General features: G+C 33.4%; 17 protein-coding genes, 3 long non-coding RNA genes and 3 pseudogenes across 28 annotated transcripts in view; 15 read left to right on the top strand and 8 right to left on the bottom strand.

Annotated features, from left to right (window-relative positions):
* Positions 1 to 3,306: 3,306 nt before the first annotated feature.
* LOC142537259 (beta-1,6-galactosyltransferase GALT29A-like) lies at positions 3,307 to 5,018 on the top strand. Its single transcript, XM_075642807.1, has one exon. The coding sequence runs from the start codon at positions 3,480 to 3,482 to the stop codon at positions 4,812 to 4,814; it is 1,335 nt and encodes a 444-aa protein (XP_075498922.1). The 5' UTR covers positions 3,307 to 3,479; the 3' UTR covers positions 4,815 to 5,018.
* An 8,843-nt stretch (positions 5,019 to 13,861) lies between these two features.
* On the bottom strand, positions 13,862 to 15,371 carry LOC142537258 (CEN-like protein 2). Its single transcript, XM_075642806.1, has 4 exons — positions 15,125 to 15,371; positions 14,972 to 15,033; positions 14,182 to 14,222; positions 13,862 to 14,082 (listed from the first exon to the last, which is right to left on the bottom strand). Exons 1-4 carry the CDS (start codon positions 15,326 to 15,328, stop codon positions 13,862 to 13,864), a joined length of 528 nt encoding a protein of 175 aa, XP_075498921.1. The 5' UTR covers positions 15,329 to 15,371.
* A 5,045-nt stretch (positions 15,372 to 20,416) lies between these two features.
* On the bottom strand, positions 20,417 to 21,923 carry LOC142537257 (CEN-like protein 2). Its single transcript, XM_075642805.1, has 4 exons — positions 21,677 to 21,923; positions 21,524 to 21,585; positions 20,736 to 20,776; positions 20,417 to 20,637 (listed from the first exon to the last, which is right to left on the bottom strand). The coding sequence occupies exons 1-4, from the start codon at positions 21,878 to 21,880 to the stop codon at positions 20,417 to 20,419; spliced, it is 528 nt and encodes a 175-aa protein (XP_075498920.1). The 5' UTR covers positions 21,881 to 21,923.
* Positions 21,924 to 24,604: 2,681 nt separating this feature from the next.
* On the top strand, positions 24,605 to 28,373 carry LOC142524635 (uncharacterized). 3 transcript variants are annotated; one of them, XM_075628686.1, is made up of 5 exons: positions 24,605 to 24,758; positions 25,658 to 25,908; positions 26,574 to 26,785; positions 27,178 to 27,445; positions 27,757 to 28,373. In XM_075628686.1, the coding sequence occupies exons 1-5, from the start codon at positions 24,659 to 24,661 to the stop codon at positions 28,045 to 28,047; spliced, it is 1,122 nt and encodes a 373-aa protein (XP_075484801.1). In that variant the 5' UTR covers positions 24,605 to 24,658; the 3' UTR covers positions 28,048 to 28,373. The 3 variants fall into 3 exon arrangements, with proteins under 3 accessions (XP_075484801.1, XP_075484806.1, XP_075484812.1); XM_075628691.1 differs by lacking the exon at positions 24,605 to 24,758 and adding an exon at positions 24,784 to 24,802; XM_075628697.1 differs by lacking the exon at positions 24,605 to 24,758 and adding an exon at positions 24,811 to 24,988.
* Positions 28,374 to 29,784: 1,411 nt separating this feature from the next.
* On the top strand, positions 29,785 to 32,370 carry LOC142524627 (uncharacterized). The gene is given in 6 exon segments (XM_075628673.1): positions 29,785 to 29,961; positions 30,066 to 30,276; positions 30,278 to 30,331; positions 30,649 to 30,860; positions 30,937 to 31,198; positions 31,634 to 32,370. Coding segments are annotated over 5 exon segments (1,062 nt in total). The 5' UTR covers positions 29,785 to 29,961; positions 30,066 to 30,069; the 3' UTR covers positions 31,961 to 32,370.
* A 1,033-nt stretch (positions 32,371 to 33,403) lies between these two features.
* Positions 33,404 to 38,840, bottom strand: LOC142524610 (transcription factor TGA9). Of its 3 annotated transcripts, none has more exons than XM_075628647.1 (11): positions 38,697 to 38,840; positions 38,153 to 38,247; positions 37,811 to 38,008; positions 37,301 to 37,627; positions 36,251 to 36,310; positions 35,824 to 35,901; positions 35,565 to 35,610; positions 34,890 to 35,161; positions 34,334 to 34,555; positions 33,745 to 33,887; positions 33,404 to 33,653 (listed from the first exon to the last, which is right to left on the bottom strand). In XM_075628647.1, exons 4-11 carry the CDS (start codon positions 37,379 to 37,381, stop codon positions 33,575 to 33,577), a joined length of 981 nt encoding a protein of 326 aa, XP_075484762.1. In that variant the 5' UTR covers positions 37,382 to 37,627; positions 37,811 to 38,008; positions 38,153 to 38,247; positions 38,697 to 38,840; the 3' UTR covers positions 33,404 to 33,574. The 3 variants fall into 3 exon arrangements, with proteins under 3 accessions (XP_075484762.1, XP_075484777.1, XP_075484770.1); XM_075628662.1 differs by having other exon boundaries at positions 37,811 to 37,884; XM_075628655.1 differs by lacking the exon at positions 38,697 to 38,840 and adding an exon at positions 38,357 to 38,406 and having other exon boundaries at positions 37,811 to 37,884.
* A 5,999-nt stretch (positions 38,841 to 44,839) lies between these two features.
* LOC142524585 (transmembrane 9 superfamily member 5-like) lies at positions 44,840 to 50,624 on the top strand. Of its 3 annotated transcripts, XM_075628629.1 has the most exons (8): positions 45,043 to 45,178; positions 45,703 to 46,055; positions 46,332 to 46,391; positions 47,384 to 47,972; positions 48,081 to 48,212; positions 48,829 to 48,985; positions 49,075 to 49,559; positions 50,200 to 50,624. In XM_075628629.1, exons 2-8 carry the CDS (start codon positions 46,052 to 46,054, stop codon positions 50,414 to 50,416), a joined length of 1,644 nt encoding a protein of 547 aa, XP_075484744.1. In that variant the 5' UTR covers positions 45,043 to 45,178; positions 45,703 to 46,051; the 3' UTR covers positions 50,417 to 50,624. The 3 variants fall into 3 exon arrangements, with proteins under 3 accessions (XP_075484739.1, XP_075484751.1, XP_075484744.1); XM_075628624.1 differs by lacking the exon at positions 45,703 to 46,055 and having other exon boundaries at positions 44,840 to 45,178; positions 46,332 to 46,372; XM_075628636.1 differs by lacking the exon at positions 45,703 to 46,055 and having other exon boundaries at positions 44,840 to 45,178.
* A 2,011-nt stretch (positions 50,625 to 52,635) lies between these two features.
* Positions 52,636 to 54,451, top strand: LOC142524574 (cytochrome b-c1 complex subunit 9-like; annotated as a pseudogene).
* Positions 54,452 to 55,064: 613 nt separating this feature from the next.
* LOC142524564 (large ribosomal subunit protein uL1z-like) lies at positions 55,065 to 57,646 on the top strand. The gene is made up of 6 exons (XM_075628607.1): positions 55,065 to 55,186; positions 55,278 to 55,312; positions 55,836 to 56,055; positions 56,636 to 56,801; positions 56,996 to 57,201; positions 57,376 to 57,646. The coding sequence occupies exons 2-6, from the start codon at positions 55,308 to 55,310 to the stop codon at positions 57,427 to 57,429; spliced, it is 651 nt and encodes a 216-aa protein (XP_075484722.1). The 5' UTR covers positions 55,065 to 55,186; positions 55,278 to 55,307; the 3' UTR covers positions 57,430 to 57,646.
* Positions 57,647 to 59,459: 1,813 nt separating this feature from the next.
* Positions 59,460 to 61,645, top strand: LOC142524549 (ferredoxin, root R-B1-like). Of its 2 annotated transcripts, none has more exons than XM_075628597.1 (2): positions 59,460 to 59,686; positions 60,973 to 61,645. In XM_075628597.1, exon 2 carries the CDS (start codon positions 60,976 to 60,978, stop codon positions 61,435 to 61,437), a length of 462 nt encoding a protein of 153 aa, XP_075484712.1. In that variant the 5' UTR covers positions 59,460 to 59,686; positions 60,973 to 60,975; the 3' UTR covers positions 61,438 to 61,645. The 2 variants fall into 2 exon arrangements, with proteins under 2 accessions (XP_075484712.1, XP_075484704.1); XM_075628589.1 differs by having other exon boundaries at positions 59,462 to 59,665.
* Positions 61,646 to 63,808: 2,163 nt separating this feature from the next.
* On the top strand, positions 63,809 to 67,747 carry LOC142524540 (glucan endo-1,3-beta-glucosidase 14-like). The gene is made up of 4 exons (XM_075628577.1): positions 63,809 to 64,097; positions 64,827 to 65,857; positions 65,966 to 66,104; positions 67,513 to 67,747. Exons 1-3 carry the CDS (start codon positions 64,052 to 64,054, stop codon positions 66,023 to 66,025), a joined length of 1,137 nt encoding a protein of 378 aa, XP_075484692.1. The 5' UTR covers positions 63,809 to 64,051; the 3' UTR covers positions 66,026 to 66,104; positions 67,513 to 67,747.
* A 5,546-nt stretch (positions 67,748 to 73,293) lies between these two features.
* LOC142524533 (rho GTPase-activating protein 1-like) lies at positions 73,294 to 78,583 on the top strand. The gene is made up of 5 exons (XM_075628564.1): positions 73,294 to 73,989; positions 75,702 to 75,822; positions 75,981 to 76,100; positions 77,174 to 77,404; positions 77,817 to 78,583. The coding sequence occupies exons 1-5, from the start codon at positions 73,562 to 73,564 to the stop codon at positions 78,381 to 78,383; spliced, it is 1,467 nt and encodes a 488-aa protein (XP_075484679.1). The 5' UTR covers positions 73,294 to 73,561; the 3' UTR covers positions 78,384 to 78,583.
* An 8,676-nt stretch (positions 78,584 to 87,259) lies between these two features.
* Positions 87,260 to 88,034, top strand: LOC142537255 (uncharacterized). The gene is made up of 3 exons (XR_012818506.1): positions 87,260 to 87,384; positions 87,546 to 87,768; positions 87,908 to 88,034. It is a non-coding gene; the product is annotated as an uncharacterized LOC142537255 (long non-coding RNA).
* Positions 88,035 to 89,345: 1,311 nt separating this feature from the next.
* On the bottom strand, positions 89,346 to 89,546 carry LOC142537254 (uncharacterized). Its single transcript, XR_012818505.1, has 2 exons — positions 89,478 to 89,546; positions 89,346 to 89,433 (listed from the first exon to the last, which is right to left on the bottom strand). It is a non-coding gene; the product is annotated as an uncharacterized LOC142537254 (long non-coding RNA).
* A 3,697-nt stretch (positions 89,547 to 93,243) lies between these two features.
* Positions 93,244 to 94,036, top strand: LOC142537256 (uncharacterized). The gene is made up of 3 exons (XR_012818507.1): positions 93,244 to 93,362; positions 93,530 to 93,752; positions 93,891 to 94,036. It is a non-coding gene; the product is annotated as an uncharacterized LOC142537256 (long non-coding RNA).
* A 1,070-nt stretch (positions 94,037 to 95,106) lies between these two features.
* On the top strand, positions 95,107 to 96,340 carry LOC142537253 (putative germin-like protein 9-2). The gene has a single exon (XM_075642804.1). It carries the CDS (start codon positions 95,648 to 95,650, stop codon positions 96,260 to 96,262), a length of 615 nt encoding a protein of 204 aa, XP_075498919.1. The 5' UTR covers positions 95,107 to 95,647; the 3' UTR covers positions 96,263 to 96,340.
* Positions 96,341 to 97,237: 897 nt separating this feature from the next.
* Positions 97,238 to 98,699, top strand: LOC142537252 (uncharacterized). Its single transcript, XM_075642803.1, has one exon. The coding sequence runs from the start codon at positions 97,365 to 97,367 to the stop codon at positions 98,070 to 98,072; it is 708 nt and encodes a 235-aa protein (XP_075498918.1). The 5' UTR covers positions 97,238 to 97,364; the 3' UTR covers positions 98,073 to 98,699.
* Positions 98,700 to 99,434: 735 nt separating this feature from the next.
* On the top strand, positions 99,435 to 104,485 carry LOC142524524 (mitochondrial fission protein ELM1). The gene is made up of 11 exons (XM_075628552.1): positions 99,435 to 99,519; positions 99,640 to 99,834; positions 100,138 to 100,376; positions 101,732 to 101,828; positions 102,257 to 102,406; positions 102,506 to 102,632; positions 103,344 to 103,456; positions 103,589 to 103,652; positions 103,728 to 103,821; positions 103,899 to 104,007; positions 104,225 to 104,485. Exons 2-11 carry the CDS (start codon positions 99,643 to 99,645, stop codon positions 104,324 to 104,326), a joined length of 1,287 nt encoding a protein of 428 aa, XP_075484667.1. The 5' UTR covers positions 99,435 to 99,519; positions 99,640 to 99,642; the 3' UTR covers positions 104,327 to 104,485.
* Positions 104,486 to 105,399: 914 nt separating this feature from the next.
* On the bottom strand, positions 105,400 to 111,207 carry LOC142524515 (uncharacterized). The gene is made up of 14 exons (XM_075628542.1): positions 110,857 to 111,207; positions 110,393 to 110,559; positions 109,933 to 110,036; positions 108,904 to 108,970; positions 108,519 to 108,611; positions 108,248 to 108,412; positions 108,020 to 108,160; positions 107,844 to 107,921; positions 107,404 to 107,516; positions 107,239 to 107,299; positions 107,000 to 107,167; positions 106,538 to 106,639; positions 105,847 to 105,936; positions 105,400 to 105,666 (listed from the first exon to the last, which is right to left on the bottom strand). The coding sequence occupies exons 1-14, from the start codon at positions 111,143 to 111,145 to the stop codon at positions 105,604 to 105,606; spliced, it is 1,701 nt and encodes a 566-aa protein (XP_075484657.1). The 5' UTR covers positions 111,146 to 111,207; the 3' UTR covers positions 105,400 to 105,603.
* An 846-nt stretch (positions 111,208 to 112,053) lies between these two features.
* LOC142524501 (uncharacterized) lies at positions 112,054 to 115,630 on the bottom strand. 2 transcript variants are annotated; one of them, XM_075628523.1, is made up of 10 exons: positions 115,443 to 115,630; positions 115,179 to 115,339; positions 114,974 to 115,084; positions 114,799 to 114,896; positions 114,333 to 114,408; positions 113,448 to 113,528; positions 113,210 to 113,244; positions 112,848 to 112,937; positions 112,605 to 112,761; positions 112,054 to 112,533 (listed from the first exon to the last, which is right to left on the bottom strand). In XM_075628523.1, the coding sequence occupies exons 1-10, from the start codon at positions 115,564 to 115,566 to the stop codon at positions 112,414 to 112,416; spliced, it is 1,053 nt and encodes a 350-aa protein (XP_075484638.1). In that variant the 5' UTR covers positions 115,567 to 115,630; the 3' UTR covers positions 112,054 to 112,413. The 2 variants fall into 2 exon arrangements, with proteins under 2 accessions (XP_075484638.1, XP_075484647.1); XM_075628532.1 differs by lacking the exon at positions 114,333 to 114,408 and having other exon boundaries at positions 114,840 to 114,896; positions 115,443 to 115,628.
* Positions 115,631 to 121,145: 5,515 nt separating this feature from the next.
* On the top strand, positions 121,146 to 124,442 carry LOC142524491 (uncharacterized; annotated as a pseudogene).
* Positions 124,443 to 131,830: 7,388 nt separating this feature from the next.
* LOC142537251 (CASP-like protein 4D1) lies at positions 131,831 to 133,240 on the bottom strand (annotated as a pseudogene).
* Positions 133,241 to 134,285: 1,045 nt separating this feature from the next.
* The window catches only part of LOC142524485 (uncharacterized), a 5,488-nt gene continuing 5,160 nt past the window's right edge, over positions 134,286 to 134,613 (bottom strand). The window contains exon 7 of the mRNA XM_075628502.1: positions 134,286 to 134,613. This exon is cut by the window's right edge and continues 498 nt beyond it. The gene's annotated coding sequence lies outside the window, so the exon portion shown is untranslated.

Here is a 134,613-nt window from a genome sequence, read left to right as displayed (position 1 = left end):
AATTAATTCGGATTCTCACTGCACTGCATGTATAACGTCGGATATTGCTAAGAGGACACCTAATATTTTTTTATATGATGCCAAACTTTACGGACAAGTTTGGCTCAAACTGAGAATTCCCAAAAAAAAAAATTATTATATTAAGACCAAATATTGAGATCGAATGTGCATGGACTTTGAAAAAGATAGTTTCTATGGGGCAATGAAAGGCTGGTGTTTGAATACCCCATTCGACTTTCAAATATGCACCAACCTAGAAGGTTGTCCTATTTTAATTAATTTAGTTTTTAAAATCTTCCGAATTTCTATGTACGAGTAGATTTTTTGTGAGACGACCTCACGAATTTTTATCTATGAGACGGATCATCCCTACCAACCCTATCGACATTCACAATAAAAAGTAATATTCTTAGCATAAAAAGTAATATTTTTCATAGATGACCCAAATAAGATATTCGTCTCACAAAATACGACACGTGAGACCGTCTCACACAAGTTTTTATCTCTGCCTTGAAAGAAGGAATCTTGTTAAAAGCTCTTTTACATTTGATAAAACTCAAACTGAGGTGGAAATATTTGGTGAAGGCTTTGGAACAACTTGCTATTCGTGTGGATTAATCGTTAGATCTGAAATCATAAATTAATTAATACTAAATTTTAATTGGCAGCCGCCACTACTTACCATCACCAAGCGCGATCACCCTCCCTACAGTTTTACTTCAAAACATCACAATCTTTAGTATTTGCATCAATTAAATGTAAAACATGCACAATGAATCTTATCAAATATCAATATATTATGTTTTTCAAAAGATGTCCGAGTTTATAGAATAGATAGTATTTGACCAAAATATCAGGATTTCTATTCGTTTAACCCATGTTTTCTCGAGCTGATTAACGTGATTTGCAAACTAATCGCAAAATATTATGTTAATTTACAGTGTTTACCCAATATACAACAAAAAAATAACGAGTACAATTCTCACATCATAAAAAAATTCAATTCATTATACACATTAGGATACAATTCATGGTGCTGCACACATTAATTAATACACAAGGCACCGCACTTATAGACTTTGCCAGCAGCCCTACGAAACTATAACTAGTTATCTATCCGACGTTTGATTTTTTTAGACATAAATTAAATTACTTGATTTATATAAATTATATTCAAGCCCCTTCTATATTTTCCTTTCAATTAAGGAAAAATGACATTTCGTAATTCCAGTTTAAAGTAGATAAACTGATATCTTGGGGCCATAAATTTTTAATTGTGTAAATTTCAGTTAAATCTGAACAAAATTATTAGAAATCAGAATCAGAACCATTGAAAACCGAAACCAAGACCATGTAGACAACAAAATTTGAAAAAAATAAATTGCAAATGAGTCAATATGAACATTAGGGAGGCGTTAATAACAAAGGTTGCTACCAGGAGCGGAGCTACCTGCTCTTGTACCCTGGTTGGCTCAATTTTTTTAAAAAAAATTTATGTGTAAATTTTGTATAATTTTGAAATAATATAATATTAGTTCGGGTAGATCAATTTAAAATATTAAAAGATTCTAGAGTTTAAAATTATAGTTCGGTCAGAGCCATATTTCTGGCTCCGCCACTGGACTTGGCTACCCTATATGCATCATTCCAATATTCACCTGCTTAGTTGTGAACTCTATAATTAATTTCGGCACAATCTATGATCTTGTTTTGATTATAATTATCAGTGTAACAATTTAAAATATTGTCACAAATATTTTGACTCATATTCAGCAAATTAAACTTTTCCCAATCCATAAATAATCCATAAATACCTTTATGTTGGATTAAATGTATTGGGCTGTGAGGTTTATGGGCTTTCCACGTGAGTGAATGGAAATTTGAAAAGATGAGTTTGTCCCACATCGGAAAAATAAAGTGATATAGATAAGTTTATATTGTGTTATACTTTATGGAGATGTAACAATGATTGGTCAAGAGGCTCTCTCTCGCGCACGTCGGCGCATGGAGGATGCAAAAATCACCTAGCAGTTCATGTCATCTTTTGTTATTTTTTTTCGTTTGAGACCTTTCACATGCCCTGACTTACGGTGTGCTTCGTGCGTTTTGCTTCTGCTTGTTTTGCTGCACTGCTGCTCGTTCTGCTGCGCTTCTGCTCCTACTCCGTCCACTGATAAAGTTCAGGAACTGTTTAGTTCGCTAGCATAGTTATTTGTGCGACATCACTGCTGATCTGCCTGTTGTATCCTGGGAAACAGACCTCTACTGCAACCTCGAAGCACATACCGGCTGAGGCGAATCTATTTTAAAGAAACTGTACACGCTACAGGCCTCAGTTTGGTTTTCGATTTCCTTTGTACGATATTTTTACTGTAAACATCACACTTGTTTCGGTTACTACTTCATCTTTACGATTTCATCTCTACGCTACTGTTATTAGCATTCGTTTCTAACACTTTCAACATGGTATCAAAAGTGATCAGAGATGCTTTTTAAATGAGGATACAATCAAAATATGATATATGAACTATTTTATGGCTTAAAAAGATTATAATTATATTGTTATACAGATTATAACTTTTGATAAAATTATAAATAATTGATCCAACACATGTTATGAGAGTCGAAATGAATTATTCGATTATCATAGATTACAAGATTTATACAATTACTGCAATGAAGCCTTTTGGAAATACAAAAGTATTATTTGGTAATTTTTGAAAACAACTTCTATTATTATATTATATAAGTATTCAAATTATTATTTTTTCAAGCTTAAACCCTTTTCATTACAAAAGTATTAAATAATACACTACATTATAACTAGATCCTTCCAAAAAAAATTAAACGAACATAATATTTTCTAGATAATTCTAGAAATGTATCCATAAAAAAGTTGAAAAATAATTCATTGAAATATTTTAGATTCCAAATCATGAAATTTTTTAACTAATTCATTGAAATATTGTAGATTCTATAAAATTTTAAGGTGGTAAGAAAATGGTAACTCAAATTCTAAATAATAATAATAATAATAATAATAACAACAATAACTTATTGAAAATTTAATTTAGTGCAACCCCACGTGACAAGCAGAGAGGCAGAACCATACGAATCAAAATCCAATATTGTCGATTCCAAATATATTCCACCAGATACAAGCTGTCCTAAACACACCTATAAATTTAAATATTAAATATTTAAAAATTCAAATTTCCTCGACTTCTTCTGTATTTAAACCAAAAGAAATCAGTTGGAAACTCCAAATCACACGCCAAAACACAGTAATTAATATCTAAAACATTAATTAGTCGCGTAATGTCAAATTAATTTCTAATCTTTCCATGTTCGTTGTAGTTTACTAGTTTCTAAATGCTCCTATTGACCTCGGATCAAACTCCACCAATATACATTTGCACCAGATCCCTCCATTGTTTCACTTTCAATAATCCCAGATTTACAGATCGTATCCAAATCCAATGCACACTTGTTTCTATCCTTCTTTAAATCCTTGTTTCAGCATGAATCAGAACAAAACCCTTCTTATTTCCTCCAAATTCTTGCACATAATCTGCAAACAGATTCGAGATCAATTGATTTCTCCGATGTTTTTCAACAGCCCATTAATGTACAGCTCAGTTAAGACCGGACTGCGGTCTCAGTACATCACTTTGTTGCTGATAGCGGCAGCCGCCACTCTCACTGTCCGGGCCGTGCTCCACTTTAATGGCGTAGCCTTTCATCTGAAATATGGAATCCCACCTGCTAGAAGTAAAACCCCTAATGAAAAACCAGTCTTTAACCAAACCCTTTTGAAATATGCGGCTATTGAAATAGCGGAGGCTCGTGTAAAGCAAGAAGTCGACGATTTGTTGGATGGGAATTTCGGAAACCGTGGCCAAAAGAGGTCTTTTCTGTCTTTTGGAAGGTACCGTATTGATTTGAGGCTTAAGTCGTCGAGAGGGACTCCTTTGAACCTCCAGTCTCCGGAGTTCAATCGTCTGTGGTTGACACTTAAGAAGTATTTGAGTGATTGGTGGAGGAATAGAAGGCTTCATTTGGATACAATGTTGGATTTTGCTAATGATGCTAAGCTTGCTATCGAGGAGTATAGTGGAATTAAGGGTTCAAGGAAGAAATATAAGAGTTGTGCTGTGGTGGGAAATAGTGGGATCTTGTTGAGGAGTGATCATGGTAAGCTGATCGATAGTCACGAGATTGTCATTCGGCTAAACAACGCGAGAACCGTGGGTTATGAGCGTAACGTTGGGGCGAAAACTAGTGTATCTTTCATTAATAGTAACATATTACATTCATGTGCTCGCAGGGTAGATTGTTTTTGCCATCCTTACGGCGAGAAAGTGCCTATAGTTGTGTATATATGTCAACCGGTTCACTTTTTCGATTTCTTGGTGTGCAATTCTTCGCATAAGGCGCCTTTGGTGGTTACAGATCCAAGATTTGATATGTTGTGTGCTAGGATTGTGAAGTATTATTCTTTGAAACGGTTCGTGGAGACAAACAGGAAGGATTGTGGCCAATGGAGCTCTGCTCGCGATGGACTCGAATTCCACTACTCTTCGGGTATGCAAGCGATCATGCTTGCTGTGGGGACTTGTGAGAAGGTTAGTGTTTTCGGGTTCGGAAAATCTGATTCAGCTAGGCATCATTACCATACGAACCAGAAGGCCGAGCTTTCGCTGCACGATTACGAGGCAGAGTATGATTTGTACGAGGATTTAATGAAAAGACCAGGGGCTATTCCCTTCATATCAGATGAATTCAAGTTTCCTTCTTTTGAAATTTATCACTAATTTTGTAGGATCCAATCGCGTAATTAACGACACGGGGAAAGAACTAAAGTTGTCACAAGAAAATTTCATCAGCTGTGGTTTACTGTCCATGATATATATATATATATATATATATTCTCACTAATATAGTTCGTTATAACTTAATTTTAACTAGAAATTGAAGATAACAGGAATATATTTTACGAGCCCTTTTAGCTTGTTTAATTTGATGTTCTTGAATTGTTAATACAAGTATATTTTAAGGATTGGTTTATTTATTACTGGAAATGATACACGTGAATCATGTTTTTGAAGTTTAAATGTCATATCCTCGTACTAAAAAACTTTTATGGGGAAATTATACTTTTGCATGTAACTTGCAAGCTTTATATTTTTATCATGTTATCATTTAATTTACGATTTTAATCAATAAATTCATATTTTTTTCCGCTATAGTGCCAACGGGATTGTCAATCGTCGTAATGCTCGGAGCCATATCAGTAATTTTCAGCGCAAGCCAGTATTTCGGTGAAAAAAATGGCCAATAAATTATTAAAAAACTGCAAATTAGTTGACTAAACTCATGAATTGTCCGATAACATGACAAAAAATAAAAAATGTGTAAGTAATATAAAAAAAAATGTTCCCAACTTAATTAAAGAGAATGTTGCATTAGATTTAAATATATATTTTAATAATTTATGGCATTTTCTTACTTTTTAAATTAGGTTTGATCTTTCCTAATGAATTAGAATAATTATTGAAGTAGGATGATTTATTTTAGTTAGGTATAGAAATTTATCTGGTTTTAAAGTACAATATTTCACAATTTTGTTGTGAAATACAGGTGAAATGGTAATTTGGTTTGTTGTTATACCATGTGTACAAGTGTTGTGAAACAATATCACGAATTTATAAACATGAGATGAGTTAATTCGATTCATAAATATCATGAATAGTAATACTTTTGACATAAAACATAATATTTTTCACAAATTAGATCGTGTCAAAGATCAGTTTTACAAATTGACACGTGAGACCGTCTCATATATATTTTTTCTATATATATAAACATAGTTGTACGCTAAATTTACTAAATCCCGCCAAACTGCTAAATTTAGTAAAATCCCGTCAAAATTAATTTTTTAAAAATGAAAATAATTATATAATGTAAGAATCCATGAAATATATTAAATATTTAATAATAATTTTCAATTGAGATTAATGATAATACACGAATTCCGATGTGATGAACTGATCCGTTCTGAAACATCACGTATTTGAGACCGAGCTTTATCTCTAATGATCTCATCTTGTTTCTCCCTTATAATAACTCAGGTTTGAGTCCTCCCACTCTCTAAAATAGGATTAAAAAAAAAACATCACGTATTTGGTACTAATTTACATTTTGATGTAAGTGATCGTATTTTAGATTTATCAAATATTAGAAAACATATTCTTTAAAGTGTTAAAAATATGATATTGCTCTTTGAATCGGATAACGATTTTTTGAGTATTATTGCAGTGTTTTAAAACAGGTAGGGTGGTGACTATATATCTAACAGCTAACGCGTAGCCATTTAAGCGACGTCTAGAAGATTTATTTAAATTAATTTTTATAATATTATTAATATTATATATATATATATATTAATATCTTTAAATTATTTTTTTATTTTAATTTTTTAGATATTAAATCATTGTTTGATATAAATGAGGAGAATGTCGCAAATAAAAAATAAAATGATGTTGTTTTATTTTAGGATATTAAACTATTATTTAAATTAAATCAATATCATTAACAAGATCATCTTCTTCGGATACAAAATCATAATCTTATTAGACTTTGATTTAGGGTTTGTAAAAAATTACCCTTCGTTTTTAATTTAAATTAAAAGAGCAAAAAACTTTAAAAAAACAAAACAATAAACCAAAATATAAAAATAAAAATAAATCCCTAACCGCTTACGACCGCCTAAAACCTCCTCGGCAGAATAGAAGAAAAAAATAGGTAACTCAAAAATTTTGTGTTTTAAAAAAGTTATTTAAATAATTTAATGAATATTTTGAAGACCGTGCGTTTTTATTGGAATCAGTATTACTTTGATAATACGCAGCTTTGAACTCAATTCAACAAATAAAATAGTATGATTTTAATTTTATTATTAATTCTTCTTTTTTTAAAAAAATCTTGAATATGTGTGCTTTATAACTAACTACTCTCATTATTAATATTATGAGTTGTTTATTAATAATATTATTTTATTTTCAAATAATTAGTTTATTTATGATACTTTACATCTAAAATACGTGATGTTTCGGTTCATCACGTCGTTGGCACTTAAGGTTTTTGAGATTGACAAAAAACACGCGACTGCAGAATTTAGATTCTAACGAAGAATGTAATAAAATTAAGCAATTTTCAGATCGGATTGCTAATATCGAAGATGGAATATCCGGAGAACCAAATGATGACTACACAACAATTGATATTCATGGTGAATTTTTGCTTAAAGATTTCAATGATTATATTGTATCAATTGTTAAGAGTATATATCGGGCGTTTGGATATAGCGTAAGTGAAACAACATATTTTTAGCAAAGAGCTATATTGACACCGACTCTTGATGTTGTTCAGTCCATAAATAATACATGATTTCTAAGAAACATTATGAAAGAATGTTGTATTTAAGTTCTTATATATACGAGGTGTCATTCAGATAGAAATATTGATTTATTGCATGATATGCGTGCATACCCTATGATTCTTAAATGAAATAAGATGTTTAATTTAAAGTACCAAATCACGAGTTAAATTCGAATGTTGGTACTACATGTATGTTGTTGTGAAACATTCATCATATATTGGATTATGTAAGTACACTAGATTCATCGTGACAAGCTCGAAAACCATGTTTTGGAAGAAAAGATTCTGACCGAAAGCAATATGGGTCATAAAGTTATTATTCAATATATATATATAAATATTCAAAGTCCAATTTAACTCAAAAGCTTGATACAATAATATGTAGATTATTTGCACTGAATGAACATTATACGACTCAAGCAATAAAATGATTGGTTAAAAAATAAATTAAAAATTCTACATCAAATTATAAAATATTGGGTTAGATTCAATATTTTGTAGAGAAAAGGTTCAACATAAATATTAGGTGATAGAGCCATCCAAACTAGGGACGGAGCGTGCCACCCGCCCCCCTCAACACCTCTGTTTGTGCCTTTGTGGGTATGTATTTGTATTAAGTTTAAATATATTAAACATAAATATATAACAAAAATCTATTCTTTATAGAATTTAAATATCTAAATATAATAAACATAAATCTATAGCAATACTCTATTTTTAATAGAATTTAATTATATGCCAAAAACTTTAATAAATAATAATTTGCAGAATTTTTGTTTATAAATATTAATGAATTATTACTAGTATATTTTATTTTTACTAACTATATTCATATTTATGGGATATGAGATCAATTCGTATTTAAAGAAATTAAATAATGTTCTAAAGCTAATATTTTATTTATATTTAATTTATTAAAGATTAATTATTTTGAACAAATCGCCCCCTTCGAAAAAATGTCTGGCTTAGTCCTTGATCCAAACAAGATATTTGAGTTTCTATGCTCGTTAAAGTCTTATAGCTTTATTGTTATCACTTATAATTGATGCAACTGGAAATAAGGTTCTTCAAAAAAAAAAAAAAACGGGCAAAATTAATAAGGGAATATAATTGTTCTGGCCAATAAGTTTTTTAATTTTGATTTTAGTGTACTAACTTTATTTTTTTTCTTTCAGTCCTAATTTGTTGGAATGTCGATGTGACGCCAGAAAATGATGACATGACATCGAAAAATACTGACGTGTCTTCGAAGATTGTTGAGTCATCCCATGTTACGTGCAATTGGGCGGAAATAAAAATTTAGTATTGAAACCAAACTTTTGGGAAAAATTATTTTCCCAATTAGGAATTGTAGACAAGATACGCAAGCTTATATATAAGTGAAAGGCTAGATTAAACTTACTCAAGAAAGGCTAAGTTAAATATTTAAATATTTCCTTAAGAATATATAGGCATTTATAGATGAAAGGGAATTCACAATTTTAGCTTAAAACTTTGTGATATTAATCATGAAACCAAGATTCTTCCTGTATTTTGTAGAGTAGTTATCAACTCCCAGGGATTCACGGGTATGTTTTCTCTTTGGGTGGCCGTCTTGTTGAGAAGATTAGTTGTGTAGCCAGGAGTCGAGTTCATGAGCTGCTTGACAGCTTGGATATTTTCATGAGAGTTCAGCTTCTTCCTTGATGTCTCGTCGTCTCGTCACCATGGATCACGGCCGGAGATCGGATATTTACACTTGTCTCTGTCTCCTCCTCCTGGCTTAATGATTCTATACATGTTAGCCACATTCACTTTGTAAAAAAGGAGACGTACGTACAATTAGTTTAGGCTAGCTATATATCTGCTCCATCCCACTTTTATGGATAAAGCATGCATGCAAAAGTTAAATGTCACTGTTCAATAAATATTCACACCAATACATAGATATACGTGCAAGTGTGTGTGAGTATGTTTGTAGATATTGAAGCTATACATTTAGGTTTTGGTATTGAGTCCTGTCGATCCAAGATAAGACAGATCAATATATAAAATTCTTGTTCGATTCCTAAAATACTTGTCGAGAAATGGAGGAGGGTGTCTTGTACTTGGTCGCTTCTCTGTTAAACACGACAGCTACGGTTGAAACTGTTGTGATTCTATCTTCTCAAGTGTTAGGTGTGTACGTATATATATATACAAATGACCTGCACTGTGCATGCATGTTTTTGTTTTGTACCTACGTAGTTTAAGTCATTTTATATATGTTCGTTTTGAAGAAGGTTGGATAAGATTCCAATCATTGAATGTAGCATAAGTAGCTGCTGTGAATACTTGAGAAGAAATCATCATTTTTTTGGAAAAAATTTGATTGCAATATAAAAGTAATTAGATTATCTCAGTTACAAGTCCGAATTCTTCTATTGAGATCATGAGTTAGTTATTGGTGGAAAGTTGTGTTTGTTCAATATTCAACAAAATTCAAACTGTTTATATTGATTTTGGCCTCCGAAATGTCAATTCTCAACCCCCCAAAAGGCTTCGAAATTCAAAATAGCTGTTTTGAATTATTTCAATATTCGTACTAGTTATATCCAATGTCTGGAACTTCATTCTATGCAACTACTGGATTTCAACGTCTATAAAATTTGATTTTTTTTTTACTAGCTAGACATCCAGGACTCCCAATTTGAACGTAATTGGGATGGTCAGCCAGGCCGTAAGCACTTTGAAAAACCTCGAACAACTTGGATGTACGTAATTCGTAAGCTATGCATTGAATAGTCCATCAACATCTTGGTTGGAATCAATCTGTTCATTGAATTTCTTGTTCATCAGAAGCAGTGGTTTGTCTGCTGTGCTTGGTCCTTGGACGCTTGAATTCGACACTCGACGATGCACTAGAATTTGAACATGTTTGTACTCGGTGGAATCTCAACCAATAAATCGAATGACTGATATTTTCATCTAAATATTTTGTAGGTGGTCTTTGCACATGATTTTGTTCGACTTGAGCTTTGATTAATGTTCGATTTTTCGTACTGTACACTCGATAGAACATTAGTACACATATACAAGTGTCAACTCAACGCTAACTCTCGATACTTAAGATTTAAAACTTTCCTATATATCCCTACTGTTCGACAGCTTGATTTGATTCAAATTTAGAATTTTTTATGTCTTTACAAAACAATACATTGTATGAATTCAAAAGAAATATGGGGTATTGATTATTCATATCAGTTTAATTAAATATAATTTGGTTCCATTGAGCCAACTTTAATATAGTCACTATGAGAACACCATTTTCAGAGTATAAAAGGGTTAATGAGATGCTACGTCCAGTGCACTACAAGAATACTTTTGAAAATCGCTGTCGTATAGCGTTTTTTAAAGCAAAAGACAACGGTTTTCTAAAAACCGTTGTCTTTTAGCGTTTTTTGGGGGGTCAAAAAAACTGTTGTCTTTGAGCGTTTTTTTATGGTCAAATTTGAGCGTGTTTTTTTGGACAATCGACAACGGTTAGCGTGTTTTTTGGACAAATAACAATGGTTCTTTTAAACTGTTGCAATATTTAGCGACGATATATTAAGCTGTCGCTAATTAGCGACGGTTGTTTATGATGTCCGTCGCTAAATTTAGCGACGGTAAAATACGTCGCTAATTAGCTACGGTTTTTGATAAACCGTCGCAAATAACGTTGAACGCACTTTCAACAACACCCTCAGTTACAACAGTTTTAAAACACTTTTATCCGTTGTCGTTTAGCGTTTTGGCGTAGTGGTGGGGTATTGCCCTCACCGCATATCCAAATATGTGAGGTACATGTTCGACTCCCAATAAATTTTTTTAAATGTAATAGTAGCTATTTGATTCATCGCAAAGATAAAAACAAATTATAGAGAGTTAATTTCGCCTTATTTGTTGGTTTAAAACTTGCGTATTTTCTTTCAAAAAGTATAAATTTTGTTCCTTAAAGTACTTATATTGACCCCTCAGCTCCCCAATGACATTCTTGCAAGATAAGCGGTGGTCAGTTATTTATTCGAATCTATATATGTTGAAACTTTCAAATTTGTTTCACCATCTCTTTCTCCTCATTCATGTACAAAACATTAGAAGCTATAGTTTGAAAAAAATAACAAAAAGACTAGTCTCTGTCTGCGGAAGAGGCTCAAAATGTAGGGCGGCCTCAGTAATACGGCTTTTATAAATAGTTAACCATTTCTTTAAACATAATAATGATAATTACAAAATTGCTGCAAGCCAAATTCATCGTGTTCAATCCCTTTGGTAATCTCATGATCGGCCAATAGATGGATACAAGAATTCTAAGAACTTACGGTCAAGGAGTATGAAAAGATACATGTATGTGTTATAGTCGTCACCTCTTGAACTCGTACGAGTTGGCTCTAGAATCCCAATTGGTGTTCAAATGCGAGCATTATATGACTACAATAACATCTTATTAATTGTATCGTTGAAAGAAATGTTGAAACATGACATTTAAGTTAGTATATAGTTTAAAGATTTGAGTTACGATAATTTCACAAAACAACGGATCTTTCAACAAAAATAAATGTATACATATCAGTCTTATTCAAATCCTTTAGATAAACAACCACACTTGGCGAATCAATTGTCTCCTCACAGCAAATTTAACGCTAAAAAGCCTTCGAATCCGCTGCCATGATTGAAAATGCATGCAATTTAAGAAGAAACCTTAGGCTAATAGGAACATTTTCTTTGTACTTTTATCCTTTGGTTTTACAAGTGATCTTTCAGACAAGTACAAAATCAGACAGTTAAAATTACCCAAAATACTCTATGCATCTGCTGTCACATTCGACGACACTGTAAGAAAAGTTGACAATAAAGGATGAATATATGTATCACTGGGATTATGTACGTATAATATTCGATAAAAAGGCAGTCATGGCTTAAAGTAGTTAAAGATGTCATACTATACATAGAATTTAGCATAGATATGTGTGTGTACTTGATTGCTTACATTTTTTTCTAAAAAAAATAGTGATTTCAAAGTAGTTAGCTGCCTTATACCATTCGTAGACAATTTTTAGTTGACCACCATTTTTTAACCTAAAAAAAGAGCCTCTTGCTGTATGAAATTTTTATATATAATATAATATTTTTTTTTCTGTCTTTTGGTTTTCTTATAGAGCTTCAGTTTTTTATGAAAACAATATAGATACATATATGCATGTGATCAAACGTTTGTCGTTTTACTAAAAATTATGGCTAATGGTAACCGTTCAAATCAAATATTTTAAACCGACCAACAATTTAAACGTCACATTTCAATCACTTTCCTAATAGAAACAATTATTACATTCCCAATAATCTCGCAATAATTGTATTTGTTGCAATCCATGATAATCGAAATGTGACTTTGACTTTGATATCAATTGTAAAATCGAGTATTGTTATTTTACCAAAAACAATAATTAATGGTGACGGTGTAACTCCAACATAATAAACCATGTAAGAGTCCAAATTTTATGTTTTGATCGCAAGGACAATTATGTATTGAACCCAACTATATATAAACACACACACAATTTTATGTTTTGATCGCTTAATATATAGACACACACACACAATTTTCATCTTTTCAGTAAATTTTTATGTTATTTGATATGTGTGTGTTCGAGTAATATCGCATTTTACTAAAAAATATAACTAATGGTAACAGTGCATGCACAACTCGAGTCCTTTAAGCTGAACAAGAGCTTAAGTAACATATTTTTATCGCCCTGTTAACATCTCAAACGTCACATTTCGATCACTCGCATAATATATCTATCACTTTTATATATATAAAATTTCATCCTTCCGGTAATTTTTCCAATAAAAAAATTACTTTTATGTTAGTTGACAAATAGTTTATACATATATGTGTCGGTGTGTATGCTAAATAGCTAATTCTTTTTTAAAGTATTCACTGAGTAATGGTATTTTCATCTTTATCTCATTAGATCAAAATATTAGACCAATATTTACTGAATTTTTCGAACTCGTTTTAGCATAACATGATGTTCAAAAGTCGGAAAACTGAAACATTATTGTTTGATACGAAGTTAAAATTTAATAATATTCATTGTATCGATTAAGCTAGTGCTATTTTCTAAAGGCTTATCTGCTATTGTGCCAATTAATTCCATGTCAACTTTATTCTACGAAATATATATGTACCATGTATAGTTTGAAATGTTAGATTTTCTACCGAACACGAGCTCTCGCTTAATATTTAAATGAAAATTATATATATGATGAGGATCGCTTAATATTTACCCAATTATATATTATAAAACTCTCCGAACATATATCACCATAATATGAATTATCGATTATCCACTCATGAAGATTTTTATTTGATTCTTGGAACCCATGTTGCAATATTTGTAATATTCCTAGGAAGCCGCTAACGCTTTCTTGCAGCAGTTTCCCGCTGGCAGTTGAAGAAAACAGCGGCAACAGGAAGGCCCAACTCATTCTCCTCTGCAAACTTCCTCGTATTGAATCCGTCCCGACAGATGTGCTGTTTCATCACGGATTGTCTCTTTTTTTGCTTGAACAACAGGAATATGAACCTGTGGATTCCTATGTTCGGTCTCGGCATTTCGTAGCTTACTGCTTCTTTCCCTGTTTTGTGTGTTTTTTTTTTCCATTATTACATATTTTCTTGACTATTGATCTTATATAACCAACTGATATTTAAAATTAAAATAGGTTTTCGCATACCAAACGAGGCATCCGTGGTTCCTGGGATGTCTGTGACAATCCTGTGAATTTGTCAAATCAAGTTTTATCTGTCAGTGTAATAAAATCTGGTATATGATAACTTAAATTAGTACAATGGTATAAGAAATTTATATATTCTGTTCAACTCATTTGGCTCGAGACAATTAGTGTTGTTAAAATAGTGATTACCATAGTTATCCCTTTGACCATTGTAATTTTAAGATTTAGAGTTGCATATTACACCTTTCATATCATTTTTTGGTTCGACGAGATTAATAATCATGTGAAGAAAAAGGATTAGTCAACCTTGGTTTGGATAAATAGGCTTGTTTAATTTCGAATCGAACAATTACTATTAATCATAGCATTCACTTGGGTTGGATTTGAATAGAAAGATTTGAGTGGATTCTCAGTTTCATTACATCCATTTGATTCAAAATTATAAGATTTCAGAAAAGTTAGAAAAATTAAATTATCTGATGTTACATATATTTTTGCAGACTGGTAACCCTAACAAAATCATATTATTTGCTCATTGATAATCCAAATAAAAATAGATTATTTGATCTACTATATCAGCCGGGATGAACCATAGTTAACTTCATGGCCGGAGAATGATCATTTCAATTTTTAAGACGGATCGACAAAGAATAATTACTGATTTTATATTTTTTACGTGCATCCCAAACCTAACAATTTTTTTTTATAAAAAAAGTCGTGGGACATTATTTTTACAAAAATATCCATTTATTATTCTTCTAAAAACGTTTATATTATTTGCTAAGCATACCAGTGTAAATGTTCTCTGAGATATGGATCACTTGGTCCTGGAACATCAGGATCTGTCATGATCTGAGAAATAAACCGCCAAGAATTTAACAAGTACTTGAGAAGATTCACAGAAACTATAAATACCAAAAAAAATAAAAAACCCGAGATTTACCAGGGTGAAGAATGATTTCATATCGCCTCCATGAACTTGTACCCTAGGTTTGGAACTAACCGTGGAAGGGAAGTGCTCATACCCATTGTACACATGCTTGTTTGAGTTGAACGTCACCGACATCTTCACACTGGGGAAGAAATCGTCGACGACGTCTCCGATCACTCTGCCGATCACCAGAGGATCTGATGACATTTTTTCCATACAATATGTATTTCAAGAGAAATAAATCTCTTATACAGTTATACTTGTGATGATTTTTGCTTAGCTGAGAGTGGAATAGCAAGCCCCATGTATTTATAGTGGCAACAAGAAAGAACCATACTGATTGAGCAACTTTTACATCATTTCAAAGCCAGTGGAACGCGTTAAAATATACTAGTTTCGATGTATATACGACGGGCTTAGTGATTATCTAGCATGTAACCAGAGAACAAGGGTTGTGTTCTTTGAGATAGTAAATTCTTGAAAGTAAAAATGAAAATTTATACGTAAATGAAATATGATTTGACATTGGTGGAGCTAGCTAGATTCTTGCTTTATCTACTTTTAAAAAAAAAATTGAAAGGGAAATTAAAGACAAATAGAATTTGCAGAAAAAGTTTTGTGATCTTTAGTAGTAAAAAAAATGGAGAACTCCGGTCCCGATTAATGGTTTTCTGAACTTTTCAACAAAGTAAAAATAGTTTCAAGACTACATATGCGTTGCTACATATGGAGAGACAAAAAAATAAAATAAAGCAGCGCATAATATATTAAATTGTAACATATAATGGTGGGAGGTGATATTTAAAGAATTAGGTGGAGTAAATCTTAAGAGCTTTAATTTTAAATCGCAAAATCCTGTGTTTTTTTAGTTGCCTAGGCACTGGGACATTTCCTTTTCCCAGGGTCTTCTCCAAGTTTGATCAAGGTTTCTTTAAGACCTTTTGGTGCAAATTGAACTTGGATCCACGTTTGCTTTTTATTGTCGATATTTGGTAGCAAGGATACGAAGATAAGATCTCTCATTTCAACTCAAAAATTTTCCATGGACTCTGATGATGCCCGGGTAAATTGGGTCAGCTTGGGTGGGCAATCTACCGAGCAGAGAAGAGTACTTTCTCTGTAAATATTTTGACATGATGAGATGAGTATGACCTGACCTGATGAGATGATCCCGGGTGGTCTGGCCTGGTCTCCAGGGTGGTCTGGCCTGGTCTCCCGAGTTGTCTGTTCTGGTCTGTCCGGGTGATCTGTCCTGGTCTGCCCACCTTGGTTGGATGACCCCGGGTGTTCTGACCTGGTCTGCGCTCCTTGGTGGGATGACCCCGGTTCAGACAATCTGCACACACTCAACAAGATAATGTCAGTGGGGCGCCGGAAGGGTTTCCAGCGTAGCCATTTCGACATTCAAATCAGTACAAAGTTCATCAAGTAGGAGAGAATTTATTGAATGCAGTAAATTGCAATGTTTCTCAAATGAGCAAACCTGGTTATTTATAAGGGAGAAGATGACCTCGATTATAGGACATGTACACTGTTCCTGGTTAGACATATGCACATGTCCAGTTTTTTGACAACTTCTCATGCCCTGTCATCTGTCAGCTGCCCATGCCATGTCATTTGTAAGTAGGCATGGCGACCCATACTGTTCGGGTCTTGTCATGGACACTGATTATCATGTTAATGATGCATGGTGACCCGTACCTGGTCGGGTGAGAGGACCCTGGCCGGGCTGGAGGACCCTGGTCAGACGAAAGTATCCTGGTCAGGCGAGAGTTCCCAACCAGGGCGAAAGTTCCCTGGTCGGGGGAAAGTACCATGTCTAAATTTCATTCATGCTCTAATCTTTGCAGCAAATTGGAATTTAACTCGTTTAAGTTTTTTCTTTCCGTTCGAGTCCAAGAATGACCCGAACCCTTTCCAGGATATCAGACTCTTTACCTCGAGGTCCCTGATGATGCCGGTCATTTGATGATCTATCTTTAAGGCACATGTTTCGACATAATACATAAATGTGTGACTTTATCTTGTATTATAAACTGGAGAAGATTCAAACCGAGCTCCGTATGTTTCTTGGTTCAGCATCACTCTTCAGTTTCTATTTTGTGTGTTCTAAAATATAAGATGTATAAAATTTTTCCAGTTGGAACCACTTTATCTGTGGGATTGTCATTTACTGTACAATATATTGCCTTTCAATTTGTTATAAAGATGTAATATTTATTTACATGCTTGGAAAACGGCATGAAACAAAAAAATCAGGCAATGTGAGCAGATCTGGAAAGCACCCAGAGTTGCACAACTTAGGATGGATGTTGATGCTGCTTTTGATGGGGCCAGGAATACTTTCGTCTTTGAGCGTTGTTTTTTTGGACAATCGACAACGGTTAGCGTGTTTTTTGGACAAATAACAATGGTTCTTTTAAACTGTTGCAATATTTAGCGACGATATATTAAGCTGTCGCTAATTAGCGACGGTTGTTTATGATGTCCGTCGCTAAATTTAGCGACGGTAAAATACGTCGCTAATTAGCTACGGTTTTTGATAAACCGTCGCAAATAACGTTGAACGCACTTTCAACAACACCCTCAGTTACAACAGTTTTAAAACACTTTTATCCGTTGTCGTTTAGCGTTTTGGCGTAGTGGTGGGGTATTGCCCTCACCGCATATCCAAATATGTGAGGTACATGTTCGACTCCCAATAAATTTTTTTAAATGTAATAGTAGCTATTTGATTCATCGCAAAGATAAAAACAAATTATAGAGAGTTAATTTCGCCTTATTTGTTGGTTTAAAACTTGCGTATTTTCTTTCAAAAAGTATAAATTTTGTTCCTTAAAGTACTTATATTGACCCCTCAGCTCCCCAATGACATTCTTGCAAGATAAGCGGTGGTCAGTTATTTATTCGAATCTATATATGTTGAAACTTTCAAATTTGTTTCACCATCTCTTTCTCCTCATTCATGTACAAAACATTAGAAGCTATAGTTTGAAAAAAATAACAAAAAGACTAGTCTCTGTCTGCGGAAGAGGCTCAAAATGTAGGGCGGCCTCAGTAATACGGCTTTTATAAATAGTTAACCATTTCTTTAAACATAATAATGATAATTACAAAATTGCTGCAAGCCAAATTCATCGTGTTCAATCCCTTTGGTAATCTCATGATCGGCCAATAGATGGATACAAGAATTCTAAGAACTTACGGTCAAGGAGTATGAAAAGATACATGTATGTGTTATAGTCGTCACCTCTTGAACTCGTACGAGTTGGCTCTAGAATCCCAATTGGTGTTCAAATGCGAGCATTATATGACTACAATAACATCTTATTAATTGTATCGTTGAAAGAAATGTTGAAACATGACATTTAAGTTAGTATATAGTTTAAAGATTTGAGTTACGATAATTTCACAAAACAACGGATCTTTCAACAAAAATAAATGTATACATATCAGTCTTATTCAAATCCTTTAGATAAACAACCACACTTGGCGAATCAATTGTCTCCTCACAGCAAATTTAACGCTAAAAAGCCTTCGAATCCGCTGCCATGATTGAAAATGCATGCAATTTAAGAAGAAACCTTAGGCTAATAGGAACATTTTCTTTGTACTTTTATCCTTTGGTTTTACAAGTGATCTTTCAGACAAGTACAAAATCAGACAGTTAAAATTACCCAAAATACTCTATGCATCTGCTGTCACATTCGACGACACTGTAAGAAAAGTTGACAATAAAGGATGAATATATGTATCACTGGGATTATGTACGTATAATATTCGATAAAAAGGCAGTCATGGCTTAAAGTAGTTAAAGATGTCATACTATACATAGAATTTAGCATAGATATGTGTGTGTACTTGATTGCTTACATTTTTTTCTAAAAAAAATAGTGATTTCAAAGTAGTTAGCTGCCTTATACCATTCGTAGACAATTTTTAGTTGACCACCATTTTTTAACCTAAAAAAAGAGCCTCTTGCTGTATGAAATTTTTATATATAATATAATATTTTTTTTTCTGTCTTTTGGTTTTCTTATAGAGCTTCAGTTTTTTATGAAAACAATATAGATACATATATGCATGTGATCAAACGTTTGTCGTTTTACTAAAAATTATGGCTAATGGTAACCGTTCAAATCAAATATTTTAAACCGACCAACAATTTAAACGTCACATTTCAATCACTTTCCTAATAGAAACAATTATTACATTCCCAATAATCTCGCAATAATTGTATTTGTTGCAATCCATGATAATCGAAATGTGACTTTGACTTTGATATCAATTGTAAAATCGAGTATTGTTATTTTACCAAAAACAATAATTAATGGTGACGGTGTAACTCCAACATAATAAACCATGTAAGAGTCCAAATTTTATGTTTTGATCGCAAGGACAATTATGTATTGAACCCAACTATATATAAACACACACACAATTTTATGTTTTGATCGCTTAATATATAGACACACACACACAATTTTCATCTTTTCAGTAAATTTTTATGTTATTTGATATGTGTGTGTTCGAGTAATATCGCATTTTACTAAAAAATATAACTAATGGTAACAGTGCATGCACAACTCGAGTCCTTTAAGCTGAACAAGAGCTTAAGTAACATATTTTTATCGCCCTGTTAACATCTCAAACGTCACATTTCGATCACTCGCATAATATATCTATCACTTTTATATATATAAAATTTCATCCTTCCGGTAATTTTTCCAATAAAAAAATTACTTTTATGTTAGTTGACAAATAGTTTATACATATATGTGTCGGTGTGTATGCTAAATAGCTAATTCTTTTTTAAAGTATTCACTGAGTAATGGTATTTTCATCTTTATCTCATTAGATCAAAATATTAGACCAATATTTACTGAATTTTTCGAACTCGTTTTAGCATAACATGATGTTCAAAAGTCGGAAAACTGAAACATTATTGTTTGATACGAAGTTAAAATTTAATAATATTCATTGTATCGATTAAGCTAGTGCTATTTTCTAAAGGCTTATCTGCTATTGTGCCAATTAATTCCATGTCAACTTTATTCTACGAAATATATATGTACCATGTATAGTTTGAAATGTTAGATTTTCTACCGAACACGAGCTCTCGCTTAATATTTAAATGAAAATTATATATATGATGAGGATCGCTTAATATTTACCCAATTATATATTATAAAACTCTCCGAACATATATCACCATAATATGAATTATCGATTATCCACTCATGAAGATTTTTATTTGATTCTTGGAACCCATGTTGCAATATTTGTAATATTCCTAGGAAGCCGCTAACGCTTTCTTGCAGCAGTTTCCCGCTGGCAGTTGAAGAAAACAGCGGCAACAGGAAGGCCCAACTCATTCTCCTCTGCAAACTTCCTCGTATTGAATCCGTCCCGACAGATGTGCTGTTTCATCACGGATTGTCTCTTTTTTTGCTTGAACAACAGGAATATGAACCTGTGGATTCCTATGTTCGGTCTCGGCATTTCGTAGCTTACTGCTTCTTTCCCTGTTTTGTGTGTTTTTTTTTCCATTATTACATATTTTCTTGACTATTGATCTTATATAACCAACTGATATTTAAAATTAAAATAGGTTTTCGCATACCAAACGAGGCATCCGTGGTTCCTGGGATGTCTGTGACAATCCTGTGAATTTGTCAAATCAAGTTTTATCTGTCAGTGTAATAAAATCTGGTATATGATAACTTAAATTAGTACAATGGTATAAGAAATTTATATATTCTGTTCAACTCATTTGGCTCGAGACAATTAGTGTTGTTAAAATAGTGATTACCATAGTTATCCCTTTGACCATTGTAATTTTAAGATTTAGAGTTGCATATTACACCTTTCATATCATTTTTTGGTTCGACGAGATTAATAATCATGTGAAGAAAAAGGATTAGTCAACCTTGGTTTGGATAAATAGGCTTGTTTAATTTCGAATCGAACAATTACTATTAATCATAGCATTCACTTGGGTTGGATTTGAATAGAAAGATTTGAGTGGATTCTCAGTTTCATTACATCCATTTGATTCAAAATTATAAGATTTCAGAAAAGTTAGAAAAATTAAATTATCTGATGTTACATATATTTTTGCAGACTGGTAACCCTAACAAAATCATATTATTTGCTCATTGATAATCCAAATAAAAATAGATTATTTGATCTACTATCAGCCGGGATGAACCATAGTTAACTTCATGGCCGGAGAATGATCATTTCAATTTTTAAGACGGATCGACAAAGAATAATTACTGATTTTATATTTTTTACGTGCATCCCAAACCTAACAATTTTTTTTTATAAAAAAAGTCGTGGGACATTATTTTTACAAAAATATCCATTTATTATTCTTCTAAAAACGTTTATATTATTTGCTAAGCATACCAGTGTAAATGTTCTCTGAGATATGGATCACTTGGTCCTGGAACATCAGGATCTGTCATGATCTGAGAAATAAACCGCCAAGAATTTAACAAGTACTTGAGAAGATTCACAGAAACTATAAATACCAAAAAAAATAAAAAACCCGAGATTTACCAGGGTGAAGAATGATTTCATATCGCCTCCATGAACTTGTACCCTAGGTTTGGAACTAACCGTGGAAGGGAAGTGCTCATACCCATTGTACACATGCTTGTTTGAGTTGAACGTCACCGACATCTTCACACTGGGGAAGAAATCGTCGACGACGTCTCCGATCACTCTGCCGATCACCAGAGGATCTGATGACATTTTTTCCATACAATATGTATTTCAAGAGAAATAAATCTCTTATACAGTTATACTTGTGATGATTTTTGCTTAGCTGAGAGTGGAATAGCAAGCCCCATGTATTTATAGTGGCAACAAGAAAGAACCATACTGATTGAGCAACTTTTACATCATTTCAAAGCCAGTGGAACGCGTTAAAATATACTAGTTTCGATGTATATACGACGGGCTTAGTGATTATCTAGCATGTAACCAGAGAACAAGGGTTGTGTTCTTTGAGATAGTAAATTCTTGAAAGTAAAAATGAAAATTTATACGTAAATGAAATATGATTTGACATTGGTGGAGCTAGCTAGATTCTTGCTTTATCTACTTTTAAAAAAAAAATTGAAAGGGAAATTAAAGACAAATAGAATTTGCAGAAAAAGTTTTGTGATCTTTAGTAGTAAAAAAAATGGAGAACTCCGGTCCCGATTAATGGTTTTCTGAACTTTTCAACAAAGTAAAAATAGTTTCAAGACTACATATGCGTTGCTACATATGGAGAGACAAAAAAATAAAATAAAGCAGCGCATAATATATTAAATTGTAACATATAATGGTGGGAGGTGATATTTAAAGAATTAGGTGGAGTAAATCTTAAGAGCTTTAATTTTAAATCGCAAAATCCTGTGTTTTTTTAGTTGCCTAGGCACTGGGACATTTCCTTTTCCCAGGGTCTTCTCCAAGTTTGATCAAGGTTTCTTTAAGACCTTTTGGTGCAAATTGAACTTGGATCCACGTTTGCTTTTTATTGTCGATATTTGGTAGCAAGGATACGAAGATAAGATCTCTCATTTCAACTCAAAAATTTTCCATGGACTCTGATGATGCCCGGGTAAATTGGGTCAGCTTGGGTGGGCAATCTACCGAGCAGAGAAGAGTACTTTCTCTGTAAATATTTTGACATGATGAGATGAGTATGACCTGACCTGATGAGATGATCCCGGGTGGTCTGGCCTGGTCTCCAGGGTGGTCTGGCCTGGTCTCCCGAGTTGTCTGTTCTGGTCTGCCCGGGTGATCTGTCCTGGTCTGCCCACCTTGGTTGGATGACCCCGGGTGTTCTGACCTGGTCTGCGCTCCTTGGTGGGATGACCCCGGTTCAGACAATCTGCACACACTCAACAAGATAATGTCAGTGGGGCGCCGGAAGGGTTTCCAGCGTAGCCATTTCGACATTCAAGTCAGTACAAAGTTCATCAAGTAGGAGAGAATTTATTGAATGCAGTAAATTGCAATGTTTCTCAAATGAGCAAACCTGGTTATTTATAAGGGAGAAGATGACCTCGATTATAGGACATGTACACTGTTCCTGGTTAGACATATGCACATGTCCAGTTTTTTGACAACTTCTCATGCCCTGTCATCTGTCAGCTGCCCATGCCATGTCATTTGTAAGTAGGCATGGCGACCCATACTGTTCGGGTCTTGTCATGGACACTGATTATCATGTTAATGATGCATGGTGACCCGTACCTGGTCGGGTGAGAGGACCCTGGCCGGGCTGGAGGACCCTGGTCAGACGAAAGTATCCTGGTCAGGCGAGAGTTCCCAACCAGGGCGAAAGTTCCCTGGTCGGGGGAAAGTACCATGTCTAAATTTCATTCATGCTCTAATCTTTGCAGCAAATTGGAATTTAACTCGTTTAAGTTTTTTCTTTCCGTTCGAGTCCAAGAATGACCCGAACCCTTTCCAGGATATCAGACTCTTTACCTCGAGGTCCCTGATGATGCCGGTCATTTGATGATCTATCTTTAAGGCACATGTTTCGACATAATACATAAATGTGTGACTTTATCTTGTATTATAAACTGGAGAAGATTCAAACCGAGCTCCGTATGTTTCTTGGTTCAGCATCACTCTTCAGTTTCTATTTTGTGTGTTCTAAAATATAAGATGTATAAAATTTTTCCAGTTGGAACCACTTTATCTGTGGGATTGTCATTTACTGTACAATATATTGCCTTTCAATTTGTTATAAAGATGTAATATTTATTTACATGCTTGGAAAACGGCATGAAACAAAAAAATCAGGCAATGTGAGCAGATCTGGAAAGCACCCAGAGTTGCACAACTTAGGATGGATGTTGATGCTGCTTTTGATGGGGCCAGGAATTTGTTCAGTGCTGAGGGAGTGGTCAGAGATCATCTTGGTGTTGTGGTAGGGGCCAAGGCTACCATTCATCGAGGTTCAGTAAAAAAACATGAGAATTGTTAGCTATTCGTCTTGGCCTTGATTTTTGCATTTCCATGGGGTTTTCAAATGTCTGCATTTATTCAGATTCTCAAACAATCCAAAAGGGGTAAATCGAACTAAAGATAATTTGGGTCTAGGTGGCGTTTTGATACTTGAAATCAGGGAAATGCTCAAAGATCAAATATTCCAATCTATCAAGAATATGAAGAGAACGACTGATGCCGCAAGACGTCATCTGACTCGCAATGCTTAGGGTGGAGAAATGATGTGTTTTCAGTTTGGTTCTTGAATATTGTAAAAAACGATTGTCTACTTTCGACTTAATGCAATGATATTAATCTTAAAAAAAAAAAATCTATTCAACCGACCGTTCGTAATAAAAATCATGTTTGGTCGTATTTTATCTTGTCACATCAATTGACCAGTAAATAAAATACATAACTCATCAAAAAATTTTGAAATCTGCTTTAAAAATATATGAAAATCTTTTTTTCTAAATAAAACGTGTCAAAATTTGAGTCAAAGTTGAAGTCTGTCAAAATTTGAGTCAAAGTTGAGCATATCAGTGATTAATGGCTGGAAATCAGACCAAGAGAATATCAGCTGCATCAGCTAGGGCTCATACGAGGAAATCCAATAAAGGGGGAAGAAAAGCATTTAAGTCATATTCGAGTTGGTCTTCTTTACTCCTTTTCGTTTCTCCGAACTGCGCTTTTGTGGGTTTCTCTGGATTTTCTGACTTGGAATAATGTTATAATCATTTCTTGGTTATGTTTGATCCATAACCTTTTGCTACAGCCGAATTGGATCGATTGGATTAATTCTTTAAGAAAATTTAAATACTTCCAAGGACTTGATAGTTTTGGCGAATACTTGATATGCCAAATTGGTCTCGATTGTAGGTGCATATTTTCTTACATGGAAGTGTATTTGCTGTTGATTTTGTTGAATACCTTAATGGGGAAGTTAGAGAGATGTTCTTAGTGAAACATTTTTTCTTAAATTTTTGTTCTTTGACTTTGATTTTTATTCTCGATCTTGTCAACATGGTACTTTTACCTGCGTGTCTTGAATTCTAAAATCGATCACACTTACGATACAAGGTTGCACATTGACGGCAAGCTAAATTCTTGAAAAGTGCTCGTTGTTGGAAGAGCAAAATTCAGACATTGGACGAGGATAAACATTTGATAAAAAAACTATTCTTCTAATCTGTGTTTGGCTTTGAATTGCCGGCTTATGCTGCATAGTGCATAGTTTAAACACACGAGCTGCGCAAAACCATTTCATATGTTCTTAAAAAAACCATGGTTATTAAAAGACTACAGGGTATGTGTCTTGGGTCAAGGTGTAGCCAGGCCAAGCCATTGCATTTGCGCCTAATGACATGCCAAGACTCGGCCCCTTTAACGAGGAACATGCATGCTTGGTGCACCACCTTATCTGTTAACAGCTTCTGATTTCGATTTCAATCTGTAAAACTGCCTGCTCTAAAGTCTCTATTCTGTTGATTTCTCGTAAACATCTTGTTACTATAACTTGTTTTACCCTTACTCGTGTATGTTTTCCAGATATGATTGCCCTAATAGTTGCAGTAGTGGGGTGTTTTATTGGATATGCTTATTTTTCACTAAGAGCTCCTCCTCCCAAAATATGCGGCTCACCTGGTGGTCCTTTGGTGACATCACCAAGGATCAAACTTAGTGATGGGAGGCATTTGGCGTATAAGGAGAGGGGTGTTTCAAAAAAAGAAGCCAAGTACAAGATTGTTGTTACTCATGGCTTTGATGACTCTAAAGACTTTCGTTTAGCCATATCTGAGGTGAGAAAAATCTCGCTCAAGTTTCAATACTTATAATGAGTTGATTAACATGACGACTTAATGCTTTTAATGAGTTGATTAACATGACAACTTTTGAAAAATTTTCTGAGAATCTGTTGATTTGTATAAAAGACTGTTTTTATTATCTTGATAGACTATTCAGAATTTCTTTACTTTTTAGGCCATCCTTGGTGGAGAGGTTGAGAGTATAAATAATCCATTTTCTGTTATTTAGCATGATCTTTCCTTGACATTATCCCCTGAACTCAATCCATTTCCCTTTGTTTCACCACCAACCTACCGAATTTTAGAAATCCTTGCAGATACTGTACCAACTAATTTTCACTCATTGACATTATTATGTTCATTTCAAATGGAAATTCATTTGGTTCATGTCTATTAGGTTTGGTGAAAGAGTTGGAAAAGGAATTAGTTCATTGGCGTAACACTTAAGTTGACATCATCTATCCTTGTGATCTGTAGTTCCCGAGTAATAATTTTAATGCTACCTCATCTAAAATGTTAGAGACGAGATATGTTAAATTTTAACGCCTCTAAAAATGGCTGTAAAAAGCATTATTCTTGCTTAATTTTCTGAAAGGTCAAGCTGTTACCAGTTTTACTTTGCTCACCATCAAGAAATTTGGTTGTTTCCTCATATCCAGGAACTCCTAAAAGAGCTCCAAATTTATATCCTATCATTTGATCGCGCGGGTTATGGAGAAAGTGACCCAAATCCTGGACGATCAGTACGAAGTGAAGCATTTGATATTCAAGAACTTGTTGATGGGTTGCAACTTGGGCCCAAATTTTACCTGCTTGGCATGTCCATTGGAGCGTATCCTGTTTATAGCTGCCTAAAATTCATCCCACATAGGTATGCAAGTAAAAATAACGGCGTTCCATCCCTTTAACTTTGCTTACAATTCCAATTCTTGGTCCACTGCACATTCATATTTTTCATAAATACAATTTTTGGTATTCTTCTGATGTCACTTCCCCAAGCAAGTAATGGCCGGGAAAGTAACCGTCCACTCAATAGTCTCTGCCATCAAATATTTCATATTCGTCTTTACTTTACAAACCCGATTAATACAAGGTGCTAAAGCATTCATTATGCAGTCGTATAAACTTTATCAATTAAATGCCAGAAATCGATCTAGGATACGTAGTACATCATCGATGCTTATTACTGTTTACTTAAAATCCATGTTTGTAGGTTATCGGGAGCCGCACTTATTACTGTTTACTTAAAATCCATATTTGTAGGTTGTCGGGAGCCGCACTTGTTGTGCCTTTTGTAAATTACTGGTGGCGCTGCTTTCCTGCCCCCTTATCAAAAGAAGTCTTAGGGAGGATGCTTGTACAAGATCAATGGACATTTCGAATTGCACATTATGCTCCATCATTGGTTTACTGGTGGATGACTCAAAAATGGTTCCCCTCGATGAGTATCATGGAAGGAAAGATGGACGTTTTCAGCCGCTCAGACCTAGAGGTTATAAAACAATTGTCCGAAGATCCAATGGAGGGTCAGGTAAAAAATTTCCAATCACATTTGCATTTGGTTCTCTCTTTACTTAATCTTTGATTATGCTTTGGGAGTATCTTTATGATGCTTGGTTTTCATATTCTATTTTTTCCATATTAATCCATAAATAGTGTCTTTTGAATAGAAATCTCGTAATTGTGTTTGGATTGAGCAAAAGGATAGCTAGAGGGCCAGTCGTCTCCACATCTAGATGTTCTTAACAATGACAAGATTTTCCAAAAGAAATACATAGATTTCCTGTTCTGAATACCTCCTTGGAACATGTTTACTCTGATACCTACTGTTCACTGTTTCAGGAGAAAGTACGGCAACAAGGTGTATACGAGTGTTTGCATCGAGACATGATGGTCGCGTTTGGGAAATGGGACTTTGATCCCACGGATATCACTAATCCTTTTCCAAATAAAGAGGGCTCTATTCATATTTGGCAAGGATATGAAGATAAGATGATTCCTTTCACCCTGAATAGATATTTATCCCAAAAACTTCCATGGATTCATTACCACGAAGTTCCGGATGCTGGCCATTTGATGATCTATAATTCAACGCACTGTGAATCCATCATTAAGGCACTTGTTTCGACATAATACATGAACATAGAAGTTCATCTCGTCTTATCAACCACAGAAAGATTCAGACCGAGCTCGGTATGTTTCTTGGCCAGCATCACTCTTCAGTTATTTTTTTTAGCAAAATTCATAAGTTTCTGTTTTCCTGTTGGAACCATTTTATCTGTGGCATTGGTATTGTTGTACAGTATAAATTTCACTGATCGTGGATTCACCTCAAATCCGCCAACGGGTTTGGTGGATCATATTTTTAAACGTTTTAATTATTTCTTAAGTAAAATTCCGAAGAACTGGTTCGATTAAAAAGCTGCGGCAAGATCGCGCTTGAATGGAATGATTTCAAATCTGTGGATTTTCATTATAATTTTATTGTTAATAATGAAACGATAGATCAAATCTTAAATGCACACATTATAATTTATTTACACATTAGTTTTATAATAAAATATAATGGATTTGACATGACATCATTATTGGGTGGACATGAAATCAATCATATTTTTAACATGAAATGGACGAATTTGAAGCTTATGACGTTACTTTCTAAACAATAAAAATACATTTAAATATTTTTGAAATCTCTTTTAATCCAAACACAATCTTGAAAAACACGATGATGTTTGACAAGATACATTGTTCTAAAAAAAATAACTTTTGTAAATAATATTCCTATCAAATATAAATGCCACATTTTTTTCCATTCGTCTTAAATATACAACTCATCATTCATGTTTAGTGTTATTTTCTTTATTCTTTTATTAATATATTCATGTTTATTTAATACAGTAGTAATTTCTAACAATTTAAATCACTAGCTAAATAAAAGGTAAATGAGAAATTGTTCAGCAAAACTTGTTTTTCAGAATGCCTTATTTAAAATAAAAAAAATATTGATTAGGGGATAAAAAAAGAAGTTGTCTGGTATCTTTGCATATTCCGGAGGCAGGAATATTCCATAAATCATTATTCGAATAAGGAAGAGACCTTCAAGATATATATCATATTCGAATGACCTGACCAGATTAAATTCGATAAGCAACTTCTTCGTAAGGCGTATATCAGTGTGACAAGTAACAATGATTTGATATAATAATAAAATTACTGCAGTCAATTCAAATTTAATATGATAAACTAAATATTATGATAATTTTTAACTCTTTTTTTATATGTCATTTATTAGTCTAATTAACAAATAAATTATTTGGTATATTTTGATTATAATTGAATCAAAAAGTTGAGTTTGCACTCGTACGAAGTTTTTTTTTTTTTTTTTTGTCTGAACATAATGTATTTTCTCGACATTCGGACCAGTACCTAAATTTTCTCAAATGTCGTGTTGGGAGACTTGATAACTGAATTATTTCTGAAATTTCGACAAGATATTTATTAATCAACACGTGTGAATAAAATATCACATTTAAAATATTCTAAAAAAAATACTTTGGGCAAAAATTAACTAAATATTACAACACACACACAGATATATATATATATATATATATATATATATATATATATATATTTATATATATTGTTAAAAATATACATACAATGTGATAATTTGTTAAAGAAATTATTGTCACAAAATTGACTGAATATTCCTTTTTTACATTAAAATATTTTATTAGTTTGAAGGCAAAATCATCGTTTATGTTAAAGAAAATATTATCACAAAACCATTTTTTTCCCGAAAAGAAAACTAAAGAAAATATTTTAAAAATAAAAAATAAAAAAATGTAAGAAATTTAATGAACAGAATATTTCTACAATGGCTCCAAGCCTCCAAGCTAGGAGCAAGCAAGACTGAAATAGTGTTTCCAAATGGGCACCAGTTGAGCAGAAGAAGAGCAAGTGAGCCTTATTCTACTACATTTCCAAAGATCTGTAGACCCGAACTTGAAAATCAATCAGCAATTGTGCTAATATTACTGTGTAAGGTGCTTTAACTTCAGAAATCCCGTTTCGAATCTCATTTGTTGGTTTTTTTCGTTGCCCAGATGATTTATTTCAAGATTTCGATCTTTTTGTGTTTGCAGAGAAATGGTGTTTAGGAAATTGTTTAATTTGATGATGGGTTGTTTGGGGTTATCAAAGCGGCCGACACGGCCTGATCTTCCTGTGGTAACCGTCGATTCATCAGGACTTGATTTGCAGATGGTGAACTCACCTAGAATTAGGTTAAGTGATGGGAGAATCTTGGCTTATAGGGAAAGAGGAGTGCCCAAGAACAAGTCAACTTTCAGAATCAGTTGTAATTCATGGTTTTGGGAGCTCCAAAGACATGAACTTCATGGCTTCCCAAGTAAAGAATTTTCAGTCCTTTCTTGATTCATTGTTCCTTCGTTTTGAGCCTGCGTTATTCTTTCTTGTTTGTGATATTAAAATATTAAACCAGATTTGCAATCCTTGTATGATTCATCAGGTTGGTAGTTCTTGTTTATTTCTAAGTCTTATCCGACCCTCAAGTCTAATCTTACTAGCTTTTAGAGGTTTTGATTGTCCAGACTATTGAATTTTAAGTTTGATTTTGTTGGTTACAGAAGACATTTGCTAACAATGTGTTGCTAAGGAACTTGGTTATGTAAGAATACGAGTGCCTGATGTTGCTTCATTATTCAGGAACTTTTAGATGTGTTGGGCATATACCTTTTGCTATTTGATCGGGCCGGATATGGTGAAAGTGATCCAAACCCGAAAAGATCATTGAAGAGTGAAGCATCTGACATTGAGGAATTAGCTGATAAGCTACAATTGGGATCCAAATTCTATGTTCTTGGAGTCTCCCTTGGATGTTACGCTGCCTGGAGTTGCCTCAAACGAATACCGAACCGGTATAAATTTCGAGAAATCGCTTCCATTTTCCAATAGAAAATATGGGTTTCATTCTTTTTCTTTCTGTTTCACCAGATTAGCAGGTGTGGCACTTGTTGTTCCTCACATAAATTATAGATGGCCATCTCTTCCGAATGATCTTACAAAGGACGATTACCGTAAGGGCCTTTCGAAATGGGCTGTTTTTGTTGCGAGCCATTCTCCTGGATTATTGCATTGGTGGCTGACTCAGAAGCTGTTTCCATCCGCGACTGTCCTTGACCGAAACCCAAAATTTTTCAGCGATAAAGATTTAGAGGTGTTGAAGCACACACCGGGATACCAATTGCTTAGTAGGGTAATTCTCCTTTTCTAGGGAAAGAATCTGAATTTTGTTAAGTGTGAAAGCTGTTCCCGAGAATGGATCACTTGTTAAATTTATTGTCATTTTCTCTTGAAATGCAACTTCATACTCTTTCCTGCTCTCTGGTTCTTGGGTGTATTATTCTTGTTTTTCGCTGTGTTAGTTGTCTCAAAAAATAAAATAAAATCTATGGGGTCGAGCAGGGGAAATCGCCATCCTTCCTACAAAGAAATCTTCAAATATATTTGTAATTTTTCTAATACTATCATTTTCTCCCTCAAAATATATTTAGTCACCCCCACCTCTCTGCTATGCCCCATCTTCTCCCTTCTTCTGAATTCCTGGATCCACCCTTGTGATCTTTTGAATTTAAGTCTATTCTTAATTGGACTATTCATCGACTATGAGATATCTTATTACATTATGCAGAACAAGGTGAGGAATCGAGTCGTGTTCGACTCCGTACGTCGTGACTTTATCGTTGCTTTCAGCAAGTGGGAGTTTGATCCAATGGACATACGCGATCCATACCCTCAAAAGGAAAGCATGGTTCACATCTGGCAGGGCCGTGAGGACAAGGTTGTACCATACCAGTTGCAAAGATACGTCTCCAAAAAGTTGCCATGGATTCGGTATCATGAAGTATCGGATGGAGGCCATTTGCTGGTGTATGATGGTGCAGTCTGTGAAGCCATTTTAAGGTCTCTAGTGTTTGGAGAAGATCCTCAGTTGTATAGACCTCAAGCGGAGGACTAAGTTCTTCCATCGGTACTCGGTGATGCACCCACTCGGGCAGGTAATAAGGGCAGTCGCTCGTAAATAGAATTTTTTAAAATTTGTAACTCTTTTCTTATCCGTCACCCAAAATGTAAAATTGTTTCACTCAGTAACCTTTATGGTTCGTTCTTGTTGTAGTTCATGAATTCATGAACTTGTAATTGTAGTTTATGCAATTAAGCGTGAATAAGAGTGTGACATTTTGGCATTTGTTTCAAGAAACTATGATTTTGATAATGAAATTAGTGCCCTTGTTTATAAATTTGGTATGTCCTTGGAGAATATTAATGGAATTGTTTTTCTTTTTTCTTTTTTTTAGCTTGGAATTGAATGTATTAAGTACGTTGTCCATGGTGGTTGATGTTATTTATTTAAGGGAAATTGTCTTCTTTTTCTTTTTTCTTAGATTTGGGGAGGCGGTTTACCAGTTTCGAACTTGATATCTAATCAAAAAAAGTGAAGGATAAAGCCAAAGGTACATCTAAAATCGATATTACATACTATCTAGTGAGTTTTTTCTACTATATAATGAGATTTTATATTTAATATATCATGAAATTTTGACGAATAGAATTTTTTTATTAATTTTTATGTGATGTAACCGGACCAAGAGGACCGTTGCTTAATATGAAGTATTTTTTAGTGTAAATGAACCGGACTCCAAGACATCTAAAGCTTGAGCTTCATGAGTAGGTCTCCTGTGAGATGGTCTCACGAATCTTTATCTGTGTGATGAGTCGACCCTATCGATATTCACAATAAAAAGTAATAATATTAGCATAAAAAAAAATATTTTTTCATGGATAACCCGAATAAGATATCCGTCTCACAAAAACGACCCGTGAAACCGTCTCACACAAGTTTTTGCCGAACTTCATGTTGAACACAAACGTAGCTCGAGTACTACATCAAAACAACAAATTCTCTTTAAGAAATCCATAATATAATTAAAAACAAGCGAACAGACAAAGCGTCCTAACCACTCCTTCAAATTTTTCTATCTAAAAATAAATAATAATTTACTCTGTCCTTTTGTCAAATTAAATAATGATGCACCAAACAAACTTTATTTATTTATTTATTAAAAAAAATAAACTAACTCCCAATTCAGACAGTGCTTATTTATGTAAAAATTAAATTCTCTGATAAGAATTTTAGAAATTTGAAAATTGTAACATTAAGGAAAACAAAATTAATTATTAATTTGTATCTAATTTTATTATTATCATATGTTTGTATGTTAACATGTGAACGAGATCAAATAGTTCAATATGACAACATATAACAGCTACGTATTATACCACACATAATTATTAAAATTAAGAATTTTAAAAATCATTTTTCGTATTATTTGACGATTCTTGATTAAATCAATTACTTATCTTTTTCGACGATACGAATTTGTAATAAAATATTTATAGTGGAAGACCCTAAACTAATGCCCATTAAATTAATTTACATTTACAAGATAATTATATATATTGTATTACGTACAAAACCTAAAGATAAATAAACCAAGAAACCCTCTCTCCTCTAAATTAAAGACTAGAAACCCTATTATGTGGAAAACAACTTTGAATTAAGCCACTGATCTCAGAAATTTGAGAATTGGTTATGTGAAGATTGTAAATCCATGGTCATTTGGCAAGAACTATCATCCGTGACCAAAGTCCTGAAAATATATTGTATCATATAATAGATAATTAAATTATAAATATATATCATCATAAAACAAATTTGAATCATACAAAAGGTGATCTTACTCTCTAGGTCGAGATGCCCATAAAGAACTGAGAGCTCGCAATCGACCATAGTACTCCCCGATCACCAAGAAGCATCGCGCTGCTTGTCGAACGGTTAATATCCGACATAGCCGATGAAGAGTCTGTTGTCTTAGATTGTCAGCCTGTAATAACAAAAAAAAAAAGAAGGTTGCATAAGCTTATACACAATTTGACTTGTAGGATGGACGACAAAGAGTGTACCGTATATTGATAATAAATAAATATATATGGACAACATAATCATTTACAGCTATAATTGTTTATAGAACTTGAGTCAAACGTTCAATAAAACAAATAGATATTATCAACTAATATCTCATATTTTGCACCAAAGGGTGTCCTAATGTATCATATTAAACATCAAAGCATAGAATAGTTAATTATCAATTGAAAAATGAGAGGGGGCCATGGTGCATTTATTGGTGACAGAAGTTCAAACCCTTTTAAACAACATAAGACCAATTGATTCTGTTTCTACTCGTCACTAATTTAAAATATACATACTATTGAGCAAAGTCTTGATGATAGTCATCTGATCATATCTTCAAATCGACATTCGTATACGTACCTGACGAACAAAACCTTCGAGGTTGGTGATTTTGCCCAATGCTATAACCATGTGATGCATGCTATCATTTAGAGAAGAACTGGCAATGGTTTGCAGTAATGATTGGTGTAGTTGGTCAAGCCCTTGAGTAAGAGCATCCTCTGCCTGCTGTGAGGACTGTTGGAGACCACATATCCCTACTAATTGTTGCTCCGTTAGAGGGTCTAATTGCGGTATTAACATCTAATCATCAACAAAACATGGACCGTTAGATATATTTCGAATATAAGGCACCACATATCTAGCCAAATCGAATGAAACGCACCCTATATAGTACAAAGTATAAACTATTGAATCATATACGTATATGCCTCGAGTTAAATTATTAATGTATGGAGATTGTTGGCTGATGTTGGTGAAAAGATCCACAAATAACCTAAGTTTTTCGAGGTTTAGGTTTATCTCCTTTATGAAACTTCTAGCTCCACCATTATAGGTTGATATGATGGAATTATAAAAAAGTTTGCCCAAATAAAAGAGCAAATATTAGGAATACCACACTTGATAGATAATAAACCTTGATGAGATCAGAAGGCCGGAAACCGCCCATCCAATGATAAAACCTCTCGACCGGAGTAGCCCACATCCCGGTGATGAGGTGGAAAACATCAGATTTGGCTGCCACTCCTTTCAGTCGAAAAATTTCATCGTAATGCGCAATGTATCCATCAACTATTACCCTTAGGTCCCCTTCAGATAAATGTGATTGAACTGCAGCTTTAAGTTCAGACATATGGCTTAGATCATCATCTAACCATCTTGAATATTCCATATCAAATATTGCACCAGCTATATATACACAATTAAAATGAAAATTTTATTAAATTTAACCATGAAATTTCTCACAATATAAAAAGAATCATGTATATTTAACTAACAAAGCACAATGAGACTTCCTTTATGGTCGATTATTAAACATCATAATTAAGGATTAATGAAATAAAATAAATTAAGTCAGAAGATAAAAAAAATATACAAACCCTATTTTAAAAAGTTTTCTCTATATAAAAAAAAGACTTTTGATAAATTGAAAGCGAAGTGATAACAAAATAATTTAAAAGTCAACCAGGCAATATAATTTATGTTTTTGTTTTTTTGGAAAAACAAAATTATTCACAAAAAGTCGCTGTTGAATTTGAGAACCGGATGGCATTTTCGTTAATTAAAACTATCTTGGACATGGAAGACTTACCAGAGCTGATATTCCCAGTGGTAACCCCACCACCTAAGAAAAGTCCCTGGTGACGCAATTATTCAAAAAAAAAAATATTTTAGAGCATTAATTTTTTTTAAAAAAAAATAAAATAATCGGGTATTGGGCGTTTAATTCTTGGGAACAATTTTCAAATTTATTTATTGTCCTTGTATTATTATTATTATTATTATTATTATTATTATTATTTGAAGGTTTGTCCTTGTAATATTAAATGTGTACGTTGGTATTTATTTACCTGAGACCTTGCCCTCAGAAGGTCTTGCTCAAGTTGAGTGAGCCTCATCCTGCTTGATTCTAGCTGTTGAACATAGGCCTGAAAGAAGTAAGTAAATTTAGCTAAGTATATAAAAAAGATCACTGAATATTTACTTATACTTCATTGTAATATAAAATATTTTAAATATTAGTCGATAAATTTAATTTTATATCAAATAATCTTCATAGATATGTTCAACACAGTCAGATTATACGAGACTCTCACGTTCATTCTCACCATGTCTCCATCTCATTCGACGGAATCCGAAATTCAGCTTTTAGTTGTCCACAAAAAATATAATTGACAATTTCGGATTAACACAAATTATATTAATGGTATTTGAGTAGTTTTAATTTTCAGAAGAATTAAATGAATCAAGTGATTGATTAAACAAATGGCAGTGTACCTTTTTCCTAAGCCTGCTTTTCCTTGCTGCCTCCCTATTTTGAGCTAAACGTCTCAGTGTCTATGTATTACCCAGGAAACAAATCAAATCAAGATTAAAATTTTGTCAGGAAATAAATACTTACAGTAAAGTTATTTAAACCAAGTCAAAGTAAAAAGAAAAATTGTCCAAGTTATAAAGGAGTTTTTGTGCTATAATACATCGTAGGTGTTATTGCATGTATGCATGTGCATATATAATTAGTTCGAATTTTTCATCACCATAGCATCAATTACTTTCTCTGAATTAGATTCAGCCCCCTTCTCTGCATCGTCTGAAACATTTTCTTCCATATATAAACATATTATGTAAGAGAGTGTTAAGTTTAAATTTTGGTTTCTTGCTATGTCTTGTTCTTTGATTAACCATACAAAACTAATCTCAACTGTCAAATTTATACTTTTGCATTTTTAGGAACCTCGTACTCTAATTCATCGTAAATTCTTGATATTTTTCTGTGGTTCCTAGCACCAATTGGTTCTTAGTATACGTTTCACTGCACCATTAATTATTTCAGAATTAAGGCGCCATTAATTATGCAAATCTCTATTAAGTAAACAATGATGCATTTTTCCTCGATTTGGACGCTCTAATTCCCATAAAGAACCGGTGTAAAACGGCTAAAAAAAGTTGTTTTCTTCAAGAAAAGAGTGACCGATTTGAGTCATAAAAATTCCCAATATGAATCTTAAACTCTATTTATTCGATTGAAGGAGAAACTAACCTCCTGTCACCCATCTCTCCCTTTTCTTTCCGAGAATTGAAAAGGGTTAAATTGAAAATTATTGAACTGCAGTTCTTGGGATGCGAAAAGGTGCTTTTTTGTGATAAAAGGAGCTAATTATTGACAAGAAATTCGAATTTCAATATTTTATTCAGATAGAAAGGAATAATAATAGTTATGTACAGGCAAAAAAGATAAATATACAAATAGTTCAACTACTGTGAAGATTCTGTCGTCTTTGAGATTTGCATGTCAGAAAGGGGAAAAAAGAGGAAAACAGAAAAAACCTTTTCTGTAGTTTGTTTGGCAGCTGATTTGGAGTGTGAAACTCCTGCTCTTGGACTTGGACTACCACTTCCACTTTCCATCTGTATATACGATTGCTGTAGCGGTGGTTGCGGTGGCTGGAGGTGGTTGTGCTTGTGGTCAGAATTCCCCGCCTCCGCCGCCGTTGCCCTTGTGCGTTGGCCCGATGATACCCTTGTACTGACCGGAGATTCAGACTCTGGCTTTACTAGTGCTGATCCTGAATCAGTACTCTCTTCTCCTCCTGACTTTGAACTTTCCAATATTAACGGCACACCGCAAGAAAATAAGTCAAACGGCTTTCGTCACTAAAATAAAAGAGAAACCATTATTTTAGATCCTTTTTTTCAATATCGAGAAAGCTCCAAAACCAACTGCTAACAGATAAGCGCAAAGACTCGTAATTTCTAGAGCTTTGTTTATGAACCCCGAATTGGTCAAAACTGGAGGGGATTTAAATAAGGGGAAGTAAGTAAGTAGCACGTACGTACTGTTTGGCGGAATTTCATAGGCCGAGAAGGGAACATTTCCGGAGCTGCCGCAAGCTTGACTGAAGAATATAAAGCTGCAGAAAATCACAAAAGTGCGCGAATTCTTTGAGAATCAAGGAGAAACTTCTTACGGAGTCGAGTTTTTGTTGCTTGTTTAGAACCCCACGCCAATTAAAGTCACTAGCCCAAGAATGATTCCTACGTCAAAAATGGTAAGCCCCCACTCTTTAAGAAGGATTTGTTCAAAAGCGCCCCCACACACACCCGTCTTTGTGTTTTGGAGTTGGTTGCACTTAATAAACGTCAGAAGAGAGAGAGAGCAAGAGAGACTGAGAAGCATACTTTGTTCTGTTTCATTATTATTGATCTTCACTCTTGAAAGTACTATGGCTTCCTCAGGTTCTCCGAAATCAAAACCAGATTCTTCTTGATTTCTTCTGTCAAATGAAACGAAAACCCATGTCAGAAATCGAACAAGGATAATCATGAACTTTGAACCATGAAGATTATTATTAGTGAATATTTGATTGGGTCTACTATTTTCACATGAAACTTGTATCGGTGTGATGAAGCATGTGAGGAAGTGAATATGGAAGATGGTGATTAAGGTGGGAAGTTTCTGATAAAGCAGCGGGCTCTCCAAGTACTCTACGGTTGGTCGATTCCCCATGCAAACTTTCAGAAATAAGAACGTAGGATCGAAGCGGTGAATTATGCTTCAAGGAGAAAAGAAGAGCTAATTTTTCTTGAAAATTTTCCCACAGCCTGCTATTTTTGGACAAAAACTGGACTGAAAAATGGAAAATGATGGAGTTTCTTGGAAATCTTCGATAATTTTTGACGATTTATGATAGAATACTCAAGTGGGAAACGGGAAAGTGATGACCTTTGCTATAAAATTTTCAACAACATGCTATCTCCGAGTCTCTGAGCCAAAAACTCATCTGGGAGATGGAAAAAGATTAGAGTTCCTTTAAATAATTTACCATTTCTGAACCAAAAATTCAACTGGTATTTCGAGACGCTTTCGTTATAAAAAAAATGGCTGTGATGTCAGTTTTCATTCAATTATAATCAGATATTATATTGTATTTCTCTAAAATAATAATTGTTATTTTTTACTAAACTTTTCATTATTTCCCAAAATTACTTGCACTATTAACCATATTAGGCGACTTTTGAATATATATATAATAACTGCAATGCTGGTATGTTACAAACAAAATCAAATATCAACTACCTCTGTTTCTCACCTTTCTTGTGCTAAAACTTTAGGTCTTTTTTCGTCGGTGGACGAAGAAAAAATGTGATTGAATTCTGGGTTGGAAAGTAATTATTAGAATTGAAACTCTAACATGAAATCTCGTCCTTGTAAACCTGTCAGAGGTCCCCAGTCAAACAAGAGAATGAGGGAGTAAAAACAAGCATTTGTTTGAACATAAAGAATCGTTTGACTCCTGCTCAGTTCTCATCTAACCGCCTGTGCTTTCTTATTGGCGGCCCTTCTGTGGGGGGGCTCTTCTGAATTAATGGAAGTACAAAAAATTGTTCCATCTTCGTTCTATCGGCAAGTAAAAATTTATGCCTTTGGGAGAAAAGGTTGAAAATATCATGTGTTCATGTAATTTGTATATTTTTATTTTTAACTTTATTAGTTGATTAACGATTTTACTCTACTAAATTGTACATTTTTTTCAATTTTTCATCCGAGTACTAATTTGACATCGAACATGTCGGCAAACTCAAGTATCAAGTCAACATTTAATCGGTGTCATGTCAGAAAACTCAAATATCACGTCAACATTTATTCGATGTCATGTCAGGGTTTTCCTCCCGCCCCGTCCCATCCGTCCCTAAACGATCACTAGGGGAAATGGTCGGACAATTTATCTACCACTAAAACGTTCAAGAAAATGTGTTGAAATAATATTCAACAAGTTTTAGTTGGTTGCGATGCTTTTTTTCTTCTTCAGTAAATGCAATTATATTGCACAATCAACATAAGCGAGAATACTATCATAAAGTGTCAATCCTCAAACAATTATACAGTTATATCACATATATATAGAGGTCATAAAAGTATATATTGTACATATATAGCGTGTCAAACCATGATATTAATTTTAATAATCCCAATAAATAAACTTCAACTTGTGCATATATATATATATATATATATATATATAATTAATCCAAAATTTTGAAATGGGTTTATTTGGTATTATCCGTTTTGTTGATGGGTCAACATCTAATCCATGTCATATCTCAGGTTTGGGAAGATTAATTTGAAATTAAAATTAATAGATTTTGGTAATAATTTTATTAATTACAACGAAACAATAGATCAACTCTTAAATTTATATATTACTTATTTACATACACATTATTAGTGCATTGTAGAATATATTCAAATTATATCATAATTGAGTGAATCTGAAATCTATCATAATTAACATAAAATACTATATAAACATGTAAAAGTTGGATTTAAAATTTTATTTCTCAAAATAATAAAAATACATTTGAAATATATAGATTTGAAATCCATAATTCCAAATCAACCTTGAGGCCATGCCACATAAAGATTCTTTTCCCTTGATAGCAATAAAAAAAAATATCATTAATTTTATTAATTGGATTTTCTAATTTCCTTTTTTGATCTATTGGATTTTCTAATTTCAGTTGATGTTATGTGTCGCATTTACTATATCCTAGTATACTGGAGCGCGTAGTTCGTATATTTATAATATATTTTTTCTATATATAATAAAAATATTTATACAAACATATTTTAATATAAATTTTTGTTTTTATTTAATTTGATTGAATAATTTTAAATTTTAAATTTATTCCTCTTTACTATTTGTCTTTTATCGTTCTAGGAAACATGGGCTATTGTAATTTGATATAGGTAATTTCGACAAGACAAAAATTTTTGTGAGACAGTTTTACGGGTCGTATTTTGTGAGACAGATGTCTTATTTGGGTCATCCATGAAAAAATATTAATTTTTATACTAAGAGTATTACTTTTTTATTGTGAATATCGGTAGGGTTGACCCGTTTCACATATAAAGATTCGTAATATCGTCTCACAACCTACTTTTTCGACAAAAAAAAAAAACAAATTGGTGAAAGTCCTCATATTTCTTCCTACTGTAAGTAGTGGATCTAATTTTTATGATAATATCTAACATTATGGCGAAACAAATTACTATTATTTTGTGAAACTAGGGGACAAGGGGGTTAGGTTAGATAGAAACATGATATCTATAATTAAGAGGTGGGATTTATTATATGTCAATTAATATTAATTAATTTGTATGTTTTGGATTCGTCTCCAACATTTGCTTTTGATTGACATGCCCCCAACCAAATTGGTCTACCTCAAACTAACGATTGGTTTATATAAAGTTTAGCCATAGAGAAAAAAGTTTGATAACTTAGATTGATTTTTCTATATTAGATTTTTTTAAAAAAATAAATATTTTGATGGAATATAATTATAAAAATAATAACTTGAGATGTGTCGGTCGCCTTTAAGAACACCACTAGCCCCTTTTACATGGAGAAATGTTTCAAGAAATAGGTGTTATTTGTAACATTTTAGCTCAATTTGTGCTATTTTAGAAGGAGCTCGAGAGAAATGGAAAATGGGATTTCAAGAATCTACGTGCGATAATTACTAGTTTCAATCAAATTCAAATCCAAAATCCGCCCCGAGTCGAGAGAAATTGAAGTCAGCATTTCTTTCCCAATATTTAATGATTTTCTTGAGAATTATTAGCTTTTCATATTTAATTTGGAACAAATGGGTAAAATTTAATTTAAACTCTGTTATTTACAGTACCCAGGATTTAAAAAAAAAAAAAAAAAAACTCAAAACACAGTCAATACGTGAAATAACGATTTGTTTTAAGGGATTGGAAGTCTTTGATAACGTACTAGTTAATTTAACATATCATAATCATAACAAAAGTCAAAAGAAAATAATAAGGGAGGCGTTGTTACACTTAATAATAAAAGTCGAATGAAGATTAAAAATAATGTTAAATTAAAAAGGAAATTTCTCAAATATGTTATTTAAAAAATTCAGATAAATACTCATCTACGATTAATGTGTAAAAATAAGAATAATTATTAACCTATGTTGGTACACATATTTTTTTAGGCAAAAATTTGTGTGAGACGATCTCACGGGTCATATTTTGTGAGACAAATATCTTATTTGGGTCATCCATGAAATATTATTTTTTATGCTAAGAGTATTACTTTTTTATTATGAATATCGATATTTGTCTCATAGATAAAGATTCGTGAGACCGTCTCACAAGAGAACTGCTCATATTTTTATGTGTTGATCTCTAGACTCTAGGATAGGCTTGACATGAAGGCCAAGGACTATTGCCTCAAACTAATATTGTGAGTAAGTTCAAGACAATCTCTTGTTGGTGAAAGTAATTGAGACGACACTAATATTTCAAGAGATCGATCATTTAAGTTTGACTCAATGATGAGCTACTGAGGTTGCACTTGGTTTTGATCTTTGTTTGGAGATGTACATGAACATGGTCAATTTTGAATTCAACAAACCGAACTCGAACTTAACTCATAACTCGATCGAGTTGAATTCTAACTAAACTTGTATATTTTTTGAGCTTTGCATTCAACCAGAGGGACTTCATGTTATATATTGAAAATATAATAAATATGTTTTTTCAACATAATTCTTTATGTCATATATTTTACAAATATATCCAAATGCTGAAAAAGAGACGAAGTATGGCGCTAGTTCATGCAATATTATATATTATAATATGCCAATTTCATTGGAATTTGAAGAGAGATTTCAGGAATTCACCTAAAATCCTTGCTTTGAAATTGCTTTAAGAAAAAAAAAACATAATAGTTTGGTGGCTTTTATTTATGAGCCAATCAATTATATGGGCGACCCTACCTAGCAAAGCAGATTCAGAATTTTATTCAAGTGGTCTATTTTGAATTACACGATCTTTTTTTTAAAAAAAAATTTCTAACATGAAACGATCAGCGATAAATCTTTTTGATTATGTTAAATAAATTATAATTGAATGTATTTCATCGCCTTGGATTTTTTTTTTCGATTTCTTAAAGTAAAGAGTTAATGTTATTTAATTCAATTTTTGTTATCATGGACAGTTTTATTTTCACTTCAAAAGAATAATAATATTATTATTAACTACTACTTCACTTCATGTTTATATTCATTATTCCTTAAGTACCGGTGTATATCATTCATTTAGGCATAGTTTGTTATACGTGATAGAATAAACATATGATATATAATATGATGATAAGTTAAAGATAAATAAGATGTATGATATTATATTTAATGTTTGATATGATTTTAATAAGAGTGATTAAATTTATATATTAGATTGTAATGAAAAAATTAACCTTAACATAATAAATTTTATAATTTAAAAGTTGTTACTTGAGTTCATATTTCTTATGCGCCGACAGTGCTCGCATGATTTATTTATTTTTACCTAATTTTATATATTATATAATATGATAATTGAGCCCTTGATTTTGTGAGTCAAGTCAAATATCAATTTTTAAGATTAATCGAGTGATACTAATAATTTTATTGAGATTTATACAAATCAGTTATATAATTATCTCGAGTTCACTTATATAATTATCATATTATATAATATATAAAAATAAATAAAATTTATTTGATGTTAATTTCTACCTAAAAGTGAAATGAGATAACAATAGAGTTTAGGATTTTTATAAGTAATTTTAATTAAGTCATTCGTGGTGTTTTAATAATTAGATTAAAATCATCACATCTCATAAAAAGGATACTTTATCCTTATATAAAATTATTTATCACAGGCTCATGATTCTAAAAAAGTACCAAACGTGGAATAAGGAGTATTATTTATCAATCACTTTTTTATCCGAGGTATCAAACTATACCTTACATTATAATATTTATCAGGATTTTCAAAAACTATGATATCTGGATTTACTTTGAATCTCTTATATACAGTAAGTAAGAATTTTTGCATGGGATGTTTTTAAATGGATTCATTGGGGTAAAATTCTTATATCTAAAAGTCTATTTGGTTCAGTCTCAAATAATTTTTTTTGGGATTATTTATGATACATGCATGCATTGGGTGAAAATTCTCATATATTACACATACGAAGTGAATTTTTGATTGTGTTAAATAAAATTATAACCCTACATATCAAATCGTCTCGGCATTTTTCTTCGATTTTCTAAAAAGGTGATAACTTTAATCGAATCGGTCCAATTTTTGTCATCACGATGTTTGACATAGGGAGTCTTTGATGTTCTTTAAAAAACAATAATAATATTGCATGCTGTGCCTGAAAATATTATAATTTTGATTATATGATTTGTATATTTTTCGTTTAAGTATGTTGTTGGTCAATTTACAATTTCATCTCATTTTTTATTTTTTAAATATAATTTACGATATTTTTCAAACTATAATTTTAAAAAATTAAATCATTCATATATGTTACTTTTGCCTAAAATTATCCTCCTTATGGATGAATTATCGAAATGCTTTGACCATAAAATCTTAATAATATATTGTTAGTCAACTATTAGAAACCTACCCAATCTTAAGGCTACTCTTTCTTTCCCCTTTACTAATTTCATTGGTATGGATCCGAGACCCTCCCACCAAAAAATTCTAGACTCGTGGCCCGATGGATCCGATTCGAGTTGGACCCATGAACTTGTCAAATTAATAATATTATACAAGACGAATCTAAGCAAACCGAGACCTGCCTCGGACTCGGGTCTAGATCCGTTGACCGGGTCTAAACCAATATCGGATCTAGTTGATCAGATTTGAACCCATATATGCAGGACTGGGTACCCGGCCCATTGCCATTCCTTCGGAGCCGTATCTGAACGATTTGGTAACTATTTCATCTTTCATTTGAACCGAACTATCGATATTTAAAACCGTGGTTAGATTAGACCTAATCCTTAAGATAATTGCCAATAGCAATCTTGAAATGCGATTCAACAAGACGCGGCTGCAAACGCGATTTCTCATGCCCCGTACAGGATTTCCACGGAAAGTCGCATTTCAGTCGTTGACCTTTCTCTACTACCCATGGCGCCAATCTACGGCACCTTCTTCTCTCTTCCATCGCGTGGACTAGAGAGCATATTATAAAGAAATCAAATTCCATAGCGAATGGGAATCTTGAATTTGCTTTTTCTAAGCAATTTTTTGCTTTTGCTGTGTGGTTCAGTTCATGCTTCCAACACTTACAATGTAGGAGATCGCGTGCCTCTGTTTGTCAACAAGATTGGTCCCCTTCATAATCCCAGGTGATTTTTTTTCTTCCTGTTGTACTGATTTTGATTTATCGTAATAATTGAATTCTTTTATTATCACATTTGCGTTTTGGATGCAAGTTGGTGTGCTTGATTTTGTGGGTTATGGTTGGCATGAGCTGTTCGAATTGTTTTTCTTGGACTGTTAATTCCATGTCGAGCTGAAAATCATTCGATTTTGTGTCCTTGACACTGGTTTTGTTCTTGGTGTTAAGATGAGTGTTGATACAATGCAATGTTGTGCATGTTTTGAGGCAGTCATATTATGTTGTTTTTCATTTGTGAAATTCTTTGCTACGGTGATTAATAATATTTGTCTATTTTAAATTCACCATTTTTTTAGTCATGACTATTAGAATGCTGAATTATGATTGGCAGTTGACTGCACAGCACTTGGGCATTATTAATTTGATATAGGAAATCACAAACTATGGCAAGAATTTGATCAAGGTCCAATTCGCTACCAATTTCACTCTCCAATGTCATCTCAAGTTTTAATTTTGTGATCCTTGATGCAGCATAAGAGTGATATGAGAAGTTTCAGTTTTATGGCATGACATTTGGAATGGAAACTATAATATTCTGCTTGTAAGCCTTTGTGTTTTTCACATTCTCATCAAGGTTGACCGTCCTCCTTTTATTATTATCTTAGATGGTTCATTTTAGTCTACTTTTGTTGTGGCATCAGTCTGCTGAAGTAAAAGATTGTTTGTCACCAGTGGAGATGGCTTTCCTGTCATCATCCTCATGCGTGTGGTATTTTTCTGAGCGAGTTGAAATGAGAATCCCATTGTCTTGTTTAAAGTTAATTATTGTCCAGGGGAACTTGGTGGTGCTAAAGAATAAATCGTTATTTATCTCGGAACAATGGGTAAGAACCTTTGTAGTGTTTTCATCTTTAGTCCAGGTCTATCCTGGAATATTTATGAATGGTAAGTGGCAACCTGATAGCCTCAGGTTTTATATCTCAAGAAAGAAATTTAGGAGTATGAGTTCTTTTAGGGTAGCCTATAATGCTCTCTCAAAATGTGGAACTTTGATATAACTAGAACCTGAAGTTTCTGCAAGTGCAATACAACTAACATCTTCATAGCACACTGTTCATTTATCTCATTCCTATGTCTTTTAATTTGTTATGCTTTTGCAGTGAAACATACCGGTATTATGAGCTGCTATTCTGTCATCCAGGTTAGCGAGAAGGCTACATGTAATTCCTTTTTTATTAGCTGGAAGATGCATATGACGAGTACCGGCATCATCAAATCATCAACTTGAATTTATTTGGTTGTGCATTATTTTATTGTTCTTCTATTCTGACATTTGCTAGAATATTCTGCAAGGCTACAAACCACTAGCTCTAAATACTAGCATTCTAGGTCGAATAGCTTTCCCAAGTAGTTAACGACTCCACAATTTCTTGTGCTGCCAATGTGTAATCATCAAGTTCCCATGACTTGTGAAAATGTGCCACTGGGCTCCACCTTGGACGCTTTCTCTTACTTATCAGTGTTAAGCGCATACGACTTATTTAGCTTGTAATATGAGTGATGATCATCTTATTGATACTGGCTCAATGGTCTGCTATGTTGGTTATCAACGACAACATCAATGTTAAGCTATGAGCCTGAGCATATGGCTGAACCCAATTAGTAATTTCTAATTTGTAATTTCTAATCTTCTAAATGGAAGAGCCTTCAATAACTTATTTATCATTTCACAAATTCATGTGCAACCTATGTGGGATCATAACATTCTCCCATGTGTTGGAGCCAATTGCTCGTGGCCGTTATGACGCGAAAAGATTGGTAGAAATAATGTGTAGTTAGATGTATAGTTTTTCTCTCTTATTTGCCTTTTCTAGAGTACAAATGATCCCAGCTTGTGTAGTTTAATGAAGAGATATACAAATCCTGTAAATGTTTTTGTTTTTTTTTAAGGCATAATGATATTTACGTCTCCCATTCTTCTCAACATGATCCTCAGGTTTTCCCTCTTAAATTTTAGAAATAATGCTGCATTATGAATTGATGCATGTTTTCAAACCGATCCACATGTTTTCATTCGTAAATTGTCAAGAAATTTTTTTCTCATTGGCTTTTTTTTTGCCTGGCAAAATTTCTTTAGCAAATATTTTTAAGCCATTTGGCAGGTTTAGCATCTTTTAGCAGCTTCATGTCTTATTCCTTTCCTCCTTTCCAGATCAAGTGTTTGAAAAGAAGGAGAATCTTGGGGAAACTTTGAATGGTGACCGGCTGGAAAATGCTTTATATGAGTTGGAATTTTCGGTGAACAAAACAGAGACTGTTCTTTGCCACCAGAAGCTTGATAGGGAAAATGTTACTAAATTCAGGGATGCTATAGTGAGTGATTCTTACTATCAAATGTACTTTGATGACCTTCCCTTGTGGGCATTCATTGGAAAAATTGAAAATGAAAGCTGGAATCCTTACAGTAAGGGGCCAAAGTATTTTCTGTTCACGCATGTTCAGTTTAATGCTCTTTACAATGGCAACCATGTCATTGAAATTCATGCTTTCAGTGAGCCAAATCATGTAGTAGATGTATCAGAAGACGTTGACATCAATGTCAAGTTCACTTATTCCGTGTTCTGGCATGAAATCTCTACGCCATACAAGAACAGAATGGATAGATACTCGGGAACTGCCTTACTGCCTGTATTCCAACAAATTCATATGTTCACTTGTGTAAATTCACTTGGTATAGTCATTCTTCTCATGGGGCTGCTTGCTGTGCTTTATAAGCGGCATCTCAAGTACAATTTGAGAAAGTAATTCTCTTTGCTGCTGTACTATTATTTTCTGCTAAATCTTGGTTTTGCGGGACCTGAAAGCCAAGTATCTAACTTAAGTTATTTGTCTTCTATATATATTTGCAGAGGTTCGATTGGAGATGAAGATGAGGATAAAGCAGTTGGTTGGAAACATATTCACGGGGACGTATTCAGATGTCCCACAAATCTACCATTGTTATCTGCTGTCGTGGGCTCTGGCACCCAATTGTTGTTTATGTACGCATTGTTTTTGCCATTTTTCTTTACTTGAAATTTCGTTCAAGACACTAAATAATCTGTCACCTGACTCGTAGTGTCTCGGTGGCTACATTTCATTTTCAATTTCGCTGAAACCAGGCCAAGATTGGTGTTTGCTTAGTACTTGGTCATCGTCCCGTCTCTACCTAACAATTATAAATAGCTTATCTGCTTTGTATGGTTGTTTTGTTTTTTGAATATAAGTATTAGTAGCAAAAAATTATTAAAGAATCGATAATGGTGAAAACATAACATGGCGCTTGGCATGGTTCGATGCATGTTTTCTTGCATTGGTGTTGGACCATGCCGTATTTAATCTGTCTTCATCAACTTATTAGGATAATAGTCACCCCATAGATTATTTATATATGTGTGATAAAATACTTCACAAATTTGAGAAATGTATTTTTTCTCCGAGGATGAACTACATTTGCAGTAGTTTTTCTCGTGTTACTATTATATGCTTTTCAATTGTAGTTTAGCCTATTGAGCCTAAGGTTGACTTATATGTGAAATCTATAAAGAGGAACGGAAAATGTATAGTTTTCATATTTGCTTTAAGAGCCACTCGAATAACCATTTTCTGATCCGACAGGGTTTTGATCTTGTCTGTTTTGGCTTTTCTGGGAATCATCTATCCATATAACCGTGGTGCCTTCTCTAGTCTAATTTTCATTTCTTATGTTCTTTCATCGGCTCTTGCTGGCTATAACTCTGCATATCTCTGCAATCAATACTCCAAAACAGGATGGGTAATGTTTTGTGATTCTCCACGAGATTGTTAAATTGTTATTCGCTCTTAAACTTGCATACATAAGTGACCATGACATGATATTTGCAGGAACAAAGTGTTCTGCTGGCAGGGATTATCTTTTTCCTTCCTGTTCTTTTCACCACTTTTTTCCTCAATATACTGGCGGCATATTTTGGGGTCACTGCAGCTCTTCCACTCGGAACCATATTTGTCATTTTTCTTGTATGTACACTCGTTGCAGTTCCATTACTTATCCTTGGTGCTGTGGTTGGAAACCACTACAGAACTGAAATCCAATCATCTTCCCTCACAAAGAAAATCCCAAGGGAGATTCCGCAATTGGTTTGGTATCGTAAAACCCCTGTCCAAATGTTTCTTGGAGGTTTTCTACCATTCGGTGCCATTATCATGGAGTTTCACCTCTTGTGTTCAACTATCTGGGGTCATAAAATCTACACAGCTCCCAGCCTTTTGCTTGTCACATTCATAATTCTAGCTATCCTTACTGCATTGCTCAGTGTGTGTTTGACATATTTTCAGCTGGCAGTGGAGGACCATGAATGGTGTTGGCGGTGTGTTCTCTCTTTATGAATAACTAGTACTGTGGATACATTTTTTTCTTGTTCTCTGAGCCTGAATCTTGGGGTTAATTGCATAAAACACCTTGTTGAAGTTCGAAATGTGCTTTCAAACTCTTCACTTAAATCCCTTTATATTGGAATTTTTTCACATGCAGACATGTTTTTTGCCTTTAGCCACATTTTTTTCTACATAGTTATGCTCAAATGTTACAATTACCCCTAGATGAGTAAAATGAAAGTCACAAGATTGTCATCTTCAGTGCATGCTCTCTAATCCTATTAGGACTAAAAGTCTGGAAAAATTTGGAGCCTTCTGCTCGATTGGTATGAGAAAGCAAACAGTGAAGAAATCAAATATAGGATGAATTTCCTTTTACAACCCTTTTTGGTGGTATCTGTGACATTTGAGCAGAATTTTTAGTCAACAAATAACATACAGAAATGCAAAAAACACGTGTGCATGTAAAAAATACTGAAAACAAGAGTTTTCAGCAAAATTCAAATTTTACGGCCGTGATGTATATGCTTTTTTCCCATTATATTGTTATCCATACATGACTATTAAATCGTGATTGCACCAAGGCGAAGCAAGTGTGTTACTACTGATCAGGTCCTCGTATGATTGAATCAGGTCTGTGTTACGAGGCGGCTCCACAGCATTATTCATGTTTGCCTACTGCATCTACTTCTACTTCAAATCAAATATGAATGGCATCCTCCAGACTTCCTTCTTCTTTGGATACAGCGTGCTCATGTGCTATGCATTCTTCTTGATGCTTGGGACAGTCAGTTTTCGGGTGTCGTCCCTGTTTGTTCGGCGGATATACCATGCTGTCAAAAAGGAATGAGCTTCATTTTGACAAAGGCAGATCAATTCAAAGATGATAAGCGTCTGACACAGAAATTTTGGGAGAGAATAGATAGACTACAAGACCGTATTCCAAATTATCCATTTTGATGAACAACATATGATAAACTTGAAATTTAAGAGAATGAAATGTATTTGTAAGGTAAATTTATGAAACACAATTTGTGTTTACTGGTGAGTTTCCCCGATTTTTGTTTATTTTATCATTTTTACTCTTGGATTGACCTTTGTTTATATGTGTTTGCAGATGATATTGTCCTGATAGATAAAATTAAAGAAGATGTAAATAAAAAATTAAACTGATGACGTGAAAAATTTTAGAATTAATCGTTCAAAAATGAAATATTTAGCTTGTAACTTTAGTCTTAAATCTAGATGAATTCATAGCTCAATTTATATTGACGGTCGAGAAGTCCAGAGTGCACTATTTAGAATCTATTATCCAAAAGATTGGGAACATTAAAAATGACATAGATCATATGATTAAAGCAGGGTGAAAGAAATAAAGGATTACATCATGAGTCTTACGCGATAGAAGGATACATGCGAGATTGAAAGGAAAATGTTACAAGACTGTTGTTCAATCAGCTATGCTTTTATAGCTAAGAGTGCTGGGCCGCTACAAAACTATGGGTTCCCGAGCTTGCTCAGGGTTAGTTTTATTCCTGCTATTACCTGGCCCTCTGGGGGAGTTAGCTCCAAGGATACCCTCCGTAGGACGGAGGAGACCCTCCGGGGGCCGGACCGCAGCCTATCGGGAGTGCTCCTCACCTGAGGTTCACTCCCTTGTTAGCTCATGAATTCCTCTTTAGCTCTCAAGTATGCGGGAGGTAAGATGATGATAGCAGATATGCATATGTTAAGATGAATGTGTGACAAAACGGACAAGGATATAAATAGAAATGCAAGGACTATGAGTTATTTAGGTATACCCCCGTAAATGATGTAAAATTATACGTAAAACTTTAACATGGTTTGATCATGTGAAGAGGATATCAAACACGCCATCAATCCGACACATCTTAGATTGACATGTTAATGGAATAAGTAGAATGAAGGTTAAGTCATTTAAAACTTGGATAAATATTGTTAATGATCATATCTTAGATATTGGTTTAAGAAATAATATTTAGGAAATCATTTAATTTAAAGAATTAATATCTATGTAGTCGAAGTCGACAATATTTTTGAAGTACTTTTGTAAACAAAAGTAAAACTAATTTTGTATTTATATTTTTTTGACCAGAGATAAAAATTAATAATAAGTTATTGTTTTGTGAAACGATATAAGGATGTACAATATAACATATAATTTTATTTATGATAACATTTTATGTAAAACGTTATTATATTTAATATCTAGATTTTAAAGTTCTTATTTTATTATTTTTTCATAAAATACGAGTATTATGGAGAGGTAATAATTTAGATAAAATTACTGATAAATCATATATCAAAATAGAATTTTCATGATTAAAAATTTTATTCGGTGTACATCGAATATGACAACGGTTATTGGTTCTTACGTCATTAAAATTAATAAATATAATAATTTTGTGTTTAAATATTAAACCATTTCAAAAATATAATTTGTTAATTTAAAATAAAAAATGTATGATAAGTTCGAAATTATATAAATATTATGCATCAACACGAACGAAAATTCACCTACTTAATAGTTTTTTTTTAATATAAATTTGTGAGTGAGCTCGATTCTAGGGGTGGGTACGGTACCGTACCGTACCGAACTACGGTATCGTATACCGTACCGAAAATATCGATATGAAATTTTTTCATACCGATACCGAAATTTCGGTATACCGCACATTCGGTATACCGAATTTTCAGTATGGAAAAAGTTCATACCGGTACTTTATCGACACCGAAAATTTTGTCGGTGTTTTCGGTATACCGATATTTTTTCGGTATACCGAAATACCGAAAAAAAAATATTTCATATCGATACCGAAATGTTCGGTATACCGATTTTTTCGGTAAGTTCGGTATTTTTTTCGGTACGGTTTTTCGGTATTTCGGTATTTCGATATTTTTTCCCACCCCTACTCGATTCTCATGCATATTTTAAATTTATTATAAAATATATAACGTAAAATAAATTTTATTTTACTTTTAAAAAAATTATTTTAATCATAATTAATATTGAAAGAATTTTAAAATACATGGATTGAAATTAATCAACTCCACCCTCCATTTCTCCTTATTTCTCCTTACTCGGACGAAGATTCCGAGTATCAGCTTTTGCAGGTGACAGAGCAACCACAATGGAACCGGCGGCTAGGCGAAGCGGCAGTCATTTTGGAAGGGATGTACAGATTGATTATGCGCCGCACTCCCATCTACGTCACCTTCGTCGTCGTCGGCGCGTTCCTCGGCGAACGTGTAAGCATCTTCGCGCCTATTTTCGTAAATTTGTTCTATTGAATTGATTTCCATTTTGGTATTGTGAAGCTGTAGTTTTGACTATTTCGAAGTTTCGTAGGGTGTGTTGTTATGCTAGGTTGTTCTTTTACTCATATTCCATGCTCTGATTTCAGGCGGTGGACTATGGAATTCATAGGCTTTGGGAGCACAACAATTTCGGGGTATGTTATTTTTCTTTTAACACTAATTTGAGCTGATGTTGTTGAGTGCGATTCAGTTTTTGGTGAAAGGTTTGGAATTTTACATTTGTGTTGCATTACAACTTTTTCGGGAAAGACGACAAGTAATACTAAATTTTTTAAGTTGTTTGTGATGAGTCTATCAAGTTCAACAAATGTATGTGGGAAAATGGGAATATATTAAGCTTGATATGGTGTCTTAGCCCTTAGCATTGCTTCAAGATTCAGTAGCGTCACTTAGTTGTTAATTTAATCCTCAGAAATTAGACTCTATCATTACTCACCTTTTTTTTCATCCTTCAATTTGTTCTGTGATTGGCTTAGTACACTCATTTGTTGTTGATAACGGGTGTATAGAAATGAATTAGAAGATTTGTGTGATCTTTAGGAAATATTTCAAGGTTTCCCCGGTGTTTTTGACTGAATAAGATGCAATAGGAGGTTTTATATGATATCTTATTTCTCGTTGTCTGCTTAAAGACGTAGAAGTGATTCAATTCAGGACTCTGATACATTGTAGGTTCAATAGTGAATTCATTTTGAAGGTTTCATCAAGTGTTCTCTTCAACACTTTATGAAAGTGCTGCTAATTACCAATTTTCAATTTAGGTGCGGGGTAAGTTGATTTCTAAATATGTTTATTTAGCTACTGTATGTTTAAACTATGACATAAATTTTTCGGACCTCACTTTGGGTGCGCAAAGTGCTACGCTGGCTGGAGATTCAAGTTCTTTCTTAACACACCTTTGACGAGCTGAAATTGAGTATCACTCCTACCGGTTTTACATGTTGATAATCGTGAATCATACAAGAAATTATGAGCATTAATGTTTCTTTTAAAAATTAAAGTTTATTTGTTGACGAACTCATATGACAATGTGCCACCTGATCTGAAAACAAAATTAGGATTCCAGGTCGGCTGGTAAGCTATCAGCTTGACAAAAATTTGGGCAAGGAATATTTGTGTATAAGGTTATCACAATGTGTAGTGTTGGTTTTGAACCTACTTTTATGTTTAACCTTCTTGTGGGGCGGTACTTGACGTTATCTCTACTCCTTTCTTGAATCTATCATTGAATCTCTTTTTCGTGTCGAGTGAACTGCTTATGTCGATATATGTTGTTTATTCCGGTGTTTGATGTATTCCAGAAGCGGTATGAGGATATTCCTGTTTTGGGACAGAGACCATCTGAATGAAGTAGTGTTTATTGCAGCATCGGGCTTGGCTCGTCTTCACCTTAGATTGAGAGAGAGAGCATTTTGATGATCGTGAATAAGATCAGTAGCATTGGGCTTCTTTGCTTTTGTTTGAAGAGTTGTAAATAAATATTTTGAAAAAAAAAAAAACAATATTTGGTAAAATAAATTGTTCGTTTGGTTTTGTTTAGAGGAAATAGAGTTGTCACGACATATGATGAATAATATCAGAAATTATTTTATAAAATAATTTAAAAATTTTGAAAAATCATATTTAATAGTTAAATATAATATAATATTGGAATTTATAAGGTGGTGGTGAAAATTTGAGTTAAAGTAATAATTATGTCGCAGATGGGGATATTTTCCAACCCACCAAATTGAGGAGCCTGAAAATGAGTATCTCTCGTGAGTCTACTTTGACATGTCTTGGAGTAAACAAATCAAAGCAGCTCGTGAGTTTTTTTAATAGTCACTGAAAATATTTAATTTGTATTTAAAATCATCGAATTCGAGCTGAATTTGAACTGAATTGGAACTGGAACCTATTAGCTTTATTCAGTTTTTGTTAGGGACCAAGAAAAACGAAAGAACTAGTTTTTAAGAAAGACCGAATTTCTATTTAAATAAGCAAAGGCTTGTTTGGATAGCACAAATAATGTTATTGGATTCATATATTGTGAGCAATTTAAGCACAATCGACATAGCCTTAAATTTTATTTTTTTTTAATAATAAGGAGGAGAAAAAAATATAAACTTGAACAAGGCTAGAGAATTTGGACCCGTAATTAATTACTTATGGGTTTTAAAGCTCCGAAGCCCAATCAGAATCCTAAGTCCAACAAGTCTCTAGGGTTTTTGCGAAGCAATTTATTGCGTAGTACGCGCCCCTGACTCTGCAAATCGAAATCGCCTCTGTTTCCGACTCCGAGGTATGTGTTTTTGCGCGGTGTTTGTCCATGTTATTGCAGCTAAACTGACGAGTTTACCTATTTGCTTTCCGGTTGCTTTGTTTGCGAGCAGGCGTGATTTGAGAAGATAAGGCCTTGAAAGATGAGGTAGAATCAAACTTATCTTTCTTTAATGGGTTGTTACTTTCTATCTAATCTCGTCGTTTTTGTTCTTTCGGAAGTGATTTGAGTTATTATTTGAGATATGCTTTTGATTAAGCTGATGTATGGCTTGTCCTTGTTCCTTCTGTTCGCTCTCATGTTAGGTTTCATCTATTTTATCGCGATGGTTTAGATATTGGGAATTGATATACTATCCGAAGTAAATGGAGCTTTGAGGAAATATATTGCGACAGTTAGAAACCCTTAGCCGAGGAACACTTTTTTTTTCCTGATATTCATGGTTGTTTGCATTTGGATTGGCTTAAAGAAATGATCTGCTGCTTTATTTGTAGAAAGGCTGAAGCATTTTTGGATTGAATAGACGTGAAATCTAGTTTTTTTTTTAAAAAAAAATTCTGGGAGAAGCCGTAGAAGAGTTCACAAGCCATGTTTTCTGGTTTCTTTCTTTTTTACGTGTTTTTTAGATAAAACCCGTCTGACAACCTTTTTTTTTGTAATGCTTTTGCAGTAAGCTTCAGAGTGAGGCCCTGAGGGAAGCTATAACTCAGATTACTTCTGATGCTAAGGAGAAGAAACGAAATTTCACTGAGACAATTGAGCTCCAGATTGGGCTTAAGAACTATGATCCTCAGAAGGACAAACGTTTCAGCGGGTCAGTGAAGTTGCCCCATATTCCCAGGCCAAAAATGAAAGTATGCATGCTTGGTGATGCTCAGCATGTTGAAGAGGTATATCGAGTTTCTTCATTGCTTTTCTTAACATAATATTAAGCATGAGGTAGTTATGTGTATATAATATAGATTCACAATTTGCATGGACCGGAAGGACTATGAATCTTATATATTTTAATTAAATACATGTAATTTATGTACATTTTGGTAGCTATGAAAAACTCCTCTTATGTGAGAGCTAGTATATGACCAATGTGATAATTTTCTCCTTTGTTTTGATTGTATGTTTATGTATGCTTTGTGGTAATCTACGTGGAATTATCCGTTTTGAGCCAGGGCCAGTTAGTAATTTTGCATCAAAATTGCACACAATCTCATTTTTTAGGAACTGTAATATAATCTACCATCAGTGTTTTTTAACCAGATGTGTATTATGAGCTGTTTTTACCAGAAACTGTTTTTAATCAAAACACTACTGATATTTGCTGTGAACGAATAGCATGTTGAAGAGTTGTTTTTGATAGGTTTAGACCTTTGCAACAAAGTAATTTTCATTTACATTATTGTTTCTCGTGTTATATTGTTAATATTGTGTATTTGTAATCATTTTTCACATCTTTTGCAATAATTTACCCAGGCTGAAAAAATTGGCTTGGAATCCATGGATGTGGAGGCTTTAAAGAAGTTGAATAAAAACAAGAAACTAGTGAAGAAACTTGCAAAAAAATATCATGCTTTCTTAGCCTCGGAAGCTGTCATCAAACAGATTCCTCGCCTGTTAGGGCCTGGTCTGAACAAGGCAGGCAAGTGCTTTTTCACATGTTGGTTTGTTCTTTTCACTGATTTGTGAGCAAACAGCACATGTGAATCACCATATGTATTGGTTGAAATGCCCCTGAATATTTACTTTTATTAGAAAATTATGTTATACCTTTCTACAAATGTGATAATCATGGCATTCGATTCTTGTTATTGATTTATTTCTAGTGTGATGCAGGTAAGTTCCCTACCCTCGTGTCTCATCAAGAATCCCTCGAGTCCAAGGTTGCGGAAACCAAGGCCACAGTCAAGTTCCAATTGAAGAAGGTTCTTTGCATGGGAGTTGCTGTTGGAAACTGCGATATGGAGGAGAAGCAAATATTTCAAAACGTTCAAATGAGTGTTAACTTTTTAGTCTCCCTTTTGAAGAAGAATTGGCAGAACGTAAGTACATTCAAACGCTTTCTTTAATAACAACCAATAATAATCTCCTTTCCTGCAAAATATCAGTCAAATTTTATTTCATACATATATGTTTTCACGTGTTGATGGCTTGATATATTGATTGAATATTCGGACTTTCGTGGTTGGTAAGCGTTTATTTTTTGTCATAATCAGGTAAGGTGCTTATACTTGAAGACAACTATGGGAAAGACACAACGGGTCTTCTAGTGATTCACCTTATTTTTCTGTTTGGAATGCCTATGTGGAAAACTCGTGAGAGGCATCTTCTCAGACAATCAAACCTTTCTCGGACTGATTTTTTTGGGCTTTTCATCATTTTGATACTCTTGTCTTGATGCATTTTGGAGATCCATTAATTTTGTGCCTGTTGAGATGCTTGGTTTATACTCAGTTTTTTTCTTGCATGATTCCTCCATTATCTTTAGACTTGGATTACTATTACTTGCTGATTTCTTTACAATTTTATTTGGTGAATTTGAACTTTCTCTAACCTTGTTTTGTAGCAAATGTTTTTGGGAAGGATACTGCATAGTGAGATACTGACATTTGTGAAAATCTCATTGTACACTATTTGTTACTGCAGTGTTTTTGGCCTTTACCCCAAGTCTTTGTAATTGTTATTTAAAATTTAAAAACTTAATGTGGAATTTCTCTAAAATTTTCTTGAGTCTGCTTTGGGTGATCAAGTGTTTAAATGTACATGTTCGGTATATGGTACATAGTGATTGCATACATTTTTCAGGTTATGTGCGGTTTGAGTGATAGGATCACATATATTTTTCCCTTTGATTAGTGTAAGATATTAAAATTATTTTTGAAAGATGAAATATATTTTCACACGACAATTATAAATTTGTATTTTTTTTCCAATTCCTATGTTAAAATTATGATCAATGACTGATTTATTTGCCCGGATTGGATTAAGTATATTTGAGCTCGATTTTTTTTTGCTCAAAAGGTACTTTGAATTTGGCTCAATATTTTTAAAGATATTCGAGATCTGATCGAATTATTGTTCGGACAATAAGATTCGAGAATAAAAGTTCGAAACTTTAGAAAGTATGAAATTTATATATATTTAATATATAATTATATTATATTAATACAGTGTTTAGATTATGAAGTGGTCCGTGAACTATTGAACTAAATAATTTGAATTCAAAATTGGTTTGAAAAAATTGGAACATGTTCGAGTTTGATAAATTCGAATACGAATCAAATGTTTATCGAGTCGGTTTGAAAAACGCGTAAATCTAACTCGATTTGTTTATCACAATAATCTCCATTAGAGGTCAAGATTTAAATATCAGCCTAAATAACAACGCCTGCCAATGTATTCATCGATATTTTTAATGCGCTAAATAAGCTTTTAAGATGATATGCGCGAAGTTTTCACCAAAAGGAAGGGCGGATCGGGATTTAGTCTGTTGCGTGAAAGAAATTTATTGATGGAAAACCAATGAGTCAGGATTTTCACAACATATGAATTTTTTTAAAATTTTAATTCATGTTTATTTCACAAATAATCTTAAAATTAAATAATTGATTCATTGGTAATTTTTTTTTTTAAAAAATGATCTTTTATCCCAAATGAAAGTATTCAGCAAAATGATTTTTGCTTGATAATTTTCACAATTTTTAACATTCACGATTCCAATATTAATGAATGACCAACACAATTTTTCAAACTACTTCGTATGAATATATTTTTAGTAATTTTAATTTTTGTAAAATTTTAATCAAATCTTATGAATTTATCAATATATCCTCAAATTTTACTTCAATCGATTAAGTCTTCAGTCATGAAGCAGGCAGCAAATTTTTTAAATAGCATTTAAATGGCAGAAAAGAAATCATTATCTATTTTAGGTATCGAGGAAAAATTAATATTTTTGACATAAAAAATAAAATAAAAAATTATGTAAAACTGTCTTATAGATCAATTTTGTGAGATAAATTTCATTTTCGATTTGACTCGTTATTATAAATAGGCAAAACTTGTGTGAGACGGTTTCACGGGTCGTATTTTGTGAGATATATCTTTTATTTGAATCATTCATGAAAAAATATTACTTTTTATGCTAAGAGTATTACTTTTTATTGTGAATATCGGTAGAGTTGACCCGTCTCACAGATAAAAATTCGTCAAACTGTCTCACAAAAAACCTACTCTTATAAATATTGTTCGAATCAATTTATCAAAATAAATACCTATCAAAAAACATTTTAATGGTTCCATTAGAAAATTCGTCACATAACATCACACAAGAGTTGTATGTACATTTGCCAGCGCCACCCTCGGCAACCCGCCTGCTTCAGTATTGACTGTTTAGGGATCCACCGTCACCTCCGCCACAAACCCTCAAAACCCATCAATTCCCTGCGGTTTCTCCCCCTTTTTCGTCACACCCAGGCGTAAATTTTTTATACCGGTGCATAAGGGGTGAGTGAGATCTTGACTTCTGTAAGGCTTCATTTCTTTAATATGTAGCTTTATCAAGAAAGATCTTTGCTGTTTCTGTTTGATTTTTTCATGTTTGTTCACCTCATATGGCTGATCGGTGTGAAAAGTTTGAGTTTTGTTTTTTTGTTATGGATTTTCTAGACTTATTGTGAGAAGATCGTTTGAGTTTGCTGGAGGCTTTGTTGAGATGTTTATTTTTGGGTTTTTCTTTGATATTGTACTGCTGTTTTGTACATTTAATAAATTTACTTCAGTATGATTTTTAAAAATATTTGAAGATGTTTTCTCGTGATCTTGTAAATTTTTTATTCCTAAATGAAATACATTTATGTTGTGGAAAAAAGGTGATGTTTCATCATAATGTTGTTCCTCTTCTCTGATTTTGAATTCGATCTGGAGCCTGGCTGATATTTGTGCAAACTATTAGTGGCAGAGCCAAAGATTTCGTTGATGGTTAAATTAAAGCTCGAAAATTAATTGGAAATATATTGTATTTTGTGTATGTATAATATGTATAAAAAAATATATATTTTTGTGTATACTCTTGATGTAAAATTTAATAGGGAGGGGCGATTGGTCCTCCCCCTCAGCCTCTGCAACAATATAGTTCACGGGTACATGCAATGGTAAGATTCTTGGTGCTTTGACTGATTATTCTTCGACAATTGTGTAAGAAGCTTCAGCTTAATTTACCATTTCTTTATGTAAATGGAATTTTACTGTTGTTTAAATTGTTTGTTTTAGAATCTTTGACACCTTGACTTGGACGCTCGGTCAATATTGGTTTGCTGCTTTGAATAAGTTTGTAATAAGATGATTTTACCGTGGTTGGTGTGCTATGTGAGAGTCACACGTTTATGCACTTTATTTTGATTTTTGTTTACCCCTGTCACCCTGGTTTCTTGGTTTCCTTTCTAAAAGTTAGTGCCTTTGATCATTTTTCTCAATCTTTTTCTTCTGCAAATATTGTTTTGAGTATGATCTTAAATATTGAGTAATCCACGTAATGAGGCGAAAGAGAGTTTTGAGTTCGATTTTAAGTTCTTATAAATGTGATTTATCATCATGGAGCTTCGAGTGAAGGGCAGAGACCAACTTTCTCGCACTTCTCATATTGCTCCAACATCAATAGCTTGGGTACTAGAATCGATGGCAATATTGTCTATTGTCATCGTTCAACAAATAGATGGCTTACATTTAATGCAGAGAAGCATGTGATCAGCATGAACATTTGAGTGGTAGTGATAGTGTGGTGCGAAATTAAAGTTCCGATGCTGCCTTTTCAGGAAATGGCAACTGCTATACTTCCCCTCAGCTGCATGTTCAAAAGTGCCCCAGCTCCACAAAACCGAAACACAAGCACCTTCGTCAAGATCTCTTCCTCTTTGGGTTCTGTGAAGTGGATCACCAAAAGCTTTGGCTTGAAAGCCAAACCAGATTTCAGAGTATCTGCCATGGCAGTATACAAGGTCAAATTAATTGGACCAGACGGCGACGAGTGCGAGTTTGATGCCCCTGACGATGCATATATCCTTGACACTGCGGAGGCTGCGGGAATTGATCTTCCATACTCATGCAGGGCCGGTGCATGCTCCACTTGCGCAGGTAAAATCGCGACAGGTTGTGTTGACCAGTCAGATGGCTCGTTTCTTGATGATGACCAAATGGTGCAGGGCTACTTGCTGACCTGTGTCTCATATCCTACTTCAGATTGTGTGATTCACACTCACAAGGAGAGTGATCTTTATTAAGAATCTGTTTTTGGTTTGTTGTTTCAGGCTTGTTTAATCCAATGCTTCACTGTCCTATTATGCGAGCGGAACATGATGTTATGGCTAGTAATAAATTTGAGCCAACTTGGTTCCAACACCCTGTATCTTAGTATCTGTGTTTCTCACGCATGTATACATCGCAAACGATATTCACAATTGGTTTTATGAGGAAAATAAGATCACCGTATGTCTATATCCACGTAAACATACATATACATACACGAACAATCCATTTTAGGTTTCGGTTTCGATTGCGAGATGGAAAATAAACGAAAGGGTGTAGGAGAAACTCTTTTCGATGTAAACATTTTATTGTGTTTGCTTTATTCTTCCGTATCTCGAGAGCTTTTTGCTATGGTCTAAAAAGGGGTCTTTTTTTAATGATATTCAGTAACCGTTTGATCAATAATCTAAATGTTCGATTTTTTATCAATATTTTTTTTGATTAACATGTTGAAAGTATTATTTTTTATTAAATATGAGCATGATCGATTCATCTCAACGATAAAAATCCATGAAATTATTTCACAATATTTTTATTAAAAAAAATAGTATTCCAACTTGGATACGTCTGTATTATATGATTGTGCATGTAATATATATATTATATTATACATGATTTCCTTCACGTCACTGAATTTATTATTAAATGGTTAAAAACATATACATCTATATTCTGTACTATACTCTATACCATTTATTAAGTATGGCGTCGGGATAGGTTTCACCAAAAATATCATCTTATAAATTAAAAAATACTGGGAAAAAAAAATCAGTACAAGACGACAAAAATATTATAAAATTTATGAAAAAATTAAAATAAAAAATTATACAATATTAAAAATAAACACGAATGTTAAGTACACAATGGTTGAATTTTTTTTTTTTTATTTCCCACGAGAGTCGACGACACCAAGTTGCTCACAACTTCTTTCAAAAAACAGCAAAACATGAATTTTAATGATTGCCAGAATTACCCTTTCATATTATACAAATAGTTTTTAGGGAATTACACATAGAATTTAAATCATTTCTTGTTATTGAAGGGAATGTGATTATTGCACACTCAATCCAACCCTTTTCCCGATTTATTGTCTTAATTTCATTTTGTAAAATAGACTAAAAAAGTGTACATTTTAATTTTTTTTTATTACAATGGGTGAGTTTTTTTATTTATTTATTTTTTAAAAATCAAACCCACACATCTTCCTGTTTATTATATATTTTATGTTAAAATAAATCAGCAAGATCGTTCCTAAGAAATTTTGACCGGGAAAAAAGTGTTTAATTAAATTGTATGAAAATAATATTAGCAAATATTGATTTTAATTTCAACGTCACCTGATTTATTTCAAAGTTTTCTTAGATAAAAAGCATCCATAAAATGAATCCTTAATCCGCCCTTAGTTAGATAAATATTGAGCTTTCCTACCACTTTATGAATCCTTAATCCGCCCTTAGATAAATAAATAAAAAATGATAAAATGAAGTTATAGCTAATTTGAAGAATTCAAAATTCAACTTAAATAATTGAAATCATACCAATTTCACAATCTTTGAATAGGTTTTGCATCGATATAAATTAAGACGAGTAGACGACGGTAGTTGACGTATTACATGATGAGATATTCTTCTTATATTCACGATGTGTTGCATGATTATATGTTTTTATGATGTGTTTATTATCACGTATGAATTCACGCTTGTGCAAATGCGATTGTACATACATTTCTAGAACAACTAATTCGTATATGTCATCGTTCTACTTAAATAGATAACCTAGATGGTTGGATTCTATGGAAAATTAAAACTCATTATAAATAGCGTGTTCCTCTAACGTAGCTGCACTATTTTGCAAAATAGTGCAGCTCCATTTTCCTCTGCGCCAATTTGGCATAAAAGAGTTTACTTTCGAGCCCCGCTCATCTCATCTCATCTCAAGACCCACGTGGGTCACAATTATTAATAAAATATAATATTAATTATATCAAATATAAAATATAATTATAATTATATCACTAAATTTTGAAAATACACATTTGATATCTAATAAAAAAAATTAAATAAATCAAATAAAAAAAATATTTCGAGAATATTTTTTATGGTAAAATTTGAAATAGATAGGTGGTATAAAAAAAAAAGTAAAAAGAAAATGGTGGGGGTAAGCAAAAGTCAAATCTTGGAAATAGGAAAAATGTTCAAATTTTAGATTTTAGACAAAGGCCAAGAAAGAAATGTGATCACAGGTCATTGTTGGAAAACCTGAGGATATAATTGGAAACGCAGGACCATGTCGGTTATCTAATCTTCATTAACTGTAAACCAGTGGAAAGGCGTTTCGATTTTCAAGGTGCATTTGCATTCGCCAAACCTACGGTGGGAAAAAAAAATACGAAATAGGGCGCTTTAGTATTTCAGTTTCACATTGTAGGTAGGTAGCTAGCTAGCTAGCTTCCTTTCAGTAGGAAGACACGGAATTTAATACCATTTAATTTCAATTATTTATTATTTAAACGCGTCGTATAAAACAGAGAACCGATTATAAAGCGGCGTCGTGGCTGAGATTCAAAGAGAGTTGGCATAGCAAATCGCTATGGCCACCTTTTTCTGGGTTCTCCTCTTCCTCCTCACTTTTTCAGGTACTTTTTTTCACATCGCTTTATGTGTGTTTTTTGCTCTTTTACGTTTCACTATCGGCAAAAGACTCTTTTTTGGGTCGAAAGATTGTGTTTGTGTTTTTTCTTTATCGGGAAAATTGAGTTTATGTTGCTTGTAAGTTGTATTTATAAAGGGTAGTGTTTGTTTATGATGTTTTTCACATTAAAAATCAACACAGGTGAGTTAAGAAATGGGTTCTTGGATTTTGAGTTTCTGGGAAAAGGGTTGGTTTTATTCTATTCTCGTGTCTCTCAATTTATTTTCATTCTTTTTAAAATCTTTTTTTATGTTGCTGTAATGGATGTTTACAGAGACTGTGTGTGTTCGAGGTCCAGGATTCTTGGCTAAATACTTCTTTAATTAGTGCAGAGTATATTATGGTTTTGTAGAAATTTTGGATATGAGGTGGTGATTCCAATGAAGGAGATGTAGTGGCTGTGGATTCTTTGATTAAAAAGAAAACAAGTTTTTTTTGTGCATGTCTTTGATTCTCCTAATGGTTATTGATAGTGATGGCGTCTGAATTCAAATCTACAAGTTTGTGTGTTTTTGTTGTTGTTGTTGATTCATTGCTTGTAACTGGTACCATTATTTTTGAAGGTACGTGGGAATGATGTTTCTTGATTTTAGGGAGCAATTCCTGTAAAATGGTATAGATTCTGTTTATCTTTTTCGGTGTTATCCATTACTGAGTTCATAACTGCTTCCAGGTTCATTAGTTTGCGTCCGTGGACTTGGAGTGGGAATCAATTACGGCCAGATTGCCAACAATCTACCACCCCCATCACGTGTCGCCAATCTCCTTAAATCTGTCAACATAAGTAGAGTGAAACTTTATGATGCGGATCCGAATGTTTTATCAGCATTCGCGAACTCAGATGTTGAATTTGTGATAGGATTAGGAAATGAGTATCTTCAAAAGATGACCGATCCTGTTCAAGCTCAATCTTGGATTCAGCAGCGTGTGCAACCTTATATTTCCCGAACTAAGATAACGTGCATCACTGTCGGAAACGAGGTTCTTACAGGCAACGACACTCAGCTAAAGTCACATTTGATCCCAGCGATGCAAACTGTTTATGGAGCTCTGTCAAATATCGGGCTGAGCAAGGAGATATTTGTGACGACAGCTCACTCTTTCGGAATCTTGAGTAACTCCTACCCACCTTCCGCTGGTGCATTTCGACAAGATCTTGCTGAATATATCCAGAGTATTCTCAATTTTCATGCTCAGACAGACTCACCATTCCTTATTAACGCATATCCTTTCTTTGCCTATAAGGATGATCCGGAGCAGATTTCATTGAGCTATGCACTTTTCCAGCCAAATTCTGGGATGATCGACCCCTTAACAAATCTGCATTATGATAACATGTTATATGCACAGATTGACTCCGTTTATTCAGCAATCAAAGCATTAGGCCATACGGATGTACAAGTTAAAGTTTCCGAGACCGGATGGCCATCAAAAGGGGATCAGAACGAGGTGGGGGCGACACCAGAGAATGCTAGACTGTATAACGGTAATTTGCTCAGACGGATAGATCAAAGTCAAGGGACTCCGGGAAAACCATCAGTACCTGTTGACATATACTTTTTTGCACTATTTAACGAGGATTTAAAACCTGGTCCTTTGTCTGAAAGGAATTATGGATTATACTATCCTGATGGTACTCCTGTCTATAACATTGGTTTGCAAGGATTTCGTCCGCGCATGGATTATTCATCTTCAGAAAGAAACGTAAGGAAATGTGTAAATTTACTCGTGTTGTGTTGCTTCTTTTGCTACTTACACATTTTCACAACTTATATTTGACAGGGTTTGACAAATGTTACTCTTACTTTTCAGGTCATATCTTTTTTCATTTGTTTTGTTCTTTCCATGGCATTTTCATTATGTGCTTTATAGCCGAGGATTTGTCTCACCACCGTAACGGAATGAAGAAGATGCTAATCTTCCCAGTTCTTTTTCCAAGGATATTTCGGAGGTAAGTTACCTAAATAGTTTTCTACTTTTCTTATTTTGAAGTTATTAAGTGTAAAAGGGCCAGCCAACTTTTTTATTGGTGTGGAAGTTCGTTTTTCGAGTTTGAGTCATGATTTACCCAACCCACTCGCCCTTCAAGAAATATCAAGCGTTCAAGGGATATGTTCTGCAATAATGCAAATGAATCTCATTTTGACGGTATTGATATATTTTGTATTTTCTTGAGAGAAGTCCATTTCAAGCCTCTATCATGAAAGAAACCCCCATCGCTTCCAAGTTGTGCAATTTTTATTCTTTAATTAAAAAAAAAAAGTCTTTTTTGTCTCTAGCTTTATGCCTACATCATGAAATGAGATTTATTTCTATGTTGCATCTCCAAGAAGCTAAGTAAGATATATTATTTTTCTATGGTATCAGTATCATCCTAATGGCTGGTGGAATAGAGAGGTCTACAGTGTATATCTGCCCTTTATGTCATTTTACTTTCCGAGACGGTGTTGGCTTCTCAAGCTCCAAAACACCACTTCATATAACGAAATTCTTTTGAATTTGATCTTAGATTCATTTGTTCTAGATATTTCATGGGATTTCAATAATTTCTTTAACAACCTACTCTGGAGATGTAACCAGTGGTCCCATGTGCAACCGTCCCTCTGCAAACTAAAAAATCTTACTAGTTTCAACCCCCATATGCACCTAGATTTCTTGGATCCTCTTCTGGCTGTACCTCAATATGTTGCTTGAACCACAAAGGTGAATGTGATGGCTTTCATTATCGTGGAGCCCAGTTAGCCATTTTTTCTTTGTAGAGTCTTACATCAGTGATTAAGTAGGATAAGATAGAAAAATAGACAAATCCCTTTTGATTAGTTCATTTCATATACCAAATTTCAACTGCAATTGGCAAGATAATATTGAACTGATAATCTGACTTTTTGTCGTTTATTCTTGATTTAAACATGGTTTAATTTATCATTTGTTAATTAATAATTGATCTTTACTCAAAAGAAAATTGTCGTGTTGTGTGTAGATAAACAAAACAAGATGACTAAAGATATAACAAACCTTTGTGTTGTTTGGTATAGACCATCTCTCCAATTGTTAAACCGGATTAAAACACCTTGCTTATGTGGAGAAATTATCTGCTAGTTTCATAAACTAGTCGTCTCGTCTGACACACGTGTTATGTGCATGTATAGTTAAAATTATTGTTATATGGGGCGACAAAAGCGTAGGTAAATTTGGATTTCATGGATTGGGAGAAGGACACTGCAAAAGGGAGTTCAAGGACCGTTCGAAATCCATTTTTTAAAAATCGAAATCGACAGATAATACCTATTATATACTAAAAGATTACATTAACTTGAGTTGAATTCCGGGTTTGAAGATCGATGTTTTTGTGGTTGCAGGGTAAAGTCGACAATGTGTTCATCAGTGGCTTAGAGGTTTTTGCATGCAGCAGATAGGAGATTTTATACTTTGGGAAATTTAATTATCGAATACCTTATTCATTCAGACTTTACAGTAATTAGTGACCTTTGAACTTTTCATACAGTAGAATTTTATTTATGTACACTATAATTTCCAGCTTGCATCAGTTACTTTAGGCATATCAGAATTATATACACTACTTTTTTCAAGTTACATGTACACAGCGTAATTTCGTGATAGTTATTGAAATATGGTATTTGAGTTGCTATGTAATTTAATAATAATAATAATATTACTATTATTATTAAAAAATAATTGAATTAAATCAATTTATGATAATAAAATAAGAAAGTGACAGAATCCAAACATGGTCGGCTTGTGAGTTTGGTCTGCTTTTTCCTTTGGTTTCCTTTATTCCATATGATATTGGTCGGGAGATGATTACGTATTTGATTCGAAGAGCTGATCGAGTAATATTTTATTTTATTTCTTTGGCTCATAGCCTTAGCCTGATATCCACTAGGTAAATGTGCTGATAAAGTCAATGAGCGATTATCCAGTTTGATTTTTTTAATACAAGATGTCTTTTTTTCGATATTCTATTTAATTGAATATTTGAATTAAACTTATATTAAAATTTAATTGAAAAATCTGATCATTTATTTATTTATTTAAAATAGTTAGAGGAGGTGAACATCATTTTTTGAAATTGTCTATTCTCTTAAACGCCAAATTTCTAACCAAAATATATCGTTTTTAAACTCAAATATAAGAAAATACAGTGCTTAAATAATCCGAATCTCGATTAAAAATAAAACTATATCTGGGAATCGTGCTTGTTTGGATATCCATCACATACTTCCGTTTTCTTGTCTATTTTTTTAATTCTATTATATTGTCACCAAATAGAATAAGGTAGAATGTCTAAAATAACTCAGTAAGGTAATATTCAAATTGGCGGAGTAGTGTGAGCGTGATATCAAATGCTAACTAATGTGATTTTCTCCTACAAACACTTGTTAAAACACGTTGCACGTGACTTGCTTAGTGCGGTTTATCTTACTGACGTGATTTGTAATTGAGTGCATTAAATCCGAGAGTTTTTTTAGTGTGTATTCGAAAAATAACTATGCGAGTTTCCGAAAACAAAAAGACGAACTAAAACAACAATTTTTTTATATAAATGTTACATAAAATTTGTTTGCTCTTGCCAGAATTAATATAGAAAATAAGATATGTTAGATGGAACTTACCAAGGGGCAATCACCAAAGCGTGTGAACTTAGCTGGTGGGCGTACTATTAACATAAAACAAAAAAAAATCAGACGAATCATTCATAATTATTAATTTTTAGAATAAGACCCTTCCTTGTGACCCCCCATCTACTCAATTTAATTCACTCTAGCAAACAATTTTTTGACGAGCTACGAAAATGGATATTCTACATGAAAAATAATTTACTTTATATGCAATTTTTTTTAAAAAAAATATTCGAGATTTAAATTATTCAATGTCTCTCACATAGATAGAGCTATTGTTCCAAATCAACAGGTTTCCGTCTTGGAGAAAAGACGAGAAATAAGGTATTGAGTGGTTGTGTGATTTAAAAAAATTGAATTTTAATTAAATCAGTATAACTAGTTTTTTTTTATGTTATGATTAATATTTGTCTTCGGAATTGATAGATGAGACATGGTATACTTGAGATTTCAAACCACTCAATTTTATATCGAGTTTTTATTAGAGACTAGAGCAAGATAATGTATATTAGAGTTTTTATTTGTTAAATTGAAATTATGTTTTTATAATAAATTCTTATAATTAATGATAAATTGATTAAATATTATTATTATTTTGTGAGTAAATATCAAATAATATACTTCTATTTCTGCTTTTTTTTATAAAAAAATATAACAGTTAATTAAATTAAAATGTTTATAATTTTCAGCCGGAGAGCACTAAAATGGCCATCTGCTCTGCAAGTTGTTAGTAATGCCTGCTTCCATGCATTAGTTTCTAGTTTATGCATATCAAAAAATAGGACAATTTATTAAGGAATATTTCGTATTCAAGCTGTTCGGTTCTCACACTAGCACATCCACATGTTGAAATTAACTAACTTCATTGCAATAGTTGCTCACCTTCACAACACTTTAACCGACTCGAAAATGGCGAACAAATTAAAAGGAATCAATTGTGTATGGTAATTTTGTTGGTGATATCAATGGAATACAGGAAATAGTTTAGACAGAAAAGTCGAGGCGAGAATTCGACTCTTCAAAGATCATCTATGCCGCAACAGTGTCTGTCAAATCTGCCAAAGATGGCCTTCAGAAATCAGAAGCAAGAAGTCATTGCAAAGCACTCACGTCTGTGACCTAACCCGAAGACAACGTATGAGGAAACAATGCATCATTCCCCACTCAATTTCTAAGCTGGAAAACGTGCATGAGTTGTAGCATTAGTAATATCTAATAGTGGGAAATTACATTCGTTTTTCTTCTGATTTTCTCGTCATATTAACTCCCAGACACATTCGAATCAATGCTACATCTAGACTCGTAAAGATATACAAAAGCGTTCATCTTGAGTCCTCGACGCCTAATGTACGACCATCATATGAACTAGAACTTGTCCATATGTCATGCAGGTAAGATTACCGACACTAAATTACAAGCAAATCATATGAAAGATACATTTTAATGTTACTGATAACAAATCTAATTTTACTTGGAGTTCTAACATTTCTAACACCAGTAACATAAATTTCGAGCGTAATAGTTCTCCCCCTCTCCTCTCCTCTTCCTCTTCCTCTTCCTCTTCATCGTTTCCACTCCCCATTATTTTTTTATTAGTTCTACATCTTTCATAGAGTTCATGAAATTTGTAAAATTCATAATAAAAAATTGTAATTTTGGTCACTTATATTTCTATATTTGTTATTATGATCATCTACGTCGACAAATTTTAGTTTTAATCATGTATTTTTCAAGTTTTGATAATTGTAGTCATTTTTTCGCTGGAGTCCTAATGTGACAAATACTTTAGTCCACGTCGGCATCACATCAGCGCTATATGTACTAAAACTACTACATAATCGAGTTAAGGCTAGATGTTGATGCAACTTATAACGAGAACTTGAACAACTTTGCTGTAGAACGGGTGGTACATAACCATGAAGGCTAACCAATGATAGCTTTTAGGAAGAAAATCCGGAAACCTCACTCGGTCGTCTATGGAGAACTGGCTGCCATTGATATCAGAATGAAGATCGTACGGGAACATAACCTCCTTATCAATCAAATTACATCGGACTCTCTATTGGCAGTACAAGCAGCCACTCAACTAAAAGAGGACATTAGCTATGTTGGCACATATGCTTTATATATCAGACGATCTTTGAGTTAACATAGCTAAACTATTTTAGATCACATTCGGCGCACAACAAACGCCGTTGCAGATTCAGTGGCGTCTTTTGCTATTTTCAACAAACTTCCTTTGTTTGGAAGCCCGAGGATTTTTCTCATTGATTTTTAAATCTTGTAACCAATGATATTTTTCTTAATCTCGATAATTTTACAAGTTTTGCAATTTAAAAAAAACTACTACATAATCAAATATGACGAAGAAAATGAAATTTAATAATATAAATGATCAAAATCGCAAAGAGACAAATCTATATAAAGAAAACTCTCCTTTTTACAAATAATAACTAATAGTAATGAGAAGATATAAAAACAAGAACCAACGTTTAGAATTTTTTTTTTAAAAAAAGAAAGGATAAGATTAATATCAACATCCAAAATGGAAGCGAAAAACAAAAATGGGTCCAAAACAAAGACAAAAATGAATAGCTTAGACCAGACATGAAGTTAAGCTTCGCACCCTTTCTATTGGGTCTAAATCAACGTGTTGTGAGGTAAGTCTAAACCCAATGAACGGGCCTAAAAATGGGTCCGAGCTAGAATTATAGTACATATTATTAATAATAAATTATCTAAATTGTACATGTGCACTATTCAACTTCTTGCGTTGATTGAGATTTGAGAAACTCTCCAATTTATTACTTCAATAAAAATCTTCTGACAATTTTTCAGGTGAATGATATATTTTATGAATATTTAAAAGTATTTAAAAAGTTTTAGAAAAACATTTTATCAAATCTTTCTTTGATTCTTAAAGTTAAATGTCCTCAATATTAACTATTTAAATTTATCCCATAATCTCTCTTCCTTTTTTTTTTTTTTTCGATTTCATTTTTTCCCCGACAACATAATGTATTCAAGATTTATCTAAGGCTGTGTTTGGAACTGAAGAATTTGGATATGAAGAAAAAACATGTTCGGATGAATTTGAAATATACTATTATGATTCAAAATTAACTATTTGAGATTTAAAGTTCATTATCCAGTGAATTTGTGAAAACAAATAAATTGATTTATTATTATGGATTTAAAATCTATAATTTCAAATTCATCGATTCAAATGAAGCCTAACTGATGACTCAAACTTATAACATTAATCCATCAATTAATATAACTCAAAACGTTAATCGATCGAATAAGAAAATCTCTTAATTACAGTCAAATCCTGTTTGTCGAAAGTAACAATTAAGTTCAATCAGTCAGTCAAATTCTAGTTGTAATTAATGTCCACATATTATGTACTTACTTTCACAATTTTTCTTTCCCTTTTTTTTTTTCCTACAGCGGTTAATATATAATTTTTTAAGTGTTGATATTTTTTAGCAAAGGTTTTTATAAGATTATTTACAATTAGTTATAGCAGTTTTTGAGTAGGGTTATTTGTTATTTTAGTGTACAATATTTTCATAAATTTTCATTAATAATTATATTAGGCTGTATAATTACTTTGCGTATTATATTTATATTTTGTAATTATTGTTCAGTGTGATTTTTTTGAGAGAAACAGTGATGCAACTGTAATGCGTGATTTTTTAAAATTTTAATCGAATGAAATATAATAGTTGCGAGTAAGTTATAATTTATAAAATAGACATGTATCGTAATTTTTATTAAATAAACAATATTTTTATAAAACATGACCATTTTGTTAAGTTTCAATTGATGTCACAAAGTAAGATTATTAAGATTTCCATACTTTTTATATAATATGAATATAAAAAAATGGTGACATCAAAACTAGTTATTGCATACTTCAGCGAAAGTAATTCGTTTGTATCTTTATTTTTTATCAAAAAAATTCTCGTGAGACAGTTTTATATGTCAGTTATGTGAGATATATATTTTATTTCAGTTATTTTTGAAAAATATTATTTTTTAAGTCAAAATTATTTTTTTTATTATAAATATAGACATGACTGACGTCTCACAAATAATTCTGGATGCAATTGATCATATATTTATGTTTTTTTATGAATAATCAATCATACTTTTACTTTTGAAATGGATCCGTGATTTTACTTTGTTTTCATTATTACCCATAAATAGGTGAAACGTAATTTAGTTTTTGTATTAAAAATATAGAGTATATTTCTTGTGATTGATCATCCTTACTGATACTCACAATAAAAATATAACTCTTAACATAGAAAGTAATATTTTTTTATGGATGACCCAAATAAGATATTCGTCTCACAAAATACGATTTGTGAAACCGTTTTACACAAATTTTTGTCAAAAATATAATATTTAAGACAGCAGAACCAAAATCTACCCAAAAACAATTTTAAAAAATAAAATTAAATAATTCTGTTCATGATTGTCACGTCTTAGATGCCATCACCATTCACCACTCCTTCCATTCCACTCCACCAACTTCGACTTCCAATCCACCACATTTCTTAAAAAAAATCTCTATTGAAATTTCCCTCCAAAGCAGACCCCCATTTAATCAAAAAGACCATTTCTTTCTTTAATTGTGCAGCAAATCTTTTAATTTCAGAAATCCAAACGAACCCATCTGTTTTTCTTGAATAAAAAAAGAATCTTAGCAGAGAAAGTGTTGAAAGAGCACATTTTTTTGAGTCGTTCAACTTTTATAGCGATGACAGAGGTGCTCCACTCCCCCTCGTCGTCATCTTCTCCTTCAATATCCACGCCTACCCACAATGCCACACTGTTTCAGACTCAGTCATATTTGGGTGATGAGGTGATTTCTGGGCTGGCGAGGGATAATAACATAGAGGAAGATAATAGGGCGGCGAGGGAGAAGAGGGAGAAGGAGAGGAGGGATCAGTTATCTCTTCTGGCCATTCTAGTTACTCTGTTTAGAAAGAGTTTTTGGGTGGCCTGCAAGACGGAGAGGGCTGATTTTTCTGCAGCCGGTGGCAGTGGTGGTGGTGGGGTTATGGAGATCGGATGGCCCACCGATGTACAGCATGTTAATCATGTTACTTTTGATAGGTTTAATGGGTTCTTGGGGTTGCCTGTTGAGTTTGAACCTGAGGTTTTAAGGAGGGCTCCTAGTGCTAGGTTTGTTTTTTCTCGTGTGAATCCTGTAATTTAGGTTAATTTTGACTAGTTTTTTCATATTTTAGTGTTACAATCGTTATGGTATTCTTGAGTTTTAGGTTTGCATAATTAATGCATAATGTATCATGGTAAATAATCCGATTTCTTTGGAACTTTACCATCTTTGGTGGATTATCAAGTTATAACGCATTGTATTAAAATAACTTAGACCTGGAATGTGCTCATTTTATGCAGAACGGATTATCAGAATTCTGTGAATAACTATATTTCTCTAATTTTCCTTGTTTTGCTTGACTCATTTATAGCATTGTGTTCTCAAAAAGAATTTTTTCCCTAACAAACCTTTCATCCTGTCAATCTATGTTCTGGTTTTCTTGCTGTTTGTGATTCATAAATTCAGAATTTATAGTTCTGTTTGTGTCCCTCAAACTAAATTTTTGATATTTATGATAGATTGCTGTTGATTTAGTCGACGACTTTAAATGGATGAAGATTATAATTGTTATAATCCTCGATATTTCCCACATCACCTGTAACGACACTTTTAATTATCTGCCTTAGATTTTAGTTGAAAAGTAGTTGTACAAAGTGTTGTGATAACTGCTTTCATGTCTGCTTCATAGGTGGCTACTTTCATTGGACTATAAGTCTACATTTACCATGGAAGCTGTAACAAATTTTATTCTATGAATATTGCTTTCACTCGTTAATTGTCGAATGATTTTATATTTTATCTCCATTAATACTTTCTCACAAATATTTAATATTTATTCAACTCGTTGCAGAATTGGTATTTTGGTTAGTGTTCTTCCTGATTTGGTTGCATTGCGTGAATATATATTACTGGTGAAAAGAAAATGGATTCCGATTATCAAATCTAGTAATTTTTTAATCTTCAAAGAAATATGTAACTTTTGACGCTAAATTCTCCGAATGCAGAGATTTTACTTTAGAAGGTGGTGAATCCCAATTACTTTTGAGGTTAATTTTTCAGTCAGGGTTATGATTTCTCGTGTCCTGTGAAAATCCTTGGTTCATTGATGTGTCAAATTCTTGATCTCATCAACCAGCTAAAGATATTTTTTCATATCATATGACATTGATAGAGGTTTTTGATGCAGTTAAGAATAAGTATTCTCATCAGTTATAATTTAGTTCTTTTTCTTTGAAAGAACAATAGGAGAAGTTGTCTCGATAAAACTTATGAGCTTTTCATTCCACGTGGCTTGTTCAGTACTGCAACGTGCTTGTTTTATGTGATTCACTAAAATATCTTTCAAACTCCAGTATAAATGATCTCAATATGCATTTGAAATTTCAATATAATTGGCCATTTAGTATTTTTTGTTTGTTGCGAAATAACAAAAGATAGTTTTTGTGAATTGGTAATCTACCATTTGTTACCCCAAAATTGTAACTTTTGGTCTATTCTAAAGGGAATTGCTCTAATTATAATGTTGGTTATCTTAATTTACCGAATCTCTTTCAGATGGCATCCCCAATAAATCTTCAATGATAGCTCAAATATCAAGGCGTTATGTTACCACATTTTCTTTTTGTAGATTATGCAACTAAGTAAAATAATTGAAATTTTCTTGATCCTGAAAGTGCGCATTTTTGGTACTTTGTATGTCATTGTGATTTTCACCTCTATCATTGTCAGTTTTAGCATAGTTCCACTCTGAACTTTTGGTTTTGGAATCTATGCACAGTGCCACTGTTTTTGGAGTTTCTACAGAGTCCATGCAGCTGTCTTATGATCCACGTGGTAATAGCATTCCAACTATTCTCCTGCTTATGCAGAGGCATTTGTATTCCCAAGGTGGCCTGCAGGTGCATCATAGTATTTGTCGTAAAGATCATAAAAATAAAGACCACATCAAGGGAAATTAAATGCACAATAAACTAACATTGGCCAAAAATATAATTGTGGTTGCTCTTTCTGGTTACGTATTGTTACAACACAATTATTATTGGAATTATGTATGCAGGCAGAAGGTATATTCAGAATAACTGCAGGAAACAGTCAAGAGGAATATGTGAGGGACCAATTAAACAGGGGAGTGATTCCAGATGGCGTTGATGTACACTGTTTGGCTGGCTTGATCAAGGTAACTAAATCTTGAGAAAGATGCCATTAGAAATCAAATAAATATATCTTAAATTGGATTTGGAATATAACAAAGATCATGACCTTACCGAGATACGATTTAACTTTGTAGGTTATACCAAAGATTTCATATTGTTTGTCCTTAGATATATTCCCTTACATAGTTGTCAAAGGCAAGCACGGCGAGAGGCGCCACCAGGCGAGGACCCAAGCGCATCGATTAACTAAGGCGAGCCCAGATGCTCGCTTGGTCTAGCCTTGAAAGGCCACTCAGGCGCACTTAAAGCACATTTGAGTGAATTTTTTTAATTACTTGTTTAAAACGAAAAACCCAAACCCGAACCCTAACAACCCAACGCCGGAATAAGAAGAAGAGAACGCTGAACAAAAGAATGATTTCTTTAGATGAGCATCTATATCCATAACAACCAGAAAAAGATCGATCACATATTTTGGATGAAGACGAAGAAGAAATTGATGTTGATAAAAAAATGATGAAGACCAAGGAGAATACAAGTCCGAAAGTTCTGGGAACTCAGATGATTCGATGGAAGAAGATGAACTTGATTTGTATGATTGAAGAATTTTAATCATATTACTAATTACTATGAACTTATTAATTATTTTTTGTTTTGAGTGACATTGTGACTGAATTATTTCATATTTTAATATATTTATTCTAAGATTAATATATTTTTTTAAAAAATAAAAATAATGCGCTTTGCTTCAGTAAGACACGCGCCTCGCCTTGCGCTTGTGGCTCCATGGCTTCTGTGCGTCTCGGTGTGCCATGTGCCCTTGACAACTATGTTGGCTTATAAAGTTATAAGGCGGTGATAAATAAAGTTTAAACCCTCAGGTTATTGATTGTCTCTATGTTCGCACTACATACTTCTCTTATTTTAGAGTTCAGCTGATATATTTTCTTTGTTGAATTCTTATTTCCGTGAATTCGTTCTATGTATTCAAGAAAAAGAACACGTGTGCTCAGATAGCCTTCACTAAAAATTGAAGTTAATTTTGTTCTCTTCTGCGCATTTTTAGCTTAACGACATCTTCATGCGATCCTTATAGGCTTGGTTCCGAGAACTCCCTAGAGGGGTGCTGGATTCTCTTTCACCCGAGCAGGTGATGCAATGCCAGTCAGAAGAGGACTGTGATGCCCTCGTAAGGCTCCTACCCTCAACAGAAGCATCGTTGTTGGATTGGGCTATCAATTTAATGGCTGATGTTGTACTAAAGGAACATCTAAACAAGATGAATGCTCGAAACATAGCAATGGTGTTTGCACCTAACATGACACAGGTATGAAGCTGTAGTATGTCGTAAATGGATCCATCTCATGGTGTCATTTCAAAAATCATTTTCTGGATTAGATATATCAATTTGTTTGAGTTCCGTTGAGTACTTAAAGAGCATCTCTCTTTATTTCGTAGAAAGAAATTAAATAGAAGCATTACACTGTTTGGCTGACTATATATTTTTTATTTTTCTTCTAAGGGAATTTAATACAAAAACCTTTTTTTTAAAAGGCTTTTTTTTTGGCTCCCAGAAAAATTTCTCAATCCAGACACCATCCATGGCATATCATATCATCACATTTGCAGTTCTTTTGTTCTTTAACAAAGTTGTACTGTACTGTCTGACTTGCTATCTTGTTAATGAATTTCGGTTTCATGATAAAAAAAATATCACGTTTGCACTTTTGTTTTTGCAGATGGCCGATCCACTGACTGCTTTGATGTATGCTGTTCAAGTGATTAACTTCCTAAAGACACTGATAGAGAAAACTTTACGAGAAAGAGAAGACTTTGTGATAGAACCAGCTCCTACACCTGACGTCGAGCCTTCGGATGACGATGGAAATCAGACTTCTTCACTACTCGGCCATGAAAATCCTGCTAAGCCGAATGAAGAGGCAATTCAGGAGTTTTTGGCCGAGGACCCTGGTTTAGACTCCGATTCTGAGACAAACCATGTAGAAGACATATCTGATGAAGATTATCTCAGTTACTCAACTTCAACTGAAGAATCTGATGATGATGTGTCGTGTGAAACTCCTGATCAAGTGTATAGAGTTTCCAGTGCAAAAGAAGCTATCGAAGAGAACAAAATGATCAAAACAGGAGGCCAATCAAGCAATTCCAACCTGAGAAAGCCCGAATCAAGAATTTATAGCCTGCAAGCTGTAGATTTGTCCATCAAAACTGATGACAAGAACAAAGAAATAAGCAATTTGAGCCGTATAAATTCAATAATCGAACGGTTTGAAGCTTGGCGTTGAACACAAGTTCAAGATTATCTCCTTCCGCTGACTGATTTTATGATTGCTTCCTTTTATCCAGTTCTAAATTGAGTGAAACATGTCCAAACCTGGTATGTTTTTACTTATTACTGTTACTGTGAAATTTCTTAATATGTGTTGTGAATTCTAAGACGTGAGATTCGTTCAATTTGAATCTAGAACTACTTTCTTTCGATCCACATGAAGGACCACGATAGAGACATGGAATGTGATTCACACACTAAAGTGACCAAAACCACTAGGCAATCATGTTCTAGATTTTTACAGTCTTGTAGATACTGTTTGGAGTTGTCGGCATCTCTGTTTGCTTTATATAATATAAGATTTCTGCCTGGAACTTTGAAAATTAAAAACAGGAATTGAATTTGAACTTTTCTAGATTGAAAAATATGGTAGTTGAGATGACCAATGTAGTGCTATGAGATATTGATGTCAAAGATTCATGTTTTCTTGCCAATCACATCCAAGTTGAGCATGCATAACAAGCACTACACCACGATTGGGAAAATAGTCAACATGTCTTCTAAATTAGTTTATTTTGTGTTTTAGTCTTGTAAGTGAGGTTATGACTTTTGTTTTGTTTTTTTGTTTTTTTTGCCAAAGTGCTCACTTGGTTTTAGAAAATGTCGATGTCATATCGAGAAATTGACACGCCACATCAACACTCTATTAAAAAAACTAGAAGACAAATTACAACTTAAGTTATATGATCAAAACTTAAATTTGAATACTTTCAAGATCAAAACACAAAGTTGACAAACTTAAAGGACCATTTCAGCTGTTATTACCACCATGATTATAATTTTAATGAGGAAGAAAAATGTTCTAACTTTGTTAGCATGCAATAATTTTTACAGGAAAGGAAGATGTTGGATGTAATATTTGTTATTACCAACTATTATTTGCTAGTCTTGTTCGACCAGTTTGATATAAAAAGAAAAAAAGAAGAAGAAGCTAACTAGTATCATTGAAACTTAAATAGCATATCAGGGAAATGACATAAACTAATTCACTTTCACTAGTCAAGTTGGATCCAACAAGAAATTTAGCGCACTCCTAGTCTATCAACGAAGATGTTGAGTTTCATCCTCCCACAGGGGCATTATATTTAAGATAAACCCATTAGTCATTGCTGGCTTAACTTTTTTTGCATATGAAGTGAAGCATGGCATGTTTAGCATTAGTCAAATCAATGCAAAATAATCAAAAAATTATAAGGAATTTATATAATTAGGTACTAGGTAGTGATATATATATAGACCCATATATCTAATATTTAACAAAGGCCAAAGATAAGGAAAAGATAGAGAATCTTAAAAATTGTGAACACCGCATTCAAAAGCTCCATAACCACCCATCCTTATTCCACTCCCCAACTTGCATAAATAGCCTCATCCCTTGACTTTATCAGCAGCTACTAGTTCACACCCTTCTTTGTGCATGATCACACACACACGTTTTCAATCATCAAGATATCGTATTGTTTCCCATCTCTACTTTTTTCCCATCAAGAAAATAACTAAGAAAGCACTGAAAAGTTGAAACCATGGCAACCTGTGGTGGCCTAGATCACATCTTTGAGAAGCCACTGCTGGAAAATCCAACACTTCTTGAATCTCTCTCATCATGGAAACAGATCAAATCCATGAAACCTATTGACGATTCTTCCTTCACCGAAATATTCGGCGAATTACATTTCAAAGAGAAAAGCCATGTTCATTTCTTACCAGAATCCTCCTCGAATTCTACACTTTTTGCCGGGAAGGATGATCCCGACCAGGAGAAGCATGAAAACAAGCTCTTTACATCAAGTTACTGTTATCCCTTCAACCAGAGAAAGCAGTATTACAAGAATAATGATGGCTTATCTCTATGCACAGAAGGACTCGGGTTCGAAAGTTCGGATGATGTTGACGATTTGTTGAACAATGATCATGCTTGTCGTAACGATTATCAGCAACATGAAGACAGAAAGGTTATCACGAGAAACATTAAATCCTCAGAAAATTATCGCTTTAATAGAGGGGAGTTCCCTCCACCGATTTCTTGTATTGGCAGGAGTGGACAACCTGGGGTTTGCTTCAAATCATACAAGCAAGATGGCAGATTTATTCTCAAGGGGATAAGGATCCCAACTCAGGAACTTTTACATGCCTGCCGCGAGAATGGATGTTTGAAGTTGCAGTTTATTAAGTCTGATGATGAAATTCTTGATGAAGATGTTGAAGATTCTCAAGAAAAGTATGCGGATGAAGAACAAGAGATCAATGCAGAAACATACCACTGCAGTTTATGATTTCAATTTCTCTTGTATATATAAAATTTCCAGGAATCGTGGAAACGATATCCAGGATGCAAGGAACCAATAAAGAAATTGATTTCCTGCGTGGGGGATCCATTTCTTGTTTTTATAAGTTGGGAGGTGGTTTGATTCGATTGGATCTGAACTCAAAATTTCGTTCGATCCATTTCTTTTAGATTTTTTTTAGTTGGAGTAGGTCTCCTATTTCTTTCTTCTGAGTATCGATCCTTTCATCATATCACGTCTACATATCCATGAAAAGGGTCGATCCGATCCAATTTGATCCATAATTTTATGAAAAGTAATATTTTAAGTCGAGAAATTTGTTTAACAAGAATTTTTGTGTTTTTAATGTTTAAAATTGTATATTTTAAGTTGGTCGGAACTCTGAACGTATGCCACATGTATGGCCTACAAGAAATGTGAATTATCATCAATATGAAGTGCCACGCACGGGATTTAAGCCCACGAAAGTATGGTTCTCTGAGTGTATAAAAATGGCCGCTACCTCGAATACTGGGACGTAGTTCTTTGGAATCAATTCAAGCATGACGTGGGACTGAATTATTACGAGAAGCAAAATAGAAGAACGGTCTAGAACATCGATGAAATGAAATGATCGCTGCAAGTGGTCCATACTCCATATTGAATACACACACATTCATTAGGTCAATATCAGTATCTTGGACCATTATTGAATACCAGTTAAAAAAAATGAAAACGTCATGAAATGAAATGACCTCCGGTCATTGAGTCTGGAGAGATTAGGTTTTTTTTAAAAAATAATATTAATTTAAAAAGTATGCATTAAAATATAACAAAATAGAGATGTTTATGAAAATATTACAATCCGGAAGAAAGATTTCCGGATTCAATTAAATTTTTATAAAATTAATCCGTGGCTACTCTCTTCTTTAAAATGAGTGCACACCTCCGAACTCCTCACATTCATTCAGCAATTTCTCTTGCTATTTCTTTTTCTTTCGGTCGTACACTCCTCCTCACTTTATTTATTTCGGTCATTCTCCTCCTTAATTTTTTTTTTTTCCGATCATACTCCTCTCCTCAGCAAGTTTCCTTATTTTTTTTTCTTTCGGTAATCTTCCTCCTCACGTTCATTCAGCAAGTTCTTTCTGTGTTTTTTTTTCTTTCGGTCACCGATCACATCTTTTTCCAGCACCGGTCTTCACATTTCTATTTATTCATTAGCGTAAGATTTCGACATTTTTTAAGAATATTAAGAGGTAATGTTATTATTTTTGTTTATTAAATTTATTATTGTTAGTTAATTATAGTAGTTTTAAGTAATCACAATAGTTTTATTATTAATTGTCTTATTGGAATTATAATACTATAATTTAGAATTTTTGTGATACCGAGAACTTTATGACCGCATCTTAGTAGTTTAAAATAATAATAATAACTATATTTAATTTTATTACAAAAATTATAAATTATATTATTGGAATTACATGTTATAAATAAGTATTATTCCACGTAGATCATATAAAATTAGAGGTAAGTTAATTAGATTATGTTATATATTTATACACAAAAATTTAAGCAGAGAAGGGATATATTGCTAAATTTCACAACGTAGAACTTAGAAGCACAATATTTGGGGAAAAAAAGACTGTCAATCTTTTTATTCTAATTATTAGCTAGAAGAAAAAAATCATTGAAAATAAAACTTTGACAACACTTGAATAATACCAATTTAGTACCAACAAATTTTTCGGTAAAATATGTAAATATTGCTATGGTTTTGTCGAGGGAAAAATCTTACTGCTCTGGTATTGTTGTTGGTCAAATTATAGCTTTATTTAACTAAGTTGCAATTTTAGTTTGAAGTAATAATAATAAATATACTTAATTTATTTACAAAAATTATAAATTATAACTCTGTATTAATTTTATTATTAGAATTAGTTGTAATATAATTTATATTATTGGAATAATTATAATATTAATTGTATAATAATAATTATTTTAATACTTATATAATTATAATTATAATATAATATTAATACTTATATATTAATTGCCTCACCTAATTTTTTTTTACTTATATATTAATTGCATGAAGTAATTTTCTTATTCGAATACTTATTATAATATTAATTGTATAATAATAAGTATACTTAATTTAATTACAATGAATGTATACGTTTTATAACTATTACTAATTTATTTATTGTAATTATATGTTATATTTTTTTTAATAAATAAACATTTTATAACAAATAACTATTACTAATAAATAACTATTAACAAATGATTTTTTGTTTGCAAGATGGCTGAAAATTCGGATAATGTGTTGTATTTGCGGGGTAGACACCTATAAAATAATATCAACGCTGTAAACATGGATGCAATAATTCCGCCACGACGGTCTGACAAATGTCTTTGGAGATTGCTCAATGCTGGGATTCACCTCCGTGTCCGCCTATGTCTTGCACGCATGGGCTTCTATGATGTCATTCAGTGTGGTCCTATTAAATATTATGATAATCATTTGCTTACAGCCATTGTTGAGAGATGGCGTCGTGAGACACACACATTTCACCTTACCGTGGGCGAGGCAACAATCACTCTGCAGGACGTTGCTCTTATTTGGGGGTTGAATATTGATGGCATTCCCATCACTGATGTAGATACCGCGTACAACAAACATACCTTACAACAGCGATGCGCTACTTGGTTGGGTTTTACGCCTACATCTTCTCAGATTAAAGGCGCACATCTTTATCTGACCGCTTTGCTAGACCATGCCTAAATAATATGATTAATGATCAAAGCACTGAAGAGGACGTGACACAATATTCCCGTTGTGTTGCATTACTGATCATTGGTGGATGTATGTTTCCGGACTCGGAAGGTGCTGCTGTGAAACTTATGTATTTGCAGTTCCTTGAGGAAATAGAATAAGTGAATACGTATAACTGGGGTTCTGCTGTGTTGGCATATCTTTATAGAGAGTTGTGCGACACATCAATGAAATTAAAGGTCGATTTGTGTGGTCCAGTTCAGATATTGCGACACATATCTTTATAGAGAGTTGTACAAGCTGTGCGGGATTCAAACCAAACCATTTTGCTGCACATATAACATGTGACACAAGGAATTCCAAATATTGTGAATTTACCACATGTGCAATCACGCGTAGAAATGTTGACAGCTTGTACGTGATGTTGCCGACCAGGTCTTCCTCCTGTCGCGACGGATGCTGTTTTATCCCTTTGGTCAAATCTTACAACTCCATGTTCAATTAACTTTTTTGACCACATATCAAATTTAGAGTACGCAAAGTCGGTCCATGGTTGATTTTTTTCCAGCATCTTATCACTTCGCGCTCGCCGTTGAATGAAATATTGCACGCATCGCTGTAATGTCAGCTCCACTATTGCCGTTATTGGAAGACGTCGAACCCCTTTCAATACACCATTAATGCACTCAGACATGTTCGTCGTCATTATCCCTCGTCTCCATCCCCCATCATGAGCCAATGATCATTTTTCTTTTTGAATGTTTGACAAATAGATGAAAGCTGCTGCATTATTTGTTCTAATTGCCTCCATTGTCGCATTAAATTTTGATACTTGGTGTTGTATCCCTGCTTCCCAACATAAGTCTTTCAAGTGAATGTTTTTGAACTTGCTGTTGAAATTAGAGCAAACATGCCTCAAACAAATTGTAGACTATCATCATCTGTGATATAGACATGCTCTTCAATGTAACGAGACAACGAGCTATAACAATATTTCGTTGACAATTTGATGCAGCATTTTGATGGGTCGATCTCCAGCTTCCGATGCACATAACTCACCAATTGAGAAAATGTAGTAGAGCGGGGGATTTTAATGGGCCTGGTCGCGGGGATATTATATCCAACCCTACCATCTTCAATAATGACATAGCCACCTACGTAAAGTAAGACCTTGACAGTATCCACGTCTGTGCGAAATATAAAACATAATTAATATTAAAAATATAAAATATAAAAAAATTATATAAAATAGTATAATGCAACCGAAAAAAATTATAATTACATTAATACAACATAAATAATAAAATTATAATATAAAGAAATTATTGAAATTACCTTTCCAAATGTCGTTCAGCGGAATTTGTAATTAAATGAGCTACCGGAGTTTAATATCTGCAATTAATTACAAAAATTATCAGATATAATATACATAAAACAATTCAATATAGAATGAAAAAATATATATTCGACTTAGACTCGGCGCAATTCTCCCAAATTCTGTTACTCAGCATAATTCTCCGAAATCAAATTCTGAATTGTTGATACTCGGCGCAATTCTCTAAAATTCTAAGATTTGACAGAAAAATATCAAATCAAATTAGGAATTCCAATAATCACACGATCAATGCAATTTATAAAGGGAGGAGAATCACAGATTCTTTATAACTAACAAATAATACCACGGAGTGAAGAAAAATAAAGAGCTGCGCAAGAAGAATGCCGAAAACTTGATCTGAAGGACTGATGAATTCACCAAATACTCGGTGCAATTTTATTACATAATTTTCAAAATTTTTTTGTATATAACAACACAAATTAAAAATTAATATAATTTATTTATATTAAACTTTTAAGTAAGTTATTTCAAAATATATAGTCTGATAAAAAAATTTAATTAGAATTATCAATTTCTTATATTATTTTGCATTAACATAAATTTTTTATAATATTATATAAATTATATTAAAGTGCTCAAAGTTATAGTAACTAAACACTATTTCATATATAATTTTTTTAAAAAAAACATAACAAAATACTTTATAATTTCATTAGCATTAAGTACAATAATATTAACTCATTCTTATATTAAATTAATTTAATTATATTAAAAATATTAACCTTCAAATATTTCAAAAATCACAATATCATATTTATTATTTTTTTAATATTCCAACTATTTTTTAATATCGCGATTAATATTAAAAATATAATATTTAACTAATTATACTTAATCATATAATGTTAGTGTACAAAATTATAATTATATTAATATAATATAAATAATACAAACAAAATATTTAAAAATTACTTAAATTACCTTCTCCAACGTAACTGTACGGAACTTGTAATAATATCAACGGACGGTACTAATATCTGAAATAAATGACAAGTATTATAAAAAAAATTACACAAAAAAATATTAATTCTTAATATATAATTATAATATTATCAACGAAATTAAACATTACCTCTCGATATATCTTCAAATGAAAAGGATGATAAAATCAACAATTAATATTAATACAATATCGAATTAGAAAAGATCCGAATGCGAGAATTATCACCGAAAAAAAATATTTTCGGTCGAAAAGAAAGAAGGAAAGGGTACGATTTTGAGGAGATGAACATTTCTATTTATAGTGGGAACACACACGGTGTAGACGCGGAATGGACACGGATTCTGAATCCGTGACAGACTATCACAGATTCTTTGAATCCGTGACCACTCCACTTTTCTTTTTTCTTTTTTTAATTTTTTTTTAAAAAAGGATGAATCCGCTGCACAGTGCAGCGGATTGTTATACTTTTATAAACTTTCTCATTTTGCAATATTTTTATAATTATTATTTTACTTTATAATATTTTTTTAAAAAAACCCCTGGATAGTATCCCTAGAACTAGAAGCGGGGTTCTCAGGATGACTTACTAACATACGGGAAAATTCGACACTACAGGTAACACACTGCCCTATCTGCATGCGTGAACTAGCTAACATGGCAAGGGAATGTCCCACGTACTATGGGGACAGTTTCACCATTATTTTTCGGGAAAAAAAAATATGGGTTAAGTATGGATCCAACATTTAGTGTTCGTCCAAACGAATACATGCATTTAGAATTAGAAATTTGGTACATTGGAATTTAGATAATGAATTAACTTAATTTTTTTAAAAAACAAAACAAAACTTTATATATATCTTATACACACACGCACACACATATGTGCAAAAGAAACATACACGATGAAAAAACAATTTTCCATTGTATTATTTCCAAAAATAGGAAGATAACTAAAAATTGCACTTCCCAAACAATTTTCTAGAAAACCTCGCCCTTATAATATTTAATTTATATGTGTATAAGATGTTGGAATATTTAAAACAACGAATCAAAATATCTTTATAGTAATAATTTTTTTAAAATATAAAAAAGAAGATGCATTAATAATGAATGCTTTTAAAAAACAATTAATTAATTAGTTAAAAATATTTTCTCCATCAATCGAATATAAGGTGGACGGTTTTCTAAATAGGAATTATTTTTAAAAAAATTTAAGTGGATTAAAATATAAATGAAATAAATTGTAAATTAATTAAAAATAAAAGTTGTTTTTGTAATAAGAAAGTGTATCATAACCTACCAAAAGTGGTTACTATACTAGCCACATTCTTAATGATTGAGTAAGAGAAATATAGTAAGAGATAATAGTTTTGTTGCTAAAACAATAGTAAGTAATAATGTAATAAATAATTGGGTCAAAGTATATATATATATATATATATATATATATATATATATAATTGACAGAAAGAGTAAGAATCGGAAGAGAGCACAAAAGTATTCAAACCAATGACGAGTCTAAATGTTTTCTCCTGCTCGTTTTTGTTGCTTCTGTGCGTTAGTGCGTGCATGGTACAAATATTTCAAGACTTTATTTATTTATGAGTCTTCTTGTTAGCCTAAATTTAAATTTAATTTATCTTACTTCTTTCCTTTGTTTTTATTTTCTTTTATATACTTTTAAAAAGAACAATTACTGGAATAACGATAAAAATATTATCCAGGGTCAGGAGACTCAGGACTGGTGTGTGGTGAGGCAAGGTGCCTCAGAAGACGCCATGAAGAATTATTTTGTCTCATCTTGCAAAGAGGTAGATTGCACTCCAGTCAATCCCCGCGGAGATTGCTTCCTACCTGACAACTTAGTCAGTCATGTCTCCTATGTTCTTAACCTCAAATACAGGCAATCCGGTGCCTGCCCAAGTTACCTTGGCGCCAGAACCTCCGTCGATCCATGTAAGTTATTCCGGCTCATCGATAAATTTTTGTGATTGTTTTGAATTAATATAATTATATGGCCTGTTTGGTGTGATTGAATTAATGTTTTCATGACTCATAATATGAGAAAATAACATTTTGTTTCTTTATGTTGCAGCTTATGGTAAGTGCAAGTATGCATGACTGGCTTCGATGCGGTGGCGGTTTGGTTTCTAATAAAGCGGAGACAATAATTGAAATTGAAATTAAATAAATATTCTTGTTTAGTGATTGTTTTGGGAGAGATTAGTGTGGAAAATTAATAAATATATGAGTTCGATTTCCAAAAACACACTCATAAATTAATTTATGGGTTTCATGTTTTTTTTATAATTCTAAATTCATAATGATATTCCGATCTAGAACTTAAATCATTATGAGAAATAATTGAACAAATAAATAAAAAAAAAATAAACGTATAACCGTAACCAATAAATCTGACTTGCCAATGCATTGGTAAAGAAATGAAATAAATAATTCACAATGAATATGACAACCATGTAAAATTTAGTCGAGTTTCAATTCAAGAATGATCAGGAAAATCATTGCGACCCTTTTCGAGATTTCTGATTCCGACCACTCTCACAAATGTTACACCTCGAGTTTTTCCCTACAATATCAAAAGTATTGAATCATTTGAGCAGTGGGATTCACCATATACAGAGTGAAATCACATTTTTACCAGCTGTGTCCAATATTTAACATGCCATTAGAGGATAGAACAACAACCAAAATAACCGGGAACTAATTTTTCGAACTTTGAGGACCGAAAGAAAACCAAATGAATTTTCAGATCAGAGCTTCGTGTACATTCTTCGTCAAAGATAAGTAAAGTAAAGGGATTGGAGACTATTAAAGATAAAGAAGGTGATCAAAGGGCTGTTGTTGATATCATTTGTTTGTCTTCCACTCCCGTTGTAATGGCAGCATGATAAGTTGCATTGTTTACACTGTTTGGTTTACTTATAAAAATTTATGAATAAATTAACTATTTTGATTTAAGAAAGAAAAAATGGAGTAAATAACATATTGGTGTCTACAGTTTATTATACTAAAATATATGGACTGGGTAAATAATTCAGACCCATATTAACATTTTTCCTAGTAATAATAAGTTTAAAATGGAGTAAATAAAATATTGGTGTCTACAAAAACCAGCAGTGAGAAGACAGCAGTGCCTAATCTGAGCGTACGATGTTACAATATTATTGCCTCCGCCAAATCTGCCTTGGGAGCCATCTGCCCTGAAGTCGTTTCATGTGGCGACGAGAGATGCAGTTTCACAGGTAATCTCAATCATACAATACTTTCTTGGAGTAGTGCATGAACTACACAATCAAATGACTCATCGCATATCATATTATGACCGTACTGACAGTGGCGGAGCCACATATAATACGGCCACCCGGCCCAATTTTGGATTAATGTCGTATTAAGTGCGGGTGACCCCACAAGCCTGATTCCATCCGTACGAAAGCCCCACAAGCCGGTGAAATTATTCAGTCTTGTTGTTCTAACAACCTGTGCTCTTGTCAAACAAAGTTCTTAAAATTCTCAGATGGGACGTGGTTTGATTCAATTGGATCTGAACTCAAGATTTCGTTTCGATCCATTTCTTTTAGATTTTTTTTAGTTGGAGTAGGTCTCCTATTTCTTTCTTCTGAGTATCGATCCTTTCATCATATCACGTCTACATATCCGTGAAAAGGGTCGATCCGATCCAATTTGATCCATAATTCTATGAAAAGTAATATTTTAAGTCGAGAAATTTGTTTAACAAGAATTTTTGTGTTTTTAATGTTTAAAATTGTATATTTTAAGTTGGTCGGAACTCTGAACGTATGCCACATGTATGGCCTACAAGAAATGTGAATTATCATCAATATGAAGTGCCACGCACGGGATTTAAGCCCACGAAAGTATGGTTCTCTGAGTGTATAAAAATGGCCGCTACCTCGAATACTGGGACGTAGTTCTTTGGAATCAATTCAAGCATGACGTGGGACTGAATTATTACGAGAAGCAAAATAAAAGAACGGTCTAGAACATCGATGAAAATGAAATGATCGCTGCAGTGGTCCATACTCCATATTGAATACACATACACATTCATTAGGTCAATATCAGAATCTTGGGCCATTATTGAATCCCAGTTTAAAAAAATGAAAACGTCATGAAATGAAATGACCTCCGGTCATTGAGTCCTGAAAGAGAGCACACTTGGATAGTATCCCTAGCTAGAACTAGAAGCGGGGTTCTCAGGATGACTTACTATCATACGGGAAAATTCGACGCTACAGGTAATACACTGCCCTATCTGCATGCGTGAACTAGCTAACATGGCAAGGGAATGTCCCACGTACTATGGGGACAATTTCATCATTACTTTTCGGGAAAACAAAAATTATGGGTTAAGCATGGATCCAACATTTAGTGTTCGTCCAAACGAATACAAGCGTTTAGAAGTAAAAATTTGGTACATTGGAATTTGGATAATGAATTAACTTAAATTTTTTTTTTGAAAAAAACAAAACATATATACACACACGCACAACACACATATGTGCGAAAGACAGAAAGTGTAAGAATCGGAAGAGAGCGCAAAATTATTCAAACCAATGGTGACTCTAAATGTTTTCTCCTGTGTTGCTTCTCTGCGTTAGTGCATGCATGGTACGAATATTTCAAGTATACTTGTTTAGCCTAAATTTAAATTTAATATTTGAATTCTTTCCTAATTTTTTATTTTTTTATATATATTTGTTAAACAGTTAATTGGAATAATGATTAAAAAAATAGAACTTAATTTGAGACTGGGTGCCGATCGATATATATCATCTTCTTTCAAACAAAAAAATTGTCTATATTTTACCCCCATCATTTTTAATATATTAAATTTGCCAGTATAATTATTCAAAAATTTTAGGCTAAAGATCCATTACTAAATGTCTTATATACTAGTAATTTATTCAAGTTTATTTTATTTTGTTCAATTTGTGTTTCCGTTTCTTGTTTTTCATTGCGATTTCGATCTATCATGTCGCTAACCAAATATATCAAAACATCAATGATTTAATATGTAAAAGTTAATGTTTCAGATCTGATATTCTAAATGATTTTAATTCTTTTTAAGTAATTAAATTTGTCAGATTCAAATTTTTTTTTCTTTCTGAATTTCTTATTTATTTTGATTAGGGTCTGGACTGGTGCGTAGTGAAACAAGGTGCCTCGGTTCCCAAGTTACATTGGCACCACAACATCGACCGACCACTAGTAGAATTTTTGGCTTTTACTTCGCCACTAGTTACTTCGGCTATGATTAATTATGAAGTAGTATATATCAATCAACTTCGGTAATAACAGCGGCGAAGTAAAACATTATTTTTTACTTCACAATTTAAAAAACACGGGCTTTACTTCTAATTTTTTGTATCATTTTACTTCGACAGAATAGTTTTAATGAAGTGAAAAGTTAAAAAAACCGTCGCTAATTAGAATGTAGTTCCATAATAGCGAAGTCATTCGCATCAATTACTTCACAAAATACAAAACATGTGAAGTTATACAACACATTTACTTCGTCATTCAATGTAAACTATGCAGTTATATATAAGCTATTACTTCTGCACTTTACGAAATCGACGAGGTAGAATACGTTGTTTTACTTCAGCATCAATCTAATTTCGACCAAAAACTTCGCTAATTTCTTGGATACGACTTCGGTGATATGCGAAGTAAAATGATTACCTATTACTTCACGTGCGTCTACTTCGGCAATTATATACCTATTATTTCATTGAATATGCGAAGTAAATCAAGGAAATTCTACTAGTGGACCCATGTATATATATACTTAACCTCATATTTCCAAATACGTTGTGAAGTAGGGCTAAAAGTTTCAAATATAAGTTTGTCTATTCAAGATGAAGAATAAATTTGACTTTTTAAAGGACCCAAATATAAAATAGACAAACTTGTCGAATGATTTTGATAATCTTTGGTTATCGGAAAATATAATTTAGGAAAAACCGTATTTTTGGTATTGTATGTTGGTCACTTTGCGATTTCGGTTCTCGGTTTATCAAATTTCAATTGTCGTAATTTATCTTCACATTTTTAATAATTTTAATCATTTTCATCGGGAGTGTTGATGTGAAATTACACACGTCAGCGTCACAACAGCACATAATGGTTATACATCCGAAAAAAATACTAAAATTATCACACACAAAAACAAAGGTAGCAGACTATGGCTGAAATTTAATAACATGGATGACTAAAATTGCCATGAAAGAAACATACACGATGAAAAAACAATTTTCCATTGTATTATCTGTGTATAAGATGTTGGAATATTTAAAACAACGAATCAAAATATCTTTATGGTAAGAATTTTTTCAAAATATAAAAAAGAAGATGCATTAATAATGAATGCTTATAATATATAGATTGAATTATTTTTATACAATAGTTATAGAGATAATAATATTTTAGAAATTGCATAAAAACTTATTCAAAGGACTCATATAAGTTATTATCAATATTATAAATTATATGGATTATTTTAATTAATTTTAATCCTTACTCCTTCACAATAACAGAAAGTTTAAATAATAAATCTAACTAAGTAAAATAAAAAAGGGCTTCACAATCCACTCAAAAATAATTACATTTTAAGGTTTTCTCGCATAATCTATACTTCTATATTATTTTATTAAGTTTGAGACACTTAGAGTAATTAATTTTTGTGTCATGGTCTGTTTTAATAATTATATATATTAATAAAATGTTAAAATTTTAATGTAAGTTATATGTAATTCAGTGGATAGAGTCGTTTTTCTTGAGTTTAGGTTATAGGTTCAATTTTTATTAAGATCATTTTTTTTATTTTTTTATTTTTCAATTAATTTTTTAATTTATATATCAAATTACAGTGTAGTCCCTCACTATTTCTTATCATTATATTGAGATCTTCATTTAAATATAAATTTAACGAATTATAAAAAATATCATACTTGCGTGCGTCGTACACTAGTAGGTAACTATAGTAGTGGATGGTTACATACATTGTAGGTGTTAAAAAAATAATTAATTAATTAGTTAAAAATATTTTCTCCATCAATTGAATATAAGGTGGACGGTTTTCTAAATCGGAATTTTTTTTAAAAAAATTTATGTGGATTAAAATATAAATGAAATAAATTGTAAATTAATTAAAAATAAAAGTTGTTTTTGTAATAAGAAAGTGTATCATAACCTACCAAAAGTGGTTACTATACTAGCCACATTCTTAATGATTGAGTAAGAGAAATATAGTAAGAGACAATAGATTTGTTGCTAAAACAATAGTAAGTAATAATGTAATAAATAATTGGGTCAAAGTTATAATCTGATGTCTCGATTACATTATAACTTTATATACATAATCGATATATATATATATATATATATATCTGTGTAATCGACAGAAAGTGTAAGAATCGGAAGAGAGCACAAAACTATTCAAACCAATGGCGAGTCTAAATGTTTTCTCCTGCTCGTTTTTGTTGCTTCTGTGCGTTAATGCGTGCATGGTACAAATATTTCAAGATTTTATTTATTTATGATGAGTCTTCTTGTTAGCCCTAAATCTAAATTTAATTTATCTTACTTCTTTCCTTTGTTTTTTATTTTCTTTTATATATTTTTTTAAAAAAACAATTGCTGGAATAACGATAAAAATATTATCCAGGGTCAGGAGACTAAGGACTGGTGTGTGGTGAGGCAAGGTGCCTCAGAAGACGCCATGTGGCATTTTTTTTTCTCATTTTGCAAAGAGTTAGATTGCACTCCAGTCTATCCCGGCGGAGATTGCTTCTTACCTGACAACTTAGTCAATCATGTCTCCTATGTTCTTAACCTCAAATACAGGCAATCCGGTGCCTGCCCACGTTACCTTGGCGCCAGAACCTCCGTCGATCCATGTAAGATATTCCGGCTCATCGATAAATTTTGTGATTGTTTTGAATTAATATAATTATATGGCCTGTTTGGTGTGATTGAATTAATGTTTTCATGACTCATAATATGAGAAAATAACATTTTGTTTCTTTATGTTGCAGCTTATGGTAAGTGCAAGTATGCATGACTGGCTTCGATGCGGTGGGCAGTTTGGCTTTTAATAAAGTGGAGACAATAATTGAAATTAAATAAATATTCTTGTTTAGTGACTGTTTTGGGTGAAAAAATTAATAAATATATGAGTTCGATTTCCAAACGACACTCATAAATTAATTTATGGGTTTCATGTTTTTTTTATAATTCTAAATTCACAATGATATTCCGATCTAGCTAGAAACTTACTTCATTATGAGAAATAATTGAACAAATAAATAAAAAATAAATAAACGTATTAGCGTAACGAATAAATCTGACTTGCCAATGCATTGATAAAGAAATGAAATAAATAATTCACAATGAATATGACAATTGACAACCATGTAAAATTTAGTCGAGTTTCTATTCAAAAATGATCAGGAAAATCATTGCAACCCTTTTCGAGATTTCTGATTTCGACCACTCTCACAAATGTTACACCTCGAGTTTTTCCCTAGACAATATCAAAAGTTTTGAATCATTTGAGCAGTGGGATTCACCTTATATTTAAGGATTCAACGGTTCTTACTCCGCCACCATATACAGAGTGAAATCACATTTTTACCAGCTGTCCGATATTTAACATGCCATTAGATCAGGATAGAACAACAACCAAAATAACCGGGAACTAATTTTTCGAACTTTGAGGACCGAAAGAAAACCAAATGAATTTTCAGATCAGAGCTTCGTGTACATTCTTCGTCAAAGATAAGTAAAGTAAAGGGATTGGAGACTATTAAAGATAAAGAAGGTGATCAAAGGGCTGTTGTTGATATCATTTGTTTGTCTTCCACTCCCGTTGTAATGGCAGCATGATAAGTTGCATTGTTTACACTGTTTGGTTTACTTATAAAAATTTATGAATAAATTAACTATTTTGATTTAAGAAAGAAAAAATGGAGTAAATAACATATTGGTGTCTACAGTTTATTATACTAAAATATATGGACTGGGTAAATAATTCAGACCCATATTAACATTTTTCCTAGTAATAATAAGTTTAAAATGGAGTAAATAAAATATTGGTGTCTACAGAAACCAGCAGTGCCTAATCTGAGCGTACGATGTTACAATATTATTGCCTCCGCCAAATCTGCCTTGGGAGCCATCTGCCCTGAAGTCGTTTCATGTGGCGACGAGAGATGCAGTTTCACAGGTAATCTCAATCATACAATACTTTCTTGGAGTAGTGCATGAACTACACAATCAAATGACTCATCGCATATCATATTATGACCGTACTGACAGTGGCGGAGCCACATATAATACGGCCACCCGGCCCAATTTTGGATTAATGTCGTATTAAGTGCGGGTGACCCCACAAGCCTGATTCCATCCGTACGAAAGCCCCACAAGCCGGTGAAATTATTCAGTCTTGTTGTTCTAACAACCTGTGCTCTTGTCAAACAAAGTTCTTAAAATTCTCAGATGGTACATTGGAAAGCCAGTCATTTTCTATTTGGTATCTGCTTTAACAACAAATGACAAGAAAACAAAACAAAAGCATATCCTTTCAATATCGAGAAACACCAAGAAGGAAAATGTACATATCCACTTCCTAGTCTCAAATTCATACTGTTCATCCAGCGGAGTGCTCAATCCCATTCCTCTACAACATTACACACCCGCAAGCTATATAAATCCCATAACTTTTGGAATCCAAAGCCACCATAATTGAAGCAAAAAACATTGCATCTTGTCCAAAAAAAGCGAAAAAAACCCAATGTATTTCGGCAAGAAAACGATATTTTTAGTGCTAGTTGCACTCACAATATGCCAGACAGCAAAGGCAGGAGATCCTGATATTCTCACAGACTTTATCCTACCACCGAACTCGTCGCAAGTCGATGGAAACTTCTTCACATTCACGGGTCTTCGATCCCTCGTTTCCGACCCAATCCCTCCATCCTTCAAAGTTCTCAAAGCAAACATGGAACAACTACCTGCCTTGAACGGACAGAGTGTATCCTTTGCTGCCTTAGTCTACCCGAGCAACTCGGTCAACCCGGTTCACACGCACCCCCGATCCGCGGAGCTCTTGTTCGTGATCCTGGGTTCATTGGAGGTCGGATTTGTGGACACGAAAAATAAGCTCTACACTCAAACTTTGCAAACAGGTGACATGTTTGTGTTTCCTAAAGGACTGGTGCATTACCAGTATAATGCTGATTCCAAGAATCCGGCTATCGCTATTTCTGCGTTCGGGAGTGCTAATCCGGGTACCGTTTCGTTGCCGAACACCCTGTTTAATTCCACCACTGATGACAGTGTTTTGGCTATGTCTTTCAAGACTGATGTTGCCACTATTAAGAAGATTAAGGCGGGGTTACAGGGATGATCAAATTTTTATGTTTCTTTTCAATGATTTTTAGATGGGGTTTGTGGAGGTTTCAACTTTGTAATGAATAAAGGGCTTTTCCTTCATAGTATAATATGTTTAATTTATAAATATTATTATAAATTAATTAAGATAAAATTGTGATATTTTAGTTGATGCTGCTAATATTATATGTTTGTATTTTTTTTTAGTTTAAGTATATTTAATTAATTCAAAACTATAAATTTAATAATTTTTTTTAAAAGGCAAAAGAACGTGTGTGAGACGGACTCACGTGTCGTATTTTGTGAGACGAATATCTTATTTGGGTCATCCATGAAAAAAGTATTACTTTCTATGCTAAAAGTATTACTTTTGACAAAAACTTGTGTGAGACGGTCTCACAGATCGTATTTTGTGAGATAGATATCTTATTTGAGTCATCCATAAAAAAGTACTACTTTTTATACTAAGAGTATTAGTTTTTATTTTGAATATCGGTGAGGTTGATGCGTCTCACAGATAAAAATTAGTGAAAACGTCTCACAAGAGACCTACTCTTATTTTTTATTGTGAATTCAAATTTGTATGTTTTCTTTATGGTTTGATGTTGGGTGTGTGAAGTATAAACTTTGTAATGAATAAATGGCCTTTCCTCAACTCTTTTTTGTTCAACATTGGTAATCAATATTTAGGGGATGATAAGAATTTTAATATTTTACAAGTTAAAATAGTATTACAAATAATATAAAAAACGTAATACAAGTTCATTGAGCATTTTACATCAAATTTTGTGACGAGATTTCAAATTCGATGCTCAATTGTAATTATTTTTGTTTCCAAACTCATAAAACAAGTACATTTAAAAAGCCACTAAACTCACCCTGGACTGGAAGACATATCCAACTATCCACGTCTGTTCTTATTGGACTACACTTATGTTATTGCCTCGAACCGGGCCGTGATCGAACCAAGTCTATGTCCAAGTCTCAGCCGGTGAGCCACTCATTTCTGGACACGTTTTCGACCGACTTATTTGTTTAGGTTCCAGTAGGCCGGGATTAGTTGATATCTATTGATCCAACCTGGAAGGTACCCATCACTTTCCACACGCTCTCCTCCTATGGAACAACTCGCGGGCGCCGCCACCCGTTCCTTCAACCACCGCCGTAGTCCTCTCTCCACTGATAGGTTCTTGGGGACATTTGAACCTCAATCGTACGCCGCCACGCCTCCTCTGGAACTCTCCGAACACGATATTTTTAGCTCCCCTTCTGATAGTTCTTCCCCATCGAACCTCGACGCGAACCCCAGTCTCAGCCCCGCCGTGAACGCGCAGAATCACGGCCAGAAGAATCATGGTATCTTAGCTGCCCTGAATGATAACCCGAAAGCCCGATCAGGATCCAGTTCCAGGCCCGTGTTCAACCACAAGGCGTCCACTTCGGTGTCCCTCTCCTCGTCCTCTTCCAATTCCCCATCCACGTCGTTCTCGTCTCGGATAATGATACCAAAGTGGCCTCCTCCTCTGCCTTCTCAGGTGGACAGGATGCGTTTGTACCACCAATCGGCACCGGTTAATGTGCCGGTGATTCCCGATGCTTTGAGAAAGAAGGTGATGGAATTTGAAGGTATCTTACTGGAAGAGGAGGAGGAGGAGGAGGAAGTGGAAGGAAACGCCGTGATATTGCCGCCGCATGAGGTGGTGGCGGCGCGGCATTCGCCTATTTTGTCATGCTCGGTTATGGAGGGGGCTGGTAGGACATTGAAAGGGAGGGATCTCAGGCAGGTGCGCAATGCTGTTTGGAGAAAGACTGGTTTCACCGATTGATTGATTTGTATCTGTTCTTATTGTTGCTTTAGTTATTGTATAAGATTTGATGTCTTTAACTTGGGAAGTGGGTAATTTGATGTACTTTGTATAGTTGCTGGGGATATTGTAAATACATTCTATTCGACTGAAACTTAGATTGCCATCATCTGCTTATCGTCTGAGCTTCATTTGAAGTTATGGGTGGAAGAATCATTTTTTATCTTGTTTTCATGTTTTCTTCATGATTTTTTTGAATAAAATGGTGTGTTATGTCTGAATATTAATGAGCATTGAGATGAGCTGCTTTTTTTCCATATGCTCTTATTTCAACCTGGGAGGAAAGCTGCAGAGATTTTGTCCATTTTTCTGAAGTTAATTTACCTTCTTTTTCTGTTATTGAGATCATGTTACTTGAATCTCATTTCGGAAGTTCTAAAATGACAAAAATGTGCAGATGGCTCTTTTTGTTTTTGGTAACATACAATGCAGTAATACTGCTCCCTCGAAAAATCATGAAAACCTGACGAATTGAATACAAATGTTGTACTATGTCAAGAATTTGAGTTTTGGTTTATTTCTTGTCAAATCATTGAGACTTCATTAGCAGTATTGAATGATGTTGTGTTGAAGGATTTTGAAGAGTTGTCATCAGATCAATCTAAATTATATTACTTTCTGTTTTTCTATTGGGATCAATGGTTAATAAAACTCCAAAGATGTGCATATCCAGCTGGGCTCGTCTCTTGCTCATTGTCTTGTTCGAAAGCCCAGTCCTTCCATGTGAAGTATGCTACTTGGTCGCAAAGCATGTGACTTGATATTTTGTGAATTATTACTTTTTATGCCAAGATAATTATTTTTTATTGTGAATATCGATAAACTTGCCCCGTCTCACAGATAAAGATTCGTTAGACCGTCTCACAAGAGACATACTCTTTAAAAAATAGTGACACTATAAAATTTGTGTTCGTATTATCATTTTATTTATACGTATTATGATTGTTATTTTACACACGCATACATCAGTAACTATAGTTGTGTTGTATTATTAAAACAGATTACTCATTAAGTTTAATTCAAGAAAAAATTGAATAAGATTTTTTTTTTAATACAAGAGATGATGTGACGAAATCTAAACTCCTTAGATTTTATGGTGTATTCATAATATAACCACATCATCTCTAATCTTATAAAAATGTATTTCAATCGCCATAAATTTTTAAAAAATAACAAAATTGTTCCACTTAATATTTTATTTTAATAATTATAAAAAAAATTATAGGCATGGACGGAATAACGAGTTCGTACTAACAAAAATACATGTAGTTACAAGGGGTAAAATGACATTATTAAAAATACGAGGGTCTATCGGAGAATAAATATCAATATTTTCTTTGAAAGAAGAAGGGGAGAAGTCGAAGTGGCAAACAAAGCTAATACTAATACGGGGAAATTGCCGGCAAAGGTGTGTTCCCATTTTGTCACCTCTTTCTAGGGTTTTGATTCGATTCATCAAGTGCAAAACGTGAATTTATATATAGATACATACGCTAGTTAATTTATTGTGTACGATTGTTTTGCGAAGAAGATGAAGCCGATACGGCTTCCGGAGCCACCTGGTAGCCCACAATCAATGGGGGGAGTGCCTGATATATTCGAAGGAGGAGTTTATGGAGTTATCCGCCGTGCGGTTGTGGTCGGAAACGGTTTCCCGGCTAGCGAAAATCAGAGCATCGGATTGGTTCGGGCACTAGGCTTGTCTGAAAGGCAAACTCTCTATGTAAACCTCCAATTTTGTTTTACGCGTATCTGTGATGTATGATGCCTCTGATATTCCTTTTCGGTGGATTCTATTTTATGATGTCTTGTTGATTCAATTTTGAGAGCCAGTTTTTTGTACAAGTTTTTCTCTGTAATTTCTGTGTGTCATGGATATATTATGTGTGAACTTGCATAAATGCTACTGCTTGACAAGTCTGGCTAGAACTGATATCAGTAATTGACATAGCAGAATCCATAATTAAGAGTGTGGAAATTTTAAGATTTAACTGTGTGACATTTATCTGCTTCTGCGTGTTGTCAGAGGGTTACTAGACCAACTGGAGGAATCAATGAGTTGCTACACTGGCTCCCAGTGTCTTTCCACAAGAAGTTGTATTACATTATTTGCCAGATATATGGATTATCACGGATTTTGATTGCTGGAAGGGGAAAGAAAATAACACATTCCCCTACTGCGAATGGTGGGGGCATTGGCTTGTCATCTGTGTTGGAGGCTGATGTAAACAATATTGTGAGAATGGCTAAGGAAACTTTCGAGAAGTAAGTTTCTCATGATATCACTTTACATATGTATTCGAGAATGATACAGGCCCATAACACCTACTTAAACTCCTGATTAGTTTGTTCAATGAGTTGGTTTTAGGTTTAGGACTGCCTCTTTCTCATTTTGGATTTTTTTAAGTTAATGATGAACCTGTCTGATTTTCTAGATTTTTGATGACTCAGATTTGTTTTTAACTTTCGAATGAATTACTCGCAACCCATTATTTTAAGATTGCACAAAAATTTCAAATTTTGTTAGTGGTTTATGCATTTATTGAGATTTGAGCACGATATAGTGATATGAAAGGAAGTTAATTCTTATTGTTGATGAAAACAAGCGGCTAAAGCCAAACAATTATCTTCGGAGATTCCAGGATTATTAGGTTATGTAGAGACTAGTTTTCGGCTTATCTAAAGAAGATGCAAACATTAGGTTTTTCCCATTAAGTTAAGACTGATCAAATTTATTCTAGAGGATGCTACTGCATTTATGAACGCTTTCCCACAGATAGAAATGAATCATTAAGTGAGGGCTTTTCTTCCTGGAACTATTCGCAAAGCCTTTGTTGCTCTTGAATGACTAAGACTATAGCGAGGAACTGTCACGATCGTTATAAATATTTGAAATATAGGTCAAAATTATAGAAACTTTGGACAAACGAAATTTCTTGAAACACTATTCTTATGATTTTTAAGTGGTCTGCTTAGACTGCGTGTACTGTTTAATGCTATGCTCCAAGTTTTTTTTAGCTCCGCTCCAATTTTTTTAAAGAGTGAAAAATCACTTAATTGAACCGAGTAAATGCAACCACACGATGACTTTTGACGCAAAGGTCTCAAGGAGTGGTAGTCGTTTTAAAAGAAAAGTATTTGAAATTTCAAATAAATTTTTCAAAAATATCCTCCCACTTGCTAGGTTGGGTCGTGCATTGGAATCAAAGTGTTAGCCAACGTTATATGATAAAACCTGTTCAGAAGCATCTACTTTCAAGTTACCCTTTACTGAAGGTGCCTCTGATGCTTGTTGTTCGCTAAATTTTGGAGGACATAACTAATTATTTTATTCAACTCGGTATTTTAAGTATAGGTTTGGTTGAATGTTCTTGAAGGTGGTAGGAGAAAAAATTAATCTTAGAAATTTCCTAGTTCGACTTTATGATGTATAATGAGTCTCAATAATTTTAATTTTTTTATCCATTTCATCCTGGGTCAGTCCTACATATTTTAGGTTGAGTGCAAAGAGGACTCGCTACCTTCTTTGAAAGTTATCCGTATATAGCAATGAGAGTGAAATATGTATGCAAGGTTTGATAATTTTGATGGATTAGAGACAATTTATTGATTCTTTTCAGGGATGGCCCACTGCTTGTGGTTGCATCTGGCAGAGACACCATCTCGATTGCAAGTTCTATAAAAAGATTAGCATCTGAGAATGTGTTTGTTGTGCAGGTTTGCACTCTGACCTTATATTTGCGAGCTACATGTACAAATATTTGATCTCATTCTTCTTATTTTTGGACCATTTAAGAAGATTCTAATACATTGCTGGAATAGAATCAATAAAATGGTTCCATGAGGAGTTTGGCGATGTTCCTGTTACCACCATGGCATCTGCAGCCACCTTCTTTTGATGTCACATGAAACTATAAGCATTATGTACCTAAATGACTTTTAATCTTCAATAATGCTATTAGTAACTATTAGTTTGCAATATACACTCTTTTACCTTGATTTTATGTCCTGTGACTGAGTGTGAATTATGGAAGTGCTGATGCGCTAACTTATCTTTATTTGTGATACATATGTTTTTTATGTAAACATATGCCGATTAATAATATTTTATCTGAGAAAAAAAGTATTTTGCCCTTGACTTGCAGATTCAGCATCCAAGATACCATTTGGACAGGTTTGATATGGTCGTCACGCCACAGCACGATTATTACCCTTTGACCCCTTCTGCACAGGAGCAGGTTCCTCGGTTTCTAAGGAAATGGATAACGCCGCGTGAAGTTCCTGATGGGCATGTTGTATGTTACCTTACCTATACTCGTACATTCTTCTTTAACTACTGAGCAGTGGTTTGAATCCTCACTATTGCAATGAATGCTCGTTGTAAAATTGCTCAGATCCTCACAGTCGGGGCACTTCATCAAATAGATTTTGCTGCGCTTCGTAATGCAGCTAAAGCCTGGCAGGATGAGTTTGCGTCTTTACCTAAGCCTTTGCTAGTAGTCAACATTGGAGGGCCTACAAGTAAACTCTCTTGCTTATCCTGGTGACGTGCTCACGTGCCTTCTTCATGTTTATTAATGTTCGAGTTTCATTTTTTAATGCAATTTTACTTTTGACAATTCTCTGTTATATGACATCAGTAATTTCTTTTTATTCTTAACTTGTGAAAAAAGTTTAATTGAGACTTTTAACAATCCCATGAGTAATTTCTGTGCCTAGTGCAAAACCTGAAGTCTGACGGATTGGGCCTTGTATTCTTGCTCCCCCTGATGCCTCTTAGTAACTATATTTATTATATCCCCATTTGGAAGCGTCGTGAATTTTATTTTTTCCACTTTATGGATGATATGTGGATTATGAGGTTCATCCAGCATATCATGGAAAATCTATGCTACAGTTGGACCTGTGAGCATTATCTCTTTCTGTCTTGTTGCCTTAATGGTGGGTTGGACACAACCAATGCATCTCATCGTGAGTTTGACCGGATTCGATGATTGTTCTGGGTTCATGTCATTGTCATCAGTTTTTGCTGTTTGCGGACATTGTAACTTTTTTTCTCGCTTTTAATGGAGTTACGGAGTTACTTAAATTTCTTAAGAATTTCCTTCATAATATGTAAACTTGCTTCCTTTAGTTAATAAGTGTTTTGTCTTCTGATTTCTTGGGAATTTTATTTTTCACACTTGAGGTAGCATTTTAATTATAATTTCTTATGGCTGTATCTATTGATAGGATACTGCAGATATAGCACAGACCTAGCTAAGCAGCTTATTGCTTCTTTGCATAATGTTCTAACGAGCTGTGGAAGTGTGAGGATATCTTTCACAAGGCGTACACCTGGAAAGGCATGTAGTAAATTCTGTTGTTTCAAGTTGTTTGCATTCTAGTTCAACTAATGCTTATAGTTTCAGACAATTCTTTTTCTTTTTAAATTCCGTACCATTCTTTTAATTATTTCCTGGCCCTTTGGTTCACAGGTTTCTAAAATTATTCAGAAAGAACTTGGAACGAATCCCAAAATATACATATGGGATGGTGAAGGTACTTGATATTCAGAAATCATGATGTATACCCATGAATGTATTTGAGGACTTATTAGTAAATTGTCGATATCAGAACCAAATCCGCATATGGGACATCTAGCTTGGGCCGATGCTTTCATAATCACTGCTGATTCAGTTAGTATGTTGAGTGAAGCCTGCAGCACTGGGTAATGATTGATAGCAGATATTTAGACTCTTGGAAACATGCATTCTGAATATGTGAATGACTCTTCTTCCATTGCAGGAAGCCTGTTTATGTTATTGGAGCTGAACGTTGTACCTGGAAGTTTGTGGAATTCCATAAGAAGCTAAGAGAAAGAGGCATGGTTCGACCATTTACAGGTCTTGAAGATGTAAGTGCCTACCTCGTAATGTACCATGTTTAACTTTTGTATAATTTACACATTTATCTATCATTCATATTCTAGTTTCACCATGGTTCAAATGGGATATCCATTTGGCGAGGAAAAAATAATTGGATTTTTAGTCAAAAATGTCTTCCTTAGCATGTTATGTTGGTTGAGTAATGAGTTTTATTTGCACCATATCTTTCCTTTTTCTTGATTTCAGATATCTGAAAGCTGGAGTTATCCTCCTCTAAATGATACTGCAGACGCTGCCAATCAGGTTCATAAAGCACTTGCTCAGCGTGGATGGAGATTACGATTATAAGAACGAGTATTTGTTTGTGCGTTTGTGTACCATGTTTGTGTTAAAGCAGCATCTGTGTGCTTCTAAAGCCTCCTTAGTAGCTTGTTGTTTCATATTTTTTGCATATAAGAACTTTTTTTTTCATTCAATAGAAAACAAACCACAGATCGATAAGAGTTCCGCATTGAGTTTTGCAAATTATCACTTGCGGGTTTTGACGAATATTATAATAAATGTCACCTTCTCTTACACGACCTGTACAATAGAGGTTGAAATTGGAAGAATTCTATATTTTCCATTATTGGTTGGGTTTCAAACCGAGATCGTAGTAGTTTGCTATCTGAAATTTTGTGGTTTGTATCGAAATCGAAATAGTTTTCTATGATATGCATTACTTTTAACATGTTCTTTTCTTTTTGCGTTCAAACTAATGTGTTTCATGACTGATCTAAAACTGTTAATATCATCTCCCAATCCAAATTTCAATGGAAATTTCTGAATATCTTCAAGTTTTCGTGGATTGACAGCTTAGTACGCCGTTTCATAATTCGTATTGATACCACGGTGTGAAAGATGATATTCATCTAATGTTTATATATTGTTAGACTCAAATTAAATAAAATATCAAAATTATAAATTATTATTTCACAAATATATTATAAATCATTTATCATCTCATCCTACTACCCAAACCACTGTGTCGTAACGAATAATGCAACAAAATACTTGACTCAAATTACACAGAATATCAAAATTATAAATTATTATTTCATACATACTTTATATATCATTTATCATCTCATCCACGACTCAAACCGTGTCGTAATGAATAATGCAACAAAATATTATTTTGTTGTCGGATAAAACAATTGAGTAGAAAATCCTATGCCATAGGTAAAATATCAGATGAAACAAGTTAAACTTGACAAAAACAATCTGGAATCAATTCATTCTTTCAAGAAGTAAAATATTAAGTTTAATATATGTCAACTCGATAAATCCCTACTGTAGGCTGTAGCATCTATCACTATCACGTTACAATTTGTTTTCATGAAGAAAAACTGAGTTTTCTAGGCAATAACATCTGACGAAAATTAAGTCAAAACAAAACTTTTTTATAACACCTATGAAACATACAACTGAGAGAACCAGAGAACAAAAGAGGGCAACCATGTGCCTCAGTGAAAAAATGAGCGTAGGCAAATCTTAGCCGTAATCTAGGTTAATTTATGCTACAAAAAGCAGTTCACAGAGACTTAACTGAAATGTGATGAAAAAGGAACGTGGCCACCGCTTAATTAAGCAGTTTTCACTTTACGGGAAGTGGGACGACGAAACAGACTGATAAGATCATCGAGACCCTGTTAAAAAAGATGAAACCAGAGAGATTGAATATATGTTAATGGTTTTGTGCTACAAGTCTATCTGCAGAAAGGCAAACTTATTTTCATTTTCCAAAATTACAGGGACGTCTGTCGTTTTTACAGTAATATGAAAAATTACAGGAACGGAGAAAGAAGGATTTGTTTAAGAACTCATACCCTAGTTGTGATGACCAGAAAACTGAAAAGTGTAATCAAATATGATCCAAGAACCAGTAGCAAAAGCAAGTCGAATGTAACACTTGCAACCTGCAATAAGAAACAATAATTGTGGGTTCATTCAATGGAGACAATCCATGTATATTCTAAAACTGCTACTTCGGAAAAATTGTGCTGTCTTTGCTTTACCTAGGTATTCCATTCGGAGAGATGCTCGCCAACAATAACCATGTAACGGCAAGTTTGTGGCATTGGTGCAAGACTAGTTAGTCCCAAGATGTCTTAAAAGTATAAGAAGCTTCAACTAATTCTCCATTACATGATCAAATTAGGTAGAATGGATCTTCAAAAGCGTACATAGTAAGTGAAGGAAAGAAAAAACATCGAATTTGGAAAGAAGAGAAAGGAAAAGAAAGGAATTTCGAAAGGTTGACTTGTTTGGGAGATTTTAATGGAAAGGGAAGAAAGGAAAATGTGTTGTAGAGTGTAAAATTTTCCTTCCAAAAATGGAAGGAAAAGTACTAATTTCTTTTCTCCTATTCTTTTTTTTTTCTCTTCCCACTTCCAAACTAAGCCATAATGTAGAAGTTGCAATTGTGCTCGTCAACTTGTCATGGTTGTTATGTATGCCATTTGTATGCATTTTCCTGGTTGGCGAGAGTAGACAAAAGAGATCGAGTTTAATTACTACCTGATAGATGTGTAACCTCCCAGATGTTGAATCATAAAAGGTGAGCATCCCATCAAGTACTTCCTGTTGTATATTCACTTCAACTGTGTGGTCTTCTAATTCCTACCAATAGCAAGAGTTGCACCAGTCAGCATGAGAATAAGTGCAATCTATTGGAAATTGATTTCTACATATCCATGAAGGATGAAAATAGCAACAAAATTCAACTAAAAAGGATCCAACCACAATAGAGATTTAAACTTCCCACTGTTCACCATACACAATAAAACATGAATCCTGATATGCCATTTGTGTTGCAAAGAATATTATCCCTGTTCATTCAGATTTGATTTGGATTTTCTAATTGTAAATTTAAAAATTGTGTCAACCATATCAAAAACTGCGAAAAAATATTCAAACAAGATCTAATTAAATATACTATCCCAAGGATAAATACCAACACATAAGTTTAGCTAAAACAACCTTTTTCAGAGCCATGATGATAGGATCGCTCTTTGCAAGAAATGGGGCCACTCGAGGTGTTGTTGACAAAAATTCTAACCAAGAACGGATATAATAGGGGTTAACAGATAAACTGCTGTCATCCGCAAATATATCTGTGTTTTTCCCATCCTGGCCATAAATATGCCTCTGCTTACAAGAAAGAACCACTATTAGGAAATTGCAACTCATTTCTAATCAACTGGAAAAGATAGACTTACAGCAAGACTTTCAGCAACTAATTTGACACTTCGGCTTATTGAAGCTTCATCAACAAAATGTCTGCAGGGGAGATCAGAATGAAGGAAAGGATAACTCGTGGAAAAAAAACATGGAGAAAAAAGAAAGGAATGTGAAGAACAAGAAAAACCTCCGACAATTACAACCTGTTGTCTGACAAACCTCCAGAACTTTCCAGAAAATCAGGTGCCACAGCAAGAGCAGATACTGTTGCTGCCGTGACTCTCAATCTTGAAAATTGCTCATGCTCCCATGCAACCTGGAATATTTCACAGCTTAGGCTTAAGGAATAAAAATATGGTAGTTGACAGAAAAGGTGAGAAATGTAGATTAATAAAAGTAAACACACAAGACAATGTTTTTAAGAATAAGACGAGTTTCAGACACTACACTACTTCTGGCACTCAACAAATACCCATCAAATTACCAAGAACCCACTACAGACACGTATCCTATTTCTGAAAAAACCACCATTAATTTTACTTGTACACAATTTTCACGACAGCTAAAATTTGTTTTCAAAAGTATACTTAGTCCAGATATTGCCATTGTATCCCAGCTACACAAAAACTGAGAAGATACTTACTCGAGGATTAGATATGTTAATCTTCTTGTGCTTCAGACCAACTTTAAGCCCCAATTCTCCCGACACACTGGAGAAACCCTGTAAAAGTCCAATAAATAAGACGGAAGCACTGTTGCACATAGATAGCTGCCTGCAAATCACCATGTTTCTACATCACAAAAATTGCTAAGGATTACCTCAAAAATTTGTTTTATATATGCATTTTCGGGAGGCTTGGAGACATGAATCCATAACTCATTGCTAGATGAACCAAGGCTGTTCAAGCAAATAGCATAGTCAATAGTTTCACGCAACCTTTGATCCAAACTCCGTAGCCACTATAAAAGTAGGTATCAAATTAAAATCTGACACAGCACCCAGCATACAAGAGTGAAAGGTAGTAAGTCTTTTGAGAAAAAAGGCACCTTTTGAGTTCCATTGTAGTTATAAGGTCCTCCAGATGTCAGTGCAAAGAGTAAATTATACCTTCCTCTTGTCATAGGATTTAAATACAAAGCTGAAAACAACCTAGCTATCTCTAGAAGCGCCACAATGCCACTTCCATTGCTATCACTTCCAACGGATAATGCCTGTAAGCATTGAGATGGCACAAGGCCATAGACTATCAAAAAATAAAAAATAATAAAGAAAAACAAAAAGAAAAGAAACGTAAATCTTCAGTGAGAAATAATTAACTGGAGCAGCTCCAAATGTGTCATATGATGCCACTACAGCAATAGTCGGAAGTTGATTGGAATCGCCATCAGCTCTCAAGCCTGGAAGCCACCCCTGACATACCACAAAATTCAAAAGATTGAAATAATTTACACAGCTTAAATATCAATGGAACTAGTGCTGACTGCTGAGATGATCGACCACATTAAGACTTCTTTTGACATGGGAGTAGGAGGATTTAGGGCTCAAATCCGTGACCCCTCCCTTTTTGGAGTTGTGGTGCCAAGTCAATCAATAGGCCATTGAGACCACATTGAGGACTTAAAACAACAGAATTCAGCATACAGCAAATTTAATCACATCGGATCACTAGATATACAAAAAAGGTAAAGGCCTACAGCTAGACCTGAATGTTTGTGATTGTGGGAGAGGTAACTTTCTTGGGTTCTGCTGCAGCAACAAGAAGTTTGTACCTGACATTTTAAATCAAATTTCCATTATGAAAAGGTTATTTCATTAGACTTCGAAAACCCATATTACTTTAGAAAGACACAACTCACAAGTATTATCAAAAAACTTCGACATGATCAGGAGTATCACTATCTTAATGTGATGCCAACATATGAAGCCACCAAAAAGTATGAAAAAGGATGTGATAGCCATCAAAATAACAAAATGTAAAAAACAAATAATTTTGATACAAATAGAAAGCAAAGGGAAAAACCAATATTATGAAACAAACAGCTACAATAGTAGCGGCAGAGTCTCAAAATTTTGTTACCAATTAATAAGGAGATGGCAGAGCATGGTAGCTATCAATATCCTGGAATTGAATTAGAAGTCCTCGTAGCTTTACAAAAATTTATACAGAAGGCAGAAACTGCGATTGTGGTTACTATCGCTGCATCATGGAACCCTGAGGCCACAAAGCGCAACTGGAGAAGTACCAGTTTGAAGATTGCTGTTTGGAACTTGGAAATTCTAGTGTTGATGCATAACATTTATAAAGGAATGCTTTCACTACAGCTGAAAAAGTTGTACGAAAACTAAGGATAGAAAACTATAGTGCAGTCGTCCAGCCCTTTACATATATTTATATTTAGTAGATATTGTATGACATCTAAAAACTCATGGAAAGGTCAGGCAACTCTTTAACTTCGAATTGCAGATCATTAAAAACTATTTTGGATCATTATGATTGATTTAAACAAGGAGTCCATTAGGATATATAAGACATCTACAAGATAAAAACTCAGAATATAACAAAATCAAGGAAGGGTATTAAACCTGAGCGTTATCCATAGAAAATACTCTGAAGTAAAAGAAGTATACTACTCTACCTCCCCAACACCCACAACTTTTGCAGGCACACATGGCTAAAGTGATTTTATGTTAGATAATTTCTCAAAATAATGCATTGAGTTTTTTAACTAACCCTCCTGTTGTAGCAGTTGCCAGTTGACCAGTGGCATCATTCTTCTTCACATCAGCTAGCACAGCGTTAACATACTCATCCTCAAAACCAAAATATACTGGATACTGAAACATATGATAATACCGTCAGACAGAAAAGAAGATGTACAACTGCCATCCAGCATCGAGAAGTTCAAGGTAAATGATTAGATATGTGTAAATTTACTGGTTTCATTTTGAATACAGGTAAGTAGGAAACTGGTACCTATAATCTCAGAATAAAAAATTTGAGTCCAAGAACATAACTTTGTTTATCTGCTTTCTCCAAAGGAAATATAGCAAGCAGATAAAAGAATTTTGATTTTTGATCAAACAATACCAAAGAAGTAAAAGTAGCCACCCTAATTTTATTTTTTAGAAAGAAAAGAAATGAAAGAAAAGACGAAATCCTTAAGAACAAAAGAGAGTTCTTTTTTACTCACAGGGATGTTAGTGTGTACGAGCACAAGTTCTAGCTCAGTAAGAACTTCCTTCATGCCTTTTTCAGAATCATGACCAGCATGACCCTCACTGCCTGAGTTTTGAGGACTAAAAACTGGTGGAAGTAAAAGCAATAGACCACCCAATGGTTTCCTTTGTTCAATATATTCTGCCACAAGATTTCCAATGAATTATCAGCCCTGTTTTATGATAACGAGGAAACCACTGAAATATATCCAAATTATACGATTAAGCCATCCTGCCAACAGATACTCACATCCTTCCGGACCGCTGCAAATATGGAGTAAACACATTTGCAACCCAGATTAACATAGCAGTCTTAACAGCTCTTTCTGATAAATTACTAAATAAATCAATTGAGCTCAAGCAATCTTAAACGAACTACTACTAATTCTGCAAGCACTAAACTCCTGAGAAATCAACTAAAAGAAGTAAATCAAAAGACCTCTAATGAGAGTGAGATTCAATTCACGGACGGGAAGAATGAGGATCGTGCGGGAGAGATCGGCCACTTCAGAGAAGGAGAGGGAGGATCCGGCGTGGTGGTTGACAGCGGCTAGGCGGGATCCAAACGGCACTCCCCCGAGATCGTACTGCACGAGGCGGTAGACGTCGACAACCGTTGCGGCATCGCATAGCTCCACACACGCCAGGACTATGATGAGCAACGTGATCACCGAGGAGCACACCGGGTCCACCAACGCCGGCGGCTGAGATTTCTGCTGTTTCGCCATTGGAAGTAGCTAAGAGCTTTGATTCAGAGGAAGAATGATATGGCAATCTAATCTGCCACAATTTTTATTTTTAATATATAAATTATGATTTATATTTAATCAATATTTAAGAAAAATATTATACATGTTTCAAAAAATATATATACAAAAAGGGTTTTCTTAGAACTAGCAAAATTTCAAGTAAATGGATTTTAATTGATATTTTATTTAGGTTGATTTTGAATTAAATTTTTATTTTAATTTGATTTGATTTGGATTTTTTAAAAAAAATAGCTCTTGTAATCCTAAGGTTTATCAATATCATAATTATCATAAAAAAAAAATTATTTAAAAAATTATATAATTTTTTACTGAGTTAGATCGAGTAAAATCCATCTTACAAAGTTAACATATTAAACCGTCTCATAAAAATATTTATATTTTAAAAATTAATATACTTTTTTATGAGCATAATATAAATTAGTTTTAAAATATTTCATATTTTAACTCTTTTACATATAATAAATATTATATTTTAAAGCCATTAAGAAGGGAATTAAATCATAATTACGTTTGGTGTTATAAACTGTTCTATATTTTATGCAGAGAAACTACATTTACAAAAATTATTAAAATATAAATACACTAAGTATCCTACATGAAGAAAATATAATAAATACGGACAAAATATTTGATTAACTTATTTTTAATTAAAAAATCATCAATATATTATTTTTATCATTTAAAATGTATGATATAATTTATTATAGATTTCTTTTAAAAAAAATAGATGAATTGAATATTTCGTGGTCGTCATAAATCTTATAAACTCTTCCCTTAAACAGTTAAACTCGAATATTGACGACGAATCAGACAAGCGGATAATTCAAGAAGTTCAAGGGGCAGATAGGACTCCACGATTTGTAATATGACGCGAAAAAAGTGAGAAAAAATAAGTAAAGCAGTCTCGATAGGCGAATAAGAAATTTTGTAAACTACTGTACATTCGAGTGCTTGTTTGACATATTCCTTGATAGGGTCCTGTGGTCCTCCAAACTCCATGAATATTCCATATAGAAAGAGACGCGTACCTACAGTTATTCGGCCATTTGAGGTTCTGTACATGAACTTCAAGGGAAATAAATGTCGAACAAGGGGTTTGCGAAGTCAAGAATTTGAGTGAAACTGCAAGAATAAGAATGGAGCATTTCACTTCTTGACCTGAATGTTCATGTTCGTAGGTAGACCTCTCTGTCATCATAAGCTGTTTCTTACAAAGAATCCATCATTCAGTCAGTCGGATCTTTGGCTTTATCGGGAAAGATAAATTGAAGGTCTTCATTATCTCTATATACTTGCACCAGTGCAGCAGCCTTGTATGCAAATAGCCCAACCATAGCCGGCACTAGCTGTGAAACAAGTATTCATAACTCAGAGTGAACATCAGAAGCAAAGATTCGGTAGCTACTCCTTTGAATACCTGAAAATCAAATACATTGTGGGAAAAATGTTGGGAGAATTCCCACAAACCATAAATAGCTGCAGGAACACCGAGCCTTGGTGATGAAAGTGCGATGCTTGCACCTTTCACTGATTTTTCGAATGCCTCCTGCAAATCCTCGCTACTTATTCCGATTCTGACAGGACAAAATGTGAGCTCGCAAAGCAAGAAAATAAATTCTTGAAAGCCAAAAAAAAAAATGGCAGACATAAGTGCTGGTACCTTTTTGCTCTCTTTTTAGTGAAAATCTGTGGAACAACGTCACTCGATATGTTGTCCGCGTGTTTGCATAGTAGCTGGAAATACAAGCAACTGCACGAATAAAATAACCACATGCATACGTCAAATATATATGATGGGGATAAAGAGTCACAAGTCCACTTCAAAATGCTATTTGATTTACAAGGAGAATACGCTGACTAAACTAGATTATCCACTTCATGATTCGCCAGACCAAATATATGGAAAAAGACAGAGAGTGAAGATCTTGAACGAATGTCATCATCGACAAGACAATATTAAATGACAAGGCTCCTTCAGATTTACTCGTGAAGAAAAGAAAGGGGTAAAAACTAAAATCATACCTGAAAACAACTCCGACAGCATAGCTTGCAGCAGCCTGACGAATACAGATTATAGCATATATAAGGTTATCATATCCTTTCATATTAAAAAAAAGGTTTATGCAACACAAATAAATGGGAGAAAATAAACTAGAAATCCATCATAAACATATATCTAAAATGGAGTTAAAAGCCAGGGCAAATGATTATTTTACCTTCAATCCCTGAAAACATATCTAGAGATTCTATGGATAGCTACCTGAAATGACAAAGCTACGAGACAGTATCCAGTACATGCAGTTCCAACACCAACTGTCAAAAGCAGCAGTTCACTCTTTAGCTGCATTCAGAAATGAAAACATCTACACATATTACTAGATCAAAAAAACACAAAGTTGCTTCTCGTGGGCCAAACAAATAACTAGCGACAAACATTCTATTTAAATCTAGTCTTTCTTATTGATCAATGGACGTTAGTTTCTTGCTTTAAGTTACAACCTTGTTGGGTTTCCCAAGAACCCAGATCTTATACCCAACCTAAATTTAAAATATTCAGATCTATAAATTCCAGGAACAATTATCTTTGATTTACAAAAAAATAAATACATTAAATATAATATGTACAAAAAGATATCACCTCGTGATCTTAGTCGTGCATGAATATATTGGTCTTGTTCAAGTCTGACCCCAATTGTCTGCATCCGTACCATCAGCGTATTTAGGTCCCCTAACTGATTAGATCTACCAAAAAATAATCGACATTGTTTTGTGGCAAATTCGTTAAATCAGTAACTCGATTAGGCAGATCGTAAATTGCAGCAAAGTTTACTATTGACGTTAAAGTTTGACAAGATGCATCCATCCACGACTAAGGTCGTGTGACAGTCTTTTATCATGCATTTATATTCAATATATGAATTTTTTTATGAATTTAAGGCAATCGATTTTTCTTGGAATTCATAGATCATAAAATTTTAAGTATCTGTTGTGTATTCAATCCAAATTCTATGGAAACTTTGTAGCACACTTTATGTGCAACTACACAGGAAAATTTATATAGCACCTAGAAATGGTAACAATTCTTCCATAGTAAAGAAAAGCCATCAACTCATCCTACACTCGAGGGGAAACAAGGCTCACTCACCCCTTGAGGATATAAACATGAGAAGGGTCTGCAGTCAGTAAAGTGCATGCCTTGGCTATGATGCTCGAGCTTTAGCCTGTTTTAAAGTCTCAAGGTAACCTTTAAGTTTACCTTAAATATGGTGATGATAAATCAGAAATGAAATGTGTTGTAGTGGTCATTTATTTTGGCTTATATGTCGCTCAGAAGTGGTAAAGTATATATCGGAAGATAGGTGATGAAATTGTCTCGAGATGCTTAAACTCTAGTATATTATCTCTTGGTGTATAAAAGTGTGCCTAGCACCCACGTTCTACGACTAGTATGCATCCCTACCCAGTAACTATGGATTTCATTGCCCACAATGAAGACATGATGTTAAACTCCTTAAATCAGAAACAAGCTGATACTATGCAGCACAATTGAGTAACGTGTACCAACACGAGAAGCTAAAGCTAAACGATTAAGAATCATTCAGAGGACAAACCCAATAGACAATAAAGATAACTTGAGTTTTAGACAGCATACAGCTTCATATCTCAGGAAATTCAGTCTCTTCCGTCTCTCACCGTCGTCAAGAACTTCCTATCATCATAATCACATTAAAATCAATAAGTTCACAACACCATCTTCTCCTAATAAAAAGATGCACCATTTACAACCTTGTAGGCCATCTTCTTGTTCAGTGGTACAGAGTTGCTGTCACCAAGAAGCCATTCACTATTTTGTTTCAATTTCAAGAACCCGCCATTTTCATTTTCTTCTCCACGAGGCTACGCAAATACTTTGAAAAACCAATTTAAAAACCAAAAAATTCACTATAATAAATAACTATTAAACGAAAAGATGCTGTCTTTACGGCTGTACCTCCTCCATGACATCATCAATTCCCCCAGGCTCTAAAACATTATCCGAATTTACAGTCAAACCCTTCTTCAGCCAGATTTCATCGGAGAGTTTTGCAATAAAATCTCCACTTACCTCCCTTTCTCGCAAAAAAGATCGCAAAACATCATCTCCAGAAAATTCTTTCATTTTCATTCAACACCAAAACAGAAAAGTAAGAAATAAACGTCAGCTGACAACCGGTGCCAGATCCAAACAAACATAAATTCGGAAATGAGTACTTACGAGGGGACGGGGATTTTTTGAGAGCGGAGATTACAGGTGGTGCACCGGAACTAACACGACGTGATTTGCCGCAGTGGGTCACCGGATATTTTGGTGAGTATGCAGCTGCTGTGAGAGAGTTCATTATCTGCAACTCGAGGATTTCGTGTGCCACGCTGTAACGGTATTTTCAAGAATATTTTAATTTGAACGAAAATTTCTTTTACTTTTCCATTAAATATTAGGAATCTACGGATATTCAAAATGTGTGTGTCTATATATATATATATTTAGGTCGCTTGTGAGACGATCCTAATCTTTATCTATGAGACGGGTCAACTTTACCGATATTCACAATAAAAAGTAATACTCTTAGCATAAAAAATAATATTTTTTTATGGATGATGACTTGTACAATTTTTTACATAATTCATTTGATTTATATTTAAATAAAAATCGAATTGTAATTGTAAAAAATAATGAGAGACTACAATGTCATTTTGATATATAAATTAAAAATATAAATAGAAAAAAAAAGAAAAAGAAAATCTATTTAAGAATAGAAACTGCAACTCATAGTTTATTATTTAGAAAAGAAATAATGTATCCACTGAACTACACTAATTAATATCAAAATATTAAACTTTATTAATATATATATATATATTAAAACAAATCATGATATTAAAATTAGTTACCTCAAGTATCTTAAATTTAATAATATAATATAAATAGTATAAATAAAAGAGTGTAATTTATACTACATTTTGAAGGATAATCGACCTTGTTTCAGTCCATGCATGGATGTGTTCTCAATTCACATTATTTATTTTTGGGAAAGTTGGTGAAAAATTCTCAATCAAAACATTTCTTTGGATTCACTCTCTATCCACAAAATTGTGGTACTATGTCATACAAAATGTGGTACACTTCATGTGGAAATGTTGTACTAAAAAAATACCCAGGGACTGAACACAAAAAAAATCGATGGCTGGGACTGAATGGCCGTTTATTTTTTTGGTGGGCCCGGTTATTTGTCAGTGTCCCTCGTGATGTTTCACAGAGAAATCGGCGGGCATAAATAAATAGAAATCAACTTTATGGGCCTATTATTACAAGCCCAAATTATACTGGTATAGACTAGTGCATGTTTGAATGAAATATAGTAACGATCTTTATTGGAAGATATAATAATAAAAATAATATGATATATGCATCTAACATCAAGTTCACATGATCGATCATTGTATGATCTTTGATTAAAATATTAAATACTGTTAAAATGGGAATCTCGATACTCAGCCAAAGAGTCACCAGATCTCATCGGAAGTTCGCTGAAACTCCAAATAAAGATGTTCGGTGGTAAATTATTGGATAGCTTTACGAGTTCAAGAAACTTATGATCAGTTGATTAGATCAACTAATCGACTAGTCCATTCTACGTATTGTTGATTAGTACAAATTTTAACTTTATTTCCATAGGGTGGACGAGCACCATTTTCCAAATCTACTCTCAATGGAAACTTTATTTTTTATTCAAGCATATCATAATACAAATATATACTTTCATCAATCCATTTACTTACACAAATTTAAAAAAACTTAGAGGAAACTTATTTTTTTTCCCTGTTTTTCATACCATAAGCAATTCTTTGGGATCATACGTACAATTATTCCAACCATGCATCTTTACAATTAATCAATTGATCACCCCAAATTTCAAGATTCATAATATTACCCTACAAAATAATATGATCTTAACGATGAAAAAATTTGTCGTTGTAGTAAAAATCATGAATTTTTGTCATTTCAATAAAAATTATAGTTGACAATAATATAATAATTCAAATTCACTATATAACAACACTTGTATCGCATTTCGATCGTTCTAACATCAAGTTTATATCGTAAACTTCTAATCTGACTCACGATATAAAAATTATAAATAATATTTGAACCCAATTGCATGTCGCGTTCGTATGAGAAATCTACCACGTACGTATATATTTATGAATAAAAATATTTAAATATCGTCTATTAATTCAGAGATGCGACAAAATACGTGTATGAATGGAATTTGGGTAGCTGATCATGTGGATGGGACCCGATTACATTATCGGTATGTGGGTGTTTTATAGTTTTTAAATATTCCCAAATCAAGAAAATAAAATCCCTACAAAACGTAGCATTTCTTTTTGGTATTCTTGTTTTGTATCGATTAAACGAGTCGTGCTGAATCGAGAGTATTAGGTTTGAGTTTGGTTCGATTAAAATATATATAGACTCGAGCTCGATTCGAATTTCTTAAAATTATTAAGCTCGCGAATAGTTCGAGCTCGAAAAGCTCGTCTCGTTAAGGAGACTCTTTTTTTTAGCTCAATAAACAAGCTCGTTTACGAGCTCGTCGACAATTTTTAGCCAAAAGACCGATTAAGATAAGAGAATTTAAAATGGTAGACTTCTCATCCTTACACTCAATATTTGGTGTGAGACAGTGCAAGTTATTATTGTACACTCAAGACTCGACAAACTAATTGAGCTCCAGTCTTATAAAAGATTCGAGCTCCAGCTCGCAAACAGGCTCGTAAACGAATATCCTTAAGCTCGATTCGATAAGTTTAATGAACGATATCAAACAAGTTTTTTATCGAGACGAACATCAAATAGCTCACAAACGATTTGATCCGTTTACATTCCTAACTAAGTGCAGGGGCCCAATCTCCTCTCTTTGATTGATGGGCATTGTGTAATGTGAGAAACTCAAACCTTTTTTGTTGTGATGGTATCAGAGTGGCCATTGTATATATATATGCGTCTATACATGTAACATACAAAATATGCATGTACTCTTGAAATCTAAATTAGTTGGACACTTTTAAATATCTCAAAAACAAATTTTTCATACACACATGTTTAATAATAGAAGTCATGTATCACCATAATAGTATGATACTATCTACTTAGGGTCCAAATCCTCATATTTGTTTTTGGACTTTAACAAAAACATCTCATGTCAATGAAGATATCATTTCATCTCTTCTTTGTAAGTTTTCAATGTGAGATTTTAGTCGAAATTCCTAACAATCTTCTCATCAAATGACGAATTATAATTCTTCTCATAGTCTAAGCATCCCCTCATTCCCATCCATCTATCCTCGAGGCCACCTCTATCTTCTGCGTTGGAAGCTCACGTCTTAAGTAAAATACATAGAGCACTGTCTACCTCGATCTCATCACATATTTACTAGGAGCTATCACTTCATTCGTTTAAATATCTGAGGATTTCATCCACATGGTCCGATCTTGGCCATAACTCTAATACCACTTGTTGAACATTGAAAGTCAAATATGTCCACAATGATATGATATTGTTCATTTTAGGTCTAAGTTCTCATTGATTTATTTTGATCTTTAACCAAAAGATCTCATACCACATGATCCTAAAATATAATATGATGTGTTTTAGACGGAGAGAGCCCTGTTTATTTTTTTTAAAAAAAAAATTGTACGTGTCTATATGCTCAAATCATCCCACAAAATTATCATATTTAATGGAGAAGGTCCCAAACCTTGAAGGCCCCTTCATCAAAAGCCGCCATCGATCTTTTGTGGTCGAAGTTCTTTAAAAGTCAAAACAAGAAAATCAAGCATTAAAAGAAATAAACAAGATCACATGTATGAATCTAGTAATTATACGCACATGATCTTGTGTCCCTAAAACATCATACAAAATTCGGTTTACATACTTAAATTTATAAATACATTGTCACAATATTATTTTTATTACATAAAGTTGTCTATTTTTAATTTCATCCTTCACATAGTCAAATTATGGCTTAATGTAATAAGATTTTTTAAAAACACTTTTAATCCTTTTTATGGCAAAATGCTGATATTAACAATATTAGGTAGCATATCAGCAATGAGTGCCTAACAAAAAAAATAATACTGCGAATGAGAAGCAAAAGATAAAGCACGGAGAGCATGAACCAGCTGTTTGAGAGGCGATCAATCCGGGAATACAGTATCGGAGTTTATAACTACACGACAAAGACGACATCTAATATACGAATGCGGTATGAATAGCGCCGGATGTATCACTCACCCCGCTCCTAAGGTAAGGAGTCTTCTGTGTGTTATAATCTTTACGTGAATGAATCATATATGTTGGTTGAGAATTGCTCTGGAATTCATTGATAATTATTTTGCCAGGTTCTAGAGGGCTACTCTTCTTTTTTTGTTGATCGAGCCACTCTCCCTCATTCCACTCGTCCAGCCCTCTTCACGAACTTGTACAATCGATGCTACAAAGATAGCCAACTCTATTATCAAAGAAATAAGGAAATGGACGACAATTTGGCACCATATATCCGGAGGTGTGGAAAGAGCAGCTGTGAGAAGCGAAAAAACCATCAAAAAACGACGATTGTTCGTGGAAGTTTCTACATAAAGACCCCTTGGTTCTAGCAAACGGATCACAATTACATGTACCTGGGAGCACACCGATGGAATGAACGAAATACGAACAGTTAACATAATATAGTCATAGATCTTAGGTTGTAACTTGATCATGAGCGAATTTGTTGATGTAATTAAATATGTATAAAAATTAATTTATTGTATTTAAATCAAAATTTAACTAGTAGGATTAATTAAAATTCAAAATACACCAGCGTAGAACGATATTGGCTAAATTTTTTTCTGATTTCCGTATAAGACAAACTGTGTCTAGACAAATTTCTATGAATAAATTTCAATAAATAAAAACAATAAAGCTCAGGGGCAGTTTTGTAAAATCGAAAATGCAAATGCATAGAATCTGGTCATTACTTTAACTACGTCAGTTACGTACATACATTATACGTACATAGCATTGAATGCAGGAACATATATACAAACGAATAAGGTCAAAAGTATGGAGTATTATAAAATATAAATACATAATATATTTTGGGTTTTCATATAAAATATGATAAATTCCAGAAATATTAAGTGATTTAATAAATTGTATTACGTCAAACGCGTATTATTTCTGTAATATATGGATTACCAAGTTACCAATGTGTTGGCTTTGGACAATGTCAAGCCAGAGATACTGTAGGCAAAAACTTGTGTGAGACGATCTCATGTGTCGTATTTTATGAGACGGATCTCATATTTGGATCATTCATGAAAAAATATTACTTTTTATGCTAAGAGTATTAATTTTTATTGTGAATATCAGTATGGTTTACTCTTCTCGCAGATAAAAATTCGTGAAACCGTCTTACAAAATACCTACTCGATATTGTATATATGACATCGATGTTATGCAAACACTCTAGTCTTTATATGTTACGATGAAAAGTAATCATAGCTGATATTGGGATGATGTATCATCTTTTAATTTAAAATATTTGAATTGTTTTAAAAAATTATTTTGTATACTTGATAAAATTTATCTATACCTGATAATACATGTATTAGGTGCGAAATAATTATGAGAGAATGAACGAAATATATTTGTGTTGTTGTACAAATTAAAAGGTATGAATTATATTATTGTTGTGATATATAATTTTTTATAAAGATATAAGTATTTCAACAAATTCAAATTTTGTACTTCTCATGCGTTTTTTGATTTATTTATGGTAGAATGGACTTTTAGTTTTCAATTGAAACATAAAAATTCAAATTTTGAGTTACAAAAAATACTGAATCTGTCTAAATTGTTTTTTAAAAATCAGATGCTAATCGAAAATTTACATTTTCCATTTTCAAGGTGCTTAAGCTTGTGTCATGTCCTCTCTTCTCCTTTTTATTTCCCTCACTCTCAAGCCATTTCCTTTTCCATGAAAAGGGTCGCAGATTCACCTCTTTCTTGATTCTTCAACAGCCCATTTACATCACTTTTTCTAACTAAACTCGAAGATCTTGTTGCCTCATTTGCCAGAAAAAGTTTTAACATTATTTCCTTTTCTTTCCCCCCTCTGCAAGTTTGGATCCCGGCCCGACTTTACAGGGACTCGAATTCTCATACCATCATTTCCAAATCCAAAAAGAAACTACGTTTCTGAGCCTCTAAGTCTCAAAGATTGCCTCTTCTTTTTTGACTGGTTTTTAAAGCATTTTATAACAATCTTTGAGTGATAGTTACTTTTTCCATAACCGAAGAATCAGTTTCAAGAGTGCACAAAATCCCAAAATCTAAGCTGTGTTATCGCGCTGATTTGTGGGTTTTGATTGTTGAAAGTGAGCCTTGAAACATTGTGCGAGTACCATATATAGAATTTATAATTTTAGTACATATTGAGTGGCGGATAATGTTGGGGAAAAACTTGAATGTGGAAATGAGAATCGGTGGGAGGAAATGCAAGGTGAGAAAGAGGCGGTGTTCATCATCTTCTTCATCGTCATTGGTGCAGAATTACAAGTTAAAGCGCGCATTTGTGGTCAGGAAAAGAGTGGGATCAAGCACCCCAGTCCCCTTGTGGAAAATGAATGGTTCAAAATCACCATGTTTGGAATTTGATCATGGATTCAAGTATATGGCAGCAAAGGGCGGCGAAAATGCTAAAGATTTATCGGTGTCGGCTAGAAAATTGGCTGCGACTTCGTGGGAGATTAATGGCTTGCTTCCACCTAGAACTAAAAGGGAAAATATGGAGGACAAGATATGTGAAATGGGAATTGTCAGAAAAGAAAGGATCTTCGAGCCGAACATGGACTCGATGGCACTTGCTTTGTCTGATAAATTTCAATGTGCTGTTTCTGAGGTGGGACTGTCTAGAACTGGCTTGTTGAGTCATTAGAATGAGATATACGAGGTAATAGAATCGAATTTTATCAGTCATATTGAAGTTTTTTGCTCTTGAAAATTTACAGAGGATGGATCCCTCGAAAGCTGGCCAGCATCGAAACCGGGCGTCATCCGGTTCTCAAAAGCTTCTGCTGCCCAATAATACTTTGGGACGTGCGAATTCTTTCAGTGATTGCTTGGTGGAGGTATTTTGATGCTTTAACTTTTTTTGTGAAGTGCAAGTTAATTTTTATTGTATTTTAACTATCTTTTGTGTTAATTTCTGTTGGTTGATTCCATAACTTTTCTTAATAATTTTAGTGATCTTATTGCATTCTGGCTTTTGGAGCAGCTACCATTAAGAAATGGACAAAATAGTTCGTTAGTAGGATGAACAGAGAACATGGTTTGTGCTTCTTATGGTTCCTCAAAACTAACATGTCATAAATGGTGTGGAACCATGATTTATTTTTTAGGTTTGGGGTGTTAGTAAAATAAAAATTTTAGGGGAAAATCAATCGCAAACCTCCTGTTATTTTCTTTTTTTCGTCCCATCGAGTCCATCTTGTGTCACACACGATTGTCTCCTAGCATATATCAGCACATGCTTCATATTTTTCATTATCTGTCTGATTGTGAATGTGTTCTATGTGAAAATCCTCGACGAGATTTAACACTAAGGGTCGAGCTCTTTTCTTCTCATTATCATCAAACAGGTTGATCCGAAACAAAATCACATCCAGAGTCCATGTAAACACCTAATTGTATCAAAGACTCATCTTAAAGATATATATAATGGTCTTACAACTTCTAAAGAACTGCTCAAACTGTTGAGTCGCATTTGGCCTCTTGATCAGCAAAATTCGACTAGCTTATCCCTTGTATCCGCCCTGAAATTAGAGCTTGATCGTACTTGTACCCACTTCAATCAATATATGCTAGAGAAAAGGACAAACCAGAGTGATGTCGATAACACGTTGAGGCACTTTTTAGAGGAGAAGGTTGTTTGGAAACTTAAAGAACAAGACAGGATTCAAAGTGTAGTTACATCCTTAACCGACGAGCTCGAGATAGAGAAGAGGCTAAGGAAGCAAACTGAGAAACTGAACAAAAAACTCGGGAAAGAATTAGCCGAAACAAAAGCCTCTTTGTCAAGGGCAACCAAAAATCTCGAAAGAGAGAGACGAGCACGTGAGATCATGGAGCAAGTGTGTGATGAGTTGGCTCGAGGAATTGGTGAAGACAAGGTGGAAGTTGAAGAATTGGAAAGAGAATCAGCCAAAGTTCAGGAAAGAGGTGGAAAAAGAGAGGGAAATGCTTCATTTAGCTGATGTGCTACGCGAGGAAAGAGTGCAGATGAAGCTTTTGGAAGCTAAGTATCAATTTGAGGAGAAAAATGCAGCTGTTGACAAGTTGAGAAACGAGCTTGAGTTGTTTTTGAAATCGAAAAACGGAGAAGATCAAGAAGATTGTAGCTCTCCTAGATATGAAAAAATTAAGGCACTTGAGAGACATTTGAGGGAGACTTTGCCAGGCTCTTATCAATTTCAGGAACACGAGAATGATCAGGATCCAGAAACCGTAGACAAAGTGGAGGAAAATGAGGAGGAAGATGAGTCAGATGATAGTGACCTCCACTCGATCGAACTAAGCGTAGATGAGCTCAACAAGACCATTCATTGGAACAGTACCGTAAAAAATGAGGTGAAGAGAAATTCCTTCTACCGAAGTAAAGGGACGAAGCCAACCTCAGAGAATATAAAGAAATCAACCATTTCTTCACAAGCAAAATTTGCAGATGGCATAGAATGGGAACTCACTACCAATAATCAAGGAAATTTCGAAGTGTTTGATGAGAATGTATTGTTTGACTTTGCATCAAAATCTTGGAAAAGGGATGCTGAGGATGAAATCGAGAGATATAACATGATCAAAGATCTGAGAGATAACATTGTTTCTGATACAAGAATGGTTTCATCTCAAGAATTTGCTGGTCCAATCTGAAACACATATCCCATCTAGCAATCTACGTCTTGCCCGTCTTCGTTACATCGAGGAGATATTTTTATCCGTGGCTGCTAAATTTTGCTTTGGAGACAACAGTTATCTGCAATCTGATTGTAGAAGAGTATTTTCCTTTTCCTTTTCAATATTTTATATCATTTGCATAAAATTATTTGTATAAAATTTGCTTTTTTAAGTTATGCCAAATATATGTTACACTAAATGTGGTTCATCTTAGAAGTGACAGAGTAAATCTATATTTCGATTTATCCATACAAGCATAAGACGGTAAAATGGGTATGAAGAAATACATAAGATAAATGAAATCCAACCTGCTTGATACTGAATTTGACAAATAAATTAGCAAAATCTCATGAACGTATATATGACAGTTCTTTTTAAACCTTATGCAATTTTTAAGACTGTTGTTTTAAATACAAAGAACTCTATCATAGTAAATTCGCTAAAATACAAAATTATTATAATCTTATCCAAAGAATTGTCGCCTCATCACTATGTCAATGTTTATTTACTAACAAAATCAAGGAGAGGATTTGACTGTCGACTATCCTCATTATATCAATATGAGTCTTTACAGAGTATTTATGTTCTCACTCACTTGTATACTAGGAAACTTCTCGGTGTGTCACTCATCTCTTAATTGCCCCAAGTCAAGCACAATTAACCTTGGAGTTCTTATGTGATGAGCTACCGAAAAAAGATGCATCTTCTTGATATGAGTATTACCTAGTCAAATCGTTTAAGCACTCCCCAAATGCACAGTCTCATACCTGAATAGTTTTGGAATCTCTCTCCTTCCGATTTAAGATCAGTTCATTCATGTTTCTTTCGTCTAGAAACCTGCCAAGAGCCACTCATTATCCGTGAAACCTCATGATATCGACAATCACCTCCCGCCCTCTTCGATCCCGGACCTCACAAAAACCTAAAGAAATGTTGTAGGGGCCATGTCCCAAGCAGGGCCTTGCACTTATACAACAACTTGTTTTGGATTATATTAAACTAAATACCAACCACAGCTGGAAGATATTGTTTGTAATGAGATTCCGATGTCCAAAACACATCAATTCATTCATGCATTAGGTGATGGCTTTGGTCTACTTTCATTAATGGTCAAACAAATACATTAGGTTAACACTATTTTATTTATATCAAATTACTCTATTACCATTAAACGAATTACAAGATTAAACTCAACTTTTTTAAATATTATTTGAGCTAGAACTCGAATTTAGAATACGAGTGGTATTAGGCCTGATTCGAAGCATTTGCACTGCTCAAGCTCGAATAAATCGAAACTAAAGATATGAACATTTTTTATTGATTTTTTTGACATATTAATTTTGTTACGTAATAATATTTTTTAAAATACAAATATGATATTATTCCAAACTACAAAGATATAACGTAACTACCGACACTATTTACGGGGCTTGAGTGTAGACCCGAGACTTGCTTATCTCGGACAAAAAAAGTACAAAGAAGCCATTATATATACCTAAATAAATTAGAAAAATGACCATAAATCAACAGAGCCTCTCGATCTTAATCATTGGGTCAAAGCCTCAGTCGGCAATTTTGTTACATAATATTAATTAACAGCTAAGTAGAATTTTCATGTCCATCCACAATAATTACTTATCATTCATAAATAATTGTCGCATGTGCACGCACCATTCCATTAGCAAGTGCCTCAGCACAAACCTTCATCGTGATATTGAATTATTCTCTTGTCAAGTGCAACATAGACCAAACAACATGGACGAATTATCACACGAAATTGATGATGATAGCTTGATTACAAGTGGTGGAAGATAGACCAAACAACATGACGAGTGTAGGGCACGTTTGGCCAAATCTAATATCTATATCAAATTGAGCTAGACTTGCCAAAAAATTATATGATTTTAAAATTTAGTCACAACATAAAATTAAAAAAACTTTTGAAATGTATTAAATCATTAAAGTTACTTTATAATTTTAAATTAAAAATATTTATACATAAAAAATTATCACAAGTTAAAATATATTAATTTATATTGAACTTATAACAAAATAAATATCATAATTATATATTTTCATATCAAACATAGCATCATAGATTAAATTATTTCAATCTTAAAATATTAATATTAGATATTAAAATATTCATTATTCAATATAATAAATTATACATATGTAAGTAATATTAGATATATAATTAAGAGACTAAATCTCTGACTTTACTTAACTGTACGAATGGGAATACGTTCCGTACCTAGTTTTGAGAAGTTGCCCAAAAGGCTTTTTCTGTATCATTTTCTTTGATGGGCTACTGTTATTCTAGCTGTTCATTGGTTGCAATCTTCCTTTCTTCTTTGATTCTCTTTTTTTTTTTTTTTTTGGTAAATACTTTCTTCTTCAGTTCTTGATCTCTTTCTTATTTAATTCTGGCAGACCTAAAAGTGATTTATTTCAGACCTTAAATAGTATGTGTATCAATATCTTACCGTTGAAATGAAATGAGGGTAATGCCCACATAGGTAGGATCTCATTAACCAGTGATAACAAGTAGATTTTAAAAATTGAAATATTTATGATATCCACGACGTCCAAATTGGACCATTCGGATTACTGAAGTCCAATTTAAACTGGACCCTCCTCCTCAATGTAAACTGCATTATTATTATTATTATTATTATTATTATTATTATTATTTTAAAAAAATGCTATTTTGATTTTTTTATTTGGAATATATAAAAAAATTTCGTCATTTCGATGTTAATTAATCGTCAAAAACCTCAAAGGAAAGGGCACATACCTCCCTCGGATTTTATTTAAACAAGATAAAAATTTCGAATTTATGGGATTATAATTGTTAGAGATTGTTTTTTAATGTAAATTTAGGATACTTTCCATATGTTGCATGTTTTTCATATTTATATTAGTCTCACTACACATAATATTGTAGAGTTTGGGCATACTCCGAGTTTGCTCGAAAACTAAGGATAGGCATCACATGGATTTGGATCAACACAGCACCGTGTACTTTGCATTTCTTAAACAAGACGATCATCTTGTTGATCTTACATGATGTCAAATAAATTTAAAATTTTGTAGATGAAACGAGATGATCATCTCCAATAAAAAATTTAACATAGCAAAAGATTCAAATCCGTATCGAATATGTGACAATATGTGTCTAATAAAGATTATCTAGGGAAAAGATTAGTAGAATTTCTTGTTTTGTTTGATATATTTTGAAATGATAATTTCAATTTCAAAATTTTAAAAGTATATAATTCTCATTTTCTTAAAATTTCTATTTTTTTTAATTGAAGTATGTTCTTAACTGTAAATCAACATGTCATCACAGACTCGACTCAAACAACGCATCGTCTCAGACTCGACTCAACTCTAACCTAGGGATCCCAATGTCTGAATATTGATAATTATATCGAATCTCAGTCGATAGGAATGAATCAACCCTAAACGGCATCGATATAATTCATATATCCAGTGTCTGGGCGAAACAGCCGCAGAATTGACGAATCAGTCAAGAATTAAGCGAATCAGCCAATAACTAGACGAATCAGCCAGTAATTAAGCGAATCAGCCAAAGTTTAGACGAATCAGTCGATAACTAAACGAATCAGCCAATAACCAGACGAACCAGCCGGTGACTAGGCGAATCAGCCAATGACTAAACGAATCAGTAGTCAATACATGCATACAGTAACTAGGCGAATCAGCCGATGACTAGCGAATCAGTAGTCAATACATGCAGTAGCTATAAATCAATAGACTACAAACATCAATCTCATCAATTACAAATATCAATGTAATAACTAAGTATGTGATTTAGGGAGACTCGAGTCAAACCTCACTCGAGTTGTGCAATCCCAACTCAACATTAATTTATACATTTCTTTCTGATACTCTGACTCTGTCGAAATCTCGAACTCAAAGCCTGTCAATACTCAATCTGACAATAACAATATCGAGGGCACGGTATCAATACACCACTCAAATAACACTGGATATAATCAGAATTCAATCAAATTCTGTTTTAACAGCACAACGTCATAGTCTCATTATACCCAGCAATATTATCTCAGTCAGATATCAATTCTAACATCTCATAATCGGTAATAATTCAATTCTGATATCAAATCGATTCTAAAACAACTCCGAAATTCATAACAATTCCATATGATATTTGTTCTTCAGTCCGGTTTCGATTATACGATGTCTAACATGACAAGAACATCATATATGAATCATATCAGATTCTGACAATACCATAATTTCAAATCATATCAAAACGTAGTAAAACTTACGCCCAGTTGTAGCCTACGTCGATAGGAACACAGTACTGAAGTCGGATTCAAAATCAGATAGACGGATTTCTCACAAAAGGCGTAAGAATATTTCAATTCTTTCCTCGGCCCTTTCTCGATTCTCCATTCCTAAATTCTGAAGAATTCGTGCATATATATATATATACATACACGTACATGCAAGCGGACGAGTGGCTCATTCCGCCTATTACACGTCTCGCGCATATGCGCGACTAATATCGGCGCATATGCGCGAGACCTACTGGTCTCGTGAATAAGCTTCTCGGCAGCTCGCGCATATGCGCGACTCATCTCCGCGCATATGCGCGAGGTCCTCTGGACTTCGCTTGTACAGTCTCGCGCATATGCGCGAGGTCCTCTGCCCATGTCGCGCATATGCGCGAGGGCTACTGTTCCTCGCACATTTTCATGCATTATCTCGTCTTTCCCGGTCCGATCATTTCCGTCTATAATCATATCAATTATTCCCAAATCATTTCAGATTAATAGGATAAAATTCTCGGGCCTTACAAATTTGCTGCGGCTCTATATCGGAGGCGGGATGCATAAACGATGGAGCATTGATTTCGACGGAAGAGTGGCCAAATGCATTTATTTTACGAATTAATTTTAACCTAGTTCTGAACTACTAATTTCGACATATCCTTGTCATGTCAGTGGAATTGTTACTTAACATTTTATGTTTTATTTCACATAAATTAATGTGTCTCATTCGTACATATAAAAATGAAAATATATTTCTTCTGTCAATATTTTTGAGAACAACCGTATCGTGTCATATATAGTTTATTATTGTGATTTATCTAATAGCATCACTTGCATATTATTTCGTTAATATGAGAGTTTACTCAGTACACAGTGCAAGATAGCGATTGCAGGTTTTATCGTCATACGAAAAATGCTCGCATCTCGAGTACATGCGACCAATTTCTATTTTTAAAAGACATTTTTTATAAATAATTCTATATCATCTTTTCTTGAATTTTCTTGAAGAGATATATTTTAAGACAAGACCTTATTCTCTCTTCTTTTTTTATTTTAATATTGAGCGAGGTTATTTTTAGTATTTCACGTCGAAAATTTCATATATGGTTTTAATAAGCCTAAAAATAGTAGAAACATGCATTAATTCGACTACACGGCATTAGTTGCCTTGGCTTTAATATTCAATCTGATGGCAGATAGGTTTTTACTTGAGAATTTAATCCCTTCCCTTACATGTTAGTATATGTTTAACTGAAATATATCAGCAATTAATGAAGCCACTACATCTCTACTACTTACTTTCCACAACTCTTTAATTTTCTTTTCCCAATGTACCTGGTAAAACATTTTCTCACATGACAAAGTTGGCATATCAGCTTTAATTAAGAATAAGTATCTTATTAGATGATTTAACGGATTTTTCTTGCGAGACGAGTGAACCCGATTCATACTTAAAATTAATTGGAGACTCGTCTCAAAAAATTGACTCAGACCGTCTTACATGTGTTTTTGTGTTTGATTAATATGAATCAAAGACCGTAAATAATGACAAATTTATTGGTATCTTGGAAGCAAGAAAGCTCTATCTTATCTATTTAAGAGCCGAATTATCAAATGGATCTGGATACATATTTCCTCACAACAGAAAGAGTGTGAGACGGTCTCACAGATCGTATTTTGTGAGACGGATATCTTATTTGGCTCATCCATGAAAAATATTACTTTTTATGCTAATGGTATTACTTTTTATTGTGAATATCGGTAGGGTTGGCCCGTCTCACGGATAAAGATTCGTGAGACCGTCTCACAAGAGACCTACTCAGAAAGAAATGAGGATGATGATGAAATGGATATTCCAATAATAGAGATTGAATTTGACATAATTATAGAGCTCACAATTTCATTCCTACTGAGTGTTTAATTTTTATTTAAAAAAATGAAGAAAAATAAAATGAGCTGCCAAAAATATTTTTTTAAAAGTAAGTTTTTTTTAAAAAAAAACAAACAAACAAATCCAATTTAATACAAAATCACCTGTAGATGTAAAATAATTATGAAATCTTCATTCTGCCGACAAACTTCTTGTGAAATGTTTCCCTGCCTGCAATCAATTCATTTTTTTCTTTGGCTTAAAATTTAACATTTTCTTCTACCACACCCTCTCCCTTTTATTACAGTTCAATACTTACTCGAACCTATGCTACTGATTATTTAATTCTGATATTAAATGTAAGGCCTGTTTATGTCTTCTGAATTCTTGTTGTATAAATATTGTCCTTCAATCCATGGAAAAGCCAAATCAAGGTTCATCGCATCAAATATTTATTTGCTTTAGGCTTAAAGTTTCTTTAATTGTCATATTTTGCAAGGTAAAATATCGAATTTTTTTTGTTTAATAAATGTTTCATCAAGTGTACTTTTTATCCTTTTATTCATATACTTTGACTAGAACTTGCAGATTATAACATAATGAGTTACAACGCCGAGAGCCCAAAACTCGAGCTCAAACTCAACTTATCCCCGCCTAGGGAACGTGGACAAGTTGTGTCGCCGAATGGGTCGATATCATCGTCACGAAGCTTGTGTCTGTCCTGGGAGAACAGCACTGGGGAGAATCCTCGATACCCTACTAGCCCAGAGGCGAATTCGATGATGCTGGTGGGATGTCCTCGTTGCCTAATGTATGTAATGTTAATGGAAGAGGATCCGAAGTGCCCCAAATGCAAGAGTACTGTTCTGCTTGATTTTCTTCATGAGGACAGCAACCGAAAATTGAAGAAATGAAATCTGATTTGCCCAGTGAATCTTGATCCATCTATTTTCTTTGCTCTGCTTTCACCCCTTCTTTTCTGTTCTTTTTTTTAAAAATTATTTTGTTTATTTTTTTGGTTTTCTTGGTTCTTCTCTCTAAGTGATTTGCTGCGTTTGGGTGACGAGTAAAGCAGAGGAAAGGGCACTAATTGTAGGCTGCTTATGTAAAACCTTTTTGTTTTTGTTTAATAAAATAATCTAAATTTTTATGTTTCAACTTTGTTTTATGCGTAAAATGAATTAACGAAACATACGATTAAATTTTTTACTATTCGAGCTCGATTCAAGTTTTGATCGTGCCTAGTAGTGAATGAAGTTGGTCGTTTTGAAAATATGGTGGGAAATATCATATAAAACTGTCCAATGTAACATATAATTATTGGCAATGAAATCTTTTCATGTATATAAATTCGTTTCATAACGACGGAGAACATTATCCCCTAAACTAAGATCAGTTCATCCATTTTATTAATACAACATCGCCAGATTTTCGAAAGTATATTGGAGAAATTAAATAATGGAAGCTTTACTTGATGAAAAAACGTATTATTTGAAAAACCCTTTATTCCGAGAAGACCAGCGAAGGGACGAAAAAATGCAAAGTAGAGCCATGGAGGCGAATCCAGCGAGGAGGATGCCAGTTGAAATGTTGGCCATCTTCAGGTATTTTTTCCCTTCGCCGATGGGGTGGAAAAATCTTTTAAACTCGAACGATATGCCGAAACCAACACCAACTCCAGTTGCAAGCAGAAATGCTATTAGCTGCGAATTGTTTCCATGCGAACACTTGACTAACCTGGTTTGCTCACGCGACATGCTACATAGAATAGAGTTTCTTTTTATTAAAAAAGATAATAGAAATCACTTGTTTTTTGTTCGAGCTTTTATTGTCTAAACTTTGTTTTTGCGCAGCCGGAACCAGACGATTGACAAAAACTTGTGTGAGACAGTCTTACGGGTCGTATTTTATGAGACATATATCTTATTTGGGTCATCCATGAAAAAATATTATTTTTTATGCTAAGAGTATTATTTTTTATTGTGAATATCAGTAGGGTTGACCCGTCTCACAGATAAAGATTCGTAAAACCGTCTCACAAGAGACCTACTCCAGACGACTATGGTCGACCTGCCTACTTAGGGTTGGTCTTAGTGCACCGAACCCAAACATTTTTTCCCATATATTAGAGTCCAAAAATTAAAGATGTTGAGAAAAGATTTACCTTGTCCCCATGAAAGTCAAACTCTTGGAGGAATCCGTTGCGTATCCACCTCTTCTCTTGTGCAACATTATATATTGCAAATGGAATTTGAATGTGTATAAATAACTCCTATGCCACCAACTGCAACTACGTACCTATTCAAGAACATCAAATAAATCACATTTTCGACAATACTTGAAACTACATGACGAATAATTAGTCGAACAACATTTTGGTTTTTTGTCATTTACGTGCAATAAGTTATTTTTTCACTTCTAGCTAGTTCTTTTTCTCGGGTATGCTTAAGTGACGTCGAATATATCAGTAATATCCAACATCATGTTAGCATCACATCAACAATATGATAAAAGATGACTAATTTTTTTTAAAAAAAACCAAACTTATTAAACTTACATCAAAGTTTCAATAATTGAAATGAATAAGACCCAAAAAAAAGGTCAATTTATAGATTGTTTTGACAATCTGCCTCTCTTTAAATATAAAGTAAAAAAAACGGATAATCATGTGTTTTTCTAGTTACCTATAATCGATAATGTCGTAGAAACCATCAACATCTTTGGCCTTGTTAAGGACCATAACCACGACGGAGGCAGCCAAGGCTAAAAGAGTGAAGATCCTCAGAAAAAGAATCGTGTTTAGAATAGCCCGGCGAGCCATTAGAACATCTCCAACCCTAACGCCATTTTGGCGCAGGAGAGAAAATAGCGCACCTCCCATTCCCTCTGCGCCATATTTGGCGCAGAGGGAACCATTTGGCGCAGGGAAGTTTTTTTTTTTTTTTTTTTTTTTTGTGTTTTTTTAATTATAAATATTTAAGAATTATAAATATTATTTATCTAATAATATGATATTATTATTATAATAATTTAATAATTAGATATATTTAAATAATATTTTTTTATTATTTTAATAATTAGATATTTAATAATAAAAATTAAAATATTTAATTATATAAATTTATAAATATATTTTTAAATAATTTATAATTAAACATCTAACACACAAATTTATTGAATAATTTTAAACATTAAAGTACACAGTTAAAATAAAAATACAAATTCGAATTCAGATAATTTAAATGCAAATATAATAAAGGATAAACAAACTAAATCATCGCTAATTTGAAAAATCGGATCCGAGAATATGTAATTATAATAAAGGATAAACAAACTAAATCATCAATAATTATAAAATGTAATTATAATTATATCACTAAATTTAAAAATTATACATTTAATAACTAATATTAACATTAATTATAATTATATTGTTAAATTTATAAATAAATAGTAAACAAATTGAATATTCTAGGAATATATTTTTTAGTGTAAGATTTGAAGTAAATGAGTTGAAGATGAATGTTATATTTGGTGCAGAAACTGCACCAAAATAGATTTATGGGTTGGAGATGGCATTAATACTCTCAAATCCAAAAACTGTCCTGTGTGTCTGTGTTTTCTTTACTCGAGTCCCCAAGTGAGAAATATGACCCTTATTTACGGAGATTCTGCTGTTGCTGCTGGCCATGGACAACAACAATGTACGGATGAAGAGTTTGGCACCAATATTATTCGGCTAGACAATTTTTTAAATTCAAATCTCTCCCATGAAGGAAGAAAAAGAGAGACGATATTTTTTTTAGCATATTTTTTGTGAGACGATATCACAAATCAAATTTTCACATGCATTAACACAAATCTCAAAATGAATTCAAGGATTAGAGAAATGTAGTGACGGCATTCACAATCTAGTGTAGAAGAGAAAACAAGCTAATAATACTGAGACGAAACAGTATGTAAACACACGGTTTCCTCCAAAGTCCAAGGTATGCATCATCACTTGACAAACTACAGGAACCATTTGTCCATTTCTATACCAAATTCTATGGTTTTTCGAATTGTACGTATTTCAAGCTTAAATATGAAGTTTTTACATCGATAAATATATAGGAAAATAGCCCACCAAAAAAATTCAGAATTCAATCCAAAATACGCAAAAATCTTGTTCTCTCTCCCCGACAAAAATTGCAA

Source organism: Primulina tabacum, chromosome 2, assembly GCF_025594145.1.
Source record: "Primulina tabacum isolate GXHZ01 chromosome 2, ASM2559414v2, whole genome shotgun sequence".
In the NCBI taxonomy this organism is placed as follows: Eukaryota; Viridiplantae; Streptophyta; class Magnoliopsida; order Lamiales; family Gesneriaceae; genus Primulina; species Primulina tabacum.
This window is presented reverse-complemented; position numbering and strand designations above follow the sequence as displayed.

Coding starts and splice junctions, on each gene's coding strand:
- LOC142524635 (XM_075628686.1), top strand. CDS start 24,659: ATGGCTGGAAATCAGACCAAGAGAATATCAGCTGCATCAGCTAGGGCT. Junction 25,909..26,573: donor TTCGTTTAGCCATATCTGAG/GTGAGAAAAATC, acceptor CCTCATATCCAG/GAACTCCTAAAAGAGCTCCA. Junction 26,786..27,177: donor CTAAAATTCATCCCACATAG/GTATGCAAGTAA, acceptor CCATATTTGTAG/GTTGTCGGGAGCCGCACTTG.
- LOC142524515 (XM_075628542.1), bottom strand. CDS start 111,145: ATGGCGAAACAGCAGAAATCTCAGCCGCCGGCGTTGGTGGACCCGGTG. Junction 108,161..108,247: donor ACTACAATGGAACTCAAAAG/GTGCCTTTTTTC, acceptor CTACTTTTATAG/TGGCTACGGAGTTTGGATCA. Junction 107,922..108,019: donor ATATAAAACAAATTTTTGAG/GTAATCCTTAGC, acceptor GGACTTTTACAG/GGTTTCTCCAGTGTGTCGGG.
- LOC142524564 (XM_075628607.1), top strand. Junction 56,802..56,995: donor GCCTGGTCTGAACAAGGCAG/GCAAGTGCTTTT, acceptor AGTGTGATGCAG/GTAAGTTCCCTACCCTCGTG. Junction 57,202..57,375: donor TGAAGAAGAATTGGCAGAAC/GTAAGTACATTC, acceptor TGTCATAATCAG/GTAAGGTGCTTATACTTGAA.
- LOC142524610 (XM_075628647.1), bottom strand. CDS start 37,381: ATGGAAAGTGGAAGTGGTAGTCCAAGTCCAAGAGCAGGAGTTTCACAC. Junction 33,888..34,333: donor TCGAAGGTTTTGTTCGTCAG/GTACGTATACGA, acceptor TTGTTATTACAG/GCTGACAATCTAAGACAACA. Junction 33,654..33,744: donor TGGGCATCTCGACCTAGAGA/GTAAGATCACCT, acceptor ATATATTTTCAG/GACTTTGGTCACGGATGATA.
- LOC142537259 (XM_075642807.1), top strand. CDS start 3,480: ATGCACACTTGTTTCTATCCTTCTTTAAATCCTTGTTTCAGCATGAAT.
- LOC142524585 (XM_075628624.1), top strand. CDS start 45,042: ATGGGAATCTTGAATTTGCTTTTTCTAAGCAATTTTTTGCTTTTGCTG. Junction 48,986..49,074: donor AATACTCCAAAACAGGATGG/GTAATGTTTTGT, acceptor TGATATTTGCAG/GAACAAAGTGTTCTGCTGGC. Junction 49,560..50,199: donor GACCATGAATGGTGTTGGCG/GTGTGTTCTCTC, acceptor TGATTGAATCAG/GTCTGTGTTACGAGGCGGCT.
- LOC142524501 (XM_075628523.1), bottom strand. CDS start 115,566: ATGAACTCTCTCACAGCAGCTGCATACTCACCAAAATATCCGGTGACC. Junction 115,085..115,178: donor TTGATGATGTCATGGAGGAG/GTACAGCCGTAA, acceptor GTATTTGCGTAG/CCTCGTGGAGAAGAAAATGA. Junction 112,534..112,604: donor ACAATGTATTTGATTTTCAG/GTATTCAAAGGA, acceptor CTTGTTTCACAG/CTAGTGCCGGCTATGGTTGG.
- LOC142524533 (XM_075628564.1), top strand. CDS start 73,562: ATGACAGAGGTGCTCCACTCCCCCTCGTCGTCATCTTCTCCTTCAATA. Junction 73,990..75,701: donor AGGAGGGCTCCTAGTGCTAG/GTTTGTTTTTTC, acceptor ATCTATGCACAG/TGCCACTGTTTTTGGAGTTT. Junction 77,405..77,816: donor TTGCACCTAACATGACACAG/GTATGAAGCTGT, acceptor TTGTTTTTGCAG/ATGGCCGATCCACTGACTGC.
- LOC142537258 (XM_075642806.1), bottom strand. CDS start 15,328: ATGGAAAAAATGTCATCAGATCCTCTGGTGATCGGCAGAGTGATCGGA. Junction 15,034..15,124: donor TGAAATCATTCTTCACCCTG/GTAAATCTCGGG, acceptor TTTATTTCTCAG/ATCATGACAGATCCTGATGT. Junction 14,083..14,181: donor AACCACGGATGCCTCGTTTG/GTATGCGAAAAC, acceptor CACACAAAACAG/GGAAAGAAGCAGTAAGCTAC.
- LOC142524524 (XM_075628552.1), top strand. CDS start 99,643: ATGAAGCCGATACGGCTTCCGGAGCCACCTGGTAGCCCACAATCAATG. Junction 99,835..100,137: donor CTGAAAGGCAAACTCTCTAT/GTAAACCTCCAA, acceptor GCGTGTTGTCAG/AGGGTTACTAGACCAACTGG. Junction 104,008..104,224: donor CATTTACAGGTCTTGAAGAT/GTAAGTGCCTAC, acceptor TCTTGATTTCAG/ATATCTGAAAGCTGGAGTTA.
- LOC142524540 (XM_075628577.1), top strand. CDS start 64,052: ATGGCCACCTTTTTCTGGGTTCTCCTCTTCCTCCTCACTTTTTCAG. Junction 64,098..64,826: donor CTTCCTCCTCACTTTTTCAG/GTACTTTTTTTC, acceptor AACTGCTTCCAG/GTTCATTAGTTTGCGTCCGT. Junction 65,858..65,965: donor ATTCATCTTCAGAAAGAAAC/GTAAGGAAATGT, acceptor CTTACTTTTCAG/GTCATATCTTTTTTCATTTG.
- LOC142524549 (XM_075628597.1), top strand. CDS start 60,976: ATGGCAACTGCTATACTTCCCCTCAGCTGCATGTTCAAAAGTGCCCCA.
- LOC142537252 (XM_075642803.1), top strand. CDS start 97,365: ATGGAACAACTCGCGGGCGCCGCCACCCGTTCCTTCAACCACCGCCGT.
- LOC142537257 (XM_075642805.1), bottom strand. CDS start 21,880: ATGGAAAAAATGTCATCAGATCCTCTGGTGATCGGCAGAGTGATCGGA. Junction 20,777..21,523: donor CTCAGAGAACATTTACACTG/GTATGCTTAGCA, acceptor ACAAATTCACAG/GATTGTCACAGACATCCCAG. Junction 20,638..20,735: donor AACCACGGATGCCTCGTTTG/GTATGCGAAAAC, acceptor CACACAAAACAG/GGAAAGAAGCAGTAAGCTAC.
- LOC142537253 (XM_075642804.1), top strand. CDS start 95,648: ATGTATTTCGGCAAGAAAACGATATTTTTAGTGCTAGTTGCACTCACA.